The sequence below is a fragment of the Ciconia boyciana genome, chromosome 8 (genome assembly GCF_034638445.1).
Source record: "Ciconia boyciana chromosome 8, ASM3463844v1, whole genome shotgun sequence".
NCBI lineage: Eukaryota > Metazoa > Chordata > Aves > Ciconiiformes > Ciconiidae > Ciconia > Ciconia boyciana.
Genome location: NC_132941.1, coordinates 61,456,624 through 61,600,802, shown reverse-complemented (window position 1 = coordinate 61,600,802; position 144,179 = coordinate 61,456,624). Strand labels below are relative to the sequence as shown.

General features: G+C 42.9%; 1 protein-coding gene across 4 annotated transcripts; it reads left to right on the top strand.

Moving 5' to 3' along the window:
* Positions 1-38,009: 38,009 nt before the first annotated feature.
* FGFR2 (fibroblast growth factor receptor 2) lies at positions 38,010-126,526 on the top strand. Of its 4 annotated transcripts, none has more exons than XM_072870920.1 (18): positions 38,010-38,441; positions 42,847-43,103; positions 58,682-58,948; positions 59,619-59,693; positions 66,909-67,078; positions 74,202-74,325; positions 92,913-93,103; positions 95,743-95,887; positions 98,059-98,262; positions 107,657-107,807; positions 111,283-111,404; positions 112,039-112,149; positions 112,918-113,108; positions 116,611-116,733; positions 118,154-118,224; positions 120,066-120,203; positions 121,031-121,136; positions 124,830-126,526. In XM_072870920.1, exons 2-18 carry the CDS (start codon positions 42,929-42,931, stop codon positions 124,992-124,994), a joined length of 2,529 nt encoding a protein of 842 aa, XP_072727021.1. In that variant the 5' UTR covers positions 38,010-38,441; positions 42,847-42,928; the 3' UTR covers positions 124,995-126,526. The 4 variants fall into 4 exon arrangements, with proteins under 4 accessions (XP_072727021.1, XP_072727020.1, XP_072727023.1 ...); XM_072870919.1 differs by having other exon boundaries at positions 38,308-38,441; positions 98,059-98,255; positions 107,656-107,807; XM_072870922.1 differs by lacking the exons at positions 58,682-58,948; positions 59,619-59,693 and having other exon boundaries at positions 38,308-38,441; positions 98,059-98,255; positions 107,656-107,807.
* The last annotated feature ends 17,653 nt before the right edge of the window (positions 126,527-144,179 follow it).

The window sequence follows — 144,179 nt, the reverse complement described above, 5'->3', positions numbered from 1 at the left end:
GTGCGTGAGTCTGCTGTGATGTCCTCTGAAAATTAGTAGCTTCTTTGCAGAGTGCACACTGGATCAGTGTCTTGTTGGAAGAATACATGGCGAAACGGGTGAGTGCGAGTTGATTTGACACTTTTCAGCACATGGGCAATGACTGCAGGCACCTGGAGCCAAATGGATCTACCAAGTAAATCTCTTGACTTCTGGCAGTGGCTGCCAGGATGAATTTGGTCTGCAGGTCTTAAGCAATCCTTATTGCATGTCCTAAGCTCCCCGATGCTTTCAAGGCTCCTAAATACAGAAGCTTTGATCCAGTCTAACATTTGAAAGCAGTAAGAAGGTGCAAAATGAATGACTGGTAAAAGTACTTCTATTGCATAGTAGTTAACAAGTTGTTAGTATTTGGGATGGAAGAGCCTGATCCGTTTTCTTCTTGGGATGTCCCAGACAATCAGTGGCTAAAAAGGCCGAGGTACTTAGTTGTCCAGAGAAATTATAAAACAGAAATTAGAAAATTAAATTTTCATTTGCTAGGCATGTTATCCACAGGTGAATGAAATAGGTTGCAAGTTCTGTAAGAACTGCAAGAATACATTAAGGAAAAAAAAAACCCCAGACTGGCTGGCTATTCATTTATTATAGCTATGTTACAGTTTCAAGCTCCCTATCCCTATAGGCTCCTGTGTGCTGCCAGGCAATGTATCAAAGTGGAGGGGGAGCGGGGAAGAAGGGACCACAGATCACTGGCTGTAGCGTATGTATTTGTGTGAACACCCAACGCTGCTCACAAATGCAACTCTTGGAAGCAGATTTCCTGAGAAAATGTGAACGGATGCAAATCAGGAATTCACATTTTAAAATGCCCTCCAATATTTCCATGTAATTCTTTATTTTTATGAATTTTTCCATTAATAATCTCATTTCCCAGAATGTTTCCAGGAAACACAAACAGGAAATTCATGGTCATTTTAATATATATGTAAATAGGAAGACAGTGGTGTGATGCAGGGGTTATTAACATTTAGCAATACTCCTCCATTTACTATAGGTAAGCACCATTTCACACCCCTGTTGGAAGTTTAAAGTACCGGTCCCATGAGCTAACCCGTCTCCCTCTTTTATTAAATTCTTTGTCATAGGTTTGTCCTTTGCCAAACACATTACCTGCTATTTTAAAACTGAGAATCTCCAGATGTTAATTTTTTGCTAAGGCAGATTTAATGTTCCCCCTGAAAAATACCATGGCAAACAGAAGATGCATGCTGTTACAGAAATGACAGGTTTCTTTTTTTTGGCAGGTATTCAATAGGTTGGGAGTGCAGGGAGTGCCTGTTGAAGTTCATGATTCCCGAATTGCTAGAAATGTCTTTTTGTTCCACACTGCAGCGAATAGGGATGTGCAGATTTTGCTACTGTGCAGCATCCATGGTGCGGGCTTTACCCTGATGAGGGCAACAGGGGAGAAACTGTCCTACCTTCCCCTGCAAACAGCTCTAGAAAATATTTCATGAAATCTCCTCAAGTCTTAAGTTTATTTCAGCCTTCATTTGCTAAGAAAAACCACCTGTGAACATTGACTTGATGCGTCGTGCTGTGACGTCCAGCAGCAGCATAGCCCCAAACTGCAGAACTGGCGGGTCAGCTACAAGCCAGCGAGGAAAAATGCTGCAAAGCTTTAAGGGGCTTAAACTTCTAGTGATTGGACTTTGTACCTTAAAGCACTTCTCTGTAGTAATTGCTGTCCTCATTAATGCAGGATCTACCACTCGGTGATGTTCTTGCTGTTGCACCTCCCTCCATTTGGGAGGGAGAACCACACTGCTTCCATTTTACCGAGAAGACCCGAGAAGCAGAATTAAATGGCTTGTGCAATGTCTCAAAAGGGGCAGAGGTGAATTCTGAACTTTAGTCTCCCAAGACCCTCACCAGCATCATAATTAGAATTATGGGCTTATTCCATTTCCCTTGTTCCAAAGGTTTCTGCTAAATAAGCCTAAATGGACAAACGTCATCCTGGGGTGGTATGCAGCCACTTCTGCTTGGCCCAGAAAATGCTGCTGGCTGGGTGGGTGAGGTTTGCGAAGGTTTCCCAAATGATTGCTGTCCATGCAGTGCTGGGTAGGGATTTATGTTACATTTGAAGCACTTGTCAAATGCTCAACACAATAACTTGGGATGTGGAGATTGCAAAAAAATCATTGGGCTGGAAGGGAGTCCAAGGCATGCATGCTGCCAAGGTGAAGTGTGTGTAAAACATGTATTTAACAGAGGAGTACAACATTGATTTTCTATGAACTGGATGATTTCACAAATTATTTTGGCACTACATTTTGTTACCTAAGCTGTTTAAGGAGATACCGCATATCGATTAAAAAACCCTCGTAGCTCAGCCTTCCCTTGTCTTTCATTGCATAAGCATACCTGAGCTGTATCCATTTCCTCTCAAAAGCACCGTCCAATACTGCCCTTCCCTGTGTGTTAACCTGCTTCATTTCTTACTACACGAAACACTGATTTCTTCATTCAGTCTATTTCTTTTATCACCGGCATTTTCTTTGGTTCTGTTGATAACATAGTTAGAGCAAAACAGAAGATTTGGTAATATATTAATATATTGGTTTCTTCAACATTAAAGATTTCAACTTGCATTTTCTACAGACAAAGCGGGCTCTGATTCTGTCTGCAATGTAGGGCTTTAACTTTGGTGAAGCTTAGAGATGTACAATAACTGCACTCTTTGATCTTCCTCCTCTTCCTTCGTAAGTAACCTTCAGAGCAAGTCCACTGGCGGAGAAGCTCAGCTAGAGGACAGACATCTGGCTGCTTCATTTATGTGCAGAGACACTGGATCAACACCTGCAAGACACAGCTAGGAACGAAGACCACATATTGTAACATTCACTTCCCGGAGCTCCCCTGCCTACGTGGGGATGGAACAGACTGTCAGCTTCTGTTGCAGCCATCTAATAACCCACCATCTGTTTTTCATTTTTAATTTAGACACAAGCAATAGACCTGAATCGAAACTGTGGTTCCAAATCCCACGAGGGTTGCTAGAAATCCTTCTGAGTTTAATAATTAAATAAACAAAAATTATTTAATCTCTCAGCAGAAATCCACCGAGCTGTGCACGTGCCTGCCATGAGCAACTGCACGCTCATTACCTCATTCGTTCCAGCCCCCGCGCTGTTAGGACTTGTTCCTTGTCACATCTCAAGTCTGTACCATAATTTCTTCAGGGCAAGGACTGTGTATGTTTGCCTGGTAATGTATCTATGGGAATAACATAAAATACTAATGGTATTAACAGCAAGTGTGAAAGGTAATTTGGAAACTGGGATTAATTTTGAAGTTTGGCTCTTCAGTTCACCTCAAGTAATCAGGCAAAAAAACAGGGAGAAGAAAGAAACACCCTGCTCCAACGTACTTAAAATTAGGCTTTGAAATTAGAAATGTCACCAAAGCCATAATTGCTGTCAAGGAAATGGCCAGTGAAACCAGCAGCCATGCCTGCACTGCCCACGAGCCCAGCGCAACCCACCCCAACGTGGACACCAGGACACGTGCTTCCCTTTGGTGTCGCAGGGCCACCAGCAAGGGTGACGTGACCGGGTGGGAACGATGCAGACCCAACTAGGGATGTGGCAAACAGCTTGGGTACAAAAGGAGGAGAGGTTGTGCTGGACTGTGGCATTGTCTTTGGAGCCTGGTTTTGGGATAAATCAGTCCTGCCGGGTGGAAGCGATGACTCAGAGGGACCGCTCCTCCTCCCGATTCCTCTCCCGTCCAGACCTGGTTCTCTCCCTACAGCCTCTGTCATCGCCTTCTCCTCTCCAGCCCTGTTGCTGCATTCCCAGCCTGCCTGCTGGCAGCCTAGGATAGCTGTCTACCTGGAAAACTGAAGGAGCACTGGTATAAAAGAATAATATTTCCAAAATACAGGATTTGAGGGTGAGGCTTTCCAGGGATTGTCTCCAGCTACTGAGGACTGAAGGGTCATCAGGGTCAAGCTTTAGAAAGGAGCTAGTTCCTAAAAGGCCTTTTCTGTTGCATAAAGTGGTAATGCTAACAGGAGGAAGAGAAAAGGGAAAAATCTATGCTCCTGATGTGCATCACCTGGAGATAAAAAGAGTTGAATGAGCTCATGTTGTTCCATGGACTTTAATGGCATCATGCTGCTTTACGTAAGCTAAAAATGATCACCAGAGATACTGCTCTTGTGGTAAATGCTAGACTTTAGCTTCTGTATTGCTACCAGTGCCTCCACATTCGTATAAAGTGAAACCATTTCAGATTACAGACTTTGATTCTAGAATTAATTGTGTTAACTGGCACATAAACCTGGCAGATCTAAGGGCTGGGGCATCTTAGCTCAATTTCTGTGTTGCCAGAAGTCTGACGTTTCCAGCATCTCCTAGCTCTGTCAAAATGAATGAAGGAGTTAATCAGTGGTGTCAGAGGTTGAAAAGCATTTATGGGGTGAACAGGTGAATCTCTCCACAGGAAAGACAGTGAATGGTCCAGTCCTTTGCTCGCCAAGCATAATGCATATCTTGACTGTTGTAGGGCTACGGTACCCATTTTTTGTTGTTCTGTCTCCAGTTTGGGGAGCACTACCTTGGGATTCTCAGCAGCATCTCAGACAGCTGCCAGTCCTCAGTAAAGAAGTGGATGTCGTCAAATGAGGTGGACCTTCCAAAGGACAGAGTCCCTGACATGGCTGCCGGGATGTCTGCTGTGTGCTTCTAGGCTCCTTGGGGCAGTAAACTCCCATGGAGTGGAGCCCGGTGACAGGGATGAAGCAGAGCTGGATTTGCTGCAGTGCTGTGTCACAGCAGGGCCTTCAGCTGAAGACTGCCGGTGGGAGAAGTCAGCTGGAACTGCATGGCTGGATGTTGGCAGGGCAATGAGAGACGTCTCTCCTTTTGGCGTCATGAATAGGTTTATCTGTTTTGCTTCACCCCTGACATGCCAGCATGGTGAACAAGCTGACAGCGTGCGTCTAGCATGAGTGCCAGTAGAGGAGAAGGGGAGTGGAGCAGCAGAACTGCTGCGAGTCATGAGGAAATTATGTGGGGCTGGGACAGACTTCCCTCTGTGTCTTCCCTATGTTTTAAAACCTGGAATGTAGTCTCAGAGTTGATTAGAGAGAGCTTCTACCTTCCTCCAGCTCCAGCCCTACCCATGAGATGGTATCTGAGCTGCTGAGTTGGAGGGACTATCATCGTCCCAGTGCCTCTGCTATTATTCCCCCCCCTAGGAAAAGAAGCATGTGGCTCTGTGCATGGCGAGAGAGGATTTGAGTATTGCGTTCAGGCCTGGATCTCTGAATGGAAAGACTGAGCTCTGCACACCACTGAGCGAAGCTCCTTGCAGCTTTCTGCCCAGAAGCTGTGTCTCCTGTGCCAACTCTCAGCTGTGCCCAGCTTTCCCAGAACGTCGTGCAAAACCATCTTACTTTCTGCTCCTAATCGCAAGGAGCTCAAAATTAGGATTAGGATATGTGGGTATTGTCACGGTCCAGCTTTGGAAAAGCTAGTTGATAGAAGTACACCACTGAAAATATTCTCTATGGAGGTGATCCTGCAGAGGTCATCTAATGTGAAGGAAACGGCTTTTGTCTGCATCTGCCAGACAAGAAACAAAAAGAAATCTTTTTTTTTTCAGACGTTTCAGCTTCTGCCTGACTGTTGTAACCGTCCTATTATTTGCTGCATCATTCTTCATCCTTCAGCGGGAGGGACGTGGAAGGCAGCCCTGCTGTTTAATCACTTGCCTTTACTGCTCACTTGTGGCTAATACTTGCTCCTCAGCATTGCAAGTGGAATGCAGTAGCACTGCTTTGTGTTACCACCGTGTAGCTGAGAACCAGGCCAATATCATCAAAATTCAAGGCATTCCTTTCCCAAACACACTTTACATGGAAAAGTACCCTTAACTCTCTCTAGCCCTGAATACCAGGCTTGAGGGCTTCTTTACCTGCCAACGATGCTAGGCAAGCTTACAGCCCAGATAAATCACAGGCAGCTGGGGAACGGGCGGCGGCTCTTGTTTCACCACTTGAAAGGCAACTTTTAAAAACTGGTTGGAATTCAGCCTTTAATTTGCACCCACAGATTTGAACCCATAATCAGATGTGAGCTTGGATCTGCAGATCTCATCTGCTGCAGCACTAATGCTGTCACTATGCATATTGCCCGCCTAATCCAAAAGAACAGTTACATAATTAAATGTCTAAATGTCTTTAGCTTTTCCCACCGCTAGTTATGAACAGAGAATTAAAAGGCATTGGGTCCTCTGCAGACGCCCTGGGTAAGCAGATTCTTGTACCCCTGACCTCCTGGCCATCTATTCGGTATCTCTAAGTGCTCCCTGCAGCTTTCCCATTTATCCCAGGCTGCTTTCCCAAGAGGAGCCCTCTGATATGCTACTCCAAACAGAATTGTTTGTTTTACAATTAAAACCAACACCCCAAACCCACACACTTCCTAAAATGAGACTTAATTTTGAGGGGATTCTTTAAACCATAGTTCTTTTCCTTCCTTTTCCAAATCCAAACTTCAGGAAAGTTTAAAATGCAGCACAAGCAGCGTTCATGGCTCGGGGCTGTGCCTGTGGGCAGCCGGAGCCTCGGCATCGCTTCCAGGGGAACGCTGCTCCACACAGCCTGGCAGAAAATTGTCATTTTTACTGGCATTCCCGCCGCAGCAGAATTTGGAGGAGGGCACGGAGAGGCTTTATGGCACTGCCCTGTTGTTCTTGTTGCCACCGGTGCAAAAAAAGCAGTTAAATTAAAATACTGCAGCCTCTCTTCTCCACTAATGATGGGAAAATGGTCCTCTGGTCTGCTTCCTTACTTGAAATGTCACTCCACATTTGAAAGAAAATGTAATGGAAGTAAAACGAAAAGAAAGAAACATGTTTTTTCATTTCTTTCCTGAGTGTATGTAATAAGTATGAAAGGGGAAGGTATATTTTTTCTGGGACACTAATTGAAGTAATCACCGAAATTTGTGTTTACTGCTGGATGGCGTCATATTTAAACAACTTCATTCACAGAATGATGGACTTCACTCATAGAATGAAGTTGAGTGGAGCAAAATGACTGGACTTACCTTGAAGCAGGTGGTTCTCACAAGTACTGTAGTATTTTATTACGAAAAATTAAAGTCTCTGCACAGAAGCAACCGATGCTTCATCAGGCTTTGGATGTCCGCTCACTTCTCCTGTAGCAGTATGATCTCAGTGATCTGACTGATTTCCAGCTGGAAGTGCATCTCGTCTGGGTGTGATCCCAATGCCCAAACACACTAAATGGGGATGGTGGCTGGAGACTTCTCCGGAGAAGCCAGCCGGTGCCAGGAAGACATCACTTAGGGTGAAGTCATTGGATGGGAGTCGCATTTTGTTCTGAGGCTGTGGTCTCAGCCGCGTTTCTCAGTCTGGATCATGATTAATGCTGTGTCCAGGCTAAAAATTTAGGTTTTTTTATAACTGGGCATTGAATTTGCTTTTTCTGTTTCCTGACTCATTTAAACCTGTGTCAGGCAAAGCCTTTTTCCTTCCCTGGAAAAGCTCTGTAAATCTCTTATCATGCATCCTTTTTGGTAAGCTTCTGATTTTCCTCTCCATCTTGCCTTTCATTCTGGAACTTGCAGCACACGTTTATTTGTAATAAGCACATACTTCTTTCTATGTCTTGAGATTCATATTCTTCTTTCCATCCTTCAATTGCATTCATTAACTTGCTTTGTTGCAATGTAGACTGTAAAATCTAAGGGGTAGCAATTTTACTGGTGTGTGCAAAACACACCCAAACAAATAATGCAGAAGGCATATTGTGTATTTTTGTGGGCTACCAGTGTGTTTTCAGGAAAAGGTCTTTTCTGCAGATGGACAAACAGCATGGAACTCAAGAGGAATTTGTATCTTTGTAATAAGCTCCCAGAGATTAATAACTTTGTGCTCTTTGTCACGTTCAAACTATATGGAGCACCAAGATGATACTGGGTATCATGTAGGTAGTAGCTGGGTGGAAGATCAGGCACAAAACCTCCAGGATTTGGGCATTCATAATGTTAAATCTAATGTTCATCCATTTGCTAGGAGCCATGAAGTGCCGGAGGTACCCGTCCCCCTGAGGAGCTGTCGCAGCAGGACCCTGCTCGCCCGCAGCCCACTGATGTTTCCATAGAGGGATGCTCGCTCCAGCCTCTTGGCTCACTTCCCAGTAAGGATAATTGGATTTTTTTTTTCCCCCCCCTGCTACTTGCATTTCCACTGCTTGTTAAATGCCATACGGTATTTACTCCACATTTGCTGTCCTTAACTGTTGAGCGGTATTGCTGAATGCTGTTACCTGTCCCAGTGGTAGGAGTGGCGGGGGGTTTGTGAGGCTGTGCAGGCTCCTTCAAGATGAAAGACCCTGTCTTAGGAATATCGGGTTTTATTATTTATTTAAAGGATGTTTTCATGACACTGCAATTTCTAACCCAGCATGGTGAGGCCATAAAATAATAGTGGGTCTGTTTAGAAGAATGTGTTTTATTTGGCACATTTTGGGAATAGCGGTACAAAGGAAGAAAATAAAGTTGCAATGTTTATGGCAGCTGGGTTCTCTGTCCGTTGGTAACCACTTACCACAAATAACTGCTTGCTGGTGCCCACACATGATATTTTAAGATCCGAGCTCTTAAAAAGGAGCTCTTAAACATCAGCAATATTTAGTGCTGTACAGCCTTCTGGCCACCACATAATGACTGCAGTGTTTTTTATGAAAATGAAACTCATCACATTCTGGGCTTTGCTTTAAGACCTCACATCAATCACTCAACCCCAAGCCGTGCCTCACACCTTTTCTATTCCCACAGCCTTGTTCTTTCCGTTACGTTAGTCTTAATGTCTCTTTTCTGCCTTCTTCCTTGCTGCCTGCTCCTTGAGGAAATATCCTCTCTCCAAAGCTGTTTGCGGAACAATTCTCTTACTGATCTGGAGGACAGAGAGAAACCTGGTCAAGTCTAGAAGGCAGACACAACTAGAGCACAGTTATTGACTGTTTCTTACAATAAAAACTAACTGGGCATAGGTAGTGAAAAGATCGAGCAGCAGGTAAGACAAGTAAAGGAAAAATTATTTTCGTCCCATACAAAATTAACTGCGGGACTCATTGCCACAGGATATTGTGAAGAACAGAAATAGAAAGGATTTAAAAATGAAGTAAGTGAATGAATGAAGTCTGGATTCATCGCTCGTTATGAAACGCAATGACTCAGATGAAACAAGCTGCTGAGAAAGCCCCCAGAAAGCTGGTGGGAGCTGTGAGGACCAGGCATCTGCTGCTGGTCCTAGGGGAAGTGGGATGGATCTGACTCAGAGTCACTCTTATGTGCTTTTCAATCATGCCACCCATAAGGAGTAAAACAATTACAAACTGTTACTAACTATATAAATGCAGTTAATTTAAGGTAAATGTTTGCCTTACTGATGAAATGACCCAGTTCTTTAACTTTTTAATCCCTCAGTTTCCTCCTTTCTGCCTAATATTGTCTTTCTCCTACTCCGCCATGATGAGTTTTGCTTGCATGCTCCTCAGGGCTACGACTGTGTCTTTCTGTAAGGTTGTCTCATGCAACTAAAAAAAGTACAGTAGCTTTATTCATTCACTCTTACTTTCTTATGGAAGAAATGACATTCCTTGACAACCCCATAGACTAGGGCTCTCCCTTGCTCCTTACTCTCCTCTCCAACAGTGCACAATAAATGCTGCACAAAGTCTTTCTATCAAGCAGGCAAATCGCTTGGACCTTTCCAAAGTGCTTGGTCCTGGCTTAGTCCCTTGCCACAGACCCTCCTGGTGAAACCGGGGTTCAACAAGCAACGAGGCCAATGCTGAGTGTCCGAAAACTCTTCCCACCCATCTATTTTGCTTTGAAAACCTCCCACCCACTGGTTGTTTTGAATTACGGTTTTGGCCTTGGATCACTGAATTACACGACATGGCATGAGAATATATATTGCAAACAGAACACAAAGCTGCTCTGTAGCCATCAGTTGCCTATACGGTGCCTTAGCGTCACTATACATTGTGACTCGGATAGCGCAGGCTGCAGTCAGCTGAATTTCTTGCACTGAGACTGCGCTCTTTCCTATCTAGGATTACGATACCGCGAAGGAAACGAAAGGAAAGCTAAGCCACTGCTTCAGAAACCTCATTCATCTCGTCCCGTCTCATCTGAGATGGTGGTATACAAAGAGACACTGATGAGCTTTGTTTCAGTGGCTTGTTGAGGACGCCGGGCAGTTGAGCGATGCTTAGTGCTGCTAGTCACCAGATGTCCCGATGCTGCAGAGCGCGAATGCGCCCACAGTAAACAACCAGGGACAATGGGGACTCTAAGGAGGAGGAATGGGTTTGTACCAGGGCTAGTAACTGTACCTGAAATAACAAAGCGGCAATTCAGCTCGTTGGGACGGCATACTGCGGCACAGTGCAGAAAGAATGAATGAGGAAAGATTAGCAAGGCTTGGCTTGTGCAGGCTGGCACATGATAACATTATTGGTTCTGTCATTCGATGCTGGGTAAAGAATGAAGAAAGAAAGTGCTTTTAGTCAGCTAAGTTAGCATACGATGTTGGTAAGGTTATTTTCTGGTATTTTCTGCTGCATTCCCTTTTTCTGTCCCCCGAGTCACTCCTCTTCTCCTTTCATCTGGTGATATTCCCGGTTATCAGGCAGCAACACGACCGCGGGATTCCTCGCATAGCAGAGTCAGTGCTGACCCAGCGGGGACTGATACACTCACAAATTCCCGGGGTGGCTTACCAGCAGTTTGGGCAGACTTTGAACAGATCAAAAACTGGGTGTCTGGCCTGGGGCATCCGTAATGGAGGAAAGGTAACTGGAACATCTGAGAGAAAAAATGGTCTGATAAAGTTTTGTACTCTGAGAAATTGGATAGCTCTGTTGAGGAGGGTGAGTATATGCTGAGAAACCCAACATTGGACATCTGGGCTTGAAGACATTGGTTTGTACTCTCCGTGACATACTTTGTAAAACAGAAATCTTAATGTAAATAGTAGCAGATAAAGGATTTTTTAAATGGCTCATTGCCATGAAGAAAAGGAGTTGGGCAAGCAAACAAGCAAATGCAGCTGAGAGAATGAAGGTCCCATAACTCACGGTGCATTTGTTTACTTACTTTGGCATGAGATGCAGGTGTGAGTTCGTTCTTTGTTTCTTCCTGCAGGCTGGAAGAAAGCCTGCCTGCTCCTTGCCATGCAGGTAAAATAACTCAAGTACTGAAGAATATTCTTTAAAGCTGTGCTTTGCCACCTTTTTTTAATGAAAAGACACATGCCTTTTGGAAAAAGAAGTCCAAGGACCAGCTAAGTTAAATAAATAAAATCTGCAAACTGTTTCGTGCAAGGTTCTAACAATGGTTTTCATTTATTCTGCTCACCTCTCCCTGAAATAAGCTAAACTTTGAATGTTCATGGATTACTCACCCCAGTTTTGCTTCCTGGCATGGTTCTTTGCACATTTTCACCTCTTAGGTGTTGCAAATCCCCACGGCCCCCCTGACCAAAGCCTGCAGACTCTTTACACACTCTCTTCTTGGTTATATTAGTCTTTTGAATTTTAAACCTTTTAAGGATTTTTTTATAAATACTTTTTGATCTCAGCCAGCTTAGACCCTTACTGAGAGTTGAGCGGTATCTTCTCTGAGGGCACAGAGAGTTTGGGAGCGGGCAAAGCGTAAGAGCAGTACTGAGGATGGCTGAGCAGAGCCCAGGCAGGAGCTGCTGGCTGCAGAGGAACTGGTCTTGGGGAGGACTGGGCAGGTCCAGTCTCAGGAGAGGGAGTTTAGTTTTCAGAACTAAATCCAGCTGTGGGGAAGCCCCTCCTGGAGCTCCAGGTGGGAGGAGGTGTGCTTGCTGGGCCATGCTGGATCACAAGAAGACAGGCACTCAGGCCAGCTGTGCAACCTGAATACCTCTTCTGCGGGATGGATAAGGGGGATAAAGGGATAAAGGATTACTTGGAGATAGGAAGCTGGGTGGACTGGGAAGCAGTATCTGGTGTGTGGAGATGCAGAGGCGGGAGAGAGAGGAAGAGCAGGGAGAAAGAGGAAGAGCAGACAGCTGCTCTATTGATGGTCCGTGTATTTGGCTAATGATGGTAATAAAATAGGATTAGCTGCTAGCCCTGGATTGATGGCCATGGCAATTGCCAGACACTCTGCTTCCCTTGTGTGAGTAAACGATGGTGGTGGCACGTGGAAATTACTTTTTAAAGCTAATTAGCTGGGTGTTAAGTCTCATCAGACAGTTAACGTTTCAGGCAAGTACAACCTGGGTATAATTGCAGTCCCAGTAAATTTGTTTGCCCCATTAATACCTGTCACTATCAATTACTTAATTCCTCCTCAGCTGCTTGAATGCTTGTTTCAAACCGGGCTTTACATGGATTTATTAATTTGTTTCTGGTACTGCCAGAAGATATCAGGAGCTTTTCAAACCAGAAGGAGATGTGTTTCCTGCTCCATGAGCTCTGTAGTCTGGAGGTAAGAGATTAAGTGAGAAACTTGAGAAAGACAATGAGGACGGTGTGCTGATACATCTTTGGTTTGATGCTACAAAATCCGGGGGAGATTTCTAGTGGGAGGGCAGGTCCAGGTTTGGAAGGGTTGGTGTTTGGAGGACTTGGTTCAGGTCTCACCGATGTGACTAGGAGCTCCCACCGAAGCAAACGCAGCCCGAGTCATGCAGGAGACTTCTGCTCCTGTTTATACCAGCAACGGGAGAACCATAGCAGCAGCAAAACAAACTCCCGGAGAGAGGACGGATAAATGAGACAGCCCTGGGGAGCGCAGGAGTAGGAGCCGGACAGGGATGCCGGAGGGGAGAGAGGGTCGCCTGCCCTGGACCACGGGGGAAGTGCAAGAGGGGTGAATCGTCCCTGCCAGCCCGATAAGGAAAATAATAATCAGGAAAAGTCTTTATTAGAGCTGACTCAAACATTTTTGCCATATCTTAAATCAGAATGTTTGCTTTTACTGCTCTTGATTTTCTTTTTTTCTGGCTGCTGCGTCTCTGCTGAAATTTTTGTGGCACAGATGGCTCCCTGGTAATTTGTGTGTACGTCCTTTCAGGAATAATATGCTCCTCTAGGACAGCTTTTTAAAATTTTTTTCTAAGTGACACCTGTTTGATGTGAGTATTAATTGAAGAGAGCAATAAAGAAATGGTCTGACAGGTGAAAACCCTTCTCTTGATCTCCCTGTGCTTCTCTTTAATGCTTTTAAGCTCATAGTATCAAAATAATTAATTAAGGTGGCATTTCTGTGGTCAAATGGAGAGTGCTCATTTGGCTCGCTGCTCTCCGCAGCTGCTCGGCTGACATGTAAGCAAGCATTTCTGTGCAGTGCATATGTGGCACACTGCAGTCCTGGCGCCCAAGTATAGGAGTTTATTTTGGAAACTGCTAATGGCTTTGTTTGCACATTTATTCCCTTTGCTGAGAGAGGCTGCAAACTGTTACTGTGACCTTTTGTGTTACTATGATAAGAAGCTGTTTTGGAGGAAAGTAGGTCTGGTGCTTTGGACACCCAGGAGCCTTTGCAAAGGCCTTCAGCCCATCTGCACGGAGGGAGGCACGATGCTGTTTGCAGCTGGGATCCATAGGCTGGATAATATTCGCTAGGGTAGATGTTTAGAATTTAGGCGTAGGAATTTAGAAAGAAAAAGAGGCTAATGCACATACTTATTCAAGGAACTGGATTGCTTATTTTGAGGGTCCAGTTGTGGAGGCATCTCCAACCATGCGAGGACTGCTTCAAGTTGATTTCCAATAGAGCAGAGAGACGCATGCGGAGGGGAACGCGCCTTCCCCCGTCTTTGCTGTGGAACCCTGCAAAGCCGTCAGATGCCAATAGAAAAGGGGCTTTTTGGTGTCTAAATGGGGAAATAGCAAACCACCCTGAAGATGGAGCAGCAGCAGACCTCACAAAGTGTTATTCTGTCTTCAGACCATCTCTTAAACATAGTTGCAAAAAATTAAAGTTTAAATGTTAATTTTTATATAAGAAACAAACTATAAATTGTGCTTGTTCTTTATTTTCGCACTAGAGCGGCAAACAAGGCATGTCATATTGCCTTCATAAATTAACCCCAAACAATTAGCTCTAATTTACTTCCAAGTTTTGGTAACACTGGTTTCTATATACGTCCTCAGCTTCTACTAGTAAGAAAAGACTAGTTATATGAATCACAATTTATGACAGGGAAAACTGAATTATGAAGACATTCTTACTTAAAGTCCTATGTGGTTTTTGTTTTTTGTTTTTCTTGGTTAAATAAGTAGCTTGAAACTGGGCATTTCAAAAAGAAAGAATAGTGCTTGTTGCTTTTGCAGTGTCCTTTTCAGATTGTGCATATAATAATATATAAAACGAGGCATATTTCCCTAGCTGCCATTCTAGAGTGAACAAAGCTTGTTATTAGATGTCTAGCCTAGTTTGTTTGATTTGAACTGCAGTCAGAGGGATGAGTGCATGCTTGACATTTCTTCTGCAGTAAAATGTCTAAAGCAATGCCAGCCCGGGCTCCATTACGGGAAAGTAGCAAAATCCATTCAGTATGTTCATGAACAACAATTCTAACTTTTAATAAACTTACAAAGTATATAACCACTTTTGGCCACATATGCTCCATTTTTCTACCTTTTGATGTTTAAAAAAAATAGTGTAGGTTTTCTTAGATATGGAAAAAATACTAGCAAAATCCATATTTGTTTTATGCAGCTGAGCCTGTTTATATTGCCCATGCTAAGGATTACGTGCCCTCGAACAGGAGAGGAACCTTGTCTACAGCTGTTGTGGAGAGCCATTATTGTAAAAGATGTAAAAAGTGAAGAACTTTCTTAATGAATATGTAAGTAATGAGAACAGAAGAGAGATAGGAACAGTGACCTTAGCTCAGTTCCTTGAACCCTGGATGTACTTTAAGTACATCCCTGAGCTGATCCCTGTTGAACAAATAATGTGAGCATATCTTTAAGTTTTATTAGCTTCAGTGGGGCTTACACATGTGTTCAATAACAATGTATAATAAACGCTCTGCTAAATTGGGGCTCCAGGTTTGCTTTTTACATCATTGATAATGGTATTTGTCCAGCTTGTCCTGACAGTTACAGATAAAACCACTCCCTGTGTTCAAAGTAGTATTATCCATGCTTAAAAATGTTAAAGCAATAGACAAAGTGTATTCCTCCCTCTCGGATTCCCTGGAGACGCCTGTCTCATTTGACTGATGGTTTGCCATCCTTGCTCGTGCTTCTCCGTGCATCAGCTTGAAGTGTGGTGCTACTTAAAAGATCTCCGACTTGCCTTCTCTTTTACGCCCTAAGATTTTCACACCAAGGATGCTCTATTTCCAGCTCTCAGTCCAAGCTCCAGTAGGAAGTGGCATTTCACTGAAGTCACTGAGAAGCCACCAGTTGGCTAGTGGAGTCTACCTAAAATGTGGGCAGACTAATGTCACTTATCCTAGAAATATAAACTCGCTCTCTTGTTCATGTCCCAGGAAATCAATCCTACAGCTGGGAAAAACAGCAGATCCCAAAAACCAGGCCAGCTTTTTCAAGCTTCTTGATGCTACTGTAGCTCAGCGAGGAGGGCTTGGCACTGTTGGGGCAAAGGAACACAAGGAGCTCCCACCTGGGGCATTTGCACTGTAGGGATGCTTTTTGTTTCTTCATTCCCCACCCACCAAATGTAGAGCAGAGAAAAGAGGGATAAAGAGGGAGTAAGTCTAATAAATCCTCTGCTCGGTGATTAGCAGAACCTAAGCTCTCTGACAAGAACTTAATATGCCTTTTGAGTCGTGGCTAGTGACTCAAAGATGCTATGGATCGATATCATAATCAGATATTCATCACTTTAGGCATTGCTGTACAAGCTCCAGGCATTGCTCATGTATCTCTTTTAGTTAATGGAATTACTTATGTATCTTTAGGTATGCACAAACCTTTTTTTGCTACAGCAGTTAGTTAACCAGCCTAAAGGCTGATATAAATGGCAGATGACTAAGACCAGAACTTGGTGCGCAGAATTGGCTTGTACTGAAGTCTTTTACCGCTGGAGCCCTGTCACGGCTCCCTCGAACAAGCTGTGTTGGAAAGGCTGGAGGGATGCTCTAACTCACACCCAGCGGCTACGAGCTCAGCCAAGGCCGATGTTGCAGGAGGCATGCTGGCTCTGCCTCTTTCCAGCAGTGGCAGGAAGTGGTTTCAGAGTTCCTCCTTTGGGTTCATGCCACCCAAACATGGATATTTTTTTGGTAAACAAAGAATGCATGCAGCTTACTTTACCTTGGTAAATACAGCATGAGCGTATGTGTAAGCTTGACGCTAACGTGGAGTTCATGACTTTGAGAGGCTGGTCTGGCAGCCAGGGAGCTACCAGCAACCACAACCTGGTTTTAGGGTTTCAGCCTTTGCAAGCAAAGAAGGCAATATTAATGCCGTCAAGGCTGATGGAGCAGCACAACAACCATAGCAGATGTTAACGAGATCAGTGCAGAGAAGATAATAATGGACCAAAACCAAGAAGCCTTACATATATTTGAGATCCATTTCTAAATGAAGAAAAAAGAAATGGTTCCACGCCAACTGCAGTAGCACATGAGCAAGCCTGCCACAGCAGATACACGTCCTCCCAGTGTTCACCTTGGGAGAGCATCCCAGTTAGGGATCTGACTCTCCACAACAGGGTCTTACCTGCTTTGGCATTTTCTAATCTCTTCCCTCCTCTGATCTTAAGTTAACCATTTTGGCCTGGCTCTACACGGCAAATGTGTCAGCAAGAGCACTGGTGCCATGCAGGATCTTCCATGCACAGGCAGCCTCTTGGGAGGAGGCAGAGCCCTGCCAGGCTGCTGAAGGCTAAGTCCCGATATGCCAAATAATAAGGATAATCAATAAAAACTCCAGACGAGGAGGAGCATACTGGTGGCAAAATGGCACTGCTGGATGATGTAATTAATCTGTGGTACTGTAGAGTATGCACAATAACAACACATCCATACCTTTTCCCCAAATTATAGAAGAAGTTGGGTAGCTGGGAACATCTATGAAGTGACTTTTGCATTCAAGTCTGGGTTGTGAATACAAAATGTAACTGGGTTGGTTTCACTTAAAGAATGAGAACAAGATGTCACAGATCGGCGTAGCACATGCAGCAAACTGGGGCTCTTAGTCACTGTCAGTTGTTTTTCTGGTGGCTGGCAGCTATCGCTTGAATTTTCCTAGCTAACTAGACTGAGTCCCAAATATATGCCTCCTAATCAATTCGTTATGGAGAAGAGACTGAACTCTTCGTGCATAAAGATGGTTTTTTTAATCACTGTAAATTCATGTTTCCTTCATGAAATCCCCGCTTCGGGATGTCTGTGGTGTCTTTAAAGTGTCTGTCTCAAAGCGTTTATGTAAAGGTTCAAGGTTTGTACCTGCTAGTAGTAGTTTTCCTTAACACTTCACATCAGACAGTGCAACCAATGTTTTACTATTTATTGGTTTGCTGTCTGGGGGAAACTTTACTAATTTTTTTTTCTGAAGATTAATCAGGTCATCCAAAACAGACATTAATATGAGGATGAAGTCTTCTGTAAACAGAATTATGTTTAATGTTCCAAGTGGTTCTCAGCACTGTTGCATTTCTTAAATCCTCACTGTGGACTTCCTAATAGTTTATGATGGTGTGATGTTTTTAGTCTCTGTGCAAGAGCAGGGAGCTACTGCCCTGCCGCTTCTACTGTCAGCTGTTGGTCTGTGCTCACCACTCCTTGAGTGAAATGAATTTTTGCATAAGGCTTCTGTTTTTCTGAAGATAAACTAGTACAGTTTGCATGCATTTCCATTCCTTTTATGGATTTTTTTTTGCGCATTTTGATTAAGATAATCTGTCAAATAAGTGTGTGACTGGCAGTGACAAACTGACCCTTGTACCATTACTGGTTCTTGTTGGGACGTTTTCAGTAGTGGTCTGGTAGCATTCAAGACGGAGCCAAAGGAAGACAATATGGCCCCAATGAAGCTAATTGGAAAAACTCCCATAAACTTCAGCAGAATCAGGATTTAATCCCTGCTATTTTACAGTAAAGCAAAGCTACATGGGAGAGAAGCCTTTAAAAAAAAAAATATTATTAGAGAACAGTTGTGATCTTGCATGTCAAATGTATTTAATTATAAGGATTTTTCCAGTATCTCTAGAGAATTTAGGGACATTCAGTGGGACCTTCTTTTCTGTTTGGAAAATACTTTGCCCATTGTGGGCACTAGGAGAGGAAAAAATTGAAATAAGCTGTCTCCAATTGCAGTTGGAAATGTAATACAATGGGAGAGGGCTGAGACCCACAGGGAAGCCAGTGGCAGCACTCCCATTGACCTTAATGGGAGCTGGACCACGTCCCACACGGCCTCGGAGACATTTGTGGGAAAAAACGTCTACTGTAAAACTGAAATATGAGAATGAAGAAACGCATGAATTTCAAAACTTTGTGGCTCAAGTGGGGTCAGCGCCAAAACCTGCTGAAGCAAACACAAAGTCAACGGTCAGGCTGACTTTGTTTGACTCGGTTACGTCTGTCTCTTTGTTTTGTGGAAAATTTTGTCCGTTCATTAGCTACTACTCTTAGAAAATACCTGGTCATCACGCAGATAATATACGTTAGCAACGCTTCTCCTTTGTATAACTGATATACTGGATTTTATCCAAAATCATAGGAGAGAGGTTATTTGTGTGTTTGCAATCCTCACTAATGAAGTCCATCAGGAGCTTGTGAGCTCCGCTCTCCGGCAGTTCCCCACCTGGAGGTCCTCGGGGTTGTCTCCCATGGGATCAGCAAGCACGTGATGTGATGAGACCCGCGGGCAAGGGCTGGGTCACTGTGCAGCCTGGGTCACTGTGCAGCCTGGGGGGAGGCTGGCATAAAGGGGTCCTACAACGATGGGGTCTCTGCTACTGCAAGGTGAGGTAGACGATGGTAGTGTACAAATGCTGCCATCTCACTGGTTTTAATGACAGTAGCAAAAGGAGGAGGTATTTTCATTAGAGGTAAAATATTTTCTGGGTTTGAAATGCAGCTGAGGAAAAGCTTAATGCTGGAAAGGCTTTTGCTTCATGTAGAGGAAAAGGAATGCCTAAAGGACTGCAGAAAGGGGGTGAAAATGTCTTCTACATCAACAGTTCAGGACCAGCAAAGGCCAGAAAGCCCTCAAGCTGCTATTGTCTGCTTGCCATTTTGTGAAATTATGGGAAAAGATCTCCATCATGGTTCAGTTCCCGGCAATCAGGTGTCCAATGTACAAGTGTGGGCAGCAGAGAGCTAAAGACAGTATGAACACAGAGCCCCACCCTGGGTACCGGGACGAGCTTTGCTCCATGTCTCTCCAAGTGTGGCGATTCTCCAAACTACCTGAAGAAGTTTCCAGAACTTTCAACAAAGCAGGGCTCTCTAACACCAACTTTGGAGGAAATTTGGAGGGTCCTCACCCCCAAACAGCACTTGGATAGGCAAAGACCTATTAAGGCACGGCAACATGCAGAAAGAGCACAGCTCCCGAGAAAAGGGTTGCTTGCGCTTTCAGAAGAACTTGCTAGAAGCCACAATGCGTCTTGGAAGGAACGGGGATCATATTTCAGCCTTGGATTTTAGGCACACGTTGTGACAGCCCGTGGCAGACACGCCAGGAACTTCATTCCGTAAATCACATTTCTTGCAAAGGAGGCCTCTGTGCTCAGTAGTAGTAGCATTTGTTTCTTCTTTTTCTTGGCTGCTTTGCTTGGAAGTAGTGTAAAGACTTAACCCTGGTGAGAAGGACCTGCAGAGAAATAATGGAGTATGTGAGAGCTCCGGCTTTTGCCTTGTTAAATGAAACTCAGTCTATATAAACACCCTTGAAAAAACCCACTGGTAATGCTGCAAACACAGGATTCAGCAGCAGGCTGTTTTCATTTAGCTTTTTGGCTGCATTTTTAACAAGAATATGTTTTTTGTGACTTTCAAACCAGACACATCATCTTGGATGAACTATAATGGTAATAAAAGCATTGCAAATATCTCTATTTCGAACCCAGGTTTTGCTGGAAACATCTTACTACTTAGAGGAGAAATAGAGCCTTCGTGTACCAAGTGTAACAACTTGCTTAGAAGTGAGTGTGTACTAAAGCATATTCCTGTCTTTACTCGCACCTCAGCTTTACTCTTGGTGTTCCTCCTTTGGTTTGCTCAGTATCACATCATCTTGTTATGGTGGCTTTTACTTTCATCTCACCATACTGCAGAAACTTCAGAAGACCGTGACCTTACGTACCTTGCCGTTTCCCTCTGAAGTATGTGATGTGTTTAGTGTACTATAGTTTCATATACACAAAGGCTAGCATCGCCGCAAACGATTCATTTGTAGACAAAAGTATGTTCAGTCAGGTGGTGAGGGTGAGGAAGATCTCTGCTGTCAGGAAAGAAGATGCCGCAGTCTGCAGCAAGGTCCACTTCGAATACGTCTGCATAAATATTTTGCAAAGAAATATGTATATGGAGCTATGTTGCTCAACTTGACTATAGTGGTGACCCTAAGAAAATGGTAGTGGAGATAGTCATCATGAAAAGAGTTTAATTAGCAAAAGCACCCACTGATTTGCGGAACAGATGCGAGCAGCTGCAATTCAAAGGTCCTGCCTCTGCTGGAGATACTGAACCCCATCATCAGCTTTCACAGGCATCCACCTTGTGTAATCCCCTGCATATCTATCTAGATCCAGACTAAGGTTAGGTAGGAATTTGCCCTCATCTGGAAAGATACTTCAGCATGTCTCTCAATAGCTAGAAACTTGCTAGCTTCCAGCTAGCCTCCATGTCTTCTACGTTTTCTTGTCATTGCCAGCTGATAAGCTTGGCACAAATTGTCATTGTTAATCCTGAGCAGCACAACTCTATTCATCATGCTAATAAATTCAGTCTACTTTTTTATTCTGGTCTGTTCTGATCCCATTCTCCCAGAATGGATATTCCCATCTTCTTCTATTTGACAGTCCTTCCCAGTCTTATGCTATCAGCAAAATTCATCAACATGCTTTTATTTTATTTTCTGTGCCAAGAATGTTAATGAAAATATCTAATATATTCAGCCCCAAGACCAAGCTTCTGGGAGCTCTCTTCCTTGACTCCCTCCATGCTGATGGTCCCCCCCTTCAGCTTCAGATGATACCTCCAGCTCCCCAAGAATTTCCCTCTGCCTCTCTGGTGAAGGAGTTGCCAGAAGTGCTGGGCTGTACCCGTTCTTCTGCCCAGAAGCTGGGGAAAGCCCCCCACGACCTGGGATGAGACTGTCGGATGTTCACCGGGGCAAGAGAGGCTCCGGTCCTGCACGCTCCTCCATCCCCAGTGCCTCATGCCCTCGTACCCGGCTAGTTACTGAGCAGCTGCTGAAAGGCAGTAATGGTGGGTCACCAGACTTAAAATAGCCAAGGGTTTGATTTGTGTTTCAATTATTTTGCTATACAAAATACTGTAAGAATGTAAGGAAGCCCTAAAAAGTCATAATTTCCATAGTGAGTACTCTTTTAGTATAGAAATGAGAAAAATAACCAACTGTTGGCTTCAGAGGCTATGCCTAAAAAAATCCTGAAGGCAATCTGGAAACAGGTGAAGGAGGCAGTGAATGGGGAGATGACTTAAGTAAGCTAAGCTAAGCTCTGCAATGCTACTGCATTTTATAGTCTCCTGAGGTGGCTGAAATGTGCTGTAAGCCTCTTCCACCCTCTGACATGCAAGAAACAGTCTCATTCTGTAGTGCAAGGCCAAGAAGTACATATTTTTAAAATAAAGGTGATCAGAAAATGCAGAACTCTTGAAGCTGGAGCTGGCTCAGAGTCAAAACACATTTGTTTGTTATCAGCCTTAGTAATGAAGAGTTGAGTGTGAAAATAAATTGCCTCTTCCACAAAAATGTTGGTTTTATAAGAATCATAGGTAATGGAATATTTATCACTAAGATCTCTCCAGTAATCATTGCCTTGATTAAAACACAGGCTTGCTGACTATGAAGGTATAGAAGGAATTAGAGTCCAGTACTATTGCTGTGCTGGTCATCATTGTACCCCGCACAGTGTGTCATAAGGCATGCAGTGAGTTAACTTCGTGGTGTGCTATCGCTTGGAGTTACAAGTCAGCCTCTTTGCATGAATGCTGCCCACGCAACGGGGAGAACTGTCAAGCTGCAACACGCCAGAGACACCGCGACACACCTATTGGAAGGGTGCTTCGTCTCCCTCTTCGCCTTTCCTTGCTTTAGCCTTCAAATGTTGAGTGGAAAAATAACGATCAGGTACTGTATTGTTTATTTTCAAATTTTCTGTGCCAAACACAATAAACATTCACTGCACCGTGAAGCGTAGACAGTCACAGAAACAGCCTACTTGCAGCACGCTTTCCTGCTGATTTGTGACTATGCGCGGTTACGGCTTTTTGCACTTTGGGCTTGTGGTGACAACAGCAGCTCCAGCCTGTGTGTGCTGTGCTGAGGTGCTTCGGTTTTGTGTGAATATTGCATTTTAATGAAGTTTGATGCAGCATGGTCTATAGTAACATGGGAGATGGGATGGGGTGGCTCTCGGAGAGGTGCCCATGCCCTCCTGCATGAGCTGTGATGGTCTGAGCACATCACCGGGAAATGCTGAGACACAACTTCACCCCAAGAGGAGTTGCTGTTGGCACTACTTTGTGTCTGTTTCCATAACCCATTTGCTGCGAACCACCTCTCTCCTCTAGCCCGTTGGGGTATTTAATTGAAAAAGAAAACTGTTACAGTAGTGCTATAGGTGTGTAACCACAGGCTTTGCAGAGGGAAATGGACAGTATCACAGCGTATGAGGGTGACCTCTAAGAACAAGGACTGCACAAGGAGCACTTGGTGGTGGGACCAAGCTCCCCATGGGTGACCTCTAAGAACAAGGACTGCACAAGGAGCACTTGGTGATGGGACCAAGCTCCCCATGAGCACTGCCCTGTGTGGCACGTGTGCCTGGAGCCAGGGGGTGGCCGGGGCTGCGTCTGGCCCTGGGCTGGAATGTGGGGACCAGGGAGGGAAATGAGGGAGCAGGAGTGACGTGTGGCTCCGAGGGCTCTTTCCTGCCTGGAGCCACCAGCAATCCTGGGATGTGCTGTCCCTGCTGTCGGTCATACACCACAGCTGGTGCGTGCTGGAAGCATGCTCCCTCCACACTGACCATGCTTTATTTTCTTTTAAATGTTAAATTGGTCTAAATAAAGGATTGGATAACCAACCTTAATTTAGGTTACTCAGGAAATTCCTTTATAGTAAATTTACACTGAATTTACTGGCTATTCCGTGCGAACTCTCTCTGACAGTATGTGCATCAACCCACGCTGCTCTGTGTGGACAAACCACTAGTGCAAGGGGAAAGGGCTCTTTAATGAAGCAAAGTTATAATGAGGCTCTGCAGCTGAAAGCTGAAGCTGAAGAATTCAGACCAGTAATAAGGTGTGCATTCTTGGCCACTGGAGAATTTAATATCTGAAGCAATTTGCCTAGGGACATGATGAATTCTCTCTTTGAAAACTTAAATTAAGATGGGGTTAGTTTTTTCTAAACAATCTGGTTCAACCAGAAGTTATGGTCTTGATGCTGGAGGGACTGGGAGCAAGTATATGACCCAGGCAATGTAAGAGTTCAGACCAGACCCTGCAAGTCTCCACTTGGACAAAATATAATGTTTTGAATGGTATATTAAAGCATTGCTTACCCTCATGTTCTGAATCTTAACTCAACCTCCCCTGCGTGAAGAAATGGGGAAAAAGTGAGAACAAATAACATTTTCTGAATTGTTTCTTCTGTGATGTATTTTTACTTTTTTTGTCTATTCCTCCAATAATTTCTCACGGATACTAAATGTGCTTGACCTAAAAGGAATCAGATCACCTTTGTAGAGCTTCCTGACCTCTTTTCTTGTCCTGGGGAATGGGTTACTGCCTGCCTGGTAGAACACCAGCACTAAGGGATAATTCACCAGGAAATACCCCAGGCCAAGTAATGAGCTGCACAGTACAGCAGCCCTCTTTCTACCCATTTTCCTGCAAAAACAATCCATGTGCTTAAATATTCAAGGAATGCAAAATAAAGTGGCGGTAGTGACTTTGAGCTATTAAGTATATTTTTCTACTCTTCCCCTAGTATACTGGTGTGTAGAGGGCAGTTTTACAAAAGCCCCTATGTGTGGCAGGGCGCAGACCTCCCTGGCCAGAGCAGGACTGCTCCTTCTCCTCCTGGTCCCTTGTAGAGGAGCTGTAGCTGCAACACAGAGACACCCCAACCGCTGCTACCTGCCTGAATGGCCCCTGAATCCATGATGCCCTGCAGATGAGCTGGGAGGAGTAGGGCATGGAAATGTTTACTACACCACTGGAAATACTTTGGCTAGCAGGAGCTAACAAGGCTGTTACCACGGCTGTGCTGAACAGTTAGTAACAGGTTTTTGATGAAAAGGAAGACAAAGGCGAGTGAGAAGAGGATCTTTGATACACTCCCATAGAAGCGTCCCTCAATACCCAAGAGTACCCTACATACTCTTTCAGCATTGTATAGATCTTCTAGATTAATCTGGTAATGATGATCTAGGTGAATCCTTGTGCTTATTTCAGCTGCTTCTCTACAAGAGCCCTGAAGAAAAAGGAAAAGAAAGGCCTATATACGAGGTCTACTTGACTTTTCTCTGTCACTAATGATAGTGGTGAATGAGTGTATACAGGGAGTGCCAAACTTAATTGTGTTGTATGTGAATCATGAGTCTTCTCGTAATTCTCTGGAATTAGTAGGTAAACAAGAACGTGCTTTTTGGGGAAATCAATGTAGTGATTCCAGTATGTTCCATGATTTTACATTTAAATTTAGGGGGTCAGCTGGTTTGACTAGCCCTCAGACCTTGTCCCCACAGCTACATCAGTCAGGCTCCCTCTCTTGTGCTTCAGGAAATCCTTCCAATAAATGTTGCTAGTTATTTTAACTTGTTATTTTACTGTGAACAGAGCAGGGCTAGAGGAGAAGTGAATTACCAATTTACTTCATGTGAAGGTCTTGTGAAAAGCAGGTAATGCCCAAGGGATAAAATACTGGAAAATTATTATTTGATTTGTTATCATGCTAAAGCCAGGACCTATCATTTTGCCAATGCTAAATTATTCTTCATTGTGTATAATGCAGCTTCACAAATTTCTATTACTTTTTCAAGCTTATTGCCCAGTAGCTATTGAAAGTAACAGAAAAACTAATGCTTTCATTTCAAAAATGGCACACTTTGGGGAAAAAATATATTTACCGACAAGAATTTTCATTTTTAAAGGAAAAAGAACACCTTACTGAAGAGTGTCTTGGGGAAAACTGCATATGTTTATCTCCCTGTGTTTACAGAAAATAAACAGAGAGAAGAATTTTGCTTACAGAAGTTCCCTTTACTGGCAACGAGGCGCAGACCTGAGAAGCTCTGCTGGGTTGCGATCCCTGGTTGGCGCTCAGGGCTGGCAGCTGGGAAAGCTCTTCTGTTCCACTGCCTTCATGGCTTTCAGCAGCAGGGACGTGCAGGGTGGCATTTTAAGGTTGTAGCTCGCCAGGAGACCATGTACTAAGTTGGGAAGAATACCCTCTAGACAGGCAAGGCGGTGAGATTTACACGAGGAATTTCAAAGCATACAGTTGAGAACTACATGTAGGTAATTTTTGCTGGGCAGATGTTTCTTTATTGGCTTGAGACACACACTGTATTTTAAAATGCTTCGTGTTGTTTGGCCAGGAAATCATTTAATGGAACAAACAGTTAATCTTCAGTGTCCTAGCCTTGACTCTGGCTCTGCTCTTCAAGCTCGTACTTACTCTAGAGCAAATATTTCTGCTGACAAATTCACAGTGATTTTTCATGTTGTTGGCGTGGTCTGGCACATATCTTCAAGGAAATCAAATCTTGATATCAAAAGGGGAACATTCACCTAAGGAAAAACTGAATAAAGGCTGGCTATTTGGGTGTACCTTCCATCAGAAGAAGAAACTCATATTTAAATCTTGAAAGACTTTATTGACTTCAAACAGAAAAAACATATTGTTAACAAGAAAGAGAGCGTACCATAAGCTCCTGATGAATATGTAAAAGCCTGTATATTTGTACTCCTTCACAGAGCAGAGCTGGAACCAAACAATGAATGAAGACCATCAGTAAACTCCCAGTAGATGAGGCACACATGCAATGGCCAGAAACCCTCACCATGGACAAACTAGATGGTATTGCCAACTGGCTGCTTATACCTTTTTTTTTTTTTAATGTTACTGTAAGATGAAGAGGGCCTGGCATGCTGGATATATGCAAATGCTGTGTAAGAGACCGCTCCATCTCAAGTGAGTTCATAGTGTCCCCAGGACAGACAGCAACAGAGCTGGTGCTAGACCCCAAGTCATGTCCAGACATTTTTGTCTGGTTGTAGAAAGGATTCCAGATTGACTGAAGCTTTTTTTCTGTATGCATTAACATTAACTGAAAGTGTCATCAGCATGCAAATATTTCTTCCTTTTGCTGCTCTTCTAATGAAAGAACTTCCCATTTCAGCTTTTAGTCCAGCAGGTAGTAAAATATCCATGTTTTAACTAGCGAGGAGTGCTGACATGGGAAGGATGGTCATCTACTGGGTTACCAGGTGTGACCCTCTTGGGACGTGGGTTCCCCCGTGACTAAGAGCTCATCACACACAACCTGCCTGTGCATTGCTGCTGTCGCTGTTAACTGTGCTACTGTACGAGCAAAGGGAGTCACGGCCCTGAGGTGCTCCCTAGCACTGGGGTCCACTCAATAATAAACTGATAGGAGCAGACATAACCAAGTGTGTATAACTGAGCCTCCCCTCCAGCATGATGATATGCTGAATGGAAAACTGATCTCAGGGAGATTAGTTGTATGAAAGCGATACCCAGCCCTCACGCAGAAATAATTTCCATTGCTTATCTGCAAGCCCCTCCGCAGTGTGGGTGAATTGAAGTCAAATATTACACTTTAAAAGACAATTATGTGTCCTTCACTTCCTCAAGCCCCTCAAAAGCCAAATACTGCTATCTAATCTAAACCACTCCAGCTCTTCTCCATCCCCTCAGACACATGCTGTGCATTACATTTCTGAAGCAATTCACTGCAGTTTGGTTCAGCAATCCCTTTGAAGTCCTTGGGAGCTTATCTGTACTCCAGCAAGCAAGGGTGTGTCTCCTGGCCAGCTTGCAGGCGACCATAAAGCAGAAATTTATCCCAGAGGCCACAGGTGCCTCTCTGGGGATTTTTTTTCTGAGTGTCGAGAAATCTCCAAAATGCACCCCAGAACAAAGGCTGCATCCTGAGGCTGTCACTTGGCCTGAGGTGCTGCTGAGTGCGAGGGGGAATGCAGTGTGGGACACATCACAGGGTCTCGTGGGCATGGTCCACGAGAGCTTCAAAAAACCAAAAGCTTCAAGAAAGCACTGAAAATGGTCATAGCTGCCTTTTGGTACAGCCGAGCAGGTAGAAACAAAGGAGAGGTGGCAGGAGGCCTCTGGCTGGCTCCTCACCGAACTCCGGCAAATCCTGGCATTTCAGAGCACCGTGACCCCCCAGCTGCACCCACCAGCATCAACCCTTCCCTGCCCAGCTCCGCTCCTGCTCTCCAGTGGGTGTCCGGACCCCGCTCCCCCTGCCCTTACCCCCAGGGTCCCACATCCGTCACCGTTCTCACCCCCTTTCCTGGTAACCACAAATGCCTTAGCTAAAAACACTGGAAAATTGTTTTACTGCCACAGGACAGAAGAAAAAAAAGTCTGACATTAATCCTGAGATGAAAATGGCTGAGCAAGTATTTATGTTGATTTAAGGCTGTTCTTGTTACATTCTTGAAACTACTGAGGTTATCTTGTAATGCATCTGAATTGCAGCTTGAGGCATTTTGAGCTAATTTTCAATTGTGCTACATTTAACTATTCTTTACCTCCTTCTGCCTCCCAGTATATGTGGAAAAATGTACATGAGGTTTTGGAACCCCTAACCTATGGCCCCTGAGGTGTCTCTGCATCAGAAAATGGAGACCGAGCATTCCCCGAGAAGAGAAATTTTGGGGGCTGATGAGACTTTTGACTCTGCTGAAAGGTGACACTTTTACAGCGCTGGGTTTTGGCTAGAGGAGGGTTCTGTGGAGCAGCACTCTTTCTGTTTATTTTCTGAATGTTTTGAGTGAATGCACGTCTCTATAGATGTTTAGAGAGCGGCAGCGCTGGAGATGAGGTTTATTTATTCACAAGATATGTATCATGCAAACAGCTGCAAACTGCTTCTCCTCACTGCTCTGTGCATGCATTCAACTCCCGCCCCAGCAGACCACCCGATCTGGCAGGGAGAGGTCTGCATTGCCAGGAGGCTGCTGCCTCTTCTCCAGCAAGTATCATACTCTTGGGCTTACTCTTGGGCATACAGAGCTCCTGGGGCTGGAGCTCTGTGCAGCAGGCTGAAGAGCGGATGAAAAGCTGGACGTGAGCCGGCAATGTGCGCTCGCAGCCCAGAAGGCCAACCGAACCCTGGGCTGCATCAAAAGCAGCGTGGCCAGCAGGTCGAGGGAGGGGATTCTGCCCCTCTGCTCTGCTCTGGTGAGACCCCACCTGCAGCACTGCGTCCAGCTCTGGAGCCCTCAGCACAAGAAGGACATGGAGCTGTTGGAGCAGGTCCAGAGGAGGGCCACAGAAATGACCCGAGGGCTGGAGCACCTCTCCTATGAGGAGAGGCTGAGAGAGTTGGGGTTGTTCAGCCTGGAGAAGAGAAGGCTGCGGGGAGACCTTATAGCAGCCTTCCAGTACTTAAAGGGGGCCTATAGGAAAGACGGGGACAGACTCTTTAGCAAGGCCTGTTGTGACAGGACAAGGAGCAATGGTTTTAAACTAAGGGAGGGCAGATTTAGACTGGATTTAAGGAAGAAATTTTTTACAATGAGGGTGGTGAGGCACTGGCACAGGTTGCCCAGAGAGGTGGTAGATGCCCCATCCCTGGAAACATTCAAGGTGAAGTTGGACGGGGCTCTGAGCAACCTGATCTAGTTAAAGATGTCCCTGCTCTTGCAGGGGGGTTGGACTAGATGACCTTTAAATGTCCCTCCCAACCCAAACTATTCTATGATTCTAACATGGACACACGGATTTTGGAAGACTTTTTTTCCTCTGGTGAAGTTAATTTCCTTCTCCCACCATTCTCTCTATTAAGAGAAGAGCTCCAAATGGGTGACAGATTTGTCATATTTTTGGATGCAAGGCACAAGGAGGAATTTTCTCCTGGGCCCGTTTGGTGATCTTCTCGGCATTCAAAAAAAGGAAGCCTCAGTACTAAACCCTAGATGTAACATATCCAAGGACCAGACAGATTTTCCTGGAGGACAAAGCAACTGGATATCTCTAACCAGACGGAATCACAGCATGATTTTCCTCTGGGATCTTTTGCAAGTCATTTCCTGAGGAAGGTGGGGTTAACCCCATTATTTTTCACATCTCTTTGGAAAATGCTCCTGGTCTGCTCCTTGCACCCAAACCACCAGAAACCCGGGTATCTCAGGCAGGCCAGGGTATGTGCAGAGAAACCTTGTATTTCCACATCATGTCCTGGCTTCGTGACAGTTTTAGTGGGAGCACCATATGAGCACCTGCCTTCCCTCCTTCAGCTTCTTTTCCCTTTCGTCCCTTCTTCTGCCTCTCCCCAAACCAGGGGACCCGCTGACCTCCCAGGCCCCACTGCAGACCCATCGCTTGTAGTTACCGCTGCCTGTTTGTGGAGACAGGGTTAAACAGTGTGTTATTTCTTATCTGTAAATGTTTTTCCTGTTGAGCACAATTCCAAATGCAGCTCCTCTGCTTTTAGCTCAATTTTTCACCACTTGCTTTCCCCCCCACTCCCTCTTGGTTGTATGCTGGAGATCACAGTAGTTTCTGTTTAAAATGTTTCGGCTTCTCTGTCTTCCAGAATTTAATTGGGAGCCTGTTGCTACATGCTGAGCAGGGTGGGACTGCCGATTCCTTTTTTTTTTCCTCCTCTCAGAAAGTAAATTGCTGAATGTAAGGCTTCAGGGAATAAAATTTACAGGAGAGAAATTGCCTTGTATGTTTTTACCGTAGAGCTACCTCGCTGGCCAACACGGTATTTCACCCTTTGCATGCCGCAAAAAGCTCTTATTAGTGCTAATGCTTTCTGTAACCAAGGGTTCAACATTTCTCCAGTTCCTGACTCCTTTCTACACTTTTCTCATCCTCTGTGGTGAAAATGAAACTCATTGCTTTCAGATTCATTGCTGAATTGCTCTTATTTGCATGTAATGAGGCTGAATATGCCAGTAAAAATTAGAGCCTTGTTTAAAAAGCTTATTTTGGGAGATTTATCATCTGTCACTGATTATCATTATGGCCCTTTTCAAAGGACATGCAGTATTTTGGGACCCATCCAGCCCAGGGAGGTCGGGAGAGGAGATGGCTGGTAAGAGGCCATCTCCTGAGAGCCCCCTGTGGGGGATGCCCGTAGGACAGGGTCCTGCGGGTCCCCAGCCAGGAGCCAGGGCCGCCTGTCGTGCCCAGGGCGAGGAGGGCTGTGTGGGACAGGGGACAGCAGGGCAGGCCACCCCAGTCCTCCTGCACACGCCGCTTCCTCGCAGGAAGCACCGTGGGCGATCTGCTGGGATGTTTTGCTTTTTTTTGTTTTGCCTGTGTTTATGCTCTTAGGACCTGATCTTCCCAACCGGCCGAGGGCCGGGGCCAGGAAGCACTGCTTCTTCTTGTGCTCAGCCAGCTGGAAGGCAGCAAGGTCCCCGCGCGCTCGGTGCTCACTCAACACTTCACAGCTGAGGGGAAAGCGTGCGCTCCCAGGTGGGATAAGCAGCGTGCCGGCTTCACCGGCATCCGGTCAAATCGATGCTGGCCGGGATGTGTGACCTGGGATGCAGCCATCACCCTTCCACGGCAGGCCACGACTGAGAGCACCGTGCGGTTTCCTTGGTCTCCAAGCTTTTGTGCAGCTTGCTCTCAGTCTTCGCAGTCATGATTATTTCAGACTGAACGAGCAACAGCTCTAAGACTTTATACACCCCGTTTACAACATTCCTCTTGCCCCAAACGCTCATGTTACCTGCTCGTCAAATGCAAGGTGCTCAGATAATCAAGCCCTGTTGGCTCAACAAGGCTCTCCTTGGCAAATTAAAGAAGCACTACCTCTAGCTAACATTAACAACCAGCAAAAGTGTTTCTGCACATCCACACAGACCTGCTGTATTCCTCCCACTAGAGGACGGTAGCTGGTGTACGCAGCCATCAGTAGCATTTTACAACAGAAGCAAGAATAAAACAGCCCTACCCTTCCTGTAGAAACATGTTCCTTTCTAGTGGTTTTCACATAATGAATCCCAGTGAATATTTAACTAAGCCTCCCCTGTAATCAAGTTTCTGGCCTCCTTACTTGTATCCACAATGTAAAACATTTCCTGATCCATGGTGTTCAGCAGCCCTGGGAGTCTCCAGCAGTATCTGTTTCTCTGCTCAGTTGACATCAGTAGAGCTGCATGATTGTTATTGGGTTTTTCTCATCCAGCAATCACTGATACAACCTTTGCTATCCTTTAAGAGATGGAAAGGATTTTCAGGACCTCAACTTGGCCATCTAAATCAAAAGCAGCCCTGAAATGTTGCTGTATATACATATACATATATGAATATTCATTGCTATGTGTATGAATATTCAGTAATGCAAGTCTAGATTTCATGCAAACTGAGCTTCCTTGTAACCTTCCCTTTAAAACACAAAAGAATGAAAGAGAAAAGCGTGTTTCTGCATCTGTGTGAGCAGGGAAAGAGGATGGTTTCGGTCTGCGTGGTGACTTGGGGAACCTTTCTATGATAAAAACTAAGACTTACCAAGCATTGGAACAGGCTGCCCAGGGAAGTGGCTGAGCCCTCATCCCTGGAGGTATTTAAAAGACGTTTGGATGAGGTGCTTAGGGACATGGTGTAGGGGTGGACTTGGCAGTGTTAGGTTTACAGTTGGATTCGATGACAAGGTCTTTTCCAGCCTAAATGATTCTATGACTTTTGTTTAAGGAACTCCACATGCCTGTATCAAATAGCAAACCCCTATTTGTGTTTGGGATTTACCTGCCCGACCGTTACCTTTTTATCCCATTTTTGGACTGCAGCTTGTGAACGCGGTTACAGAGTTAACAAACAAGGGCTGCTAAACCTTGATGCACCTCTGTTTATGTGGAGGCTTTCTTGGGCAGGTCACTGGCTTCTCTCCAAGGCAATCCAGTTTCTCAAGTGAAATTGTGGGTACCTTAATCACCCGGCAAAGTGGAGGAGGAGGTCATCTTACAGTGGGGACTGGGGCTGATAAAAGACATGGCTTTCACTGAGAGAGAGACACAGGAAGAAGTAAATTCCTGTGAAAACTATCGTAGGAGATAGAGAAGTGAAATTATGTGCAAAGGATGGGGAGAGAAGAAAGATTATGAACTGCTTGGGGAATGCTGACTTAAAGATGTTTGAGGGATGAGAAGAATGAGGCAGGGAAACAGTCATAGGCATTTAGTGCTTCATTACCCAGGGTTGTGGAAAGTAAAGATGACGTTTATTTCATTTTTTTTGAACTGCTACAGGGTGACTGTGCCTGTTTGTGTCTGCAGCTGGGCCTCCAAAGAGTGAACTGGAAACGCGGAGCTTGGCACGGCAGCGAAGGATGTGGGAAGCAGAAAGGGTCTGCAGGGATTCGGTGGTGTGGGACGGCTGGGTCACAGGACCCTGCCCAGAAAGAACAGACTGCCTACACTGTGGATCCCTGCCATATAACTGTCTGCCCCTTCCAGGGTTTAAACTCTAACACGAACCCTGGTGTAAGCCTGACTTCACACCTTCTACTCTGAGGCTGTGCCTGAAAGTCAGAGCACGCTTGCTGAACCCTGTGGTGTCACCAGAGAAGAATCTGATCCGATGTAACGTTGCATGGGAAGCTGCCACAACCACCAGTTGGCCTAGTTAGACGACAGAGCTTCAGTAAAACAAACCAGCGTGTATTGATCAACTGGAAACAGAAATAAGAAGTGCATGGGCCAACAAGCCAAATATATCCAAGATCTGTAACAGGAAGACAAATTGTCTTTGTAGCCTTTGTCTTCTCATTTTCGTAAGTCTCACTCGGTCTTGCTGTGCCCTGCTTGGTGCTGAAAAGGGGTTTATTCACATGGTTTCTCTGAGGCCTGCTTTAGGGGAGCTCACTCTTAAAAGATATTTTCCAATGGATGCTGCTTTCCACTCTTTTGGAACAGATACTATTCCCCAGGAGCCAGAGGTGCTCTACCAGGACAGCGTGTGACAATTCTTTATGAGAGAATACATAATAAATTGAGGATTTTCTTTTATTTTGATTATTTAGTATTCAATATTTGCATTACGGAAGTGCCTGGAGGTTCCAGCTGAGATCAGTGTCCTATTGTTCTAAGCTATGCATAAAAACATGGTCAGAGATGAGGAGCTTACCATCTAAATAGATGAACTGGATAAAGGGTGGGAGACAGGAAGCATCTATTATTCTCATTTCATAGCTGGAGAGCTTGGACACAGACAAATTAAGTGCCTTTCCCAGGACTGTGTAGGAAAGCCGATGTAGCGGGGCAGAAAGCATCAAATGTCCAGTATCCGAGTGTAATACCCTGCTCATAACACACCACATTTCCTGCTTAAATATATCTTGCAACAGTGTAATAATAACAACAAATATTTTTTGAATCTATTCCTTAGGACATACAAAATGAGAGGAGAACCAGAAAGGTTACGTGGCTACAAGGCATGACAGTCTGGAGGGAGTGCTATGCTCAAAATGCCATTACAAGACATTGACACGATAGTAGTGAAAATAATCTCTTTTTTCCAACTGCTTGGCCTTACTGCCTGAAGAAGTATCTCTTAGAAGATTCTGCTGTGCATAATGCAGAGAGAGATCAAAAATTGATAGGCAAAAGTAATTAATTTGCCACATTCTGTAGCATAACCAAAATGAGGTTAAAATTATTGATAAACACCCAGTAAAACTATCCCTTTATGGGCTGGGAACTGCACCCCCCTTCCTCTATAAATTTTGCTGCAAAATAACTTGGTAGCCCATCTGCTTCACACTTTTATGGATAATTATTGGATCTACTGGCAATAAAATAAATAAATTCTTATCTCAATTTTTCAGTTTAGCAGCATCTTGAAGTAATACATGGTAAGGACTAGTGATGGAAGTCTCAGTAGCAGTTTTTATGTCAGAAAGGGTTCGCGTTTATATGAAACGACTTCCCCCTAAGACACTGACAAATACATAGAGCAACTTTGCCTATCTTTGCAAAGAAAAAGATTTTTCAGAAGTGGGTTCCTATGATTTGCTTCTTTGGCACCCTAAAAAAAAGTTCAAAGCTGCCAGGAAAGGGAGCCATAAATACTTTGGAAACCAGGTAAACATTTCAGCTGCCAGAGCTTGGGTTTAGGCACTTAGCTTTAGAAGAACTTTAAAAAAAAATAAATCTTGGACAAGTATTTAATCATATCCAGCATGGTCAAGCAAAAATTTTGGACGGGACAGCTTGAATAACAGGGAAGAAATGTGGCTTCCTGTTGTCTTCCATGGAGAAGCTAAACCCTCAGCGATGTGCGTGGCTGACTTAGGATCTAGAGGCTCTCTCCCCATAGTTCTCTCAAACTTTAATGTGTGGGTTTTCTTTTTATTTTTTTTAACTTATTTCATTTTCTGTATTATATTCCTATTTTCGTCAGATAGATAGATAGAAATGTGACACGTTAGCAGGTCCAGCACCTGGAGAATAGACCAGTACCGGAGAATTTGCTTCCCTCGGGTACCTGTGGCCTCCCTTGCCATCTTGTCTGCAACGCGGCAGGAGCTGGGGCTTGTCCCTCGCTGGGCTCCCACGGAGGAGCCGGTTTGCATGGAGCCCTGACTACACTAATATCTCCAGCACTTAAAAGAAATGTCAGAGACTCCGTAAGGATTAGAACTGAGGAGTGCTCAGAAGCCCTGTGCTATGTTTTTTTTCTAAGGTGACTTTTCCCACATTACTTGAAGGCATTGCTCGCCTACCTCACCTCATCTCTCCGTAGACACAAGCTCTTTGTCTTCTGCTTAACCTTCTACCTTCGTCCCTAAAAGCCCTTGAGTTGGGCTCTTGAGGATCCAGCCCAGGAGCAGCCTGAAGTCAGGCACATCGTCGCCTTACCCTGCCAGGTAAGAGAGATGCCAGGTGGATGTGAATTCATCTCCTCACCCCTGCCTGCTCCGCGGCGGAGGTTTGGCTGAGCCCAGCTGTGCCTTCCCTGCAGCTGGAGCCCCTCGTTTGTACCGTGCCCCTGTTGAACATTAACTGTACCCTGCCTGCGTGCGGAGGGGGGACCAGGGTCCAGCTGACAGCAGTGACAAAGAGCTGGCAGGGCTGAAAGATTCAATTTAACTTTCTTTCTCCTCCCCCGCTTCCATATGCGAGGGGGGACAGCGCTGTTCCTGCTTTTGAAACTTGCGGTGCAAAGGAGCATTGGTGTCCTCATTTTCCTTCCTCCCTATTGATGTATCATTGCCAGGATGAAAAAGGACGTCTCAAGAGCTTTTGAAAAAATGGGTGACTACTCAAGACATTTTATAAAGGAGGAAGAATGAGAAAGAAAATAGGACTCGGTAGGGGGTAGAAGGAGCCTGAATGTGTGCCTTGTCTGTCTATTCTTTCGCTTGAAACCTGGAGCTGTTGTTCCTATTTCAGTTCAAACTGTCACCTTTAGTTCATGATGGCTTTACTGCCCTTGCTCCTGAACCTCAACAGATTGGGGCTTATTTACCTATTCACACTCTGCTGTGGAACCTCATTAATAGGCTTATTAGCCACACCATTCACGTGCAGGAGGGCTCACAGAAAAGATCCCAGCCACTTTGAGAGGAGGAGGAAAAAACTGTAAAGAGATTATGCTCTCATTCAGCAGCCTAACTGCTATGAAAGGCTCCCTGGGCCCACTGAGATCTCTTGAAGCCTAAATATGATGACAGAATTGACCCCCCCCCCCCCCCCCCTTTTAATTCCAAACATGCTTCGGCTTTTCTCAGATTGAGGAGTTGGGCTGCTGTGGGCCACTTTAGGAGAATGTGGCTCATTTAAGAGAAAAGGCTGCTATTGATAGACTGCTATCTTTTCATCCCGAAAAAGAATAAATTCTGACAAGTGCTTCCAGACATTGGAAATAGGTGTTCTGATTTGTCATTTTTAGTGGAATGCTTCCTTTTCTTTCAGAGTATGCAAAGATATCGATGAATGGGGAAAGGTATTGCAGCTTCCTGTCTCGGACAATAATTTATGTGAGAATGCGTTAACAATGTTTTCAATGGGCGATGGACATGCCCGGAGCTGGGAAAATTGGATCTTGACTGTGACATCTCAGCTTCTCAATTAGAACATTCAGATGTCTGTGGGTTTAGGAACAAAAAAAAAAAAACAAACCTGTGTTTCTAATCAATTACAAATTTGCCTGCCGTCCCCTCATAAGGCCTGCATTACTGCTGGTGGTGGTGGGAAAGTACTTTCTGGGAGGTAAGTACGTATTCTACAGAAAACTTGTTTTCAAGTTTTTGGTGTCTGGAAGTATGTCAACAGAGAGTTACACGATGCTGTGTGGCCACAGTCCTTGAAAATCCCCTTGATCAATATTGCACACAACATATAAAATGTACAGTAGGGCTATGCTTAAATAAAGTAACATTAAATTGATCAACACTGATTTAATTTGAGGCAACCACCACTTATTGATTTTGTTGTCAAGCCGATTCTACAAAGCAAGCATTACATGGATTCTGTATTAGCAACCTTTTAGTTAATGGTTTCTAAAGCGAATGTTTTATTAAGCAAGTATCTGGTTAAGTTATACTGAATTTTGAATACCAGTATTATGCAGCTTAAAATCTGTGTGTCCAGGCAAACGACGTTTGCATAACTGTTTGACAACTTTCCCTGTTTGGGCACTGCACACACAACTATTAAAGGTGCACTGCCAGACAAATTCACAAGGCAGTTGAAACCAGGCTTTGCACTGAAAGGCTCCTAAAAGGAGAGTGATTTTTTGAGTGGGTGTTATCCAATCATCCTCTCTAGCTGGAACAGGCCACAGGCCAGCCATGGCTTCTGAGCCAAAAAAACTTCTGGAGAGGTTTTCGGGGAAACTTGTTGAGCTGGTACCATTTTTGTGTGAGGGTTTAGCTGCCGCCCTGCATCACCCCGCAGCGTGCAGGGACCCGCCCGGGCGCAGGCAGGCTGCAAGCCGGGCTGGCGGTGCCACAGGCCGGGCCCAAGCCGCACCGCCCTGGGGGGACACGCCGCGCTCCCCTCCGTTCCTTGCCAACGCCTCGGAAAACTTTCGGTGGAGCAACCCAGGCCGAGCTGTGCGGGATTCCTCCCCCGCCAGCCTCTGACCGCTGCGGGAAGCCCTGTCCTTGCCCCGCTGCCCTGGGGACGCAGCGGCGGGAGCCCGGGGACTCCCGCTCCCCTCTCGCCCCCTCTGTAACGCTGCTTCTCAGCGGCCACCTCCCCGCGTGGCTTCTGCTGAACCACGTCCCCGCCGGGGAAGCAGCCCCGACCCCCGGCTGGGGCGGCGGCTGAGCGCAGCCCTTCCGCGGGAGCGGGGCCGGGGGCTCCCCGCACCGCCCCGCACCGCGCCGGGCCGGGCCGGGCGGCGGGGGAAGGAGCTCCGCGCCGCGGCCGCCGCCATTGGCAGAGCCGCGCAGCGCCGTCCAGGAAACGGCTCGGGTTGCAGCGGGGGGAGTGACCAGGGGAGGGAGGAAGGGAGCCGGGGGAGCGCGCCGAGAGAGGGGGGGGGAGGAAAAAAAAAAAACCCCAACAAACCCACCCACCCACCCACCCGCGGGGGGCTGTCGGCTTGACAAAGCTGCGGCGGCTCGGGGAGGGCGGCTGGATGGAGCGGAGCGGGGCCCGCGGCGCTCTGCTCGGCGATGCCCGCGCGGGGGAGGAGGCTGCTGGCGCCGGGCACGGCGGGCTCGCCCCTCTGAGGCGGTAGCCGCTGCAGCCGAGCGAGGGGACGGGACGGGACGGGACGCCGGGCCGGCTCCTGCCTCGCCTCCCTCCTGCTTCCCCCAGCCGCGTCCCGCGGGGGATGCGCCCCGCTGCGCCGCTGCGGGCTTGCCAGCCGGCCCCGCCGGGGCTGCCCGCGGAGTGACCGCGGCCGCGGAGGAGTTTCTCCCCGTCCCGGGGAGCCGCTGCTCGGCACCGCGCCTCAGCCCGCCTGTTGCGGGGGAGCGGAGCCTTCCCGCGGAGCTTTCTCGCTGCAGGTAATGGCTCCGGGCTGGGCTGGCCGGGGGAGCGGGGCGGAGGGAAGGTGCAGCCCCTAAAAAGCGAGGCGGTTGCAAGGTGGCGGAGGGCCGGGAGTCCCGGCGCTTCCCCGGCGCCCGCCCGCTGCGGAGCTCCGGCTGCCGGCGCGGGGCCTCGCACCTGGCGCACGGCGGCGGCGGGGCGGGCTGCGCGGGTGCGGGGCTCGGGCAGCCCCCGGGGCGGGATGCAGCGGGGCGGCGCGGGGCTGCGCTGCTCGCCGGCGGGGCCGCGGGTCGGTCTTTCTGTCACTCGGTCGTCTCTGCGGTGCCGGAGGGGGGGAAGCCCGAGCAACGCCGCTGCCCGCTGGGTCCGTGCCGGTTCCCCCGCTCCCGGCCGCCGGGTGCACGGGATGTCTTTGGGGACGGCTTCCAGCGGTGACAGCAGGACGGGCAGCGGGGGATGAGGAGGGGAGGCTCGGCCTCGGGGGAGCAGCCCCCCGGTTCGGCGGCCGGCACCGCCTCGACGGGCCGCCCGGAGCCCGGCAGGCGAGAAGCGGGAGGTCCTCCCCCGCCGTGCCCGCCGCGGGGCTCGGGGAGCGGGGCCGGCCGTACGGAACTGCCCCCGCCTGAGATAAGGGGGAAAAGAAATCCGCGATGAAATATATATTTAAATGCAAAACGGCCCGTTCAAACAGGGACCCATTATGCGTTTGGTGTGAAACGCTATCAACATTTAAAACTTCATTGTCTCCTTTGTACCAAATCCCTGTAAATCTTCCACTAGCCTTTACTCATTTTCATCTGAAAAGCCTGTTTGGGCTGAATAGACAGCAATCAGCAGCCTCTGGACTTCTCTCTCTCTCTGGAATGTCAATTAAAATGCAGATTTCACACCGCCCCCCGCCCCCCCCCCCCCGCCCCGATCTCTTAGTGGCAAAAGACTTGAGAAAAACAGGATAGTCCTGGAAAGCAAATGAAAGAAGTTCAAACAATGAAAAAGTACTGAAGCTGCCAGCCGGTTCCCATTAGTCCTCCAGAATTAATGTTTAATAGCTGTGATGCTCAGATTTGCTTGGAGATTGAACTATGATGAAGAGTCTTGTTGGATATATGTGTGTGTGTATATATATTTACAGACGCATTTATATTTGTGTGTGTATATAAAGCTGCTCTAGCTTTAAAGCTTCATGTACCTGGATTTTTCTGATGAAGCTACTGGGTTTTTAGGGCGCTTGAGATTTCTTTGTGGGGGGAAGATCCATATTTCATTCAGATTTTGCTATTCCCTGCCTAAGAGAGAAAGATGCTGAAGAGTTATACAATGAGCAATGTATTGATTTGGTTAACATACTCTACAAATTGTACTCTCCCTGGGGAGCGATAAACATCTTATAAACAACAATGGAAGTAGATTAAAAAGAACACTGAGCATTGAATTTAATTAATGCCACTGCTGAACAAGTAGTACTTGTTTGTGTGTGTGAGTGTGCTTAAACTGAAGTACAGCTTGGAGGAATTTGGTTGGGCTCCCAAACCAGTCTGCTTTCCCATGCTTGTCAGTTTGGCAAAGAAATTTGGGCAGGTATGTGACGAGGTGAAAATTGACTTGATGAGCGAGTGGCAAGGAGAGCCATCAATCATTGGAGGCTGACAACTCCTCCCCGAAGTGTAGGCTGAGAAGAGAGACAGAGTTCCCTTTCAAGGGGAAAAATAAACACTACGTGTGGCTTTCACTGAGTCTGAGACTCCAGGAGGGATTATGGTATTGTAGTCAGGAAGCCAGAATTGTGGAGGCCAAAAAGCATGCTGGGGCTGTGTTCCAAACATTGAGATAGAGGTACATAATTATCCAGCACAGGAGGTCTTTCCAGCGACTCGTCCCCCAGCAACTGTGGCGATTAAACTATGAAAAGAATTTGGTTTCGTTTCATCTTCATTGGACTCCGCTTCTTTTGGGAAAGGGCAATCCTCGAACCCTGGTCGCTGTCGTGGTGGTAAAAAGTGGTTTGGCTCCATGGATGGGTCCAGAGCTCTGATTTTTGCTTTGCTACACCTTTGCAAGCCACCGTTTTGAGTTTTCTGCTGCCCTGTGGATGAAGAGTCCCTTCTTTCTGCTGGCAGATGCTCAGGTGCAGAAGCTGGCAGAAGTCTTCAGGTGAGAAGATGCGTGGTCAAGTAGCCTTGTGCTGCACTTCAGGACTTAGGATGAGGGTAGGAACCGCAAACGTGCTTTCAGTGGCATTTAATGTAGCCTAAAAATCTTAAACAGCTGAAACGTAAGTGGAATTAATGCTGTTAAAAAAGAGTCTGGAATATATGCTAGCATTCTGGTATGTTTTCTTTTGCAAAATTATGATTAAATTTTGCATTTATATGCATAGCCTTTATTCGGGCTTTACAGGATGATTTATGGAAATTAAATTAGCTTTACATCCAGTCTGTTAATTAGTGTTTCTAGCTGCTTTACAGCTGGATAAACTGAGCTAGAGAGCTGTGGCTGTCGGACAGCGAGTCGGGCGGTTGACCTGGGTGGTGGAGTCCAGGGGGGCTTGCTCCAGTCCTTCACCAAATGCAAACCCGTCCCGGAGACAGAGCTCTCTTCAGTTCTACACCTGCTCTGCGCTTATTTAGAGAAGCGCTCAGCAAGCTCTTTGCAAATGTTTTTGCAGTGGTCTGGTGGTGTTTTCACTGGGGATTTAATAGTGGTTGCTAGCTTGTGGTCTGGGATGCTCATGCTATGCTTAAATCTCTAAAGGAGGGGCAGAGCTTTGAGCTGATAGCAGCTGAGGTGAAAAAAGCTTGCCCTGAAGTATCAGGGATTCACCTGAAATACCATATATTAATTATTTTCCCCAAGTGCCTTCTTTATGTAATCTAAAATCTGTTTCTACTGACTCCAGAAGTATTGTATATAGTACCCAAGATAAAAGATGCCTCAACAGCATTTCTGTCCTTAGCACTGTGAACTTGGTTTGTACATGCAGGTAGCAAAAGGCTAGTAAGATCTGAGTAAACTTTTTAATGGTTGGCTTTATAAAAGGAGAATATTTGTCTGTGTTTCGGTGTACTCTATGCACTCCATGCTGAGGTACCACATCCAAATGACAGGGAGTTTTGAGAAGTTTGTCTTTATGGCTACATTTTCCTCTTTTTTTGGGTTTTTGTTTGCTTGTTTTTCAAGGGTGAAGGCAGGAGGGAAAACTCTTTTTCTCTAAATAAAACTCTATGTTATTTTTTTCCCTTCAAGACAAGTGCTCTCTAAGCTTCAGTTGGGTTTCATCACATCTAAGATGAATCATTGGCCAGATTAGAACAATTGCTGCAGTTACTTGTTTTATCCATTTACTGAGGTTTACCATCTTTTATTTTTGAAGCGGAAAATTGGGTCTAATTTTCTGGTTGAGCTGTTAAATCAGCCTGTGAGGATGCTCTTCTGACCCTCACCTGGCATCTTAGTGTGGTGGCAACAGGGTCCTCTGAAGGGAGTGCCAGTTACTTGGGTACCTTGGGTACTCTCTTCTCTCTTCCATCAGCCCGTGCCTGGATTACCAGTTAACTCCATCAATTTAAATTAGTTTTACTGTGAATAAAATAGACATTTTTTTTCCCCCATCTGAAAAATATATATATCAATAAGCATTGTTGAGAGAGAGAGAAATGTGTGTGCACGCAGTTTAGCGTATATGAATGGAAAATGATGCTGGGGAGGTCTCCTGTGAAACTGCAGTCTGTACCACGCTTTATACAGATTTTAATTGCCTGTAATGCAATGTAGCTAACCAGTGTCCCTGCAAAGACTGGAGCCTTTCACCTGTACAGGACTCTCCGGCTTTAAAAGGACACTGAACTGAGTCAGAAGAAGGTATATCCATAGGGGAGCTGGAAGTCCTGAGGTGAAATAAAGTTTTACTACAGATTATCCAAGTCTAAAGAGTATTTTTTCAACTGTTTTTCTTGTGGAAAATTACTGAACTCTTGCAAATTCAGCTGACCGCAGAACTGCCTAGGTGAAGGAATGAAAAACAAGGCAAACTTACATAAACCTTCAAACAATAACAAGAATATAATTTGTGTAATTGTGGTAATTTTGTAGCATTACAGGTTATGTGCCTGCACATGTGTGTGCCTCTCGTTTTTTAAAAACTGTATATTTTTCTGTCAGTAAAATAGCCCTCTAAATATGTGCTGAGAAGTGATTTTGTGAAAACAAGGAGGACTTGGTTACGCCTCAGGTGATGATGGAAACTGCTAACAGAAAATGAAAAGTCACTCACTTTTCACATGTTCTTGAAGCTGGAAAACTATTTTTCCCATCCTCCTCCTCCCCTCCCTCTCACCTCAGCTCTGTTCGGGGCTTTCTGAAGTTTTTTGGTTTGTGTTTTAAGATGTTTTCCCTGACAGTGTTAAATCTCTCTCCTCCCCACAGCAGCAGCCGTTGTTCCAAGGGAGGAGGTGCTACCCTGGCCGAAGGCACTGCTTTCTCTCCATGCTTCTCTAGAGGTGTTCAGATGGGATTAAAGTCCACATGGAGATATGGAAATGGACCAGGAATTTACTCTAAAAAGATGGTCAGCTGGGATTTGGGTTGCCTTATCTGCCTGGTGGTGGTCACCATGGCTGGACTTTCCCTGGCTCGACCTTCGTTTAATTTAGTTGTTGAAGACACCACGCTGGAACCTGAAGGTAAATCACTCTACAATCCCTAATTCTGCAAAATAAGTAATTTTGAATGCCTGAACGCCTGAACTAGAAGTCAACATCTTTATATGCTTTGGTAAATCTAAGGCAAGTAACAGATTAGCCCTCAAGAGTTATGTTTTTTGACTTTTCCTGCTCACACACGGGCTGTGTTCATGCAAGCATGCGTTTATGTAATCTTAGGCAAGCAAGTGGTGTCAGTGATTTCACTTGGGACTGTCATCACGTTGCATAATCAAAGTGTACGGCTGAAAGTTTTCAGGAATGGGTCTTTAAGGACCAGTCTGTTGCACTACATACGTGTTACATGTTGCCATCTCAAGGAACGAAATGGGTGTATAGCTGCATATCTTTGTGATTGTCTGAGAAGTTCAGAGAAAAAGAAATCCCAATAGTTTTCAGTCACGTGGTCTGAATGTTTAATTTTGCCAGGCACTCTGCAAAAATGGTGTTGCAGCTTTATTGGTGTTTGTACTTTGAATAAATTTCCCTATTGCTGTTAATATCCAAGAAAATCGGTACGGTGTCTGGATTGCAAGTTCTGGAAGTGTACATGTTGCGATCCGAATAGCAAGGACTGCGGTTTATTACTGTGAAAGCAAAGGTTAATTGAGACCTTTACATTGGAAGAAGTGTTTTGATAAAATCTCCTATTTTGAGCCTGCACCTGTTGGTATGTTCTTTTAGGTATATCCGTTCCTCAAGCTTTGCAAAGTGGTTTTCTTCTCTAAAGAGCTAAGGAAGGACTGCTTTTTTTATTGTTGGGAGCTGATTGTATTTAAGAATGATTTTACTGTATTGTGTAGGATCTCTCCTGCTCTCTGAGCACCTTAGCGGGAAAGCAAGGCTTCCTTCATAAGGTTTTATCTGCCCTTTGGAGGAGTGATTACGTTTCTAATAACTCAACTGTCAAACCAATGTAATAGTCCATAGAGCATTTTTGATCTGGCAAGCTTGCTGGAGAGAATTTGGCCTTTACACATTCTACTACTCATGTCCACGGATACAGCTTTGTTTTTATTTAATACATTTTCATGCAAAACTTATTTGTTTCTATCTACTGCCTCTAAAAATAGACGTCACCAGCTAACACAATTTTAGAATGTGTTCCAAGTACATTTTTATTGATGGCAGGGGATGAACTATTTAGAGACGATGAGCCCTCCTCCCTAGCAAGCATTCCTGAAAAAAATTAACAAAGTGTAGCAATATCGTCATCTGTCAGCCATAGAGATTGTTGATAGCAAAGATTTCTGTTTTTTTTTTTTTTTTTTTTCTTTTGAAGGTAGCTCAAGAATTAAAAGAAAGCCCAACTCTCATCACCACTTACTGTATGATTTGTTAGTTGCACATCTGGTGCCTTTTTGGCTTTCCAGAGGAATGACAAAATAATGAATAATTCTGGTTTCAGATTAGCTGTTTGTAGTGAGGTCCCCTAGTTTTAAGGTTAAATCAGAAAGAGTGTGATTGCGTGATTGGGGGAGTATTTTACAGGGAGAAGAGTAATATTTTTTTGAATGATGCCTGATAATTTTTCAGCTTTTCAAGGAAAGAATAGCTTTTATTATTTAAAAAAGCACAGTTTAAAAATGTTTCTTCCACAGTGAATATCCAGGGGGTGGAATCTGGGTTTTATCAAAGAGTAAATTGTTAAAAAGGATTTAAAACTTCTTCCCTGGGCGGGAATGTTACTGACATGAAACGATTTTAGACGTGAGAACCCGAATCATTACCAGAAACAAGGAAAAAAAAAAAACCCGCTTCTAAGTTAATTGTATAATAAGAGCTTTTATGCTGCAGAATACGGGGAATTGTGTGGGATTTATATCTGAGATTTGGGAAATAAAACCTCCTTTATGTACTTTGTTAAACCCCTTTAAAAAAAAATACCAAGTTTTTACACATTCACCTTCTCTGGGTTCCATCACTGCCACCCACAAGCTCTCCAAGCCCAAAACAAAACAGAAAACCCTTCAAAAAAATCTCTTCAAAGACAAAGCGGACTTCTTTATTAATTTAGTAAATGCCAAACGTTTTGGCCACAGCTAATTCGGGGGGTCAGGTGCTCTAATAATGTAAATTTTCGGTAGGGCTGCTGACTGTGCAGTCATTAGAGCGATGACATTTCATACCAGCTGAGAAGGTCGACAGGGCCATGACCTTTGGTGACTTGTGTTGGTCTGTTCCTTAGGCTTCCTTCATGGACGTGCCCTAAATTTTGTCTTTTTTTGAAGTTAGGTGCTTGTATTGTTACTATTTATTGTCTTAGTGACTCAGAATATTCAAAAAGCTGTATGCAACATTAACAGGAATTGAGATTGTGGCTTTTCGTTCCTTTGATTGTAATAGAGAATGTGCTCTTGTCTCTTAGCTAAACATCACTTTAGGGATGTTTGCAACCATTTTCTGCAGAGTATCTGGTTAAGGATGTACTTTAGTACAAGCACTATTTGTCTAGTAGGGTAATCAGCTGCATGGATGCGTGCAGGGTACGCGCAAGACGTTGCGATGCATCAGGGTACTTTACTCTTGGTTATCCGTGGTTCTGATCTCTTTGGTAGCACGCTTCTCTTGGGTGCTTTTATAAAACGCTGGGCTCGTTGAGCTCTGAATGTCATCTGTGACCATTGGATATTACTCTGGTACGTATGAAAGTATTTGCACTGAAGATGGTGTCTTGAGCCATTGTAAATTCTGATGTCAATACTGATATCGTGGGATCCTGAGTATGGTTGTTATTGGTTGTGGTGCTTTCTTAAGCAGTGAAGGTAAAATCTGAGGCTGTTAAGCAGTGTGAGCAGAAACAGGACCCGTAGGAGTTGGTTTGGGGACTGTCAACTATCAAATTATATTTTGCATCAAGTGTTTACATATATGTTTTTTTTTTTATCCTAGGGAGTATAAAGACTTTCTGCTTGTAAATATTTAGAAATAAGTCTACCCCAATATGTACAAAGGAGCCATTCTCTTTCTGTGTACCCAGGCTATGAAGGTCTTTGATGATAGCCAACATTTCAAAAGGGCTCTGACCGCACACGTAGGTTGAAGGGTTACTTTGTGAACTGAATAATTAGTTTAGACATATATTTGATAAATAGCAAGCTCTCCCTTGACCTTCCCTTGCCCAAGCTGTGTGTTATCGTTCTGCTGGGTAGCTAATTTAGTCTCTTCCCCACGTGCAATGCCTTGACGCTGTCCTTGGAGCACCCACTCAGAGCCCTTGCCTGGTGCAGTAACAACGCGTTTCGGTTCTTTTAATTTAGGTCAAATTTCAAAGGACTAATTTAAGCTTTCCACAAGGGACAGCCTAATTCTGTGTCCTGTGAAAAACGCAGTCGTTCAAAATGGCCTTAAATGTGCATTTGGGAGGTTCCTAGGAGCAGCAGTGAAGGAGAGAGACCTTCTTTAATGGGTGATGTGTGCTTATGGCAGCTCTGAAGTGAATAACGAGTGGTCATTTGGGTTTTAACTCAGTCACAGCTGTTTGCCGGCACTAAACAACATACAAATACAAACACATTCAGCGCAGTACCCAGAGTAACCCCAAGTACCCGGAGTACCCAAAGTACCTTCCTTTTTATAAAGATGTTACATAATATGAGCAATATACCTTCCTTTTTGTAAAAATGTTGGCAGTGCTTAAAGGTTAATGTCACCTGTGGTCAGAAGGTTAACGTCACCTGTGGTCACAGTGGTTAGCACAGTCCATTTGGAGATCCTTCGGTAGCCGCCGTGACCTGCCTTGATCAGGACGTGGGGTCTTGTGGGGTGCTTCTCAGGCTCCGGGGCTGCAGCACGTGGAGGAGGGATGCTGCGGTGGTGGGGTGTCCCCTGCCCCATGTGCTCCCCGTCCTGGGGTGCTCCCGTGGGTCCTCTCCATGCTGGTGCCACCTTGCTGCGAGGTTGCAGGGCTGGTGGGACCCCACACAGTGGTCATCTTCTCAGGACAGAGGTGGTGGAGAAGCACCAGGGTGCTGCTTCCAATTTGGTAGGAAAAATAAAGCAAAAAGTTCACCCAGGGTTCCCTTGTTACCTTTTTTTCTTTTTACAAGAGCAGTGGCTCTGATATCTGCAAGTTACGATTAACAATTCAAACTGATTAGTTAAATCGGAGAGTTGGTTTGTTTATTTTTTTTTTAAGGAAGGCAATTATCAGAGCCCATTATGGAGGAATGTGACATCCCCACAGCTTTGGGTGAGGGCTGGATGCCCTTTCAGAGATCCGGTTCAGTAAGTTATTTGGCCCAGTACAGGAATTGCTAGCTGAGATTCTGGGGAATTGTACAACAGCCAGATTAAATCAGTCTTAATGTGTCCATTCTGCGTTTAAAATCTGCAGTCCTTTAGCAGAGGCATGCTCTGGAGCTGCAGACTAATTGGGCATGGGTAGGGTTGTTATTTACAGTCGGTGTTGGTGAGACACTGGGAGTTGGTAATGTGTCAGCGGGGCAACTATTTTGCAAAGTACCACAAATAATTGCACATTCCAGGCTTATCTGCCATATTTTACAATTGCAGCTTTTTGAAGGAAAAAAAAAACAACCCCAAGTTGTTAACTTTTAGGAATTTGATTCCTTTAGTGATTTTTATTTTTGGAGCCAGAAGATTTTCAAAGATGCCGAGTTGTGGGAGTTTTTTATTTTTTGAAAACCGCTTGTATAGATAAAACCCCAAACCAGGCACCAACTCCGATGGATGCATAGTTTTCTAATCTTAAAATAGTTCTTCCTTGGCAGAGAACTTGCAACAAATTTCAGGCTATAGTAACTTGTTTTACAGGCAAGCTACGAACCTTTGAAAGCAGAATTTACAATGAAAATGCTGACAACTCCAGTTATGCAACGTTGTGTATGCATGAGACGATGGACTATTGTGGTGTTTTAATAATAACCATAGCATAGCTCTTAATGAGCATATTTCAATATCCAGCTTCAGTGGAAATGATCACTTGCCTTTATACAAATACATTCAAAGATTTTTCTTAGAATGAATATTTAGTTTAGGAACAGATGGGAGTGCGAGAAAAATACTCAACTGTCCCTTTTTCTCTCATTAATAGAGAAAAATGCCTTACTACAAGGGTCAGATTTTTAAGTGTTAAACATTTGTGACTCCTCAAGGTTGAAGCTTTAGAGTGAAAGCGGAGACTTTCTTCGAAGCACCACTCCTTAGCAATATAAATCCGTGTTTTTAATAGAACCATCACCCACTTAGGCAAGTTACATCTTGTCTATTTGTAATAGTGCACCTGGTTTGACTAGAAGAGAAAATTTATTTCAGTGTAGTTAAACAAGTGCAAAATTCATGCTGAAAAGACATCAAGGAACCCAAAACGTGTCTGAAATGATGAAGAGTCTGGAGTTTTGCCCCAGTGTGACTGAGGGTTTGGTCCCCTGGTCGCAGGCTGGACGCGCCACGCTCCTCCATCGCAGCTCGGCAGGTGGGAGCATCTTCTGCAGCGTCGGTCCGGACGCACCGATTTGTGTTTGTGGCGGCTGTGGGAAACCGGACAATACATGATTTGGCAGGAGCCTGCCAGGGTAAAATTATCCTTACAGCAATTTGTGAACCGACTTGAAATTCAGACCTTTGAATTTAGGTTCAGCACATCGTGCTGTATGTCTGTGGCATTGTTTTTTGGGGGATTTGGCACGGCGTGCCCCCAAAATCAGAGATGCCGGCTTGTAGTACCAGGGACTAAACTGGCTTTTAAACTGATTGAAAGAGAAGTTGAAGCAACTTTGAATACAGGCAAATCTTAAATAAAGACCAGATTTGCGGGAGTGCAGCAGCCAACAGCTCCTGTTATAATTACGAAATGTGCGCTGGGAGCACCGAGCTGTTCTGGAAGTTTGGCCCTTTGGGTTTCAGTTGGAGTCGAGAACGTCAGCGAAACTGCATCGGCATTTACTGCTTGGGGACTGCGCCTCTCAGCGAGGACAGCTGCAAAATGAGATATTCTGTAACGGGTAAATATTTATGTGGATTTTTTTTAAACTTTTAAAACCAGCTTATAATTCGTACACCAATTATGTGTGCCTCCAGGTTATCCTTTCCCATCTCTTAATTATCACTGCTGGGGTTTTTTTGTGGTTGTGGAGTTTTTTTGGTGGGTTTTTTTTTGTTTTGTTTTTTTCGAAAGAACCCCTTTTTTTAGGGGTTTGGTTTTTCTGGACCTACTTCTGAGTGTTGGAGTAGTCAGGACCTACTTATGAGTATCGGAGTAGTCAGCACCTGGTATAGAGATGTGTCTCATGGGCTTCACTTTCTGCTGGTTCAGGTCCTTTTGCTGCTTGTCACCACACAAATGACGTTATCCGTATCGAAGACAGGGACAGAAAGGCAAACTAAGTGCTAGCTGAATTCTACCGTGCTGCTTCCTTCACTTGCCATTCCTATTATTATTTTAATTTTATTTTTAAAATGACTCTGAGTGAAAGTATTTGGTGAACCTCAGCAAAGCTGAGGAGTTGTGAGATCTGACCTACTTTCGTTCCCCTCCTCACATGCCGTTGCACGTTGTGTGTAATTATTGCTTTTCCTTCCCCGCAAAAGAACTGGCTCATCAGTTCGGGACATTAACCGATGTCGAGCGGCCTCGCAAAGCGCCTTACGGTAGCAAAGCCTCAAGAACTGAGAGGAGGGGGAAATTCCTTTGTACCAAGGAAACGGCTTGCATTTGTGAGGGTTTACTGGGAAGGGCGGTGTGCAGGGGGACTGGAGGGGAGAAAAAGGAGGATGAGAAGCTGGTTGGGGAGGAGAAAATCCTATTTTGGCAGTATTTTATTTTTATTTTCTCCTAGCTTTTCATGAGTTTCTATTTTGACAGGAGTTTTGTGACATGGTAGTTATCACCTCAGGCTTTCTCCCAGGGGGCTTGTGGCTGTTTCTGAGTGGGGTTTGGGGGTGGGTGCTGTGGCTGGCCGTGCCTTGGGTGCTGTGGCTGGCCGTGCCTTAGCAGTCTGCGCTGGCCAGCACAAGTCTGTAGGAGGTTAAATTGTGGCTGGATGGGACAGAACTTGATCAGAGCACCGTGCTGCAACTTAGTTTTTAAACGTAATAAAAAGTTGTGGTGGGGAACAACTACATCAGGTTCACGATACTCTTTCTTTAGGATGGTCTATGTGGGTGTGCAGGGGTACAGGTGAGCTGCTGGCAGGACCGGCTGCTGGGCAGCAAGGGAGAGCGTGCTGTCGTGAGACTTGCTTTGCAAGTTTGTACAGTGCCCTGCTCAGCGTCTCCGTGTTGCAATGTTTAATTTGTTTCAAGGAAAGTATTAACGATTTACAATTCTGAATGCCACCCAACAGTTCTTAAAAATCATTTCAAAACCCCAGTTTAAATTTTGAGCAGTTCTTGAGCTTGGGTCTATTAAGCATAGTTTAATTGTGAAAACCAATCCTGTTTAGATATTAGTGTTGAAGTACCCAGATTTATCTGATATTGTTTACTTACCAGAGTAGCGCAGGTATTTCAGACGTGCAGGATTAACACGGAGGCTCTGTAATAAATCTGCAGCGCACCAGTACGCAGTAATAGCCCTTCTCCTAACAATTCAGAAGCATTTGAACCATCTTCCATTAGTATGGCAAAGTGCCCAGGAGCCGCTGCTACAGCAAGGAGTGACGGAGGTGTCTGCAAGTTAAAAATAACCCTTGTCATGTAAATGGTTGTGGGCCACCTGGAAGTGCAGATAGCCAGCCTAGCTTTTAACTTCAGAGCTTGTTCTGCTGCTCCTTCCTTGTCCCCGGGTACCACTGGTGACTGTTCTCCGTGTGGAGCTGGAATTAAATTAGCTCTGATGTCTTTTGACTAAATGTTGGTCTCGGTTAAAAGGGAGACTGGTATGCCTTGAAGCTTTGAAGTATTTGGAGAATATCCTATGGTTTATACACATTGTGGGTAGGACTTTCAAAAGTGCTGAGGGGATGTTTTGGGGATATTGTTTCCAGTGACTTTTTTCAAATCCCACTTTAGGAAGTGGGGGAAGATGAATTTCAGGGGAACGGGCAAGATGAGACTTCCAGACGAGCTGCTAAAATTAAGAGGATTTGTATAGTCAAGTAGAAATGGGACTGTGTACAAAAGAAACAACTGCTGACTTGCTTATAGGGAATCTGAATGCATCCAGAACTAACACTCGAACATGAAATTGTGCAATTTTTAACCTCACAGTTGTAACTTATTTCTTTTGCATGTTGAGTAGTAATAGTCCCGAGCATGGCCTTCAGCAAACCTGGAAGAAAAAGGTTGTGTTTTTATGTTTGGATTTATGCTATGTTCTGTTATGTTTTTATGTTGCTCTTGAAATGCAAATAAAGAACCTGAAAAAAGTTCCTACAGATTGGAATAGATGGGAGAAAATATTAAAACCAAGAAAAACCCTTGGTGACTAAATATACGTGCCGATACCTTTTCCCAAGGCTGTGTATCTTTTATGGAGCCCTTCCCAAGCGACTTTAATGCTAAGTTGGACGATGGTAGTTGGTTAAATTGCTCTGCCACTTGGTTATGTGCAGAATACAGTCAGGAAGATTTGATGTTCTGCTGTTGCTGAAAGTAGAAACAATGAGAAAATGATCCTAGTCTTGGATTCTGCTTTTTAGAGAGAGAAGGTTAATTTTTTTTTTCAGCTTTTCATTTGAGGTTCTGGCAAGAGGTGATACATTTCCCCTTTGTATTGTATAATAGCTTACATGAGAAGACCCTTCTGTAATGAGTTAGAAGAGTAGTTAATTATTTTTGAGATTGCGTTACATATGTGCTAGGTTTATATTGTACTCCCCAGTACACTTAGCACAGAGACTATCACTCTTAATACTTCAGGCAGCTGATGGAGCTTATGGCTTGAACAGAAATGGTCAAGATTTGGTGCCTGGAACCAAAGATTCAAATCCTGAAGATGGCCTGTAGTTTCTCATCATTCTGATGAAATTATAAAAGGCAGCACAATAATTTTAGGGGTTTTGGTGTGGCTGCTAAGGTTGGGGGTGTGTTCTCCCTCTGTGGTTACCAAGCTTTTGTGCAGAAGACATACTGATGCTTTGCTGTTGCTTGCTCTGTCCCATATCTGGAGATAAATCCTACGGTGACTGTTGTATGAAGAAGTCTTCATCCTGTAAGGAGCAGACTGTGAAGAATGGGGACAAACAGGAAGAAATCGCAGGGCAGTTCCCAGCAGCAGGAGGTGGCCTTACTGGTCTCTCTGGTGTTTACTTTGAACTTGGCATGCTCAGTCTTCCCTGGCTTGGCTTCCAAAAGCATAAAGCACACAGCCAAGCCCATGAGCATGTGATACTTGGCATTTTTGATGCACGTTGCGTGGTTATGCAGCCATAACTCAATTATCACAACTATAAAGACAGGTAGGAGCAAGCAGGCTACAAGTTGTAGGAATTTTTAATCTCTTCATGAAGCCTAGACAAGTACAATTTTTTTTCCTTTTGAGAAGGAGTCATCTTCCTTTAACCACAGGGTGAGACACATCAACCCAACTGCTTTGCAGCCGTCAAAACCGTGCTGAAACAGTTCATGCACCTCGCCCTGTGTCCGCCAACATAGCAGGAGACCTCATGAGGTTTGCCCCCACTGCTCTGTTCTGCTGGGTGTGATGGGGCCCTTGTGTCTGTAGCCAGGGCTAGATGCTGCTTGGGGGTAGCTACCTCGAGGAGCTGCAGTTCCATCATTGCTCATCTGCCAAAGAGCATTACACAAGGCAGATGGAATCGTGTGGGGACAACTTTTAGGTGCACAGGCAGAACTTTTCTCTTGGCCAGGGGGTCCTGCAAGTGGTGAAACTCTTTGCTGTTCACCAGATTTATTTATTTTTCTAAGTCTTCAAAGCTTAGGAAAACAAGTTAGTGCAGCGTAATATTTTCCCTTACCCGTGATGACATTGGCAAGTATTTCTGTTGGAGGAGATTCACTTTTTTTTATGATCTTAGTATATGTAACACTCAGTAGGAGTTGACATGATGCTGGAGGTCCACGCGCTAGCAGGTCAGTGTGGCTGGAAGCTCTACGCTTGCTAGAGTACCAGGCGTGTGTTATGTGGCAACGCTTACTTTGTTTTGCAAATGTTCACTTCCAGGGCAAAAGGATTCCTCCTGTTCCTCAGACGCTTTTTTTGTTCTGGTTTCATCTCTTGTACCCATCAGGTGACTAGGTCCTTATAGGATAAGGATAATAGGGTTAAAGAAGATGCCAGGAAAAAATATCTCAGTTTATTTTGGAGAGTCTGGCGCTTAACATTTTGTGGAAGTCGCTGTGCTTTCAAATAGAGCAGCCCTGGGAGCTTGTTCTAAAGGAACAAGTGAAGACTTAGAATCTGCCACATTTTTTGTGTTTATAACTATCACATATATCTCCTGCTCTTTGGTGCTGTTTGATGAAGTTTTTCTACAAGACCTAGATCTTTTTAATCGGATTTGAACAATTAATGTTTTTATACATTGGCGGGGGAGGGGGGGAATGATTCCTCCTCTTCGGAGTCTTGTTCACAGTGACAAAGGAATTTTTTAAATTTTTTTTGTGTTTTAAAATTATGGAAGGAACTTTAGTAACTTGGAAAGGAAAGTATTTTATCAGAACAGAGACTTCCTGATTATGCCTGGCGGAGGCAGAGCTGGGCATAGCTGGCAGCTAGCTGACGGAAACGCAGTACAAATAAGACAGCAGGAATCCAGTGACTTTGGAGAAGCAGATGGATGAATTGCAAACACTATTTTGTCCCCCTTTGTATAAGGAGACATGCTCAGCCTTTGTGGCTTTGGTTTGCTGTTAGCTGACAGGAGATAGTCACCATGGCCAGGAATGGCTCTTTGCATTTTTAAACCGGTGGCCGTTTCTTTTGTAGGCTGAGGTTATCATACGTCATCAGAAGAGGACATGGAGCTACTCTTAATATTAGCCTGCCAACTTAAATTGAGGGAGAAGCCCATCAGCTGGTACCTGGGAGGAGGGAGGGAAGGTTGCAGACCTGACTGATGGTACCTGGGCTTCCTGATCCTGCAGCGGCTGCCTCCCGGAGAGAGCGTGAAGGCTTGGGTTTGACTCTCAAAGTCACGGGGCCCATGGCTGTTCTGCTTCAGGCATAGCTCGACATCCCCATTCCATGTCGCTCATCCAGCGTGGTCTTGCTGGATCTTCCCCAATGACAGGAAGAACAGGAGAAGGGGCAGGAGAAGCAGGAGCAGTGGCAGTGGTTGGCAGCCTGGCGTTCCCTGTGGGGACATTCAGTTTTGCAATGAACCTCTTGGATTCTTGACAGGTCAGGTCCGTTGACCCTTCTGGGCACACTATGGTGAGTGTTTAGTTATTTACTAAAGCCTTTTGAAGGGAAAGTGGCTTGATGGGGTCTGAGGCTTTTGTGTTACAGAGAGTTGTGTGAGAATCTTTGCTGGGGTTAGCTATTAGCTGATTGTTTAATTATTTGGCTCTGTAACTAAGTAACTAAGTGCCTTGAGCCTTAAGATAAGCAGCTCTTTGTTAACATTTTAATAAATGGAGGCAAATAATAATAATTTAAAACCTAAGGAAGTCTAAATCTCTCATTTCAGTGACCAAATCTTGAACAGAAGCATGATTTGGAATACAACTGTGTATCTCATAATAATCTGAAATAGCACATTCAGAATGTTCCCAGTCCTCTATTGTGGTCATGGTTTTTATACAAACATTATTTACTCCATTTGATGGCTGGATGGCATAAACCATGCTGCGAGACTGTATGAGCAGGCAAAGAAAAAGTTCACGTCTGTTTATTTAACAGCAGCTTGGTTTTCCATGGCAGTATTGTTCAATAGCTCCACCTATAATGTTAAAATACATTGTGTGCACCACTATTGCAAATAAGGATGTAGCTGAGAGCAGACAATAGCAGAAGCAACGTTCCTTCCCTTGTCCCCCAGTATTTAAGCACGTCACCAGAAATTTTACACATGCCTTTGCTGCTTGTTTGTTATTTAAGGGGTGATAGACAGGTGTTATTCACATCAGTTAATGCACCTTTGCAGTAGGAGCTAATGCCACAATTATACGATTTGCAGGAGAACTGGCTTGGGAAGGCATCCCATGCTGCCTTCCCTCGGCCGTGCAGAGCTCGCCCAGCAAAGGTCTGATCTACAGGCTTATGGTGGTGGCTGGAGGATACAGTTTCAAGGCAGAGCTTCAGAGAGGGCTGGAGGAGCATGAAGGTGATACCAGATCATCAAGCCTTGCTTGCTGGTGCAGGCTCTGCAGGGCTGTCTCCTCCTTCTCCCATCTAGCTATTTTCACTAAGGGAAAATTCAGGAGGATGCTGCTGAAAACACTGGAGGATGGGTACAAGTGAGGGCTGAGCAAACTTGCAGCCTTATTTCTCTGGTACGCTCAAAAGACTTGGAAGCGGGGAAATAATCCTGATGTCAGCCTCAGGGGAAGCATTGATTTGATGGTGCAGCATGCACAGGAGTTCAAAATTTGTCCCTAAATTTCAAAGCGGTATAAAAATCCTTGTGCGGTGTCCTGGAGAGAGAGTTAACTTTGCAGCATAGGTTGTTTATGTGCTGCCGGGAATTTTTTAACAGTTTAAACTGGTTGATTTTTGCAGTGAAGCTGTTGGGCGGACTCATGCCTCCGAATCCCACCTGTTCTCTGTTTGCTTTTGGGCACCATTTCAAACCCACACTGGAAAAAGTTTATAGGCAAACATTATAAAAAGTGACAGTCTTAAGTGCTGCTACATTCTAGTTTGGCAACACAAAGGCTTACCTGAAATAACTCACTATTTCCAAACATGACTTCATTATTTCATGACAACACTTTGTGCTGTATCTTCCCTGATACTCTAGAGAGAAAGAAATGGAGGAGCATAATATTTACCAAATGCTAATACCTATTTGAAACTTGTTTTTCTTTAGTATGCTAGTCATTTTCCTTGTAAAAGGAATTTTTTTTGTAATTTTGAAATGAATTACTGTTCCTGAGTTTGGATTTGGATTTGTATTGAAAGGCTCAGTGTAAATTTGGGGATAATAGTTTAAAAAGAGATGAAATCAAGGATGGGAGGTAGAAAATTCTTTTCCTTGTAATTGTATGCGAACAACGGATCTGCTCAGGAGGACACCGCAGCCTGTGTGACCATCCTGCGAGTTTCCTGCAGCTGTTCAGTGAAAGCCGCTAACGCACTTAAAGGAGGGTTGAGTTATCTTCACCCATGGTGGCTTTTACAAAGTTTAAACAAAGACATTTTTAAAGATTCCTGTACATTGTTGGCACAGTGTAAACTCTGTAAAAGAAGTTTTCTTTGCAGGTAGAGCATTACGAAGAAGTCTTAAAAACTTCAAAGTGAATTAGCTAGCTGGCTTCAGCTATTTGTTTTTAATTTGACAGTGGAATCTGGACTTTAAAAAAAAATATCTCAAGCATACTCAAAAATACTCATTACTGATATGAAATATATGTAGAAAGGAGCCCGTGCTCCTTCTGGAAATGAGATTTCTAACAGTATAGTGTGGTGCTCGGTGAAACACTTGCATTGCAGATCTGTGGATTCTTGACTGTATCGCAAGACTGAATTAGTTTATAAGGAGTATAAAGCTGTATTGTAGCTTGTCCTAGACTTTGAGATGGAACTTTGCATACTAGAAAGTTTAGAGGCCTTGTTATAAAATCTAAATCCAGGAATCTTTACAGTCTCCGTAATTGGTCTTGTTTAGATGGTTTTATGTACTTCTCCTGGCCACCATCTTGGTGTGACGCATGTGTCAAATCTGTTGTTTGAAAAAACCATGTTTGCCCTAGGGAAAAAGCCAGGAGAAGCTTTGCTTGCTTTGCAGGGGCACATCCCTGGATCTGGTCTCCCTTTGCTTCAGGCAAACTCACACTGAACTCCCTGAAATTACACGATTCCAGGATGAGTCGGAGGAGAAATTGGGCACACTATTTTCAAGTGCGTCAGTATAACCCAATATTTATATGCATGAGTGTCCCACTGTGGTGGCCCACTTCTGGTACTCATAGAATCATAGAATATCTCGAGTTGGAAGGGACTCATAAGGATCATCGAGTCCAGCTCCCTGCTCCTCGCAGGACTACCCAAAACTAAACTGCTGACAGGGCTTCAACACTTCCAAACTCCCATCCACGGGCTAGCTCAGATGTGACGCTTGCTTAGACTCCTCTGTTGAAGGTGTGGTACACGAAATGACAACGCCAAGGATGAGGAATACAGGTTTCAGGGTTTCGGTATTCTTAGAAGCAAGGGTGGACACCGAGGAGTCGCGTATTTTAATATTCCCTCCGACTCCCAAACAAACAGAGGTGTGTGTTTTATTTACACACGCACACAGTGGTGCACAGTTGGTGCGTGCGTGGGGAAGGATGAGTGCCGGGGAGCAGCTGTCCCTGCGATGGGACCCTCCTCGGGAGCAAACAGAAGATGCCTTCATGCTGCTTTGCCTTATTTACTTTTCATGCCGGCCTTGGCGAGGCCGGGAGGCTCGCGGGAGAGGGATACTGTGGTTGTAGGGAGAAAGCGGTTACAAAAGCAGCCCGTATACTGGGCACAGCCCGAGTGTGTGGGTCCCTCCGCCCTGTGCCCAGCCATCCCACTGCCCCTGTGGGGACGGTCCCGGGTGCCCGGGGCTGCGGTTCCCTTCCCCCTGCTGAGAGCCAGCCTTGGAAGTGGGTGATGAAGCTCTAGTAACTATAGGCAGATGTAGTTTTCTAAGGATGTTTTTTTGGAAAAAGACTGTGGTTTGACGTTCTTCTCGTTACTTGGTTATGAAAGGGAACTGATGGATGAGCCATTTTGTTTTGAACTTCTGTGTACGCTGTGACTTTGAAAGCTTCGCTTGTGTTCCCAGGTTTCTGCTGTATTCTGCTCGGAGGAGGCTGTGAAATAAGAAATGAAGCAAAAAAATTGAAGGAAAAAGTTACTGTCACTGGGAGCGGAGTTGGCAGCGTAGAAGGCAAACGTGGAGACTTTGGGAAGGGTGCAGGAAGAAAAATAAAGGACATATATGCTGTGTATAGGAACTCATGTTTATTAGCTTGCTTAGTGAGGGTTTTTTTTGGCCATCCTTTTCTTCCAACACAGCTCTTTTCAGTTTAAAAAAAAAAAAAAAAGGCAACTTACAAAATCAGATGGGGAAAGATAAATATTCGTTTGAATCATAGACCCAAATGCAAGATATAAAACTGAATTTGCTTTTTGAAGTCCTCCTGCCTCCTCCAAGTTCTGCGAAGCCCCCAGGTTCAGCAGCACTCATCTCCCCAGGGTCGGCTCGCTGTGACCAGCGGGAAGGGTCGTGCCTTTGCGTGGCACTCGGGACAAGGCACACGCCGAGACACCGATCAAAAGGGAACGAGCTTTGTGGTTAACTGCTTGAAAATAAAGCCTATCCCATACGTGCATGTGGTTCAGTTTTACAAGACAGATTGCTGGGCTGATCTGGATGAAACTTTTTTGTTTAACATAACTTGATTTCTGTGGATGAAAAGGGCCTTCACTGACTTGTGTTGGAAATTCTCTCCTTTCCCTTCTCTCTCTTCTTTTTCCTCCTTTCCTTCCACCTTCGCAGAGCCGCCAACCAAATACCAAATCTCTCAGCCAGATGTATATTCAGCACTTCCAGGAGAACCGCTTGAGTTGCGCTGTCAATTGAAAGACGCCGTCATGATCAGTTGGACTAAGGATGGGGTCCCTTTGGGGCCCGACAATAGGACAGTGATTATTGGGGAGTACTTGCAAATTAAGGATGCTACACCCAGAGATTCGGGCCTCTATGCTTGCAGTGCTGTTAGGACCCTAGACAGTGATACTCTGTACTTCATTGTAAATGTTACAGGTGAGTGAGTTCAACGTAGGTTTTTGCATGTAAAATGTGATATAAAGACACATTATGATATAATGTGAAACAGTCCACTCGGGCACAGCGAGTTGAGCTGAGTTCTGTAGTTATTTCGGGTATTTTCCTCCTTGTCCTGACCCTGAAATAGACTCAGTTTGTATATACTCCTTTTACTTCACGGGTCCTATAGTGATTCACAGCCGCTGAATAGCTTTCTGGTTTATGCCACCGTGACAGGATTGAATTATACAGAGTCACTGTGGTGGTGATAAAGCCAGTAGAATGGATACAAGTTTTTTTTTCCCCCCTGCATCAGAAGAGGAAAAGGGGTGTCCTACATCCTTTAGTTAAGAGATAAATTGTTCTGGAGACACTCAGTTCTGTTCAACTGAATGAATGTCTTTAAGAAAAATAAAAATTGTAAGTGGAAAGAGATTTTTGGAGTTAGCAAGCTCCCTTTGGAAACTTTGTAGCACTTCAGGATTATTAGCTAGTTTTGTTAGAATTTTATAAGAATAACACACGTTTTGTGTCTGGATTTTCTTTTTCTATAGCTGCTGCACAACTCATAACATCTGTTCTCCTTTATAATCTAAGATGTAGCATATTGGTTTGTTTGTCTGTAAAAATAGGCTGGTTTAAAGACTTGATTATTTTTAATGTGCAGATGCTCTTTCCTCTGGGGATGATGAAGACGACAATGATGGGTCCGAGGACTTTGCGAATGACAGCAACCAGATGAGTAAGTAGCAGCGAAGTGCCAGAAGTCACTAGCAAGATCCACGTGGAAAATAATGTCCCGTCTTTTGCACTCCTGCCTTCAGAGCTTCTTGATTGTTAACTGCATGGGCTGTCAAATAGTGATATCTTTGTCCTTCTCCATTTTCTGTTTCACATAGTTCATAACTTGGAAAAGAAAAAGAAAAATAAACTAATATTCTTCTAAACACGCTTTACTGGTCTGTACTTTCTTTCTCCCTTCTTGCTAGCTTTTCTGCAGTTTCCTTTCTTCCTGAATTGGAGTTCAGTCTTTGTCTGGTTTAGACTCTCACAGATGAACTAACTTTCCCTGAACCTGAGCTGAAATTTAACAGAAAAAACAAAGATCCAGCTCACTTTGTTGAAAGGTGGTATGGAAACTTTAAAAATAAAATTAAGTTGTAATGAGGCAAATCCTTCAATCCTTAATCTTGGCAGAAATCTCCCCGGGGAGAATGAATTTGGAGACAATGAGGTTCTTTTGTCTGCAGAGGACCTCAAGGTTTGTTGCAAAGAAAGCAGTCCAGCACTAAAACTACATTTCATGTTACTTATGCATAATGAAAATGGGCTAAGAGAGTCTTAAACCTATCTGAATGTTAAACTTCAGTCCCTTCAGAGAATTTGGAAAGCTATTAATAGGCTCTAAATAGAGCAGTCGCTAAGAAAAAAAATACGTAAAATTCATATTGGTTCCTTATGCCCCTATGCGCTGTTGCAAAATCCCCGTGGTGACTGGTAGTTTGCTATCGCTTGTGCTTGGTAAAGTCAATAACACAGAGAACACAGAAATCCTTCACAGGAGATGTCAGCTAGTTACCGAACGCAGTAGCCAGGTAGTATATTTGCTCCTCAGCCTGATTAGTAATTGGCAGCTATATGTATGCTTGAAACACTTGTTCAGATGATAAAGTATGAGCCTGATTTCAGCTCCCCTAGTTAGTTACTGTTGTATACGACTGCCCGTGGTCTGAAGCTGTGAAACATTAGATGCTATTTAAAATGATATAAGTTCTTAGCTGCCTGTTTGGCCCCTGCCATCTGTTAGTGTGATTAACCCGGTCTGATTCACAGGTGCAGCTTGAAGTGGCTGAGATTAAGCAGCTGGAGGCTGCTCTGACAAAGGAATGTGGTGGCAAAGATAATTGGCGAGTTTGGAAGAGGGACACTGCTTTTAAAAGAAGTTGTCTCGGCAAAACCCACAAACCCAGGCAACGGTAGCGTTCCCCTGAAAAGGACTTGTGGGTAGAAATTCCTTTTGGGAAACATCCCTATGTCGGTTATCACTTCAGAGCTTTATTGGTGTTGGTCAGAAAAGGGCTTGCAATATTTTCAGTGTGTTAGCAAAGACGGTTGTGCTTCTGATCCGTGCTGATGGCTTTGGAGATTCACCGTGAGCATAAATGGATTTTGGAAGTGCGTATAATGAGAAAAAAGAAAAGGACCTGATCTGAAGGCAACTGTGCTCTGTAACATCGTGGTAACGATTCCTGCCCTTCCACACAACAGGGAGAACTACCCACTGGTGTCTTCTGTAACACTAGTGATGTTCTTGCAATGTGAGCTATCATTTTAAGCTACTGTTAATCAATCTTGGTTCAGGAGCTGGTGAAAGGCCATTGACAATTTCCGTCTGCCAGGAACGGGGTGTGTATTTTACCAGGGGTCAGTCACACTTTCCCTGCTCAAAATGAAAGATGCCTCTAGAGAGTGAAGGTTTAAACATCTCAGATGGCGGGGAGAGCACAAACTCTTGCGGTGTAGAAGGGAGGAAACTGCAAGAAGACAGCTTGCTCCTGAGCAGAGCATTGCACAAACAAATCCTCATGAGATTGCTGTTTACGAGGTGCCCACAAACTGCTGGGGCTTCTTGCAAGCTGCAGACGGGCACAGGGAGCAGCACAGCCTTCCTCCCGATGTCTGAGCGCTCGACGGGAAGAGCTGGAACCGGAAGAATGATCGTGGCACCACGTCCCTGCAAGCAGTCTGTTTTCAATGAAAAGTTGCATCATAGTAACTCAGTTGGTTTCATACAACGCTGCTGAAAGAGGGTTGTGATTTGGCAAGATCAGAGCTGTACAAAAGTTAGGGGTGGGACTTGGTGTGGTGCTTTTGCAAACCACTGAAGCTTGCGTATCCAGTGTCCTCTAAGCCTTCCCATCAGTGTCACTTGCCGTTCCCCTTCTAGGCTTTTATATCATGTCCAAAGGGCCGCGTCTAATTTAAGAAACTGTTGCAAGACAGACTGAAAAGTGAACGAGGAGTTGAGTAGTCTAAGTCCTCCCTGAGCATGCCGTGCGGGAGGCAGTGGCGTGTAATGGTCCAATGCCCTTCACCACCTTCTCCTGCCTACCTTAGGCAGAGCCTAGGGAAGTCCAGGACCTCACAAGAGTCCCTGGTTGCTGCTCTTTAAGAGAAAGAAGTCTTTAAGTGTTTCCCGAATCATGGTTTGAGCTTTGCAGATCTAAAACAATTTACCTGATAATTTACATACAAATTACAGCTGTGATCATTAAGGATAAGCAATGGAAATTGGCCTGGTTATGCCTTTACTGATGGAAACAAAAGGCCATAGTCTTCAAAGGTTGTTGCTTTTTTGATGAAACAATTCTGATAAAGTCCAGCTGTCCTGGCATGTTAATTATGATGTGATGAGGCAGGAAATGGCTGTAGTGCCTTCAACAGGAAACTGAACCTTGGCATTCTCATTCCTGCATATTTAGAAGTAAAGCAAACCTTTTAGAGCTGTTTTATTTACGATGGTAAGTATTCTTTTAAGCTTTTTTATTTTCTTTGCCTCTGTTACAAATATAGTTTCAGAGGCCAAGGTTTTCCAACGCAGGCAGAGAGAGGCTGTTGAGGAAATCTAGCCTAGTTGTCCAGGCTGCCCAGAAAATACAACTGCTCTTGAAGTCAACTGAGGCTTTACGTGGCTTGGTGGCTGTGAGGAGAAACTCTCTCTTGGGAGAGGAGGGCACTCGTGTGTACACATGTGCATTTGACCATTTGCCCTGTGTGTATTTTTAAGTAAAAGGCATGCATAGCAGATTTCACTCTGCGTTTGGTGTCCTTCTAGCTTGACAGATATTTTAACTGTCTGAAAAAACACTGTGGTAGATTTGTTCCAGACTGCATCCTGAATAGCTTTTTATTACTTCCAGGTTTTGTTGAAGGGATTAGTGCTCGTGGAAGGTGCAGGATTGGTTCCACTGCAAAATAGTTCTTTTCCTCCATAAAATGGCTTTGCTGGCAACTCAGTTTTCCCCTTTGTTGCCCTAAAGAGGTGCCTCAGCTTGGTTCTGGAGGGCCACCTCCAAGGCTTTTTCTCCAGGACCTTGACCTGGGACTCTCTTTTACGAAGCTAAGGGCTGATCATCATCAGTTCCTACTGGCAGCAGTGGAATATACATTGTTGGTACTTGTTGCCTCGTCCTCATCATGATTTTGAGAGGTAGCTCTAACTTAAGGGATTTCTATAATCCTGGCTTGGTGCTGGCAAGGCAGCAGCTGTTGTGATGGTTGCACTGAGGTCCACCAACAGTAATTTATTCTGGAGACTCCTGGGTAGCTCTGAAGATGCTGCTATTCCTCCTTGAATTCTAGTCAGGCGACTGGAAGCTTTGTGGCTTTTTTCCTTATCACCCTTTAAACAATTTCTTCTGGGCCAAGCAATGGTAAATTGGCACCAAGAACAAAAAGTATCTAAATGTAATCCACATGCTGTTCTTTTCATGCCTTGAAGAATTTCAGAAAGGATGAAACAAGGTTCAAATTCATCAAATCCTGTAGAGTGGAAACCCACTCAAAGGAGCTGCAAAAATTGGATGTTGCCTAGAAGTGTTTTTTAATTAAAGGTCAAATACAATAGTGCTGAAAACCTTGGGGGGGGGGGGGGTGATGTGGTCATTTCAGGCGCACTATTGCCTGCTCGAGGTGCTTGTCAGGCAGACTTGGAGTTGCCTACTTTTGTATTTCTTTGTATTAGAGAAGTCCAAATAAAAATCGAGGAGTCCTGAAGTGAAGTGGTCCCCTGGGCTGCCTAATTTCAATTTCAGATGCAGGAGATTTGCCTGATTAGATGTAATGTATTTGCAGTGGAGTGCAGCGTGGGTCAGCAGGATATTTTCTTCACTAATGAGAGCTCTAAAAGCAATCAGGAATTCCCACCCGTTCCCCTGCTGCTTGTTACCACTATGTGCCGGGGTTTGCCCTGTTGTTCCTGTGAACTTTTCACAGCGATGCTACCTACTTCCACCTGTCCTCTTAGCAAAGATGGGATGCGATGGACACGGTCTGTGGGAGGACTCGGCACTTGATGGTATATAACTCGTTAACTACGTTCATTATTGGTTTTAGTGAATCTGGATGTTTTTCCTCTCAAGACAAATAGAAGCGGTAAAAGGTGCTTTTAGATTATGATAATTTGACCTATAAAGAGAAATGCTGTGTGTTAATCGTATCAGTCACTGTATGAAAGCACAAAATGAGGGCGAGTGTTACTGTTTGTGGATGTTGATGCCTTTTTCTCTTTTCGCTTGAACATACTGAGGAGCTGCCAACATACGTTGCTCCTACCTAGTGAAAAATGGTAGGATGTCTTGAAGCGTTTTCAGACGGCGCTTTCGACATGTGATGTCCGCATGTTTTTCTCCAAGCTCCCCTGTAATTCAGGAGCGTTGCAGGTTATGCTGATGTGAGGGTGGTGTGAGGGGAAGCTTTCCAAGCAGAGTCCTTTCTCCCAGCCCAGAGAGTTTCCTTTTCCCCTTTCTCCATGGCACAGAACTGAGCCACTTCTCTTCGTTCTTGCCTGCATCCTCCCAGCCTCTTCTCTGCGCCCACCGCTTCCATAGAGCAAAGTTTTTCCTGCCTGTGCATTTGTTGTATACGAGTCTTATTGGAGCACTTCTCTTCTGGGGCAGAGGTTTTTAAAGGATGAAGGTTGATGGAAAGGAGCATTGTACAAGAAAACCAGAAGCTGAGCTGCCCTGTAATGCAGTACAGGCTGGTAGCTGAGTAGAAACTTGGCTGCACAAAGCAGCCTTGTTTGGGGAGCTGTTGGTGGACGGATCCTGACCAAGTCAGATGCGCTGGTCCCGGGCTGCACCCTGATGGGAGCTTCTCCGGAGCTTGGTCCATCCAGCCTGTGCTCGCCGGGGTGAGCTGTGGAGCCTGTGGTTCGGAGGCTGTGCTTGCCAGTGGATGCTTCCAAGCTTTTTATGCTCTGTAGGTGTGAGAAGGTGCGTGTGATGGACGTGACGAGAAGTGACCGTGCTGGCTGCAAAGTTGCTGGCGCGGTGTTGCCAGTCTGGGGTCAAATCTAGGCACTCTGCTCTGTCTGGGATGCCAATATAACTGGTTCGGGTGGTTGATTGGCTTTGACCTGCCGCAGTTTACTTTGACTTTGGTGGGAATTGTGGGTAGGGCCTGATATTGGTCACCTCACATTGCCTTGTGGAAGACGTTTAGCGATCCAGAGAAAATATCCTTTTAATATGTCAGTGCCAACATGTAATTCTGCCTTTGCCTGGTATACTTGTAATGTAATTTGGTCTTTGCGTGTAGTAGTTAATTCCTTTGGTTGGCTTTGTTTAAAGTCTTCTGTTATTTTAATGTGATCCTGGCTTTAGCAAATAACATTAACAGTGATTTTCCTTGCATCCCTAATTCACTTTAGCCCGTGTAACAATTTCTTAGTGTTGCAGTTAAATTTTCAATAGCTACCTGATTTTCTATTTTGATTACATGCACAAATTTGCTTTGCTTTTCTACTTCATTAATTTTAACACTAATTGCCACTTCAGGCAAAAAAACCCAATCGCTTATCGTTCTTAGCATCATTATAAGACTTGCTTTGGAATGTTTTCTTTATACTGAGAGAGACGTTGTTAAAGGATTTATTCCTGTATTTTCTATCCAGCTGTATTTTTATTTAGAGAGGGGGGCGGCAGGATTTCTGAGTTTGCACTGATTGTAAGAACTGCTATAAATATTTGAGGAACGGAAGAGTTTATTTATAGTGGAGTGTTAGGCTGCTAATGAAGGAAATGAAACAGGGCTGAGAGAAATAGGGTTATTTTTCTGGACCCCTCTAGTCCTAAAAATTCCACACTAATCTGATTTGCTTCAGGAAAACTCCATTGTAAGAATTAATGTTTCCTACTATTAAACAGATCTTGAATCTTTAACTTTTTAAAAACTGTTATGGTGAGACAACTGAAGCGATGCCATGAAGACGCTGTGCAATGTAGCCAAATGGTGCATGGATCCAGAGCATGGGATAACCTTGTATATGGGTTAACCCATATAACCTTGTATTTGTCTATCCAAATTTACTACTTGGAGGGTAAAAACAGATGGGTAGTTGTATGTTTTGGTCTGCTGTGTTTGATGTACTGGTACGTGACAAATGATTGAGAACCTGGGCAAGAGAGGGGTTTTCCATGTGCTCCTCATGCTCCTCCATGTGAGAGCCAGGAGAGCCTTGCCAGGAGCTGGTAAAAGCGATCACTCCAGTAAATACGGGCTCAAGAGACACTCTTGTGTTGTGCTGCGGTTAGATAGCAGTGAACATTTGGGCTTCGACAAGCTCAAGAGAGTGGGAAATCCCTGCAAAATGATCAACGCTATTGCTGAGTTTTGCGGGTCCTCCATTTGTAAATAGCTTTTAGTGGTTTCTGTGGTGATAACAGCACAGCTCACATTGCCATGGTACGCTGTACGTTTTAGCACGCTGCCAGGCAGGTAGGTATGTTTATCCCCCTTCTAACAGATGGGGAGATGTTAAGGCTGAGGCTTCCAACGAGTCTTCTGACTTGGTCTGTCTGGCTTCAGAGCTGGGGTCTGAGAATTCAAAGTTTTTTGAGCGCTCCCAGTAACTCAACTTGAGGTCAAAAGCATCTGATCATTTGAGTCTGCTGAAAACTCAGTCCCTCTGCCTTACTTGACACACACAAAACAAAGGATATCTGTGGTTAATTATTGGAATTTTGTCATAAATTATATACTCGAGGCTGCAGACTGAGCCGTTTGCAAAACTCTGGTCAACACTTGTGGCATATGATTTCCAGTCGCGTACTCTTTCTAAACCACACTGTCTCTGCTAAAACAATACGTGCCGCACTTTTTGTCTGTGGAAGAGGCTGGAAAGGGAGCTCGGTTTCCGAGTACTGATATTTCTGGATGTCTCTCTTGGAAACAGGGGCACCCTATTGGACACATACGGACAAAATGGAGAAAAGGCTACATGCGGTGCCAGCAGCAAACACCGTCAAGTTTCGTTGTCCGGCGATGGGAAACCCAACACCAACCATGCGATGGCTGAAAAATGGGAAAGAGTTCAAACAAGAGCATCGTATTGGCGGATATAAGGTACATTCTCATGATGTGATTTTGCAATTTCTGTTCTGGACCAAGGCTCTAAAAAAAAAACCAAAACAAACCTCGCTGAAGTCAACAGAAAATCTTTTAATGGCCTTGGATCAAATGTAGAAGCAAAAAAAAAAAAGTAATTTTTTTCTTCTGGGGAAGGGTGGGTGGTTTCTTTAGCAGTTACTGAGCACTAATTCTGTTTTTTTTTTTTTTTCTCAAATTCAAGCTTGTAGCATTAGCAGTGCAGCTAAGGTTTATTTATAGACTTACTTGGAAAACTAAACACTGACTTTGCAAAGCAGACTAAGACTATTTTGCTCTATTCCTTTTCATCTGCATTGTTAAAAACGTGACCACTCTGGTGATTGTAGGCAGTTTAATAAAGGAAGGGCTGGAAGTCAAAAGTTGTTATTTTCTATAGAGTTTATGGTCTGTGAAACTGAAATGGGAAGCAGAATTTGAGGGAAAGTAACAGCAGTTACTTACAAGGGTTTGTTTGAATTTTAAACAGCTTCAGATTAGATGTTTCATTCTAAATTGGTGGTTACTGATTAAGGGAGAGTTTTAGGGAGGCCAGCTAGCTCTGTGGGTTAGTGCACGGACCTTTAACCTCCCGCTATCTGCCTAGGTCAGGTCAGAAGTCAGGATTCGGTCATCTTATCCTGCTCCTTCCAGGGGATGGGAGCGTGTGACGTTGACAGCAAATTGCTGTTCAAGCAGTACCCTTGCCATCCTGCCCCGCGTTTCTGAGTTACCGTAACCTCTTCCGCAGACTACCGGTGGCTTCCTCACCTACCCGACGCCTCAGCAACTTCTCTCCAAAGATGAGACGTTTCCAAGTTAGTTGCCTTGTGTCATGGTTGTGAGCCCCAGCCTAGAGCTTCTGCTGAGGAGCTCAGAGCAATTTGTTAATGGTAATTAAGACAGAAGTTAACTGACTTTTCCAGACGGTGCAGTAAGCTCAAGCCCGGGTCCCTGGGGGCTGCCTCCCCCGGTTCCATGCCGCTGCCTTACCCCAGCGATTGCAGAATTTTTGGGGTGCTGTGTTTTGCGATGCCCTGATGGAGCTGGGGTGTATATTGCTTCGCAAGCTGTTGACTCAGATCCTGCTTGGTACAAAAAAATGTGTTTTCCAGTGCAGAGGAGGACAAGCCATAGTCTCCTTTCCTCTCTAGCTAGATTTACTGTAGAACGTGTCAATTTTTCCAACATTTGTGTTAACAGAGAGCGAAGCCCAGAAGTCTCCCTGCATGAACACTAATTATCTAAGTAGACTTTTCCATCTATGTTTGCTTACACCATAAATTACTGTTGCTTATGAGTGTACACCTGGCAACACCTTCTGCCTTTCATAAGGCTATGGAGTGTTAATGAATTGGCTACAATTCAGTGATTTTCACCTTTCTCAGTGCTTATTTAAAAACAAAAAAAAGCGAATTAAAAAAAAAAAAAAGCCAACAAACTAATCCTGCCTTGGAAAATAATAGTAACTGTTTCAGTACTAACTGAGACATTATTTGAACACTTTGCATCTCACGAAGGGGAAATGCAGATATCACTCTTGAAAACCGTGAAGGAAAATGTGTGTCTTGCAAGGCAGGATGGAGATAACCTGATCTCTGGTTTGGGAGGGTGATCGTTGGCAGGGTGAATCAGCCCATGTGGGGCTCCGTGCTGCCACTGCTAGCCTGTGTTAGGGATCTGGGTGAGCTCATTTAGACTCGTGCCCATTAAATGGCACAAATTACATTTTTGCTCATGTGTATTAAACATATACAATTTCCTAGGTATGTGTGTACTCTGTGAAGAAACCACAGATGCCTGTTTCTAAAGCCAGCTGAATAAGTGACGTACATACCTATAATTCTAAATCATAACTTCTTACATCTCTTTAGTCTGAAGGAAAAAAAGAGGGGACACAACTGTGGATTTTAGACTTTCTTGTTGCCCAGACTTCAAATTTTAAATGATCTGGTAGCATTTACTTATGATTGTTATTCTGCTTACCAAATCTATGTGTATTCCAGATTCTGTTGGTGTTTTGGATAACCATCTTTTTAAGATGGAAGCTTGTTTTCTGTGAACGGATGTTAAAGAACGAGGCCTCCAGAGCTTCTGGAGGCTCTGCCCTCCCCTTTTAGAGGGGCAGGGTGAGGTCACTGCAGGCTTTGTTCAAAATTATTCTGAAATAAAGGGAGAATTTTATTTTCTTGACACCTTTATACCAACAAATTTGTAATGAAGGAATCCTTGAAAAGGACTGAGTCTTTCCATGTTGGTCTGTGTTCAGCCAGGTATCACAGCAACTCATGGTAATTCTTGTGTTCTAGTTTGTCTTGAATCTGGGCGTTGCTATATGTCAAGCATTTTTGCTGGAGATCTTCGTATTCATAATACTTTGAGCAACTAGAATAGCTGGAACCAAACTTGGCCGTATCTGCCATCACCAGTTGATGTTACACCATCCATCCCTTTCGGAAGAGGCAATCATCCCTTGAAGACTTTAAGAACAAAGTTAAGAGCAGGAAAATGTGAAGCTTTCCAGTAATCCTCCAGCCACCTCTCTCCTGCTGACTTCAGCTAAGAAATCTCTTCTTTTTATCGCAATCAGATAGCGGCCTGTAGCACTTTGTCCCGCTGACTGGGGAATGTCTTGAGTCAATTTGCACTCAGGCAGGCTAGCAGAAGGGTGTATGTGCTGGCCAAGATAGCTTCCAGAGTGAAATTCCTCCACTGTGACTAATTCTGGGTGGTGAATTTCAAAATCGAACCTTTTATGATTTTTCAAGGTATACCCAATGTTCCTACAGCAAGGAGAAAGGGATCAGTTATTGAATGTCTAAACCCTTTATAGTCTTTTTTAATCTGTCTTTAAAGTGATGGTAGCTCTTGCTTGTGCATTAAAGGCATTTCATAATGCTTTGACTGGATAATATAAATCCTCTGTGAGAGACCACGGGAGCCTTTACTTTTCTGTACACCACCCGGAAAGCAAATGTACTTCTATCAGTTGTTACTGTTTAAGTATTAACAGGTGTGTGTTTTCACATGCATTTTGATAAGCTTCATCCCTACGGTCATCTTATACACATTTAAATTCAGCCAGGTAAATAGAGTAAAGAAAGAGTTCAGACTCTATAGGAACTGGAAGAGCCTATGGCTTTTGTATGGATGTTCTGCACTTGTTCTCTCTGCCTGAGCAGTACCAGTATACGTCTGAACTGTGCTGATTTTGTGGGGAATCATATTTTGGTTTCTAATCCTTCTTTCTTTTGAAATTCATTTAAAAATTGACCCCTTTGAACCGTTTTTTGCTAAGTGACAACTTTTCATGATGTATCGGTTCACTGAAGACACATATCTTAAAATTAAACAAAACTGTCCACAATTTTTTATATGATACTCTAAAAGGAAAATGTTTCTGTGAAACACTACTTGCCCTTTTCTAGATTTCTGACCAATATTTCTTGGCATTTTGGCTCCAGTTTAGGTTTCCCACCTCCAAGCTATATTTTAAGGGTACAGTTGTATGCATTTGATATTGATTATTTAGTTTAAAAATTGAATTATTTGGAGACACTATTTGGAAGAATTGGTTAAAAATTTGATGGAGAAGATGGCCAAAAAAAGCACCTCAGTAGTTTGCTGGAAGTGTCCATAACTAGTCAGGAAAAAAACATGTTGAGATTATATTTATTTTCTCAATCCTTTTGCAAATAAAGTACCATTTTTGGGTTTGAAGCACAGTATGAAAAGTACCATATTTTGGGTATGAAAATAGGTATTGCAAAGCAATAAAAAAAAAGATGGCAAAAGCAGTTATTAAACTGTGGTGACAAAGTATCTGAAGGGTCAAGCTGTGATTTGGGATGCTTGGAGTGCAGTTGTTCCCTGAATTTCCCTATATCAAGAAAAGGCAATGACAAATTGGAAGGGATACCCTGAAGACCAGGTCATGGAGTGGGTGGAACTGTGTGGGTATTCTCCAGGATTTTGAAAGAACTCAATATGAGTTCAGGGTTAGGGTTAGGGGACAAAATAGTATAAATTTTCAGGGAACAAAATAGTAGAAATAACAGGATGATAGCTGGCAAGGAGCTAGTCAGGTTGGAGAGCTGTAAGGGTTTCCTACAACTGATAGATCTCTGGCCGTGGACACTTGTCCTTTGCTGGACCCTATATGCCTGGTGAGGGTGCTCTCACTTTCAGCGGCTTGTTGCTGCCCTCATGTTTTTTCCTAGTGGATTAGTTCATATGAGCTCCCCAATATGTTCTGTCTGCCAGACGAGCTCAAGTCATCTATTGAAACAGCTTAAATGGACCCAGTTGGTATTACCTAGGGAAACTTATTAAGGAATATTTGGAGAGCTGTAGCACTGGTGTCTTCAGTTAGAAGGGCCCTAGTGAGCAACCAGGAGGGAGCTTATGCAGGCTTTAACCTGCATTACCAAAGAGGCCATCTATTTACAACTTCAGTCACAAGGGTGGGTATTTTTTTGGTTTGGTTTGGGTTCCTCCCCCGCGCCCCCCCCGCAATGAATATCACTGCTGTAGTTCATCCATACCCAGAAGGCTGGTGTAAGACCGGTGTACTGTGGAAGCACTGCTTTGAACCTCTTTTGAAACTAGCTTTTACGTAAACTGGTGTGATTTTGGTGCTGGTTGTCAGTAATGGCACCAGCTTTGCTGCCCAAATACAGACTTTGTTGGGACTAGGGAGTGACGGCACGTTGCTTAAAAAGGCCACGTTAACAAAGCCTGTACGATCAGGGTGTTGCAGGGATGTGGCAGGACCGTCGCGTGTCTGAGAATGAAAGGTTCAATGTGGGAGCCTTCAGCAGGAGAAGATGCCGTCATCTCCAGCAAAGGGGAGTTTTTCTGGGCTTTGCAATGCTGCACTTGTGACCAGAAAGCAGTAAGCCAACAAGCTGAATCTAGTTGAATCCAGATTCATGACATAAATCCAGTTGTGTGACGATGTGTCATAAATGCTTTGAGCCTCTACAGCAGTTGTTTAGCTTAAACTGAAGAGACTTAAGCCGTTGTTTTATTATTAAGATATTATCTCTTCTCATTGGAGTTAGAAGAAGGGAAATTGCACGAATACTTTTTAATATTGCTGTCCCGTATATCCATTTGTGGCTGTAAGTTAATGTTTTCTTATTGAATGCTAAACAATATCTTGTGTTTTCCTATCAAATTAATTACTTACAGCTTGTTACCAATTTTTATTTTGTTTTAACTTCCGCAAAGCCATGATCTGTTCTTCCTGTTTTGCAGTCAAATAGGTTAAAAACACTTGCTCTGATTCTGAGAAGTGTAGTGTAACTTGTAATGGCAAAAAGTTCAGGTCACTTTGACCAAGTATCCCCCAAAATAGCTCATAAAGAAGTAAAATATTCAAAATATGTTGCTGTTGTATTCGTTATTTACCAGTGTTTTATGACAGTAATACTTCCTGACCCAAACTTTGACTTTCAAAGTTGCTTAGCAGAGTAACAAGACAATAAAATAACCCTGATAAGCTCTTTCTAGCTTTATAAACTTATTTCTTAGCTCTTCATAGAAGAAAAAATCCATATATGGTTTTGATGTACACCACCAACATGGGGGGCTCGGGAGAGGAGCTGTAGGTTTGGGCTGGACATTTTGGGGTGATGTTGTCACACATTTCTGTGACATTTGGTTAGCATCCATGCCCTTCACCTGCTGCTGGAGTCTGGTCTACATTTTCTTAGTTTTTCAAAGCTCACACGGCCAGTTGTTAGCTAATATTATTAGCCCGTAACTAGACAGTAATAGTAATAACTAGCTAATGAGTTAATTACTAGCCCGGGGGACTAGGAAAGGCAGGAGGCCCGTACAGAGAGGACTCTCTTCTTCCAAGCTTTGAACTGAAGGCATTTTTACCTCCAGCAAGTGTGAGAGCTAAGCTCTTGGGACTGGGGACGCAGCCCTGCGTAGCCTTTTCCTGCTGGATAGGGACCTACACAATAGCCAGGCATGAAGCAGGATTTCAGACCTACAGCTGTAATGATCTTTTAAGAATGTGTAGTTTACTGGAAGTGTCACTGAATGGTCCATAAATTTTTCTAGTGTACTGCACTGAATTACTGCTTTCCATTTGGCTGATTAAAATGACTGTACCAGATTGTATTTTTATTCCATTTGCTAAAATACATCCTTTGCAGTTTCAAAGTTGTATATTACAGCTACATAATGTTAAGATCTTTGAGCGCTTTGTCAAAAATGTAATGTTAAAACAAGGGATTAGTGGATAGCCAGCAAAAGGTCATTTTGGGAGCCAACTTCTGATGCAGGAAATATATATGTGTACCGGATGACTCTATATCCTTCCAGTATTGGGCTGGATCCTATTTTCTGCAAGACCAATGCCAACGCTCCTTTTGAGTTCAAGTGGGAACAGAATCAGCACCTTTAATACATTCTGTCCAAGAAGGATTGTATGAAATAAATGTATATCCTTATGCTCTGGTTCCATGAGGATTTTCTTCAGATATTTTTCATGATGCAGCATCTTCATTTCTTTCTTGTGGTACCCCAGAGCAGCAAGAGATGTGCCCACTCTGTCTGTGGGAGGGTTCCCAAGCGTTGCCCTTCCGTACTTTGTTTCTCCAAATTGCGGGCTGTGTAATTGAGCTATTAGAGAAGGATGGAGACCTAGATGTTAGGAGATCATATCCATCCCATATTGCTGGTGGGTAGTTATTAGTATCAGATGATTGTTTGGAGACAGATGGGAAATACCCTGAGGGTGTGAATTTGCTTTAGAGTGGATTGAGAGGTAAAGCCTGCTGCTGCTAATTGGTGCCATCCTCGTAAGCCTGGTAGGACTGAGTGTGCACCGATGTCTGCGGTGCTCAGGTCAGGGACGAGGTGAATTTGTAGGGGAATGCGTGAAAGCTTTCACTGCTGCAGCCGTGCTGTACCTGATCAGGAATAAATAAAGTATTTCAGTGTCCAGAACTGTCAAACGAACACAGAAGAGGTTTTTAAACATGGATTATGAAAGGTTAGCTATTCAGAAAACAGTTCTTTTGGAGGGGGAGAGGGTGAAACTATGCTAGTGAACTTCCTAACCTCTCTGGTTACAACCTGCCAGGTCCGCAACCAGCACTGGAGTCTCATCATGGAGAGCGTGGTCCCGTCTGACAAAGGAAATTATACGTGCATAGTGGAAAACCAGTACGGATCCATCAATCACACGTACCATCTCGACGTTGTTGGTAAGTAAAACTCTGTCACGTGTAAGATGATGTTTTTAATTAATGAGTTTCTCTGTTAAAACATTTAGAACTAAGCTGATACATTTTACATTAATTTTGAAGATGATTTCACAGTACTCATAAGATTTCACTACATAACCAATTGCTACATAACTTTATCTATTCATCTGTCTCACTCGCATCTGTAGGACTAATCTACCCATGCTTTGGCGGAGGTGTAATATCCATGTATGCAAGTGATTTCTTGTTGCTGTGATACACCTACAAGCTTACTGTGACAAACAAATAATAAATACTGATGCAATTTTAATAATTAATATTAAAATTTAATTATTACTTGTACAATTGTACCAACACAAATTTTAATAGCTGCAGTTATGAAAACTGCCAAGTGATCCTTTAGATTGCTGTTGTTATAGCTGAAACAATTATTATTATTATTTTTTTTTTTAATGAAAAGCTAGATATTGACTTCAAAGCTAGCGCAAATCTGGAGCTTCAGGAAAGGTACTTTGCATTCACAGCAGTATAACAGAGATCCGACCGTAGCCCGTTGCATGGGCTAGGAGGAGTCCCTGAAATATAGGTGACAAAAATTGTGAAGAAATGGTTTTACTTGAGGACAAATTCTAAAAAGCTGTCTGAATTCTTAGTAGTAGCAAAGCTGTGATTCAGCAGGACTATTAAGCACCTGCTTAGTACTATTAACTTAATACCAAAATCCTGTTGACTTTAATAAGGCTTACACATATTTATTTAAGTGCTTAGCTAAATTAGGGCTTGAAATCTCAGGAACCAATTCCATTCACCCCTACTCTTGCTGATTAGCCTGGATGTGTGTGAGCAGTTTTACTGACTCTGAAGGCATTGCTTTCCAAAAGTAATCAGTTTGGCTGTTACAATAGGACCTGCTGGTAGTACCTTTGGGGATCTGAGCTGCAGTTTCTGAAGTATGTCTTGAATGGGCTTTGCTCTCTCCAGGCTCATGGGATGATCTGAGCATCACAAGCTCTGTGAATAAAACTTTTGATCAATCAGTATTGAAAGCAAAAGTTAATTTGATTATTGCAAGGTATTTTTGGCTGGTGACTCACAGCCCAACTTATCTTCTATGGAGAATCTTACTGTGAGTTTGGGTTTATATGACCAAAACAGTGACAAAATTTTCATTTCCCTATTTCTTGATTGGTTTTTACATGAATAAAAATGCATCTCTTGCATTGTTTTGGATGCTCATTAACAGTAGTGTCTTATTTTGTCTGGGACCACTTAAACCTGCGGAAACCCCCAAATCCAAAAGAAAACCAGTGCCAGGTTCTCAGGGAGCAAAAAGTGAAAACATTCCCCATGAAAATACCAGTGAGAGCTAGCCGTCGTGGAGCAGAGGAAGAAAAAGATAATTTTGTGATGGGGACGCCATCAGACTGAAGCCCTACCGCCAGCCCCAATACGTATAAGTCTTCAAAACCTGTCTGTGAACCACCCAACTCACCTGTACTTGGTTTTAGGTAGTCAACACTGAAAGCAGTGAGGATTTTTATAGCCTTGGCAATATTTTGTCATCCTCGGTAGAGTGAGCTATGGGTATTCCCCCTGTAAAGGATACCCTGTAAAGGTACTCCCCCTGTACTCGGCACTGGTGAGGCCGCACCTTGAATGCTGTGTTCAGTGTTGGGCCCCCCACTACAAGAGAGACATTGAGGGGCTGGAGCGTGTCCAGAGAAGGGCAACGGAGCTGGGGAAGGGTCTGGAGCACAAGGCTGATGGGGAGCGGCTGAGGGACCTGGGGTTGTTCAGCCTGGAGAAAAGGAGGCTGAGGGGAGACCTCATCGCTCTCTACAACTGCCTGAAGGGAGGTTGTAGAGAGGTGGGGGTCGGTCTCTTCTCCCAGGTAACAAGTGATAGGACAAGAGGAAATGGCCTCAAGTTGCGCCAGGGGAGGTTTAGATTGGGTATTAGGAAAAAAGTCTTCACTGAAAGGGTTGTCAAGCGTTGGAACAGGCTGCCCAGGGAAGTGGTGGAGTCCCCATCCCTGGAGGTATTTAAAAGACGTTTGGATGAGGTGCTTAGGGACATGGTGTAGTGGTGGACTCAGTAGTGTTAGGTTTACGGTTGGACTTGATGATCTTAAAGGTCTTTTCCAACCGATACAATTCTGTGATTCTGTATTGTTGAGGTGAACCGAGCGACTGGCAAAGCCATTTTTGTTTGAATGCTTGTTTAAACAAAGTTTATGGAGGGTGCAGCAGCAACAGCTGCCAGAGATGGTAAATTGTGTTCTGCATGCCTCTGACCTCTGCTGACCACCTTGCTGGAGGGCGCGGGCTGCTCGCATGGGCTCGCCAGGGATGAGACACGATTTACAGAGCCTGGCCCAGGAAGAGTGTAAGGAGATGATGAGTTGTGGAATTTTTGGAGGTGTTTTGGGTTTTTTTTCTTCATCGTTTAGGGAGCCTAGGTTAACTCAACTTTGGTTTTGCTTAAAACTTTTTTAGTAGGCTAGATGGGAGGAAAAAGTCAGTTTTGCAATATTGGGAGTTTTACTTGCTGAAACAAAACTGGTTAAAAATTGCCCTTCCCTTCTCTGTCCCCTGCTCCTTTTCCTCGTTACCACCCAGTCCCAATCTGGCATGTTTCACGTTAACCGTAAATTTCTTCACCCATTTTTTCTAGCAAATGTGTTCATGGATGATGCGGTCACTTGAGCAAATATTTGTCAGAAGCTCTCTTACCTCCTCTCCCCCTTTAAGCCTTTTCTTACATTGAGGAATATTATGCAGAAGCTTATTTTTCCTGGCAGTAAATTATAGTGACCTGCACGAATGAATGGAATGGTAATCAGGATTATGTCATTTATTTAAATGTCTGTTCCTTTCTATAGAGAGGCAGAAAAGTAAATAATGAGGTTTTTCAGAAGTGGCTAGTGATTTGGGGTGCTCGGTACCCAGCTGATGGCACCCAAAGGTGCCCTGATTTTCCCTGGGCAAATATTCAGCATTTTCTGATGCCCAGGCCCTGTGAGGTAGGAAACCAGAAGTCCAAAAGTGACTTTTGCAAGTCACGACCTGCATTGTGGAGTGCTGTGTACTTAAGCATTTTACTTCTGTTTTGCATGGAATTTGATGAGTTAAAGGCTGTAACTGTTCATTTACTTTGAAAACATATGTATGGGAATGTGTACCCTAAGATACCTGTGTTGAATTTACTGTGAGTCTTTCAAGAGATACTGCATTGGGACTTCAGCCTGAAAGGGGGATTGATGTTAGAGAGCTCAGCCATTTCTGTGTTGCCGAAAGCTTGTAATAATCGTGGAGGTTGGGCATAAAATTGCTGAAGCAGTAAATTAAGACTGGCCAGAAGGGGAAACTCTGACAGCTTTTCTAGTTAAGAGAGTTCTACAGAAGTTAATTTTGTGCCTTTTTTTTTTTTTTCTGTTTTCATATGAATTTTCAGTTCCCACAGGGTTGTGGAGAGTTATGGATGTTTGTTTAGAGGCAATTGCATATGTAGACCGCATCTTACAAACTTCAGGTCGTAATTTTAGGTCAAGTTGTGTGTGGAAAACTGTCAGTTGAAAGCCTCTGAAATTGCTTTTCCTCTATGGTTTAACTGGTTCCAGAGTTGATTAAGTGTAAGTAATAGCAAATGGTATTAAATGTGGTAACATATTACACTAACATGAGCATCTGACTATATGGTGTAATGTAGAGAACCCTCTGATTATGTCACAGATTTGGGAGGTATCCCAGCAAAAATCGTGCCAAATAATGACACAATGCTAGTTAGGAATATCCAGTATTACTTGATGCCAATAACTTTCCAAACCTTGAACTCTTTTGACAATTAAAAGCCTGGAGCCAGCAGGGCTTGAGTAGTTTTCAGTCAGAATGTAGGTGTGAAGTATTCTCGTTTTTACCTTGTAATTACTTGCAAGAACCCTCTTAAAATAGTCAACTCGGCTCAGATGGTCTCATTCAAATTTACAAACCTGGCAAAACCGTCGCACTGAATTTTTTACAATGGGAGTAGAAAATACTGAAGAAAAAAGGAGCAAGTCATTGGCAGCCTCGCTGTATTGCACAGGATACTTGTGCACGTTGACAGCGTTAGTGGGGAATTGTCCATTCAAGTTGGCCAGGATATTCTGTGTTGGACAAAGTTGTTCTTTAGATGTTTGGGATACCCCAATTGACTGCCTTTTCCTCTCTCCTCCTCCTCCATTTCAAAACAGGGGCTTAAGTAGGCTGTATGCAGCAGGGCTTTGCGCAGGGATACAAATGTGTTGGATTGCAGTAGCGGCAAATGGTGGCAATGCAAAACTCTGACAGGATCCTGTGAAAGGGAGACCAGTCGATTTTAGCTTTTTATTGGAGTACTACCCAGAGGCTTCAATTAATATCGGATACTTATTGTCCAAGGCAATGTGCCGGCGCACAGTAATTGCTTACAACCAAAATGCAGAGAGGCCAGGAGAAGGAAATGTCACTGTCCATTTTATAGATGAAAAACTGAGCTGTGGAGCGATGAAGTTTCTTGCCCTGGGTCACACAGGAAGCTGGTGGCAGAGCCAAAAAGTAAAGCTGGTACTTGAATCCTAATCCAGTACCTTAATTAAAAGAATGTTCTTTCTCTTGTACAGTTTAGCCCATCAACTGGTTTTTTAACATGCAGCCGAAGTGCCTTTCTATTCTTTTGTATTTAACGGTAGGTAGAAACTCACATTTTTATAGTAAGCTTACTAATAGACTGACTCCGTTCTCATTAAACATATATAAAGCCATGCAGTCTTAAGGGAGGACGATTGCAAACGGTGTGGTTTTCACTTACAAGTTGTATTGTAGTGAATCCGGGTTGTAGGAAGCAACGTGGGAATGCAGCCACTGAGACTTGTATATAATTAGATCACTCTTGGATTGCAATTATCGCTGGAGTACAATTTCAGCAGCGACAGTTCCGTTTAAGCATGAAAGTAACTAATTGAATTTATATTTTAATGGCAAAAAAAAAAAAGGTTAGTCTTTGAACACTCCTAGTGCAGGTAGCCATTTCTGTCCTATTTAATGTCATCATCCAGGGAAACAAAAGATGGTTTGGTTTCAGATGAAGTTTGGCACGTTACCTCATTTACTGGGTTTTATAAGCAGCTGCCGTAGCACGACACATCTTCCAAGAACGTGTAAGAAGACCCTGCTGTTTACTATAAAAATGAACATAACTTGTCACAATTTTTTTTTTTTTAAAAGTCCTTTTGCAGCCAGTTTAGCTGTACTTTGACCAGTTTCTAATTTACCGAATAGCCATGCCTTTGGTTCTTGTTACTGAGGAATGAACTCCAGAGGTGGCAGAGTACCACGCGGTTGTCCCTTAACAGTAATATGTATTTTCATAGGAAAACAGTGTGAGAATAACTTCTCATCCGGGAAGCATTTTAAATGACTCTCAGCTTAAAGCTTGTGCCCCAGAAATCTCATGCATGAGTGGTTTTACTGATGGGTGTGCAAAACCCCACTTTTATTCTGAACTCTTGGAGGTTTAGGGGGCTTTAGGGTGAATTTTATTCTTGCTTTTTACAGCACGTTATTTAAAAAAAAATAAAAATCTACTTTTTGCTATTGATACTTCACTGTTTATATTTCCCTTGGTTAAGGCAGAAGAAAAAACTTCGCTTTTGTTTCTACTCAGTTTTATTTTTGGATTTTCATGTGCTCTCAGAGCCTCTAGCTGCAAACATGGCACGGACACATGTATTTTTTTTTTAAAGACGTGTTTCCATTTTGTCATTCCTGAATTCATAAAAACATATGCATGTGCTTCTTGCAGAGGCTTGTTTTGTCAAAATAAAGTTCAGAATTAGTTTGACTTAACTATAGTATGTTCCTTAATTTCCAAAGAATTATTTTTAGGATTCATGTTACATACAAAAAAGGAACTGACACCAACTAAATACGTGCCTTGGATGTTGTATCACTAATCTCTGGCAGGAGTTAAATGTAGGTATTACAACCAAGCCTAAACTTGCATTGCTGGCAGATGTGCTTGTAGTTGTTGACTGGCTCTTTGCATGGACAAGCTTTGGCTTGACGTCTTCACCCAAGTGCTTGCGGCATGGGACATGATGAGACAGGGGCTGGAAGCATGAAAGAATCCACGCTGATGCTTGCCCTCAGGTATTTGGTTAGGCTGAGAGAGAAGACGATTTTATTTAATGTACTGATAAGCCCGAGTGTGGACTTTACACCTGGCACTAGGCTTTTGGCAAGGTGTGTGCTTCTGAGAAGAAATTACGCAAATTGTTTAGTGCTGGAGGCTGTGCAGTTCACTCCTGAAAACAAAGACCACAGTGTGATGGTTCAGCTAAGGGAAAATGAAAGCTTATGTTTCTTTTTTTTTTTTCTCCCCCTTCCTTAATAAGGTAAAAATATTCCAACTCCCTAGTTTTATAGTGTTAAAGCTTCTGATTTCATTGGAGTAGTCTGGCTAAATTACATTTTATGGACAAATACTAGTGTCATTACTTCATCTGCTGGGTGAACAGTGAATTTGTCATGTTTGGAATGCTTCCTGCAGAGTCTGCTGGGGGAGGACTGGTCTCCCTGTCCCACTTTCTGTCTTATTACAGCCCCAAGGCAGGTATTTCTCTTTCTTTTGATGAATGATGAACAGGATATTGTTTCAGCTCTGTTATTATCATTTTTAATCATGCCTTCTAATTCATGCAGTATCCTACTCGTGGAAATGCAAGTAGGAATTTGCAGGAGTTGTCTGAAGATGCTAACAAGGTTGTTGTCTTGTTAAACGTACAATTGGCATGTGTCGAAAGCCACGTCTGCCTAATCAGAGGGCTTTTTGACCTGGTCCAGTCTTTTCTCAACAATTTTGTTACTGAAAAAATTGGCAGTGTATTTGGCAGTAAATTGGTAAAGTTACATCCTCTTAAAAAAAAAAAAAATGGGGTGGGGGGAAAAGCTTGAATTATCACAAATATGGAAATATCGTAAATGAACTGTGATACAGACTGGATGAACGGACCATATTAAAGGCAAACACAAGGTTATTAATCATGACTGCCTTATTAATGAGGAGTTTGCACCTGCATTTCTCCATGTTGTCCCCAAGCACGGGAGGAAACATAGAGGTGGAACAACCCTGTGGCTGCAATGGGATTGCTGCCTGTGGCGGGTGAGATGAATCCTAACTGAGACCACCACATTGGTGGTTTAGGGGTTAAACTAGGATTAAGAGAGATGTAGCAGAGGTGGAAGTGGATGGAGATGGCACTCAGTGGTAGGCTGGAGCGGTAGGGATTGGGGGTTGTGCACGATTGTGTTTAGCTGAGGCTGGGGTTGATGGCACTGGGAAGATACAAGAGTGAAAGGGTGTGTGGGGGGTCTTCCCAGAGGTTTATAATGCAGGGGAGAAAAAACCTTGAGCGATGGGTACTGGGGTGACATAGGTAAGAGGGTGAGAGATATGGCAGTACCAAAGTGTGGACAAATCAGTAAAATGTGAAATTCTGTGGCTATTAGAGAAAAGGTTGAACTTACTACCCTCATGTTGGTGTCCTCTCCTCTCATTGCTCTGCAAACCACTGTGTGACTTGAAATCCAGAGGTGGCTGTGTTTTACAGATTTTCAGGATTTTAAGTCATTAGGTCATTTTTGGATTACTACTGTTCCCATGGTGCAGCTTCAACAGCAGTTGTTCCATTTAAACATAAAAATAAAGTGAAATCTAATTTAATTATAATTTAAAAGCCACATTAAAAGTCATAGTTTGTTAAGCACTTTTGAATATTGAACTGTTCTGTAAATATAAAATATTAAGATTATTTTTTCAGGTTGCTCTTTGAAAGGTTGCATGAATACGTTGAAATTTTTGACTGTTCATGAAAGAAAAACACTGATACTGTCAGAACTTGAGCTGAGTGAAGAACTCAACGTGACAGTGTATTAGTTGGAATAAAGTTAGTCTTTACCATTTTTACTTGTAAAAGTCTAAAATTATGTATACTTTTAGGGATTTTTAATCACTGTCACAATTAAGTGATCAAAATAGTTGCTTTTAAGTTGTATTCTGCCTTTACATGTGACTATGCATGCGTTGGTTAGTGTTTATATCTGCGGCATCATTTCTGCTATTAGATTGGATTACATACATTACTGAGCAACATAATTTCATTTCAACAGTTCGTTTTAAATGTACGTTTCCTTTGATACCCGTGCTAATGCACTGTCTAGAGTGTTGGTGAAAACTTCTTATGTCTACATTTGAATGAATATTCCAACAAATGACTTTTTCCCCTCCACTCTTCAGTGAAATTTTCTCGGAAGGCAATTCTGTCACCTGCTGCTCAGCCAGAGGCTGGTGATGGTGCTCCCTGGGCTCGGGGACAGCGTGCACATCTGCCGATGAATAGGCGCGGTGAGGAGTGGGGTACAGAGGGGTTTGTAAGGGCATCTCTCTCGTTCACTATAAACAACTGAGAAATGTTCAGATGCGAGGAAATAGCTGTACTGATTTTGCATGCGTCGTAGGAAGCTGGCCGTTCGGAGTGTGTGCTGAAAGGCAGGAGAACGTGGATGGAGGAGAGAGGTCAAGAACTGTAGAAAATAACAAAGAAAAACCTTCTTGTTTTGGAGAACAGAGTTTGCATCCAAGCATGGCCAGCCTAAGTGCTTGCTATGAAAGCTCTTGCATCTTCTGCCTTGGAAACTTTATCTGGATTTACCTGAATTACTTGAACGTGTATAATTGGGGTCTTCCTAAGAGCAGTCGTCTTCAGCATCTGGTCCAACGTTTAGAACAGGTCATGGATTCTGTGTTGCAGAAATGAGTGTGATCCTGATGGAGGGACATCTCCCCTCCTGACATGGGACCACATGATGGCAAACTTCATCACCAGGGGAGGCAAGCCCGAAGGCTGAGTGTGGTCCAACACAGACATGTCTTGAGGCTGAGGCAGGATGGTCTAGCACAGAGCATTGAAACTCTGGGAGCTGGAGCTTCTCTCCTGCCCTGAGAGCCTGTGCACAGGTGTGGTCGGTCAGCCATGTCTAGCAGGGGAGGCAAGAATACCACGGTCCTTCCCATAATTTCACACCTGCATTCCTTAGTAGAGCAAGTGTGTTGTGTAAGAAAAGGAGGAGAAGTGTAGAAATATGAGAGGGCTTTCAAAGGTTTACATAATCTTTTTCCATTTTACTTTAAAAGCAGAGCTGTTTTCAGGAAAGGAAATTTGGAGGATGAAAAATATGCAGTCAGGTCACAATAACAACAGCAATAATAAGTCCCACTGGGTGCTTTATGGCATCGCTGGTTGCACTGGTGAGTTAAACTCGCTGCAGCTGGGAGAGGACATCATCCCCGTGGGAGAGATGCTTTTTGCCAGGCATACGGTAAACCTTTGGCAGAGCCTACGGGAGAACGCAGTCCAACGATGCTGGACCCCAGCATCGTCTCTGGTGATTATAAAGCAGCTGAGTGCTGGGAGCTGTGCACAGTACAAAGGATGATATCTCTGTGCGTAAAAATTAATGCAGTCTCTGGAAACGGCCAGAACAATAAAAATTTACCACTTGTCTGTGAGAAGTCACAAGTTGTTTTTCATATACTCTTGTAGCCTTTTTCTTTTAGGGCACACTGAAAAGAATTTCAATGAAAATTTCAGCTCCTCATTGTTATGTTTTTTTCAAACCAAAATAAGGCTTCTCCCCTCTTTGTTCAGACATGTATGAAGCTTTTGCTTATGCGTGCACTGTGTGAGGAATACTGCAAGTGAGCTCCAAGATTAGTGTTGTACAACTCTTGCTGCTATGACTTTTTCTGCTCCACAGGGCTGATGAAACCCACGCTATGTCAGCCTGACAGCAGGGCTTTGCTTTAAAGACAAACTAGTCTTAAAACCCTGTTGATAATTTCACATTTTAAAACAAGAGCATTCACGTTGCCTGCTTTAGCCCTGGGCTTGCTGGATGTTCCCGTCTCTCTTAGCCCTCTGATGTACATGTGATTTGAAAGGATAGCATTTAACTAGTTCTGATTGTGATCCCTCCCCCCCCCCCCACTGTTTTCACTGACATCAACGGGCTTTGTATCAAGCCAAATAAGTCAGTCTTGCTTGCTTTCTTTTTCCCGGCTTGCTGCCATATGAGAAAGGGGTGTGCAGATGAACTTATGCCGTAAAGGTGTTGCGTGATGATGAATTTTAGCTAAAATGCACATAGGACAGCAAGCTGAAGCTATGCTGTAGAGCTATCCAAAGAGACAGATGGGATAACATCAGTGGGAGCTTTGCCTGCTGGAGAAACTGTGCCATTACTTCAAATCAGAGGTGAAGGTGGTGAAGCCAAGGACAAAGAGTTTGAATACACCTGATTAGTTTCTGTAGAGATTTAAAAAAGGTACTGCCTGTTACTTGACTGACCTTGGTAAGTAGGGGGGCTTAGGTAGCACAAGGAAGTTGGATGGGGTGGCAAAGGCTTTGCTATGGGTAGGAGGCTGTCTGCTTCTGCTATCTGTGACAAAATGTTAATCTTTAGAACTAAAATTCTTTAATAGTCGGTGTTAAAATGTTTAGTTTTATGAGAAATTATTCAGTGACAGCAGGGAATATATGCAGTCTGGTTCCCTGCTGTCTCACTTCATGCTGATTGCTGATACTGGTCCACAAACCAGAGTAGAGATGGACGTTTGGGCCTCGTAGTTAGCAATGATGAAGTGTGTGACACACCAGCAGAAGGAAATGCCTCAAGTTTATATAAAAGGCTTCTAAATTTGAGGGCAGAGGGAGTTTAGAAAGTGGTTAGGGAGGTTAGCCGCTCACTCCCATCTGCACGAGCAGATCCCTGCACTGCCTCAGGCCTCGCTGGGTTCACTTGTGAGGGCCAGGAGCTCCAACTGCAGCGATTCCCCTTTGAGCTCTTGGCCACCGAGATGACCTCTGCAAGTTGTGTTGGGCCAATAGGAAATGCTATACATGGAGACTCCTGCTGTACAGGAATGTTGAATAGTATGAGCATTTGTTGGCTAACAACTACTGATAAAAGATGCCAAAATTTGTAAGGCATGATTTCATCAGCGCTGGTAATGCTGGTCTGATCCATAAGCTATTCTGCTAGTCTGCCTGAAAGGCTCCCGTTCTTTATCAAGCATTCTTGCCAGGGGTGGTCTTTATCTCTTAATGTTTAATGACAGTGATCTGTTATTCCTTGTAGCCTTAAAACATCTTCTGATTTTGCCAAGTTTGGGAAGAGAGCATTGTCCCTAACTTGCAATGAATGCTACCTTGGTGTGTACAAATTACCTAGGAAGCGATGATTTGAGGGGTGTGTATGTATGTACGTATAAATGGAACATGACAGTTCAGCAGCAATTCTGAATTGGCTGTAAACAACATGCAGTGCTTCATATTATGCAGAAGGGAAACCAAACTGACGTGCAGCTGGTAGAAGCTGCTCAGCTCCTGGCTCACATATATATAGTGTATGACATTAATTAGTAGAGGCGTTTTGCCTACACCTGCTCAGTTGTTTCTGATCTTTTGAAAGAGCCGCCAGCGCTCAACCTTACTCCTCCACACCATGGAGCAAATAGCGGAGTTAACAATGTTTTCCTTCCAGCATTTCATAGAGCATAGGCCCCCATAAGCAATTGCTTATTGCTGGAGAAAGGAAGCAAAGGTTTGACTTGGCCTGTGCGTAGAAAGCTACCTTGAAGGAGGAAATTCCTGTGGGGACTCTGACATCTGTTTGGTTAGATCCCTCCTACACCACTCCACCTAGGGGTATGGAGAGCAAGGGTAGTTTCAAACCGGGTCCTTTGTATGAACTTGGATAATGCTGGATTTATGGAGAAATCCGAGTTGCAGTTCCTCATGCCTTGGCTGCTCCTGGAACTCCCTTCAAAAGAGCTCTCTAATTCAGAGAGCGATAATTAATCCAGCCTCTGAGTGCTTGTGAACCGAGGCCAGATGTGCAGCTCGTGTAGGTGGCATCTTTCATTAAGGACAGTAATCCTTGTGTCTCTCCTTCCAAGCTGCTTCCTTTGCTGTCAGCTGGAGCAGGATAGAAATCTGAAAGGCCTTCACTCACTGAGTGGTGAGGGATTGATAAACATTTAATCTTTCTTTTAATGGTTGATATTTAGCTCAAATAGCTAGTGATCAGAGACTGATATCCTGTGGTTGGCCCAGTGGCTTTAGTAAATACCTACCACCAGGGAAGGCATCCACACCACCAAAAAACATCATCAGAGCCAGCAATAATAGTATGCATGCGTACAGTCTCAACAGGGATGCCAAAAATTGAGTGTAGAGAGAGTGGCTTGCACAGGTAGAGAGAGTTGTTCCCTCAGACTGTGGCTGAAATGGTTGTTAGTGCCACTTCTGAGAAGAAACGGTTATTTCAGCTTTGAGGTGGCAGGGGGTGCACTGTGGGAGGCTGGAGCTATACCTGAGAGGTTTCACCTTCCTGTCAACTCCAGGCAGCACCTGAGTTGCACCTAACTCACCTGAGAAGTCAGCATATAACTGCATTTTCTGTTGGAGCCGTTTTGGTAATCCTGTGGGTACCTTTGGTAGAGGCCATGAGGAGGGGGCTCTGGGTGTCCCACATATGGGTGATGCCACTGGCTTCCCAATCCATGAGGCTTGACCATGGTTCAGTTGGTGGCGTGAGGGATGTGTTGGGCAGATGTGCATCTGTCTGTAAAGTACCTGCCGAGGAAATCTCCAGACATGACACTTAATTGGATAGGAGAAGACACACGCAGTTAATTCGGGGACAGAGCTGTGTAGCAACACATTCCTCTCTCAGCAGTGCTGCTCCCTGAGCTCGGTGGCCTTCAGGGACCTCCTGTGTTAGGTACGCAGTGCAAATGGTGGGAGAGTGCTGCGTACCGGGTGAAGACAAAACACGGGAGAAATATTTCAGTCCAAGTGTATAATGAAAAAGCTGTGATTGAGATATAGATATATATATAGATAGATATATATATATATATTAAGGCTGAAGAGTCAATCTTGCAAGTTTGGGATGCTAAGCCAAAGCCAAGGCAAGAGGCTGTGATTACAGTCTGGCCTAAAATGCTGTAGGATGCTTTTGAGACCCATAATTTACAGGATAATTAGCATTTTCCAAAGCAACAGATGTTGCATGATCGGAAGGAAGGTGGTTGGGAATGGGCAGTTTTCACCGAACAGCGTCCAGACTGCTGCTGAAGACTTCCTGAGCTCGAAGTCGGGCAAAATAAACAACTAGAGCTGAACGTGCTGTGCTGAGCAGGGCAAGTGAAGAGGGCATCGCAGGTCTGTGTTTTCAGTTAAGCAGACACACAGCTGGAACAGCTTCATTTTTTATTCAGTGATGACTGAATACGCAGAACCTCTACCAGGGGCTATCGATCCAGAACGGTTACTGGTGCACTGAGAGGCGTCATTTGAGGGAGTCCTCTGTAGCTTGACAGTGGCAGCCGTCAAGACAACTCCTTAGGAGTCAGTAACATTTCAAAACTGGTATTAAAGACTCTGAGAAATGTGTCTTGTCCAATTAAAAATTGTGGAAAAGAATTAGATAACTTTTTTCCTCCCCGCCCCGCCTCAATCGAGGATCTCTCCATTGTCCCCAGAACTCATGTTTGGCCTTGCATTTGCTATTCAGCTTTTATTTTCGTAGGCTGCACTCGAATCACACATTTGCAAGGAGAGGAAACAAGCACATTCAAAAGGAGAAAATAAGAGTAGTTTTCATTTTTTTTTTTTTTTGAAAATGAATCAAATGCCTTATCCAAAGCCCATTGAATTCCATGTGAGTTTTTCCCCTGACTTCAATGGGCTTTGGTTCTGGCTTTTAGCTCCCATGAAGGGTCCTGAACTGTCTGTGCTAGGGTGACAAGGAGGCTTGGATAGACAATTACCAGAGCTCTTCTCAGCCCCTGGCACAGCCAGGTTGCTAAGGAGACTTGGCCTCGGGATGGGCCCCAGCGCTCAGCCCTTCCGGGTTATTGTCTCCTCTCCCTGCCAAGGCACTCCAGTCGCGGCAGAGCCCCTCTTTCAGTCACAATACGCTCTACTTCGGCCTCTGGCAACAGCAAATCCTGCCCTACATCTTCCCTCCGCCGGCGTGCTCGGCGAGCAGCCTCTCTTCCCGCAATGTTTCCATCCCTGCACCCCCTGCATTAGGACCGGAGTGGTGGGATCGCGTCTTCTGGGCTCTGTTGGCTGTGAAACTTGGTTTTTGGCCCTTGTTATCCACCTCTATACCCCAGCATCTTCACCTGATGCATTTGCTTCATGATTTTCCTGTCTCTCTCCTCTCTGATTTTCCTCTGTGTTGGCTGCAGCTGGCCACCAAAAAAAATTGGAGAAGATAAAGCCAAGGCTGGGAGAGAGATGAGGCCCTCTTGTAGGAACCACCTGTCCAGGGACTTAAAACGTCTTAAAGAGCCAATTCTCAGGTCTCCTTGTGAAGTGTGCAGGCTCCAGTAGCCATTTCCAGGATGGTTCTTCCAGTCACTTCTCCCTCCGTCATCTGTGGCAGGATGGGCTCCCACCCATCTCCAGGTGTCCTGCAAGGCTGGGAGCTTCCTGGGCACCTCCTTCCATTGTGCCAGTTTTTCAGAAACTTGGAATTTTCCAGCTTTCCTGGATTCTTTGCAGTTTTCTCTCTTGGAGGAAGATATTCTGAAGTTTTAACATTAACAGGCTAAACGACAGTTTCTTCTAAGCCATTGGGCAGGTCTCTTCGTCAATCGTCTTTTCAGATAGCGAGTCTGTTTGTCTATAGATAAGCAAGCAGAATTGCTCAAGCAATTCTGAACAGCAATGCTCAAGCCCTGGGCACCTGTGTGGTGGTGTAAAATTTAGATGCTTGTAGCCTTGAATATGATATTCCTCACGTGAGCAGTCATTTTCGCTCTGCCTTTTGTTAGATAATTGACTCCTCAAATGGGGATGATGTTGGGTTTGTATCTGAACTGCATGTTGGAGAAAGCAAGCTGGTGTCTGTCTCTTAAGGTGGGATCCAGCATTAAGCATGCTGTCTCTTTATAATAAAGTTAGACTTTGGGAAGAACTAGAATAAAAATGAAACGTAACATACGGAGACTTATACGTAATTATCAGTTTGGCTCAATTATTTTCAGATCAATATACAGAAAATATTTTTAAATTTTAAAAATTTTTAAACATCCATTACATTTGCTTTTAAACATCTATTACATTTCAGTTGAACCAGGAAGGTCTGTTTAAGAAAGCAGGGCATATCTATGAAAAACCTGGTAGATCTGTATGTAGTTCACTAAGTAACTAATATTTATGGTAATAAAATTAGTATCTGCTACTTTTTAAGGTCCTTATGATGTAGTGTTTAGTATGCTTGAAGGCAGCTAATCTATGGGGTGATTTTCTGTATTATAGCGTATGCTATTGACTTGTTTTTGAAACATGTTGTGTTAGCAGTGAGAGTGAACCTCTAAAATTTCAGTGGTCAAATAGTAAAGATTTATTTCTTGAGGTTCTGGTTCAATATTAATGAGCAAGGGGAGTATTGAAATCAGTAGGGCTGCAGAGCTATGAGATTGGTCACCAACTTGTTTTGTATGGAAATACTGTTTGTCCGAGTTAAATAACTAGAGATGTATATGTTCATTATAGTTTAGTGATGATCCTGATTATGGTTATGGAAGGGTAATGATAAAAATAGTTTCACCAGCCTTTAAGATTTTTTTTTTAAAAGCAACTTTGACTCTTTTGCTAGCCTTCAGTGAAAAAGAACACACCGTTTCCATCTAATATTAGTGTAGCCAGTTCTCTGAGTGATGATAATCTGCTTACACAGGTAAGGCTTGTATTTTAAATGCGAAATAGCGATGTGAGATTTATGAATATGGTTTTAACAGTGCCTACACTTAAGCAGAATTCTTAGGTGTGCGTGGTTTGCAGAGAAATAGGAAAGACAGGATAGCATCCTGAAATGACTATTTCCAAGAAAAGATACTGTACAGAATGATACTTGGTCATTTGTAATTAGTGGAAGTTTCTCCATATTTAGTTGTTTTCCCCAATACTGAGTGTATTTCTTGTGGTCCTTGGACTCCAGGATTGTCATGAAACCCTGCTGAGTTTGCGTGGTGATGGTTATGTTCTTCTGTGCTGTTTGCCTGGGTGGGCATGGGGATGCTCCCTTCTGCTGAAGTGGGGGAGTCGACAAACACTAATCATTGCTCCGTATGTTGGAGAGCAACTAAAGTTTGTTTTTAACGCATTTACCCTTAGAGAAGAAATTTCACAAATGACTTACCTATACATATGCACGTACTTTATTTACATTTTTTTTAACGGAATTTGGGACCAAGAATGTAAGAACTTTGCCTTTGCTTTGCCTCCTCTTTTTTTGGTAGAGGAAACGTTTGACAGTCATCAATAAAAGATTAAATCATTGATGGCTATCGGGATAAACTAAACACATTTCATGTGTTGATGCTGGCGTAGTAGGAACTTTTCCAAGATGTTTCAGGCCTCGTTCTCTGGTTTGTTTAAGGGCAGAGAATAAGGTCACAAAGGAAATCAAACCCTGATGTGGAGAAATGAAACGTGAGGCCTACTGACTTCTAAAAAACATTTTAAATAACATTCTCTAAGGTTTCATTTTATACTGAAGGCAGCTGTAATAAGTTTTGGAAGATGGTGTAAGGTTTCTATTAAAGAGAGATTTTTGCTTGCTGTTTTTGTACCCAAATGAAGGGGCGAGGGAGGTGGAATTAGAGCTTATTTAGTATAAGGTGAAAAACTAAAAGTTCTCTCCAGAACTGTAAAATAGTAATTCATATGTTCTACTGTAAGTTACAAATTAAAAAATATTAAACTGTTCCTAGAGCTTTGAAAATGACACACATAGCCACGGAATAATTTAATAACTGCAACACAAATGCACTTTTGCCACAAGTAAAATAAGACTGCTGCTTTGTACTATTGCTGCCAGCGTAGCCTCAGTGAATAAATTCCCAGTAGATGGTTGCCGCATGCCAAATATATTGGACTGTATAAAAGATCCCATTGTTCCATGGGCATCATTATTTGCTATTACACTCACAATGTTTGCTTGTGAAACAGTTTATTGGAAACTAGTATGTTTAAGAAGGAACGCTTGATTTGAAATTCAGTTGATTTGGCTTGTAACGTCAAAGCTTTTACAGCGTACAGCCTCTAAAAATAAATATTTAGGTCTGCTGTTTTTTACTTATCTTCGAAAGAATTCCTGGAGCAGGGGAGAATGGGCAGCTCAGGTTGGGGATGGGCAATGGGCTTTTCACTTTCAATTCATATGTTGAAAGTATATATAGGTCAGTATTAACTTTACATTCTTATAAAAAGAAACGGACAGAGTTAGTTTGCATGAAGAAGGCGCTGAGTTCCCAGCTAGGCTGATGAAACTGCAGCTCTCTGAAGGTTTTCTGGGGAGGCTGGTATTGTCCATCACCCCTACTGGATAATAGAGAAATTTGGTAACCAGGGTTGTCATTTTGAGGACTTTCTCTTATGCGATGTTGGACTTAAAATTTTTTACACTTTGCCCACTTGCCTTTTCCAGGAAAAAAAGGCTGTTGGTGACCCTGGAGGCTGGGGAGCTGGGCTCCTGCCCTGCCCACCACCCAGAAGGTTTTAGCAGCTTTTAGATCAGGCTTAGTGAGGGTAGTGGAAAGCTGCCTCGCTGTCATAGCTGAGGATGAAGCTTCCATCGATGCTTTGCCCAAAGGCTATATGTATCGCATCCACAAAATTGGGCTGGGAACGCTGACTGTAGTGGCTCTCCCGATACCCAGACGATACAGGGTGTGCTCGGTATATTCAGTGACGTAAGCTTGACCAAGAACATTTGATAAATGCTTAAGCAAGTCCATCGATCAAAAGCTCTATTGGCTCACGTTAAATACACCCCAGTTTTCCAGAGAACTCTCTATTTCCCTGTGCCCTGCTCAGAATAAGACAGAACTGGTATTTCTGCTGCTGTGTCTGGGTAAAGTAGGGAGCAGCTATCGTGGTGGGACTGGTCAGAGTGTATTGAAAAGTCGAGCTGTCTGGTGTGTGCGTCCTGCACGAGGATTTTCAGTGCTGAGGCTTCTGCTGCTAGTTTTGGGAAATTCCCTTTAGTTTATTTTAATACATTAATCAGTTTTTTAAATTAGTCAATAATCTTTCTTCCTAATTAGTGGAGGTTTGGTCCAATTAGAATGTTTCAAAACTCAGAGGTACTTATTACAATAGCTCAAAAAGAAAAAAAAGGTATTTTACTTAATTCTTGCTGAGTTGAACTATGAAAAATGCTTAAAGTTTTTAAGCAAGGTTTCTCCCCTCCCCCCAAATAGCTATTCTTTATATTACAAGTGTAGTGCTCAAGTCATCTCCTTTGAACTGTAGTTTTTGTTATACGTTTTGGCTGCAGCGTTATTTCGGAGGAGTCAGCCAACAGGCTTACAGGGCTTTTTGGCTCGAGTTCACTTAGAGTTTTCTTGGCAGCTCTGCTTATTTATGCATCTTTATTTCTCTCTTTCTCTCTCTTGCTCCTTCTCGCTCCCCCTCACCACCCGACCAGAGCGGTCACCGCACAGGCCCATCCTCCAAGCTGGCCTTCCAGCAAATGCCTCTGCAGTCGTCGGAGGTGACGTCGAGTTTGTCTGCAAAGTCTACAGTGATGCTCAACCTCATATTCAGTGGATAAAACATGTAGAGAAGAATGGCAGTAAATACGGACCAGATGGACTGCCATATCTTCAGGTTTTAAAGGTGAGGCTTTACAGATGCTGACGATGGTGATGACTTCTTTAAAGCATTGAATTTATTTGATGTAAATCCAAGAATTTTGAGATCTGAACTTCTTTTGAAAATGGAAGTGTTTATGATACAAATGAAATAATGAGTTAGATAAACATTTGATTGTCTAAATGCTAATTGTGCAGCTTATAGACCCTGTTTTGCTCTTTTTTACTTCCGTGAAGTCCTTTATCTCTGAATGTTTCAGGCATGACTTACTCGGAAAAAAATGAAAACCCTCTTAAAGAACATCATTGACATTTATGTATGGGTAGAACGCATCCAAAACATACCTGGGACAGTCTACTCCATTCCTTTCATGTTTCTTCAGCCTCTTTATTTCAAAGTAACGTGACACCTGCTGCCAAAAGCTTGTTGGCAGGATTGGGTTTTCTGGATGCTGAGCCTGCAGAGATGTCCATTTTTCACTGGCCTATCGGTGGTGTCATTCCTGCTGGCAGGCGTTTTGAGCAAGCCTGACCAAGGAAACTCCAAAGTTTTCTGAGCTGGGTGGCATTGCCAAAACTCAGTGCGTTGGCAGGCAGGACAGCCAGCTCTAAACCATCTTGTTCCGCACCGCCGGTGTGCCAGCCCAGGTGCTTTTTACCCCCACGCCGCTGTTTTCTAACTCCTCGTGTGATGCTTTGGATTTAAAAAAAACCAACCAAGCAACAACAAAAAACGCAAACAAACCCCAAACCCTGAATGTTTTGACGCTGATACCTGTATGAAGTGGAAGGCATATTCTTATGACGTGTTGGTGGTGGGACCATAGACAGATTGGTGTCCGTTTTGGGCAGCAGTGACATTGTTCTCCTGTGTTATTGGTCTATTCTAGCATTCGGGGATAAATAGTTCCAATGCTGAAGTGCTGACACTGTACAATGTGACAGAGGCGGACGCTGGAGAATATATTTGTAAGGTCTCCAATTATATAGGGGAGGCCAACCAGTCTGCCTGGCTCTCTGTTCTGCCAAGTATACAAGGTAACAATGTTTTTTAAAGCAAGCTGGATGTAGAAGCTGGAAAAAATGGTGCTTTGGGAGACTGCAGGCAGCTTGTAGGATAACTCTTTGGCCTTGTGGTGTATGTGTAATCCTCCTTTGGTGATGCAACTGGTATTACACCAGCAGCCATGGAAAAATTCCCACAATAATTCTGTGTGTACCATAAGCACTGGTTTCTGATGCTGATCTTCATTCTCTCTTGTGTTTGGTGTCTTTGTGTCTGTGTGTTTACGTCCAGTTTTGTTGTTAATTCTGCATACTTTGCAGTTCACATATAGGGTACTTGTTGAATAATGTAATTACCACCTAATTAGTGTATATTTATATATATACATGTGTGCATATATATATATGAAATGTTCACATAAGTACCCACTGAAGCATAAGTCACTAAACTGACCTGACTTATAACTTCCCACGTCACCTGCGACTGTGCAGGGTGGGAGGGTTTTCCAGTTGTTATTTACCTGTTATTAACTGGGTAAAGTTAACCTGTTATTAATTGTTAATAACAATAAAGACTGGCAACAATGTGACTACAACTCACATCTAAATTTACTTTAAAATGGTTTGGTAAAAATGTGTTTATTCCCTCATCATGTATTTCAAAGTAACATTTTTGAATGGAAGAGAGACAAAAAGCAGCAAACAATAATTTCTCTAAGTCTCCATCACAGAGACCTTGATGCTGATGCCCTGCTGCACCCATCTTGGGACAGCTGGAAAGTTCCAGGTCTAAGATTTACTCTATTTGTATGCGTTTGGATAATCACTGATATACTGATTGGTTTGGTGCATAATGACTTGTCAAGCCAGAGATTTAGCAAGTCTGGAAGGAGACCAGAAAAAAAAAGCCTTCCAGAATTTTTTTTTTCAGTTTCTAAGATTTAGAAAAATGTATTTTATTTCCATCTTCTCGTTCTTGAACTTTTGGGGTCCAGTTTTTCTCCACTTCTCTGAGAGCCACAACTGATCTTTTTCAAACAAGAGCTGAGATACCTTCTGCTGTGCTTCTAAGCAAACCACCAAATTTTACCAGACTTCAGATTTAAAACAAGATTTGGCAACACTGCACAATGTACAATATTTAAGTGTAGCGCAGTGGATGATGCAAGGACCATATGCTGCTTAAGACAGCTACTAAGTTGTGGCTTTTGGAGCAGAATTTTTTCCTTTTTTTTTTTAATCCTTTCAGAGTATAGTTTTATAGTAAATTCTTTCTTCTGAAACAGGTGACCACATGTGAAGGAGCCCGCATTCTGTCCTACTTTTCCTCCTTGTTTTTCTTTCAACTTTCTTTTATTAAAAAAGAAGAGGGGAAAAAAAAAAAAGCTTTGTGGGTTAATTTTTCCATGTCATTTGATTGCATGCATGTTTAGGTGGTGAGTTTAGGTCTGGTGAAGGGTGTTGATTACTTTCTGAGGTGAGCTGGGACCTGTTGGTAAACGCCTTTTGGATGAGGGATTGTGGATGGGGAAGGAGCTTTGCATCTCTACACCTCTGCCTTTACAAAGTGCAAAGCCCTGTGGCTCCATCTCCCTATCCACAAGAATTCTCTCAATGTCTAGCTTTTTCTCTTGCTTCCCTCTTTTGTTTTTTTTTTAGGCTGCCGGTGTTAACACCACGGACAAAGAAATTGAGGTTCTCTATATACGGAATGTAACTTTTGAGGATGCTGGGGAGTATACATGCTTGGCGGGTAATTCTATTGGGATATCCTTTCACACTGCATGGTTGACAGTTCTGCCAGGTATACACTGCTCTCTTTCTGTGGTTTTTCCTCTTTTTTTTTTCCCCTTGTTGATTGCTGCAGAATTAGCACGGCTTCTGTCTCAGAAAAGGACTTTTACAATGATTTTTTTTTTAAAACACAGTTGTCTCAAGCCAGTGAATTGTTTCGTCACATATTTGCGACTCCAAAAACCTAAATACAAAAAAAAAAAAAAGGGGGGGGGGGGAATGGCTATTGCACTTAACTGAAATATTTTTACATTGGTTAAATGTTCATCAGAAATGCTAAGGAACTGCATTTCCTTAGCACTTCAGTGAGATAACTGAAAATCAGCACATTAATCATTGTAAACTTTTTCAAGAGGAGGAAATTCAAAGTTTCTTATGAAGCTTTGGGACTAATTTGGCCACAGTCATGTACTGGTTCATTAAATACCTGAGCTGTTCAGTGTGCTTAAATTCACTTTTACCTATCATCCAAATCTCTTATGGAAATTCTAATTTTAATGCCAATGGATCGTGTACAGAAGCAGTGCCTTCCATATCTTGGGAATCGGCTCCCTGCATCTTTAAACATTGCATGCTCTAAGAAAACAAGTAGTCATTTGCTTTTACTGCAAAGCATGTCTTGCTGTTCTGGGGTTGATGATGTTTCTGTCCTCAAAAGAAACAAACATCAATGTGCTTTATTGCCTGAAAATTGTTATCAGCTGTTAGAAGATGTAACTGTAGTTGGTTTTGACACTAGTCAAATTTTCTCATTTATAACTGTTGGCAGCTGCCTTAGGAGTTCCTTTGAAAAAACATGAACCACCTGAGGTTTGCTGGGTCATCTTGAGCTTACCATTTATTAATTGTTAATCCTAAGTAAAAGGTACAAAACCTGCATGTGCATATTGCTGAAGTTCATATTATGGGAGTGAAATGTTCCTACCTTCTGCAGATAATTTCTTACCCTTTATTAAAATATATTGAACAAGGCAACATTATTACATCTCACTCTTATGTGAACACCGACCTTGTGTGGTCTGTCACCAAGCAGGCAAAGCAGTACTTGTGTAGAGCTTGCTTCTGCTAGCAGTGTTTACATTTTGCAAGTGCTTGAACAGCATTTTTTTTAACCGATTTTCTTGAATGAAATATTTTTATAAGCCTAGAATGAGGCACAAGAAAATTTCAGCTTGAACGTGCATTGCTTGCGGAGTGACCACTGATTGCTGTGGAATGCTGTTTATCTGGGGGATGAATCCCAGATAAAGGATTAGGGACAGTGTTTGCACATATAACTGTCTTGAAGATAATTTCAAAATGGTTTCAATCAGAGTAACAGCTATGTAGAACCACTCCCACTAAAATCTAATCTCATAGACTGGTAACCACTGATGAGGTTACTTGAAATATGCAGTCCTCACAAAAGAGGACTCATTAATTAACATATTGCTAGCAATTCAGCTTTTGCTTGTGTTATGCTTTTTAATCTGACACTGGGCTCTTCAAAGGACCTCCGGGGAGTTAGGCACCCAGCATGAACGGCAGCGAGTTAAGCAGCTGGGCAGCCGGGTCCTCAAAACACTCTTGAAATCCCTAATCTGAGTTTAGAAACATGATGAAGGACTGATTCATCCTGCATTCCCTCTTTATTTTGAGATCGCAGTGAAAATTTTGGATAAACAGGCAATGCAGACTCAAGCCCAAATGTCTATTTGCGAATTTAGACACCTTTCTTTTAGGCTAGCTAATTCAGTATTTTATCTTTAGATGTGTCTTTATGTAGTTAAAAAGAATTACAGGGCTTTTGAAGTTTGACTTGAGCAACATAATGAACCTGAGCCTAGTTTGAACACTTTGTTTTTTTCTTTTGCCCTGAGATGATACTTGATTATCCAATATTTCAATGTATATGTATCTACCTATCTAGGCAGACACGTGTATGTCTATATATGTATGCATACATGCACAAGCTCAGGCTCAGTGCAAACTGAGAAGTCAAAGCAGTGATCTAGAAAGAGGAATTCATCTCAGATTGCAAGATGGCCTAATTATTCACAGTATTCCGTATGTCACACAGTCACTGTGAGAATTGCTGATATTTTGCCATTTCATGTTGTTCCAAGCGCTGTACTGAACTATGCTTGTACCACGTGCTAACTCTGTGGCATGATTGTTCCCTCCCCAAAACTTCCAATCCAGCTCCTGAAAAAGAAAAAGACTATCCGACATCTCCAGACTACCTGGAAATAGCAATTTACTGCATAGGGGTCTTCTTAATTGCCTGCATGGTGCTGACAGTCATCCTGTGTCGCATGAAGAACACCACCAAGAAGCCCGATTTCAGCAGCCAGCCCGCTGTCCATAAGCTGACAAAGCGAATCCCTCTGCGCAGACAGGTAACAGAAAGTAGATAAAGAGTTTAAAAAACTTTTACCAAACAACTAAGCCAGCACATCCTTCCTTAAAAGCTTTGGAAAGGGGAATAAATAAGCTTTATACGAAATTGCAGTAGGGGTGGGATTTAATCTGGCACCCAGGAGACTGGCATGGGAAGAAAGTACATCTTAACACGGCAATGTGTGTCTCAAGGCACGGAAATCAGGGCAGGGATGTTAGAGGAGAAATGTAAAAAATTGAATATGTTCTGTATTAGTGGTCTATAGATGGAAAAAATGTATTTAAGGTATTTTGGGGCCTGATCCCACAGCTCATTGAAGTCAATGGAAAAATTTTTACTGACTTAATGGACTTTGGAACAGAATCCTATTTAATTGTGTATTTATAATGTTTCTAAGGTGACTATTATTGTAGTAACTAGGTACCAGATACAGAGAGGTGTTTTTCAGGAAGAATTTTGAAGACTGAGGGGAGGGAATTTCATAACCAAGCATCCAGAAACCACCCAAAAATAGAAAAAGACTGTAATAAAGTAAAAATAGGGGAGATGCTATATCAGATCTCGGACAGTTTGATTAAGATGCTGATGCTTTTGAGTGAGGAACAAAAGCAAATGTTAGATTTAAAATGCACACAACAGCATCGCATGAAATATATTTTACAGTTGCTTGTGGCTGGCAAGGAGCGTTTTTGGAGAGGGCAATAGCACAAGCAACAAACCAGTTGAACGCGTAACAGGACTTTGGCTTTGTCATGGGCCATCACTTGCCAAAACAGCCTCCATTCCCACATACTATCCTCTCCTGAAAGACTTGTTTCTTTTGAAGCTGGAGTTTAATATGTTTTGATTTTCTTGCAGTAGGTCTTCAGGATAGACCTCTGAACCCACCAATTCCACCCCCAGGTTTCAGCCCTGAGAGAGTGGAGGGGTGTTGGCATGTGAGGCTGTGGTTCACTTCATTATTCAACATAGGGACCATCTTTGGGGGTTGGATCCAGGCTCTGGTCAGGGGGTTTGGATCTGAGGGTTTAGTTCGGGTCCATCTGCACCATGAATAGGTTGTGCAGAATTTCTGCAGGTTGGTTTTACAGCCTGTCCAGAATATTACCACTGTCAGAGTAATACATGCACCTTAAAAATAGTTCTTCAAAAATAGTGTGGGTAAGTGTTTGAAATTTAGATGCATGATCACGCAGAGTTAGGGTGGAGCTTGGTCTTGGGATTTTGAACGGTATTACTTTTTTCTGAACCCTTGTTTCATGGTTTCTGACTCTCCTTGATTAAAAATACTACAGAGTAGTAACGGTTTAGTCATCTTCCTCTAAAGTGCAGTATTTTATAAGATCTTGAGGTGGGGGACATGAACTTTGTCCAGTGTGAAAAATATTTGGTTTGTTTTATGAGCAAAAATGTTAATTCTTGTTTTTTCCGACTTTCTTTGCCACTTTTGGGGGTTTTGTTGTAATTTTATGATTTTACTCATTTGCTTGGAAGTCACTGGGGAGAAGAGTCTTTTGACTCTGAGTGTATCAAAAAGAGTGATGAAAAGCCCTCAGCTCAATTCACACATCTCTGTGGCTAAAAATCTGTGTAGCTTTCTGGACAAAGAAGACTTTTCAAATGTTGTATACTTAACCAGAGATTGATACATATCAGCTGCTTAGATAAAAGACATTTATTAGATTTCTGCCTGAATACAGAAGCATCATAATGACTCAGAGATAAGTTGACGGCATAAAAAATACCTAGGGTTTGGTGTGAGCTCAGTTGTGTCAGTTGGAAATGGTTCCTCGGGGGGAGAGTGTTATTTCATTGTGTGTGACAACAGTACCAACCACTGCCCTCAGTTGAGTTATTTATCACTAAATGATGCAATATGGACCTTCTCCAAAGCTATTGTTTCCACAGAGGAAAAAAATCTCTGTCTTACAACATGCTTGTCAGATAGAGTTTTATTGGTTTATTTTGGTTTTCTGTATTTTCTTAGCAAAATCAGCATTGTGCTTTTAAAAGTGGGAATAATTTTTTGGAAAACGGTATATGTTTGAAAGTGCGAATCCTATTGCAACCCCTAAGCAAAAATTCCACTCCTCTCAATTCTCCTGAGTACTTTTTTATTAACAGGAGTTTCTCATTGAAGGGTGCTCTGCTTTCGTATCTTCATAGAGGAAAATATAACTACCAGAAGCGTTAAAAGAAATCTGTATTTCTGTTTTGATGATTTCACTGGTCATTTCACTAATTGTTTGTATTAGCTTGCAGGGGCAGGATGAGAGGAGCAGTCCCTGAAGACTTGCTTATTAACAGTGAAGATTCCTTAATTTTTCAGTTAGCATCTCCTTGGTCTGCAAGGGTTGCAGCAGTTTAGTTTCTGCATCTTTTAAAGCTGGTTTTGGGTTTCAGAATTGTTGTCACAAATCAAGAATTAAAAAGTAATCCAGGAGGTGTTTTATTTAATGGGTATGTGTTTCTGGATTATTCAACTCTCTCTGTTTTGTTGTACCTCCAGGCTTACTTTTTTATTTCAGTTTATTTGTATATCAGAGTATTGTATTTAAAGCCTGGTGGGGTTTTGTCACTAAACCTTTATTTATCTATTGATCCCAGAAGGTCCTCCCTTGCCTTTGTGCTGTGCTGTGTGGGGGAGGAACAGAGAAAGTGGCCAAGCTGTTGAGAGGATGGGTGAGAGCGAGCAGGGGAGGTGCTCGTGGCAGGTAGACTGTGTGAGCTGGGCAGAGATCTTGGGCTGGGTGATGGGATTTGTTGGAATTCCAGAGAAATGAGGCCATAGATTGGGGAATTCTTGATATTGTTTTCAAAGCTCTCTGCTGCTGGGTCAAGCTCCCTACGGATCTGGATATGAAAATAATCCTGGTTCACAAAGAGGCATTTGCATGACTGTGATGCCATCTTGTCTAAGTGGGATAAGAGTCTTGCTGAGTAACATATGGTTTGGTTTGCAGGCCTGGATTCTCGTACACTATTTAGTCTAAGCTACTACAGGATTCTATCATTCCCCACATGCAGGCGTTTTTCTCCTGCCAAAATGCAGTTCTTTTCACATTCATAGGAAGGGTCATGATGAAGTCAGGGATTATCAGTTCCCTCCCCCTACAATCCTCAGCCTCACTAGGATCTGGTACTTGGTTTTCGAAATAGAAACTGCTTGCAGGGAAATCAGCAAGCAGTTCCTCATCTTTATATAAAAGCAGAGAGCTGTGGTGCTTCTGTTGGGATTAGCCATGTTCTGCATAGAAGTACCAGCTTGTGAGGGAGTGGGAAGAAGAGTTTGCAGGATTGAACATCACAAGCCAGTTTGGAATATAAGCTTTAGGTGACAGGTTCACTGAACAAAAGGTAAAGAGTAGCCTTCAATAGGATATACATCTATTTTGTAGAACTTTTTTTTCCTTCTTTTTGTTTAACAAATAAATTATAATTAAAACAGACAAAAAGACAGTGCTGCTCTAGTGGTTATAGAAGGTCCCGTCTCTTGACTTGCCCAGTCAAAGTCAAGTACAAGTGTGTGTGATCACTAGAGCATTTCGTTAGTGCTATCACAGTTAATCTGTCAAATTTGGACCCCCTCAACTTGGGTGTATATATATGTCTTAAATAGGGAGAAATGATTTCTTATGCTTAGTATTTTAAATGCATTCCCATTAATTTATATCTAGTGTGGTTGCTGATTCTAATTCTTCATAAAAATATAGTGAGCACATTTGTGATGAGCAAAGACTGATGGGTTTAAAGTAAGACTTAAGCTCACCAAGCAAAATAGGTAATTAAAAATTATGATGGCAGCTGGAACCTGAAAAAATAAAAGTAATCTGGAACAAGTAAAGTAACACAGTATTTCACATAGTATTGAGCTGTCAAAATATCATTCATTTTAAGGAATAGACCCTGAAATACAAAGATTAATACACAACTGTCAGTACGATATCTTGCAAGGAATTTACCTTAATACTTATTTTAGTTTCCTGCTTTATCCTTGGATTCTCTATATGAAAACCATTGCCTTGCCTAGTAGTACTCATCTGTTATTTTGTAGTTGTGTAAGTGTTTCAAAAGGAGTGCTTTCAATGAAGGGGTGGCGCGTGTGTTTTAAATGTCAGTGCTTAACATGAGGAATCCTCAATTCCATGTAGTGTATTTAGCCTTATATTTTCCTAGATCCAGTCACTTGGACCATTTCTATCTACAGCTAATAGCATTACTTACTAATTATATTTATATACATATATGCATATGACTTCAAATTAGCTTTATAGCAGAGCCTTCAAAAAGACTGACAATTGTAGGAAATCACTGCATGGCTGCTAAAATCTCACAGCATGAGTGCCAGAACTGACAGATCTAGGCTTCGGGATATGGTATAAATCATCAGTGGAGGAAAACACCCTTCATAATCAATTACAGACAATTACACACTGCTCCGCAGCTGATTTTGCCACATGGCATTAAAAGATTCCGGCAAAGATTCGTTTGTTTTAAATGCTCCACTGCTTGGAAATGCTTGTAAAGCATTATCTCAGAGCTGATTAAATACAGTGTGTTGGCCAAAGGACAAATATGTTGTTAAAATGGGGATATAATAATGCACTGGTGTGTGAGGTTTGGACACAGTGGGCTTTTCTCCTTCTCAAGTGCAGATATGGAGCTAAAGGTCTGTCTGAGGCTGATACTTTTCTTGGTTCTGGCCTCCTAAAAGCAGAAAAGAAGCACACAAAGAATATTTTATGGTGGAGGTCTACCTTTTTGTTGAGGATAATGAATACCACAATAGTCCTTTCAGTGTTCTGCTCAGGTCAAGCTGACTTCTGCCTTCCTTGCTTCAATTAAGCACTCAAAATACCTCCTTAGTGTAGTGTCATCACTGAAAATGGGCGTCACCAACACAGTGAGCAGACCTTGAAGATGAGTAATTCACCTGCATATCAGGTGCCCTTCCTTGCTTCTCTGCCCTGGCTCTGCTTTGTTCCTTTATCTCCAAGAAGCCCATGTTGGTGAGCTGGGTGATTGCCCAAGAAGTTCATACATTTTGACTAGATGTCCAGCTGCTGCTGCTTGGCACCTGGTAGACCCAAAGTGGCCCTGGAGTCTGTATATTGGCCAGGTACAATTACAAGTTTGCTGCAAAACCTCAGTATGTCCTGTGTCCCATGTACCTTGAATCTTTGTATAACTGAAAGCAAAAAGAGCATCCACATACTTGAAAGCAACTCCACACGCTGAAATGTGGGGTCCATGGCAGGAGTGTCACTGGTTCTGGAACCTGCATGGTAAGGGGTTGGAGAGCAGTGCTGCAGGTGAAAAGGGGAAAGCAGCAAGCTGGAAAAAGGCTTTCTATATACATGTAGATTAAAGCTGTCCATGTCTACAGACGTTGGAGTAGGTAGGGTTTTCTGCATTGTTTTATAGTGCACTCTAAGGCAATGAAAAGAGATGCTTAAGGGATGATTTCAAAGGTTAATTCTTTACTATTGCAGAAAAGGTGAAAGGCCATTTTGAAACAGAAAATCTCCTCCAACCACAGGCCAGCCTGGGTTGGCTTCGTCTTTTCTGGAGCAGATTTTTATAGCCCTTGAGCTCCTGTAACTGTACTGCTCCAGTTAATCAATCGGAAGAATATTCCCTGGGAGTGCAGTCCATTTTTCTTCTCCCAGGCACTGAGTAGTTCCTCTGGATTTCTCATCATTCCTATCCACGTTAATGCACTTGGGTTACCTACAGCGTCTCAGGCCAATCATCCAGTTACTGTGTGAACTAAACATGCAGCTGTGTTAAAAGGGAAATTGACAGTCTTTCATCTGTTTTTTCTATACATTATTACTATTTAACTTCTGTGTTTGAAATGCACCACCAGAGTATTTCAGTTTATTGCGAGTTTACATTTATAGGTTTTAACCATGCTAAGACTGCTGAATTGTGAGTGTAAGAGCTAGTGAAAAGATGAAACTCTGGCAGAGACCTGAACAGTGTCTAATACAAATAATGTATTCATGAAAAAAAAGACCTCAGAACATTTTGGGCCATTCCTGATACATAAGGGATATCATCTAAGTTTTGCAGCTTCACTTCCATGCCTTCCCGATGTCCCATGAAAACAAGGGCTATAATGACAAAGAAAGGCAAGAAAGTAAAGGCAATGTTAATAAATAAATAAATAAGACTCAAGACTTGAATAAAGATTTTGGCAGAATGGCTGGAGAATAGTGGGTGGATTTTGGAAATATGGAAGAATTGGTCATAGAGTATTAGTAGGTTTGTGGTGAGAGATGAAAAAACGGAAACCAGAAATAACAAAAATGAAATTCAGGGGAAGTTGTGGGGGACAGAGGAGTTGCCACATTGTTTGGGGGAGATTTGCACATTTCTTAGTGCTGAGCTGGTTCATTTCATGAAGCATCATTTTTAAACCATAATGAATGAGCAAAAAATAAGCAAAAGTCTAATTCCAGCCCTGGTTCTCATGCTGGCTTGCCATGCAGCTCCAGCAGGTGTGTTCCCCTCTGCAGACTGGGCACGGCAGCATCTCTCTCTCAGGACTCTGTTCAGTATTCACTTACTGATGTATTTAGAGCTACATAGTCTGCCTTAATAGTCGTTTTCTGTTTGTATCCCAAGTGGTCACCATATTTATTATCCTAGAGGAATATGTCAGGGGCTTATATTTGCTGAAAGTAAATATTAACATTAATGTTGGTGGGATGAATGAGTGGAAAGCAGTGCACCTTTCTTTTTTGAATGGTAGCCTTATTTGTGCAGTTATACTCTCTTGTTCTATAGACACCACATCTAGCACGCAGAAGCTGGAGCTTCTGATATCAAGAAAGGTCTGTCAGCTGCACTGGTTACCAAGGTTAATTTTTTGATAGCAATCCTTAACACTTTCTTCCTTATGAAACCTCTTTCCCATTTTAATCTCTAGTCTTAGAAAAACGTGTCAAGAAACCAAACCCATTTGATGAGATGGGTTTGAGGATGTCTACTTGCAAAAAGACCTCTCAAACAAAACAGGTGGTCAGAGTTGTGATGGGAGACTTAGCCTTGTCTTGTCAAAATACATTGTGTAAGAGCATGACTTGCAAAAGCCTTTCAGCCCCATTCTGAGGAGCTCGAGTAATTCTGTGGGCTGAGGCACTGTAATTGTTAATTGGACTTAATATAAGGGGAGCACTAAGTTGGAGTTATTGGGTGTCATAGAGACGAGAAGATTTTGCGTTCATATCACTGTGTGTCACTGATTTGCACTTTAATGCTAGTAGGATTTGTTTGTTTATAATTGCTTTTTTTATCTAGTTATAAGACCTGTGGAACAAAATTGTAGCCTGGTGACATTTTACATAAGCGAACCTGGTGTCAAACTTGACTCCAGGTGATGAGGATGAAGGTCGAGAGTGGTAGTTATTCCGATGCTCTAGGCTTCCAGCTTGGGCAGGGTCCCAACAACACTGGCTGAAAAGCACCTCCTGCCGCCTGATGTGAGGACGGGTACCAGCGATGGCATTGTGAAACAACCTTCATCCCACGTTGGCCACCAGATTTGGGCTTGGCCAAGACTGTCATGGCGTGAAGAGCGAAGGAGGATTCACACTTAAAGGAGGGGAAGACTGGCAATACAAGCATTTTTGTTTTGTGTTCGTATTCACTTGAAACTCTGAGGTCAGCAGACAGCAGGCTGCTGCTTGCAGGTTTGAGGAAAGAGCCTTATAGAAGATACATCATTCACACCAAAACAAGTTTTGTTACATGGATGGAGTAGCTGCCTCCTTTTTCAAAGCAGTTATCATTAAGTACCTTTGATGCTCATTTGATGAAAATGTTGTTGAGGCAGATGAGAAATCATACTCCAAAGTGAATTACATTTCAAAGCATTGGACATTAAATTATTTTTAGGAGCTCTTCTCCACATTGCCTGCAGAATCTTTAATTAAGAATGTAATTAACTGAAAACTTAAGTATCCCCCAATCATTGTGATAACTTTTTGATGCTTTCAATATTGAATGCTTAGAAAATACAGAATCATAGAATCATTTAGGTTGGAAAAGACATTTAAGATCGAGTCCAAATGTAAGCCTAATACTGCCAAATCCACCACTAAACCATGTCCCTAAGCACCACATCTACACGTCTTTTAAATACCTCCAGTGATGGAGTCTCAACCACTTCCCTGGGCAGCCTGTTCCAATGCTTGATTAACCCTTTTGGTGAAGAAATTTTTCCTAATATCCAATCTAAACCTCCTCTGGCACAACTTGAGGCTGTTTCCTCTCATCCTATCACTTGCTACTTGGGAAAAGTACAACCCCCACCTCCCTACAGCCTCCTTTCAGGGAGTTGTAGAGAGCGATGATGTCTCCCCTCAGCCTCCTTTTCTCCAGGCTGAACAACCCCAGGTCCCTCAGCCGCTCCCCATCAGCCTTGTGCTCCAGACCCTTCACTGCTTCGTTGCCCTTCTCTGGACACGCTCCAGCCCCTCAATGTCTCTCCTGGAGTGAGGGGCCCAACACTGAACACAGCATTCGAGGTGCAGCCTCACCAGTGCCGAGGACAGGGGCACGATCACTGCCCTAGTCCTGCTGACCAAACTATTTCTGATACACGCCAGGATGCCATCGGCCTTCTCAGCCACCTGGGCACACTACCAACTAGTATTCAGCCGGCTGTCGACCAACACCCCCAGGTCCTTCTCTGCCTGGCAGCTTTCCAGCCACTCTTCCCAAAGCCTGTAGCGTTGCATGGGGTTGTTGTGACCCAAGTGCAGGACCCAGTGTGAAAGAATCCAACATTTCCTACGCAGTAACATGCACATAACCTTGGTCACTGGCACTGATAGAAAATATGGGAGCCTTTGCAAAAATACCATTTTTCAATTAAAAATTCAAAATTTCAATTTAATAGTAACACCAAAAAATAGTAAATTGTATGCTGATTTGGGAAAAGAAATGGTGACACGGACAACTAGAAGTGAGTGGAAGAAGAGAGCTTATTGGTAACCTCTGCTCACCGTATAAGCTGCCCACTTAGGTACCTGAGGGTGGTATGTAAATACTCTCAGTTGATTAAAAAAATATTAATTTGATAAACAAAAAGAGAGAAAAGTGTATTTAATTTTATCTTCTGAGTGAATGTATTTAAAACTTACAGGGTTTTCAACCTATGGGACAGACTTACAGCCTTGGCAGCAATTAGTCAGTGTTGTGCTTACAAGGGAGGGTAAATGCGTGAGAATAGTGCACGAGAAACAAGACTGTAGGTTCAGCCACGTTTTCCTGATACCACTGTTCTGAGCTGGCTTGGTTATCAGGTACTGCTGTTTTTTAGATACTGGGTTGAGATTACATCTCCGCCTTTTTTGTTTTTCTTTTTGCATCTTGTATTGCAACAACAGGTGTCGGCCGACTCGAGCTCCTCCATGAATTCCAACACACCTCTGGTGAGGATAACTACTCGCCTCTCCTCTACTGCCGATGCCCCCATGCTGGCAGGAGTCTCGGAATATGAATTGCCAGAAGATCCAAAATGGGAGTTTCCAAGAGATAAGTATGTAGCCTGTTTCTCTTAACACTACCTACACGTCTGAAAAACATGACACAGTATGAAAGGAAACATCTTTCCCAATGTCTCCCAGGGTTTCTTTAGTTAAAAGAAAATCTCAATTACCTGAACCTCCTCTGAAGATCAAGATCCAATTCCATTATCTGAAATCAGTCTTTTTTTAAATAGAAGCTGAATTTTCTCTGCCTGTCGTTCTGATTTTATTTTCAGATTTCTGGTCGGTTTTCAGATACCCTGCTGAAATGTAACTCCTCTGTTACGAAAGGAGTGAATCTGAAATGTTGAATCTGAGTGAATGTGAATCTGAGATGTCCGCATACAAGCATTGTTGAAGGGCAGTTGAGATTTCCCCAAGCAATACCTCTATTCATTAAACCATGTTTCTTAGTTGAAATATTAAACTTAATTGTTTAATATTTATAAAATAGGTAATAAAATACCATATAGGAGATGGAGAAAGTCTAGAATATGGTATTAGACAATCTTTTCTTTCTGTCAGGACCTTCTGGGTAGGATTTTGTGTTGATTTTGTAGTCGCCTGTATTAATGGAGATGATGGGTTTTGATTTAGTGGGACATTTTGCATATTCTGTACATATTTGTACGACTTCTGTGGCTTAAGTATTAGGTTTCAAGCAGAGCATACTGAATCTTGATATATGCAAATTCATATATTCATATGGCTACATAATATTTTCTTCAAAGTCTGTTGAGTAACATGCAAAATGAGCTGCTGAATAATCTAATTAAAGCGGTAACCATATTTCTTAATATAAAAAAGACATGTAAAAGAGAGATAATATTAACACAGGTAGAACCGTGATTATATATTAAAGTTGGTACTAACTTTAAGAGTCTTTAGGTGGCTTTGAGAAAATAACACCTTTTATTATGAACAGTTCCTTTTCAAAGTTCAGCGTTGTAACTTTTGGATAGAAGAGCTGTAATTTTGAACCTTCTGACAACTGTTCTGGAAATTATTTTAATGATGTAGCTGAAAACTAGTGCAAAATGCTGTAATTGCCACCTGCAGTATTCTAGTCAACAGTGGGGGCCTGTATATGTACTTCTGTCAGCCCATACCCTGGGGGGATACACTAAATGCGGAAAATTTTAGAGTGCTAAACATTTAAAACCAGCATTCAGCACAAATGTAGGTGGAGCAGATTTGCAATGAAAGGAGGCTATTTAGAGGCAGTTTATTAGGTTGGGGGGCAGGAGGCACACAATGAGGGGTTTGTTACTTTAGTCCTAGCAGGGCAATAGCACATAAATTAACCAGTTTCCAATGCAAATGTTTGTTCTCTGCCAAGATCCTAAATTCAATTTTAGTTCTCGAGAAAATGCAGGATGACCTCAGCATAGCATATGCTGCCCTTCAGTCTTTGCACCTTTTTAAACTCGCGTTTGCTTTAGAAACCAATCCAAAACAGCTTGAGGAATTCTCACCGAGGCAAAGACCGCATTTGACAAGGAGTCTGCAGGCTGCCCTCGGGAGGAACCACCTCTCACTTCTGTCTTGTGCCTGAGCAGATAAGCGGGGTTTTCAAACCATTTAGCCCTGGTCTAACACTCTTCTGTTGATGGTATGACAACCTCGCCCTATATTTCACGGGGAAGACAGAAGTAGTCCATGCTTTTAAGAACAAGTCCCTACATAACATCGTATCTGTGAATCCTGCTTTTGACCATGGAAAGCCAAGACCTTAAGAACTTGGTTATGAAAATGCTTATCCGAATCTGGCCCCTACAGTGGATAACATTGGCAGCATCAAACCTGCCGAGCACCCTCCCTGTTTTCTGCTGTGGCACTGCTTCTGGAGTTAGATGATAATTTCTGCGAGTTATGGAGCCTGAATGTGGCCCTTAAGTACTTACACTGGAACTGAAAAGATTTTGCCCAGAGTCTTTGAAGTTTCTTTTTTATTTTATCTCTTTATCCTCCTAAAGTTGAGACCAACGTCTCTGTGTCCGTATGTTACAGCTGAGCAGGTTTTGCAACCAGGTATATACTCCACAAAATGCATTTTGTATAGCCCAGTTAATGACTGCTCTTTTTAAAAGGTTTCTTACGTTGATACTGTCGCTATAATTTGAGTTTCAGTTTCCCCCCAGTCTCTGCTTCCCGCTCTCTGAGCAGAGCCCGGGTGCTGCAGACAGGAGGCATCTCCTGTTACCCTCATACATGGCATTTGTGGCAGCAAAGAGCCCGCAGCCAAGAAACAGCCTCTCTGCTAGACCCAGCTGTGGGTAAATAAAGCGTCCCGTCTCGCCCCTTAAAGGATCAAAGCGCTGGAGGAACGCGCGAGGATGTCGGAAGAGCGATCTTGCTGTGGGTGGGGAGGCTGTGGAGAAGACGGCTTGTAGGGGATGCTCAGATCTGCCAAGTGCTTTGTCCCGCGGAGGTGCTGCCTTTGTGCCGCCGCTCGTGCGGCCAGGCGGGGAGAGCGTCCCCTCTGCGTGAGCTGCACCGGGACTTGCAGCAGAAGAGCAGAGCCGGAGGCGGCAGCGGCCGAGGCAGCTCCTGGCAGCCGTTCAAGGCTCGTGAGCATCGCGGGCGCCTTACCCGGGCTCTCGCAGCACTAAGCCCTCCTGAGCCTTCGCCGCGCGCTTGTCACCGGTCTCTTTTCCCTTCCCTTCTCCCACTTTCACCCTCCCTCCTCTCTCCCACGAGAAGGCGGCTGTCTGGCCACCTCATCAGCCACAAGAAAAAGAAATGGGTGTGATAATTACCCGCAGCTGCACCCAAACATGGTGTCTACTGACTTGCAGTCTCTGTCCTTCGGCGCAAGAGATCACTAGGCAAATGTTCATGGCCTGCATTCCCAAACAGAAAGCAAGAATATGAATTTTGAGCTAAAATTAAGCTGCCTGAGGGCAAGTTGGATTTTCCTTTCTGTTTGCACTGTGCCGTTATATCGCAAGAGTTAATAATATTTAAAACATCCCCCTGTTCTTAATACCACCCTTTACCACACAAATCATAAGCTGCCTGAAAGCAACCACATGGCAACACACACAAAGAAACTTTTCTTTCATCTCCTTGCAGTCAACGTGAAAAAGAAGACAACCGGCTGTGTTACAATGACAGGAAAAGCTTGCGTGTTGCTGGCTGCTCCTGAATTTCAGCCGTGGTTGGATGCTTTTTGAAAGCCCTGCCCCTCCACGCTAGCTTGCTGCTAGCCATCAAATACAGCTTCTTATTACAAGGAGAGGGAGAGCTTAAAAGCTGGGTTTAGCAACTGGTCTGCCCGTATGAGATGCTGGCTATATCATCCCTGAGAAAACATACTGCAGCGTGCATGAAAACCGATGCGCACCCAGAGTCTCATTTGTTCTATGTGATAAATGCTTCATGCTACAGCAAGTTGTTGAAAGCTTTTTATATTTAGCCCTGGAGTTTCACTGGCTGCATCCCTTCACCAGATGCTGTGTGTTAATCTCCTGTTTACACCTCTAGGCTGACGCTGGGTAAACCCCTGGGAGAAGGTTGCTTTGGGCAAGTTGTCATGGCCGAAGCGGTGGGGATTGACAAAGACAGGCCAAAGGAAGCAGTGACTGTGGCAGTGAAGATGTTGAAAGGTAAGAAAATTGGGTGATTAGGGATCAGAAAAGGTGATATGGCAGTTCTCATCCACAAAAAGTTTCTTTTGTGGCATCTGAACTCTGTCATTGTGGGGGGGGTCAAAGAGCACATAGCTGACCTCAGCCTTCAGCAGTTTGGGGTGTAAATCTGTGCCCTTGACAGCCTGTTTAATCTTGAGCAGTGAGTATTTAGGAGCCAGGAGACGTATTAGCATCATGTGGGTGTCTCTGCTTTTAGTTTAGTTCATGTCAGAGGCTGTCCATGTGTAGATCCTAGCCCATTCAGTCCAGGTGGTCGGTGCCTATTTATTTTGAATTTAATTGTAAGGTTAGTTTGCAGGAAAGGCATAGTTATTGGAGATTTGATAGCTAAGGACAGCATTTTTATGTCTGATATTACTGTGTTGCCTCTTAAAATATAACACTGAAGAGATGGTCAGTCCATCAAAGAGGTTGAGACTATTTTTTGTTAGGACATAACATATGACTTTGTATAACGTAGAGTGTATACTGGAAAACAAATCCCGTATTCTGCATTTTGAAGCACACTTATTTTACACCAGTTGGTGAGCCTTAGTGAAGTTCATGCTGGCATGCTAGAAAATATGAACTGAACCTGTGTCTTGTACAGATGATGCTACAGAAAAAGATCTGTCTGACCTGGTGTCAGAGATGGAGATGATGAAGATGATTGGGAAGCATAAAAATATCATCAATCTCCTTGGAGCCTGTACCCAGGATGGTGAGTAGAGAAAAGAAAGTAAACCAGGACTTTCCAACAGGTCTGCGAAAGTCTCATTAATCATAATTTTTCAAGAGTTTTTAAGGAAGCAGTCATGCCGTGATGGGATTTTTAGATATTTCCCTAGCTTAGCAGCAATAGTTTAACTTCTGTCTCTCATTAGACTTGCAGCTTTAATATGAGAAAGGGTACTATATCATATGAAAACTCTCTAATCCCTTGCGGTAGGGAAAAAAATGACATTTTACAGGGGCTTTACCCATGCCTGTTGTTCTGAATTGTCAGTCCTGCTTTAGTGGAACTTGTATCCCATGAATCTGAAACGAGCACTTTTACTCTCTAAAGACCACAGTGTTTTTATTAAAAGCTAATTATGTCATGTAAAGTGATGCAGAATGCCATAAAACTCTGGAAATTAAAAAAAATCTTAAGGAGCACCTTCCCCTTGTTTGAGATCTCACGGCATTTTCTGATTGAAAATGCTTGCTTTTCAGTATATGGCATGGTCTGGAAGGAATAGGCACTGGGTCAGGGTTTAGGTACTTTCAGCCACTAATTGTAACTCTGCCACTATCCTGCTATGGAGCTTTGGGCCAGTGACTTCGCCAAGTCCGGACCTCCTTTTCTTTCAAGTTGTGCTTACTGATTTCACAGTTAAACATTTATTAATTTCGTTCATTTATTATAGAACGCTAAAAGCTTCTTTACATAAAAACATTTTACCCTTCAACCTTACTCCAGTTTTCACACAGTTCTGTTTATCCAAAGGTCCATTGTACGTGATAGTAGAATATGCTTCCAAAGGAAACCTGCGTGAGTACCTGCGAGCACGCCGCCCCCCGGGGATGGAGTATTCATTTGATATTAACAGGGTACCAGAAGAGCAGATGACGTTCAAGGACTTAGTGTCATGCACATACCAGTTGGCAAGAGGCATGGAGTACCTGGCTTCACAAAAAGTAGGTAGAACTCGGCAAATACTGCACAAAGCGCATGGTGCGTATTTGGTGCTTTAGTTTAGTTTTGTTCTCATCTTGTTTGCGTTCAAGAATTTGATGGGAGAAGGACCCTTCTCAAACGAGTTGTATAATCCACACTTTTGAAAATCAGTGGGAAAATTCATACGCTTGAAGTTTTTAATCTCTGTTTAATGACATTGCTAAAATGAGGACCGGAATGGATCGTTTAAAGTAAATATTGCATACATATCTGCACTTTGAATTCATAAGCACAAGCGGTCACTTGATTACACAAGTCACATTACTCCACCCATGAGACAGCAGGCACCGTTTGCCTTCTGTTTCCAGTCAAATGGACCAAATCAGCTCACGTGGTGATGTAAAATAAATTAATTCAATTAGTGAAAGGATTTACAGAATGATAACAGGCAGAATTGAGAAAACCACAAGATGCCAGGGCAAAAATTGTGAACAGAAGAGGCAAAAATAAAGAGAGTGAATTAGTCACTTAAATTAGATGCTTTACTTAAAACTGGTGTTTGTTAGGAGAGCAAGCTTGTTGAAAGAATTTATTTATCCCGTCATGTCCCTAGACACTTACTTCTTCAACTTTTCTTCAAACTCTTTTATAGCCAGTAATTTGGTTAAATTATAGTTGTGAAACCTTAAATAGCCCTGTGTAACTAACTCTGTAAACATATTGTGGCTTGGTGGACAAGCAATCATGAATACCCTGGGTGGTGTTTGGACCCAACAGCTAAACCATATCACCAGATATTGATGATAAGCACTTCCTGCAAGGTGTGGAGTGGTTAGTGCGACTTGTACCGATTTCCAGTTGTGTCCACTCCCAAGTATGAAGCTGTTTTTAACCAAAGACCAGAGCTGAGTGTAAACCTCCGTTCCTGTTATGTACAGTCATGATTTTTTTTATTGCTTTTCTGCGCTTGTAGAGGTTAGGAAGAGGGGGAATTGAGGTTTAATTTTGCTTTTATCATTTTGTTTTGAAATAGTAATTCTCAGCGCAGTAGCGTAGACAGGGAGACATACATGACACCAAGACAAAATCTTCTAATGAAGTAAGCATGAGTATTGTATTAACTAAAGCAGCTTAGGATATCTCTTTCTAAGATTAATGAAACATTTGCCTGGCAATGAGCCATGTCCTAAGAAAATAGAACTGTTGTGAAAGGAAAAAATAAATCTTTTGATTGGTAAGTCTTGAGAACAAGCATCCACCTGAGAAGCTCTGAAGTGCTGTTGTAGGACACTGCCAAGAAGGTGTGCGCTGACAGAGATGCACACGGCAGAACCATTTCATCCTTGATCCAGTTCCTTTGCAAAAACACTTGATCAGCGCTGCGATGAACTTGACAGAATGTGAGGCATTGCACACGGCAGAGGGCAGAGGGAAAACAAAAGCAGCACATAGCAAAACTGCGCATTCCAGTTCTTCAGATATCCCGCCATTTCTGTTTGTATTTCACTAGTTCTTTTCCCCTTAGGGATCCATTTACTGAGCTGGAATAATAAGAGAGCTGGTCTTCTCATGGTATTTCCATCATGCAGGAACTGTGAGAGGCTAGTGTTCTTGTTATTTCAATCCAATAAATGGCTCACTGAGACCAAAAAAAGAAAAAAAAAAAAGTAAAGAAGATTTTTGGGCGCCTACTTTTTGCCTTACAAAAAGTTTTTTGCCTTACAAGCAATTGTACATTGGAAATGGGATGTTGTTCCTAAGTTGGATGGACGCTTTTTAAAATTCTGTTGATGTGTCCTCTCCATCGTTCCCATACTGCGCAAGAACAACAGGGGAGCTCCAGATACAGGGACTGGCCCCAAGTCATTGCAAAGAGACAGCAAATCATTAGGGTCATGAAACCTATCTGTTGGCTATGAAACCTATCTGATACGGAAATCAATACTGGCACCATTTTGAAGATAGGAAGAGTGTCAGCTGTACAACTGTAGGGTATGAGAAAGCAGAAATATACTGACAGAAGACAACAGGGTTGGAATCATTTGGTGTATTCACTCAGAGGTGTTACGTGCCATTGGAGATGCTCTATGGTACCCCCAGCCTGCCGCTCTGGAAAGGCACGGGTCTGCTGTAGATCCTATGTCATCCCTGGTAGTCTCATCAAGATACCTTGGATATCACAGGCCATCTCAGATGACAATATGTACTTCTATTTGGGCAACTGAATTGAGTTCCTAGTGTCTCAGAGGATGTTCTTGTAGGGTTTGAGAACAAGGACAAGGAGGTAGGAAGGCTGGCCTATGTTGTTTCTGCTACTGTAGCATTGCTGATGCTGAATTAGAAGACTGATTTGATGCTGAAAGCATGTACTGTTGTCTGGTCCTGTGCACATTGCTGGAGCAGGTTTTTCCTGGCAGTTCCCCATGACTAACCCAGTGAGGAGCAGAAGCTTTGTAGGCTCATTTTACCCATGCAGGATAAGAGATCTCAGAAAATTGCTGGGGCAAGTTATAATGCAAGAAAGAAATTGGCTGTTGTACAGTTTTTTATAGTGGTTCAGTCCAGCATGTCTATGCACATGCCGAAATAAAGAGGACAACATAAAGAGTAATCCAAAATCGAGGAGGGAAAAAAAAAAGGATATTTAACTTGAAAAGAAGTAGAATATCCTGGGGGGGGGTTCCAAATGCGATGTTTCGTACCTTGCCCCTGCTGCCGTCAATTCTAATAAGGCTGCTTAAACACAGGAATAATATCCAGAGCGGTCACAACATCCTTTCAGTGTCAAGAATCAGTTGCAAGTTTTCAGGATAATGCTGACATGAAGGAAAAATCTCTGCGGAGATAACATTTTTCGTTTCAGTATCAAAGCTGTTTAAAAAGCAAACAGCCCAGCCCAGATTGTGTTGTTTTGGTTTGGGTTTTATTGTTTTTTGTTTGTTTGTTTTTTTAATTAAATTGTTATAGTCTCATGGTTGAAGTAAATACACACACCCTAGACATCTAGTTTAAAATTATATGCTGTGGATATATCTCATATTAAGATCTTTTATATTAAAATGGTTGCACTGATCCAGACTGTCGGGTTTTAGCTCTGGTGAGATGATATAATTTAAGAGAAGCAACTTAATAAAATGCTCATTAACAGTATTTGTAATGAAACTGCTGCAATACCTGTACTTGGGCAGGTGTAACAGAGTGAATCGCAAACAGCGTCGCACAGTTTGGGTCACCACCCAAGCTTTCAGCCTTAGCAAAATATAAGTCTTAAATAAACCAGGCTTTTCTAAGAGGCTTCTTAGGGCCATTGTTCAACTTGGAAACATCAGCTGAGGGGATGGATTGCAGTAATTAAGACAATCATATTTCACAGGCTTGTAGTAAATGTGTGGCTTTCCCATCTTGTGATTTAGGTTAAAATCTGTAAAGGAGACTTAGTTATGGTGTAGAAGTAATTTCACTTTTACAGCAGTTTATTTCAGTGGGCCTTTTTTTTTTTTTCTTCTTTTCTTTTCGTTCCAGTGTATCCATCGAGACTTGGCTGCAAGAAATGTTTTGGTAACTGAAAATAATGTCATGAAAATAGCAGACTTTGGTTTAGCCAGAGACATCAACAATATAGATTATTATAAAAAGACTACTAATGTAAGTGGATGGTTTTCTTATCTCTGGAAACAAGTGTTTCTTTCAATGATTCACTTCAAAACTATGGTTATAAACTTAATGGGCTTCTTGTACAGCAGCCTCACTTTTCATCACAGACAGAAAACAGGGTTCAAGGACCTAAGCATTTCTGTCCCCTTTTATAGTGACAGTTAGTTGAAAAGATAACCAAAGAGGCTGTATATTGTATGATTTGTTAGAAATGCTAAAATAGAAGAATTGGTTTTTGTGTGTCCCTGACTCCAATCATTTGAAATAAGTGGAAGTATTCCTGGTGCTTCCAGCTCATTTTGTACCAAGCCTAGGATCTTGTACCTAGCCTAGTACCAAGTACTAGCCTCGGTACCAAGCCTAGTACCAAGCCTCAGAAAAACACTGTATAAACAGTGCTAGCAACAACCATAATAAAAATCCTGTTTCTGTATGGTAATGCCACATCCAGCTTTATTGCCTTTTGCCTGTACTTAGCTTGTTACGTACAAGTTATGGCGGTAGTATCAAAGTGGGGCTGGAGGTTGAGAAAATTTATTTTTACTCCCTGCTCTGTCACCATTTTGCTGTACCAAATCCAGAAGGTAAAACATTTCAGATGTAGTTATTGATGCCTAGTTTGAACAGCTTACCCCTCCTTCTCAGGGGATCTCTTAAGATTCTGACAAACTACGCTTGGGTTTTGATGGGAACTTTGCAGAACTGATGCAGTTCTACAGACTTTAATATTTTGTATAAATATTAATTATTATTAACAGTTCATGTTAAGTGGCTTATCTATGAAAGCAAAGCACTAAGTGATTAATGGCATTTTAATGGTAATATCTGCTTAATTCCAAAAGACAGAGCATCCAGGTATGGGTACATCGGTACTGGAGGGACTTGAACCTTCTTCATATCAAATTTAGTGCGATTCCTGGGCTCTGAGCAGGGCAGACTTTGTGTGCAAAGCAACAGGCAGTTGTGACTGTGAGCTTTGGGTCACTGCAAAAGGTGGAACAGGAAAACAAAATTCTTGGGTTTAGTGATCAATTTATTTTTGCAGGCAGGCCTATTTTTCAGAGGATTATTGGTTGGGGTTTTTTGTCTTTGAAGAGCCATAATGGAATTATGTTTTTAATTTTGGTCTGCTTATCCTATCGTTCTAGCAAGCAGTCTGAGAGCTTTTTGGGAGCCCTCAATGCTTTTAATTTTATCTTCAATATTTATATCCATTTTTCTTAATGGTCTCCCTACTTTAGCCCATTTTACTATTTTTTTCCCTGAAAATTGTAAAGGCAAATTATGTGCTGGTTTGCATTAACAGACTGTTCTCTGATAATTGATGAATCTTTTAAAAAAATTAGTGTTAAAATCATCCCGTAAATTGCTACCATGTTAATTTTTCTTCCCTTCCCCTCTGAACTTACAGGGACGGCTTCCAGTAAAGTGGATGGCTCCAGAAGCTCTGTTTGACAGAGTTTACACGCATCAAAGTGATGTGTAAGTGGCCTTATTTGAACGGGGCTTTGGGGGTGGGAAGGAGGGTTGTTTTGGTTTCTATATGTTAAAGTTTGAGATATTTTAAATGTATTTTCCTGTTGTCCTTTACCTTTAAGCGTTTTCATTCTGTTTCACATATTAATAGATGGAACAGGACTTGCCTTTAGAAAGTGAGGATTTTATGGTAGACTGCTAACCAGTGCTCTGTTACTAATCTGCCCAGCTTCAAAGCACATGAAAGGTGGAAAATGCTAACCTCCTTCTGTCAGTGCGGAAGTTTCCCCCCTTGAACTTATTTACGGATGTGCAGCTACAAAGAGTCTATCTAATTTGCTTGGCTTTTGACATACTCTGGACTTCCTTCAGGTTTAAAAAAAAAAAAAAAAAAAAAAAGAAAGAAAAAAGATAGAGAGGAAAGAAAGAAAGAAAAGTAAGTTCCTGAAAATTTCTTATAAAAATTTGTGCTAGGATTAGGTATAATAAAACATAGGCTGGATATATCAGAAAAGCATTCTCTGATATTTAGAAGTGTTGTTGCTTCCCAGAAGTACTTCACATGTAATAGGAAATCATTGGACTCTGACACTTCAAAATCTTTTAATGTGTGCACAGATTTGCTGGCTGATGCAACCGCTCAGGATTTATTCTGCTTCCTATTACAGTTTCCTAGGCCCATCTACAGTACTCGTGTGCATTGCGCTTGAAGCAGACATGCATTTTTTATGCAATGCAGATGAAGATCTTACGGTTTTTATTTCTCCAAGAGAAGCTGTTAACTGTAAAGGGCTGGATGCTTCCCAGCACAGGTGAAAGGTTATGCATGTTAGTGCAGGGTTAAAAAGAAAAAGGGCAGGGTGGAGAAAATATGAGGTATCTCCTCTTTTCTTTAACCTGGGTGCACTTCCCGAGCTGCTCTCTCCTTAAGAAAAGCATTTACAGAGGCTTCTCCTGCAATCTTTACATTATTTACAAAGGAAAATATATACACAGGTTAAGGGTGGATCAAACTTTTGTTTTAAAATAGCATCTTGGCAAAATGTTTACGTGAATGTGAAGTAAACTACTTCACCGGTTCAGGACTGAAAGTCAGCCTGAGCTTCTCAGCAGCCAGGGAGCACGAGGATTTCAGTGCTGGAACTTGGAGGCTCTTGGCCCCATGGTGGCTTTGAAGACGGCTAAAGATAATATTATTGTAAGTTTGTGCAAACAGTTTACTAAAATACACTGCTGCAAAGCTAGGAGAGCTGCAGAGAAGCGCGGGAGCCAGTGCAAGCTGCGTGCTGTTGCTCACCTGGCAAAGCCGCCTGCCAAAGAGCCCTAGGTTGCCAGCAAGGCGTGATGAGGCAGGCTCTGGAGGAGGTGGCAAGCAGGCAGGAAAACTGGCTTGAAATGATCCTATTTCATTTCCTAACAAAAATTAATTAAAAAAAAAAAAAGAGCAGAATGATCCAAAATATTTTTGTTTTGAACAGCCTGCTTTTTCCACAATATTCCGCCACATAATTGCAAACCAGCTCAGCTGTGAGTGTTCTGTAAATAATTAAGCCGTGAAGACGCATTTCTTTGCAGTAGCCTTGGAAACTTGGGTGCACACCTTTGTCTGAGCACACCAGACAAAGGCGAAGAGTGTGTTTGAGAACATGGCAGGTCAGTCCCTATTGCTGCCCATGCACCTGATGCACTTCGCAGATTGATGTCCCACTCAGGGCGCTCAGAGTTGGGCAGATGCTGATTCAAGCATCTCCTGAAAGGCATTGGCAGTCATTGCATCTGCCGCAGACACATCTCTGTTTTCAGCAGTAAGGCAAATCTTCTAATGCAGTTTTCTCTTTGATTTGTAGTTGGTCATTTGGTGTGTTAATGTGGGAGATCTTCACCTTAGGAGGATCACCCTACCCAGGAATCCCAGTGGAGGAACTTTTTAAGCTGCTTAAAGAAGGGCACCGAATGGATAAACCTGCCAACTGCACCAATGAACTGTAAGGCCCCTTATTTGCTGTACAAGGATGGAAAGGCACAAATTGTACTGATTTCACGTGGTTAATGCTACCCCTGGCAGAATCAAGCCTTTTCAGAATTGCTCGACTCTTAAAATTGTGGATATATGTGTGTGTATAGATATGTAAAGAAAAGGTATGAAAAGGTCTTCAGGAAACGTTTGACAGAGGATACTTCTTTACACACCCTACTGTGATCCCATTGAAAAAAGAAGAGATCATCAACACACCACTCTTTGTCAGTGTTTTTACACCCATATTTGTTTTATTTTAATGTAATTAACATGAAAATTCCTAAATGGCACACATACCACTAATCATATGTAAGATATGTCAGGCTGGTTTTGTAAGTAACAAAATACATCTGGGAACTTCTGTGTTAACACAGCATTATCTCCTGGTGATGTGGGGAGAGTGTTTTCCCTTTCTGATATTTCAGTGTAGCCCTTAACTATTTTTAATTTTTTTTCCCATTTTAATTTCTTCACTTCACAAAGACTGCAATCCCTAACATGCAAAAATATTTAAGCATGTGTAATTGAATACCATTGAAATTCCTGGGACAGAAGGCTACAGAATCAGGTCCACAAAAAGGTAATTTAGACACTGGGCAAGAGAGATACAGGAGTAGAAATGCACCTTTGAGGGAAGCGAGAGTATTGTGCAATTTTGGGAAAGTCTAGGTCCATGTGTAGGGCTGTGGGTGCTCGCTGCTTTACTTGTGTTGAAGAACATTGACCGTGTCTGAAAAGGTTTATGAGAAGGACGCGTGATTTTAATTAAGCCAAGAAAATGTGTATTTCTTACAGCTATATGATGATGAGAGATTGCTGGCATGCTGTGCCTTCACAGAGACCGACTTTTAAACAGTTGGTAGAAGACTTGGATCGGATTCTCACTCTCACAACTAATGAGGTAGGTAAATTGTTTCCCTCCATAAGCTGCTGATCAGGACAAATGGTTCAGGAGACAGATGGAATTTATTCAGTTATGAAATCCCGCGCAAGTTCTCTTCTTGTTCTGTTTGTCATTGTCCTCTGAGGTTACATGCAGCTAAATGATGTATCTTATGAAATCCTCGATTTCTTGCCATTATGCCTTGATTTATGTAACTAAACAGAAACACATCTTTAAAGTGATTTTGTTTATTTCTCACTGCATCTTTTGATGATTTTATCATAGCAGTATCGAGGGACTACATGTGGTAGGCTGAGAGGCAATGTTTATGTTTCAACATGAGTTTCATGTGAAGGAGAGATGTAGAGTTCATGGTGTTTTTCATTTATCGACTCAGTTTGATTCCCAGGCATGATATCTAGGTCAGAAGAGGAGAAATCGTCAATGGTAAATTTCAGATTGTGTGTCTGAGAGTGAATTAGGTTCACTGAAGTAGCTCTCTGTGGAGGGAATGAGGACCCACGGGGAACGTGCGAACAGCCATCCAATTATCCAAAGGTCCTGCCTAACACTGCTTCAGGTTGGGATATATGAATGCAAAAAGGTTTTATCTGAAGAGCATTCTTTCAGAGGTCTGAGATATTATTAGTTTTAGCAAGGAACACGCTGATTAGGCTATTCACACAGGAGTCGGTTCTCTTATCGCTAAATCGCATGCACCTTTGAGGGAGATCACAAGTGATGGAAATGTTCATTCTTTTGGTGGAAACTTCTTTTGAGGGAAAATGCTTGATGTCCCAGAAATATTTTACAAATTCCTATAATTTCTGAGAAACGATATGTATAAAGGGAGGAAAAGAAAAAAGAACAAAACCCTTACAGAGGAAAGTTGCAACAACTTGTTTTGACCATTTCAAAATAATTTTTTCAGATTTTCCATGATTATAGCACTTCTTTATTGGGAGAGGATGGAAAAAAAAGATTTGTATTGCTTTATATTGGTCTTCAACATTACTTTCTAATTTTTCAGAATTGTCAGAGAAATAAAAAACGGATTATTAAGCAGCATTAGGAAAGGCTGTATGCAATAGAGATGACAGGAGAACCTGAGTAGAGAGATGCCATTTTTTGTGATCATCATTTGCCCAGTAGATCCGGTTGAAAAAGATTTTTGCTTCAGTAGCAGCTATAAATTTGTATTATAGCTAGGAGTCGGGAGCACAGCTCTGTGTACCGTTACCATTTTCGCCTCGTCCAGTACTGACTGCATCTTTTCCTGCCTAATTTATATATGATTTCACAAGACCGGTTGAAGGTGGGCTGGCTGCCACTGCGGAGCGCTGGGTGGCTTGGACTGGATATGCATTTGCAAATTCAAGAGGGAGGTTCTGGGCTGCAATTCTGAGCCTGGGAAAGGATATTGCTTTCTTTTTTGTGTGTGTTTAACCATCTTGCCTTCCCAATTCTGTACTGCTCATGGACCTGGAATGATCTCAAAGGTAACCTGAAAAGGCCTTTAGGGTTATGTAAATTACTTTAGACTAGAATCATAGGAAAAATGTCTGGAAAAAGCTCAGGAACACATCCAGTCCATCTGATCGGCCTCTATACGTTTGTCATTCCTGACAGATGTTTATGTAACTTGTCCTTAAAGATCTCCACTGCTGTATTTCCGCATCACCCCTTGACAGTCTATTGCTTTGTTTCATTAGCCTTATTTTTTGAAAGTTTTTCCTAATCTGTAATCTTTCAACATAAGATACTGCTTTTGTCCTATTTACCCTGGACAAAGCAAGCAAATTATTTCACTTGTCTTCGCAGCACATTTTATGCTCCTGAAAACTCATCGTGTTCTCACTCCGTGTCTCCTGAGAACTCCAGTGTGTCCCATTTTCCTCCATAGCTCGTGCTTTTGAAACCTCTGATTTTGTGTAATCGGCACAGTTTTCCTGAAGTGCAGGTCCTTCAGGCATGAGTCTGACAATACCTCTGCTTATCCACTCCACGGTGGCACTTTCCCTTTCCCCTCGAAATGACACTGTTGATACAGGGTCAGCCTGGTTTGCCCAACAACTCAAAAAATTGCTAGGGCAAACAATAGTACCTTCTTCTGCATTTGTGCAGGTAATTATTTCTGCTTAAATGGTAATGTTTTGCTCCTCTCCACGCTGAATCATCACCTGTTGGGTTTTTTTGTTGGTCTTTTGTTTTGGGGGGGTGGGGGAGGTTGTTGGGGTGTTTTTGTTGTTTGTTTGGGGTTTTTTTTTCCCCAAAAGGCCCTGTTCCCCATGTTTCCCAGAGTAGCGTGCAATGTTTCCCCAATCCGCATGAGCAGAAGTCGCCAAGAGTCAGCCTCCTGGCTGTGTCGTCATATCAACACCAGGAACCATCCTGATACTGGAAACTTCTTATGCCCCTTTATGTGACTCTGGCCCTTGACATTGGATAAGGAGGCTGGAGAGGGCGTAAGGATCCCATCTTCAATACTGAATTCATAACTGAATTGTATCAAGCCTTTTGATATGACGAGCTGTGCCTGGTATCTCATGAGAGAGCCCTGTTTCTTCAAATACTACAATACTTTCTTCTTCTATCTGTCTAGAAAGTGGTTGGTTATTTCTGGTCACATAGGACTGGTTTGCTAATATATAAATAAGGGTCAAGATTGTCCTCATGGATCTTTTGAAGCCTAGACAGTGAGATAGGCAGTAATCATAGATCCAAACTGCCTTCTCTTGCTGCCTACTGTATTTGTTGGCATTTTAAAACTTACATTCCCCCCTTCTTTTAAAATTTAACCATTTTTTAACTATAATATGGTAATGATTGAATTTCTGACTTAAAAAAAAATATGTTAACCAAAGAACTAAATTACCCCAAACCTAAGCACAGCAGCATAAAATACAGACTGAGGTGGAAGACTTGTCTCGTCAGTACGATCATAACTTGTGGTTTAGCAAATGAAGAGATTGCATTTAAATGAATGCAGCTGCCTTTAGAAGTTGAAAGAGAAGGAACATTTCAAGGGGAAAAATAACTTTATTCTCCTGCCAAAACTGTTGTTTCTAGCAAAAGAGCCTTAACCCAAAACTTGGATTCAGCAGATATTATTTCCTTTTTTAATGACTGCTTTGGTCATGGCTACTCTGGGACACACATACACACACACACACGAATAAGTAGTGTAAAAAACCCAAATCTAGTGAATTTAATTTTGTTTTCCTTTCAGTTCTTTTTTGCATGTATGCCACTGCTTGTTTAAACACAAATTTAATATCACAGAATATAAAACAGATATTCAAACTGACCAAAGGAATATAAAGTTGGAAGTATCTTTCCCTCTCCAAATCATTACCATGTGCTAAAGAAAAATGGTTCTATTTAGGATGAAATTTCATTTTTATCATTGCGAGTGAAAAGCCCTCTTTTGATGTGGTTGGCATGTTTATTTCCACTTACGCGGCTAATGCTGGTGATGTTGGACTTCAGAAAAGTAGCATGTTATTGGTTTGGTTTTTCTTTCTCTATTCAAGCTCCTTGTTTTATGAGGTATTTAAGCAGCAGGCAGTTTTGAATGCAATTTCGTTACAGAAATGAGTGTAATTTTTAAACTGTTCTTTTACCCCCTATATAATCGAGCCAAATCAGAGCAGTGGTAACATGTTCTTGTCAGTCACTGTCTAAAAATGCAATTTATTTATTTTGTCATAGGAGTATCTGGACCTCAGCGGACCTCTGGAACAGTATTCACCCAGTTACCCTGACACGAGGAGTTCGTGTTCTTCAGGTGATGACTCTGTTTTTTCTCCCGATCCAATGCCTTATGAACCTTGTCTTCCCAAGTACCAACACATGAATGGAAGTGTTAAAACATGAAAAGAAATCATACAGAGGAAGAAAGAAACAAGAACATCAAGCTACCTACCATATACAAAACAAAATCTTTTCTCCAGGACCTTAATGTTTCTGCTTGTACATATGAAATACGGAAGAAAAAAAAAAAGGGAAAAAAAAATCAACTTGGAGGAAAGCAGTGAGAACCTACATAAAGAATCTCATAATTTGCAACTTTTAAATTTTCCCAACAACGAAGAATGTTTATGAGTTGTGTCTAGATACCCATCACTATCAATTTTCTGGCTTCCTGTAAGCTGCAACAGACTTTGTTTGTACAATGGACCAGTTGGACTTGAGGCAAACTGTGGGTCTGCCTTTCTTGTTTATTTTGTAATATTTGGAGAAAATATATGTTGGCACACACTTACAGAGCACAAATGCAGTATATAGGTGCTGGATGTATGTAAATATATTCAAAATATGTATAAATATATATTATATATATTTACAATGGATTATTTTTTGTATTGATTTAAAAATGGATGTCCCAATCCACCTAGCAAATTAGTCTCTTTTTTAACAGCTATTTGCTAAATGCTGTTCTTACACAGAATTTCTTAATTTTCACCATCCAGAGGTGGAAAATACTTTGCTTTCAGGGAAAATGGTATATCATTAATTTATTAACTAATTGGTAATGTACAAAACAGTTAATCGTTTATAGGATTGTTGTGTTTTTGTAATTTAAATGGCATTTCTATGCAGGCAGCACAGAGAACTAGTAGATATATTGCTCAGACTTTACTAGTTTTCAGATCTTTAAGAAAAAGAAATATTTACAGTATATAACTAATTTTGGGGAATTAAACTTTTGATTTATTTGTGTTTAAAAACTGCAGTGTCAGATGATTATTCTTATCAAAACCAAATCTTTTAACAAGAAAGTCTTTTATTCTCAATACCTGTCACTTTAACAATGTAACTCTTTAGCAATGTTTCCCATGGCCAAAAAGCAGAATCATTCCACACACACACAAAAAAAGAAGACAATATTAAAGAGGGTTCCTACAGTAAGGAAAGACATGAATTTGTCTATAACCATAGCAGAACATACTGCTCTAAAAGAAGCTGAGCTTCTACCCTGAGTTGCACATGCGTCAAATTAACTACAATTCTCTTCCCTGAGTTGGATAATAGGTTCCAGATCCCCTGGCCTGGATCTTTTGCCTTTTAGACTATCCCTCTATTGTAACTTAAGTTAAAAGAGAGAAGTTGTTTATAATGACAATTTGCCATAGGAATATCAGCATCTTTTTAAGGGATTAATTCATGCTGACTCCAGTATTTCCTTCTGATCCATTCCATAACAGTAGGTATAGCACTGGCCTCTGCTAAAATATCACTGTTGTTTGTATCTTTTTACAGAAGTCTTGTGTTTTTACTTTCAGAACACTTACACTGATATGGCCATGCAATATGAATGCAAATTACACTGTTTTATGTGGTGGTGTTTTGTTTTGGGTGTTTTTGTTTTGTTTCGTTTTTTGGGGGGTTTTTTTTGTTTTTTTTTGTTTTTTTTTTTTTAATTGGGTAAAAGAAGTATTAAAATCTGTTAACTTTTGTACTGACAATAAAATGTTTCTACAGATATTAATGTTCAAATTGCAAAATAAATGTCATGCAGCTTATTTTTCCTAATCCTTTGTGTCATACAAAATGGTTTCCTGAACATCAAGTGATGGAACACGTCCAGAAATGCTTCCTTTTGACCTTATCGTAGATCCTATATTACAAAGCAATTCTTTCAGGAATAATACTTTTGCCTCTGTCTTATAAAATGTCTGCTCATGAATAACATGGGTTACTTGAGTAAACATAGATACAATCTTTGGTGTTTGTACTATTTGCTGGAAAATGGTTTGAAGTGTTCATAGTGTAGACATAAAATATTTTCTCTTTTTATTTAGTCAGGCTGTATCCTTTAATTAGTGAGGCTTCTCATTCATATTAGAGAGGTTGGAGGACCATTTTTGTAGAAGATTAAAAAAAAACGTAACAGATGGAAAGACACAGTCATCATGGAAACAGTATAAAAGGGGTTTTTTGTCGGTGGGTTGTTTTTTTTTTTCCCCACTTGAAAACAGAAGGAAGATACACCAAAATAGCTAGTGCTTGAGACAGAAGTGGGACCTTTATGGTCACATTACTGTTGCAGGTTAGCCAGAAAAGGGTTATTGAACCTGGTCTTCACCACATGCTGTAAAAGTGTTCCAGACACCAAACTATTCTTTGGTTTCTTTTCAACTGTTTCTACTTTGACCAGAATCCCGTACCGGTCCCAAGAAACTTTCTAAAAAAGTGCCTGTTAAAAGCTGGTGTTTTCCAACTAAGAATTATGTCATTGAAAAAATTCCCACTGGCTTTACTAAAAAATAACAATTCCCTTTCCCCATGACATCCATTACTATTAGCAGCAATGGTAGCTACTGTCTGACAGAAACCACGATGTTCTTAATGACGCACGTCTGGTTTTAAGATTCTCTTAAAGGGTGTTGGAAGATCTTGAATCTTGCTCTGCTCATATTGAAATTAATTTAAAAGCATCTTTACAACTTTATCTTTTTGAAATAAAAGTATGTAAACACTCAGAAGCATGATGGAAAGGAGCTATTAAATAATGTAAACTTACTTGGTTACCCTGATTTTGTTCGAAATAGTTTGTTTGCTTTTCCTTTGTTCGTTTTTGGTTTAGCTCTCAAAGATTTAGATTTGCACCTGGGAGCTAGACCACAATTTCACAAACGTTGGCTGAAGTATGTTCTGCCATTTTCCTAATTTTCTAGTGTAATCCCTGGAGTAAGCTTTTGTTCTTTCCTGCTATCTGAAGACTTTCTTCTCCATTGCCTGCTGACTAATCTCCTTCTATGAAAACACTGGCTCTAGAGCAGGGCACGGAAGCACTCCGTTTCTGGGGGAGAAGCAGAACATCTACTGTGTGTGGAGTTGCAAGAGGAAATTAGGCACCAGAAAATAAAACCCAGCACTGAAATTTGTCTGAAGGGGACATATTCTTTATTGCCCTGCCTACCTTCGGCTCTTTCATGAGAAGAAGGGGTTAGGAATTTGGATTGATAGCTCATCTAAAAATAAAGTTGCCGTTAATAACAGGAGCAATAATGAAGAGTAGCATTATGTCAGGAAATGAATTTATATTGATGTGGATAATGAGGATTAAGTTCTGTGTATAATCAGTTTCCTGCAGCATCTAATTGTTTCTTGTCTCTTGGTTAAGTATTGATTCAATCAACTCTGTGTAATGTATGAGAAAATAGGTATCTAGAAACCAAGTCCATAAAGAAGTTCATGTTGCCTGTTTTGGTTTTGTTTCACTTTTTTACTGTAATATAACAAGTAGCATGGGCTATATACATCAGATAAGAAGATAGGTTCTATTCTGTCACTTTTTCTGTTGGTTTGATATCATTCAGTATCTGTTTTGTTATGCTTTTACAAAAGCAAGAGTTGAACTGTGTTCTGAGTTTCAAATTTGTTGAAAGATAAGGAAGTTTATGGTTTGATTTCTGGAATTAGCATGAGCAGACCTGTGTAGAAAATCTAGTAATTTTCACGTCTGTCCGTTGAAAGGATATTGAGAAAAGCACTACAAAAACCTGAGGTCTGGAGATGATCTTTTTAGTGAAAGACCCAGTGATTTCAATGTAATTAATTAATCCAAGAGAAGGTTAAGAGTTGTCTTGCTCAGGGTGTATAAAGTGCTGTTAGAGTAAAATACTTTTTAATAATAAAGGTCTCTTCCATAAAAGCTCCAGATCAGTGCCTGAAAGGTGGAGCAAGACCCATCCAGGCTGGGTGGAAAGGCACGCCTTTTGGATGGCAGAAGGAATCGGTGGTAGGAGCAGCGGGTACCGATGGGTGCCGTTGACCTTCCCCCAGCTGGAGGAGCAAACATGATCTCCTGTGGCTCAACAGCGAGCAAAATCCAGACGTCAAGTGAGCTGGTGGTAATGTTTCCTCCTGTCCTCCAAGTCTGTGATGGAAAAGCTCATGGCACGCAGATACTGAACGGCAAGTTCTGGAGACTTCTCGTAGTCCAGGGAATTTCAAGTATGTGCAGAGAGTGGCTGCTCGAATCAGTATGTGATTGTTATTGTTAAGGAAAGGTAAAGAACTGTTAGAAGACAAGTCCTTTAGCAAACTTTCCAGAAACCTTCATATGCTTTAGTTTCATTTGGATGTTTTTAAATAGCTTAGCATACTCGAGGGAAAAACTGAGGCAAAAAAGTTGCTATTCAGAGAAGGAAAAAAAAAGCCGTAGAAGGAGGAAAAAAAGCCAACCAACACCTGTTTTTTGAAAGGTCATCTGTCCATTCTGTAATCAGGAAGTTCTGTATCTGCATAATTTGATCTAATTATTACAAAAATATTTCATTGATTTTTCCACAGTAAATGTAATAAATTTGTTGTGAGGAAGCATAAGTTACTTCCAACAATTTGTGCTTGGAAAGACCATCAATCCTTCCGTGCCTCTAAATATGTCTGTGTACTTCAGAGCTTTCATCGCCGTGAGTCCTGAATGTAACAAACAGCTTAAATGCAATAGACTTTGTGAAACAAGTCGTCTTTTTTATCCCCTTTACCTATGCAAAACTCCTGTTAACCAGATTTCCCGTAAAACTCCTAAAGGAGAGAGAAGATGGAGGCAGTCATTCTCTTCACAAGGATCCATGGAGACAGAGCAAGGGGCAAGAGGCACCAGTTGCTTCAGGGTATTTCTGTCTGGATTTTAGAGACAATTTCTTCACTGTGAGACCACTTAAGCACTGGGGTAAGCTGCCCGGAGAAGCAGTGGAATCTGCCTGGCTGTAGATATTCAAGACTTGGGTTGACAGGGCTGTGGATGACTTAATCTAAGGCCATGCTTTCAACACAAGGTTGGCCAAGATGATCTCTGGGGTCCCTTCCAGCTGAGACTTTTCTGTGATTTTGCAAATCGGCATTATTGGCCAAAGGTAACCCAGGCCTGCAGAGGAGTTCTGGAAAGCTGCACTGGCTCATGTTGAGGTTGTCAGTGGGATGTATTGTTCAGTAAATTCAATTTAGTGATGCATTTAACAAGAGAGCGATCCCGCTCTAAATTTGGATTTTAAAAGTCGGGTCCTGGCTTGCTTTTGATTATCACAGCTGGCCAAAAATTTTCTGATTGAATTCCTATGCAGTGGAAAACACTGTTTGGTCAAAAGCTTTCTAAAGCGTGAGTGTCTTGCAGAAGATAAAGTATTTTGACCTTATCAGAATGACAAGACCTATCAGAGTCATCTTGTCAGAAGGAAATGAAGTCATTTTATGTTGCAATTATTTAATAGTAGGCAATAATATATAAAGGCAAAGTAAGAATGGAGTTTTTTGATTTTATCAAAACAGAATGGTTAGACTAACTTAAAGTGACACCTGAGTACTGCAAATAATTGCGCTTTTAAAATGTTTTGTTTCCAGTTCAGGCTGATGAACAGTTTTTTTCCAAGTACTAGAATTTCTTGAGGAATACACTTCTAAGTATCAGTGATGTTTATATTGCTCAGAGCTCCTATCAATATTTTGACAGGCTTTTTCCTGATGCACCAGCTATTGTCCCCTACAACCAGACCGCTGTGAGTGCCACCAGGAGCCGGCATCTCTCAGGAGGGTTTGAGAGGAGCCTGGTACCGTTTCCACCGACCAGCACTGTGCGCTGGGGTCAGGCTGCCTCCCCTGAAATAGTGAATTACTGGGCAAGCTTTTCCAAAGCCTCAAAGGACTTCCAGGGAGGACTAATATTTCCTTGTGGCAGAGGAGCAACTCATCTCTTCTGCTATGGCATCGTGCCTTTGAATTGTCTGAGGCAACAAGGAGAGAGTGGAGAAACAGGACAGCAAACGAGAGCCCTGGTGTCACTGCTGTCTGGAGAAATCTATGGCCCATTGTACTGGTACCAAAGTGAATTACAAGTTACGGAAAAAAAATCAATACTGCCAAGGACTGTTTTAAAGACATCTCGGAGAAGGTGGCCAAGGTGCAATATTTTGTCTAGGCATGTTTCCCTGGCACAACTATAATCTTTTTTAGGGCTATTCAGCAGCATACAGTACTTTCTTTTCCAAAAGTTTGTTGCCACAGAGATGCACAAACTGAAAGCGGAATACTGCTGTATTGCTAAATTCAGTAAGTAAGGGATCTGCCGTGGGAATGATGGTTTGGGTATTCAGAAGAGCAGGCTACATCCAGGTCTGGAAAGAGCGGGTGTGACACCACTGGAGAAAATGGAGTTGCATCTTCTTACCTCATGCCTGAATTTCAAGCGTTATGTGTTAAGTCCTAAGTGCCAAGAGCACTTGAGAACAGTTTGCCGCCACGAAAGGTTAGTGCCAGTGCTCCTGAGGAAACTCTGACCACGCAGACCTGCAGCTGGCCTGCCACGAGGTTTCCTGAGGAGAGCAATTAAGCGCCATGGCAGAAGGATGCCTTTGTTCTTTGCTCAACCAGCTGGTTTTGGAGAGGATAGGACAGAGCCCACAGTGTGCAGTTTCTGCTGGAGCAAAATTAGTTCGGCGATGAGGGACCTTTTCGGTGCAGCCTTTGTACTGGTGGTGCAGAAGATGCGTGCAGAGGTCTTCAGCTGAAGGGAGAGCGATGGTCTGCCACAAGCGAGAAATACGCTGTGAGAAAAGAGGCGAGAGCAGAAACGTTGCGCAGTTGGCACTGGCTCTTAATTCAAAGCGTTTCCTTATGAAACTGTTCATTTTCTCCTCATCAGCTCCTGGAAGCCGCCAACCCGAATGCCTGCGTGCTCATCTCCTGTGGAGCTGCCAATGGGTTTGAAACGAAAGTGCCAGCATGCAACTTGCCTGGCGCGTCCAACTTTTCCGAAACATTTTGTTTTGTGAATACTCCCTCTTCTTACCAGTTTTCTTGGCTGTATTTCATTTACTTTTACATAAGATTTTTTTAAAAAAGTATCTGCATTTTTCAGGTCACAGATTCGGGAAAAAAACCCCCAAGGGTTTCTGCTAGGTAATTGTAAGTAATAAAAATTTGCATATATATTTTTCCAAATTCATATTTTCTCTCTCATTTAAAATTTCCAAGACTTGTTCCCTGACAGCTGTTATAACAAATGGTGGACTTCTTCAGCTGATGTAATCCAAGGCTTCATTCATGTCAGAGGAGATGCAATATTTATTTATCAGCTGGTCAATGAAGTATTATCCATTGGTTTGTTTTTTAATGTTCAGTAGCCCTTTTTTGGTATTTTTCCGTAAAAATAGAATATTTATCTCTAATTATCTATATAGACTGAATCTGTACAAGAATTCTTGTAGGTCCAGCCCTACAAGATGTTAAATCATGAGGCTAATGCCATTTAAATGTTCAGTAGTCACATAATAGGTGTAATCATGACAGGGTTCTGGAAGATTCAATAAAAATGTTACTAACCAGAAAAAATTCTAAAGGAGAGATGTTTTTATTGTGTGTTAAAAGTGCTTGCCTTTTATTTTTTCCCCTTAGTATTTGGCAGTGCTTTGCTTGCTCCTCATTTGACTTTTTGCTTCATTGTTCACAAATACTCTGTGGATCCTCATCTGGCTTAATAATTGGGAAAAAACAGTTACATTCAGGGTGGTTCCAGGAAGCCTTAAAATCACCCCAGAATTTCATGCCTGGTGTCTCTTTCAATACCGACTGCCCTAAATATGAAGGATGTCACTTGGATCCAGACTTGGACCTTGTTATCTCTATTTTTCCACGTATGTAAGTTGGCTTCACAGTTACGTAGTATGTGCGCTGAGCTCCCTTTATTCTTGGTGTTGCAATAAACAAGGAGGAAAAATCTGCTGTGGTTTTCTGTATGCTTTGTTTCATTCGCTGCAGACAGATGAGAAGGGAAGAGGCAGCAACCCCTCGCTTTTCGTAGTCCCGCGTTCGCTGTCTCTTGCTGGAGCTTCCTCCACCGCCTGCCCTCGCACCCGCAGCCCAGAGCACACGCCACATCAGTAGTTAAACAACATACATCCTCAAAGACTTTCATATTTTGTTGAGATTTCTTTGTAACTCGACTACAGACGGACGTTGCTCCATTAATCAGCTCCCTCTGTTTGACAAGCGGTAGATTTATGCTACTGCGTTGGTGAAACCAAAATGCAATTAAACACAATCAATCAGTTCAGCCGAAGTTTCCAGATATTGCTCGCGAAATCCTTTTCAAACGTCATTAGAGTTGGGGCTTCGAGAAGCGTGGAGTGAAAACAAAGAAAAGATGGTAGGTTTTCCAGGTTATTTTCAGTCTCTCAAAATACACCTCCAAAGTTCTAAATGTATTTTTTAAGAAATAAAGAGCCAAGGGGAAGACAAGAATCTAGGGGTTAGCTTTCAGTCCTGGGGCAGGAGTGGGGGGTAAAAGGCACATCAGATGACGAAGTGGTAAGTCACTAAATCTGTATGGTTTCTGCAGGCGCAATGTCTGCTTTCACTCTCAGTGGCACAGCAGTCGTGAGCGGTATGTTTCTTTGTGGGGGTAACGTTCCTACTTCATTAATTAATAGCAAAGATACGATACAAACATGACGAAGCTGCATGCTGAATTTGTAAACACTTTCTTAAATAGCTTTGGAGTTCTTGATTTCTATGTACACCCGTGTTTCTATGTACACCCGTACCCCAGCAACTGACTTCCAGAAAACTACCATCAAGCAGAAGTAGCTTAATTTTATTTATTTATGTATTTGCTATTGAATGCAATTCTTTTTCCTCAAAGCAACTGCGGTATTCATGTAGCGAGTCCAAAACATTTTGAGGTTTTATTCTTCCATCCATTGTATATCCTCCGAGTAGCAATGCTTAGTATTCCTTGAGGTTACACACATTAATGAATGCAGTGTCAATATTGTCGTTGTATCTGTTGCAACTAGAAGCATGTGTAAATTAGCATGTGCTCCTCATATAGTATGAAAAGGGAAAGATACTCAGATATTAGTGCCTGTGCTCCTTATGCAGTCCATATATTGAGTTGATTCTTCTATAGGAGATCAAGAATATATTCCTATACACACTGGGGGAGAGATGTCCCAAAAGCTTTTTAACCCAATGGAAAAAAATCTGACAGTTTTCTGACACTGAAAGAAAATGGGACTCAACTTTTGCAGCAATAAACAAAGTTAAAAAAAAAAAAAGCCTTTGTCTTTTTGCTTGATCTATGTGTTAGGTCACTTAATAAATCTTCTGGTGTTTCTGGCACCTGATTCTGTGTTTGATAGTCAAGAAAGGCCAGTAGTTATTCTTGTATATTTATTTTCCATTACCGTCCCATCTTTATCTGAACAACTTCTGTTTTGAATCTGCTATGGAGCCAGTACCCAAGACTCACCATATAAAAGTAACAAGGATCTCTCTCAGCAAAACCTATGTACATTTGATGCCATTAAAACTAGGCCTTTTGCCGGTAGCCATGTGATTAAGCTTCTTATGGTGCCAGAGTAACGCGGTGAGGAAGTTGTCTCCATCTCTAAATCCACCCTTTATGCCATTCTTCAAAAGACAAAGAATATTTGAAGGGTGCGATGCTTGGCTTTTAGCACACCGTTTTGAAAAAGGTGCGTCACACACCAGTAGCCTTCTTCTGATGATGGAATGGCCATGGATGTCTAGATAGCTGTGAGCGTTTCAATGCTGGGACCGTGAGCCTGTAGGAAATTGTCACCGTGTATTTATCCCCATGTACCTGGCTATTTCATGATAATAATTAGTTACAGAGAAGCTCCACGTGAAAGGAACGTGTTGACCACTTTTAAACGTGCGGCAACCCCACAGAAACACGATGCCCCAGCTGTGCAGGAGATGGCTCCAGAGCTGGCAGGCGTGCTGTGTCCTAGCTCGTATGGCAGGAGTTACAGACAGGAGCCACCTCGCTGCAGAGATATTTGTTTCCCCTAATTAACAGAAAAATGTTGGATTCTCTGGAATCTTGTGGTAACTGGTGTGCTATGGTAAGCATTCACATATGATGTATCCTAAGCTTCGTGTGATAGGAGGTTTACTGGTTGCAATTCCGGATCAGATTCTTGGATCACCGAGTCCGACAGCTTGCTGCTACCGGTGCTCAGTTCCCGGAGCAGTTTGCTGCTGTTTGCTGTCCCCAGAAGGGCTGCTGGGAGGCTTTGGAGAAAGGCATTAGAACTCCAAAACCAAGTCCTTGAGGGGAACGTTGCTCGTAAGGTTCATCTTCTCTCTGTGAACACCTTCTGTGCTCCCTGTTGCAGTCCCAACCACCCACAGCTTCTCTGCCTACAGCAGCACTTTCAGGGGAAGAAGCAGCTGATGGGGGGAAAAGCGTGTTCTCCCACGTTTGCTTTTTCCCCCAAAGGGACCCCCATCCAAGTCACGTGTGCCTGACCCACATCTACACTGCTGGAGCAAGCAGCTTTCATCCTGGCCTGACTGGCTGCCACTTTACCTCCTAAAATATGAATCTCAATTTTATTTTAGAACAAAAAACCTGCTTCTAGTGCCTCTGCAGTATGATCTTCTAAAGACAGCTACTGCATTGACCATATAGCCTGGACACTGCATGCACTCTGCTGGATTTTGGATTTGGTTTAAATTTTCCAATTGTTAATTTTATAATGCGTCCCTCAGGTCCCTTATTAATGGACAGCTTACAGGGGAGGTCTGGGTTACTGTTTACCACAGCCCTCAATACTTTGGCATCCCTCGAGTCAAACTGAGCTCTCAGGCTTCTGCTTGCCAAGTTAAATCCTTTTAGCATTTTTATAATCTCCAAACACACGTTTCTTCATCTCTCGGACTCGGTCTCTGCAATTCAGTAAGCATTTGTTGTTTGAAATCAGATCACGATGAAATCTCTTAATAGTTACTCTATGAAAATATTTTGTTTAAAAAAACACTCAAAACTTAATTGGAATGAAAATACCAGCAGCTGGATTGTAGTTTGAAGTCAGAAGTCTGAGAAGCAGCTGGAACAGCGGGATTCAGAGAGACACTTCTAAATCTTCCTTGTCCTACAGGAACGTTTCAAGGCTGCTCTATTTTGGCAGGCAATGAAAAGGACCCACTTGAGTTTAGCCTTCTCTGACCAATATCGTATGCTGCTGTTACATCTGTCACTTAGCTTTGCAGATAGCCAGAGAGCACAAAAACTGCTCTGTCTTTTTCTAAGTTTTATTAAGGGTTCTGATGAGCTCGATGCATTGCCAAAACATCATTGCCATTACTGCTATATCTGAATAATGACTTGCTCTAGTAGAGAAATTAACTTCTCAGCTCCTCTAATGAGACTTACTGAAAAATATGCTGTAAAGAAAGATTTTGGATGACTTGTTCATTGGATGGGGGCTTACTCCTTCATCTGTACTGAGTCTGGCTCTTAACTTGTCCTAAACCAGAGAGCTAAGTAAACTAATACAAGCATTCATGAATTTGCTAGAAAATTTTTGTTGTGTTTTATTTTTACTTGGTCAAAGAAGTTGTTAAGATTCAAATAGTTTGAGACCTTGGATATGCACAGTGGTATCCCTACTATGAGTTCAGTTGGCAAAATGTTGTAAGTTTTCAGACCAGTTCTCTGTCCAGTCGCTACTAGATAAAATTCCTTCCATCACAAGAGCTAATTGATAAGGGTGGAATTAATTGCTTGAAGAAATTGCCTTCGCATGGTAGAGGTAATCTTCACACACAGCATATCAGCTTCTTGTTTGTATCTGAAAGGATTGGCTCTTCAGTTTGATCAGTGTAGAACATCTTGTTTTAGATAAAGAGGAAAATGAATTTATAAAAACATGTAATTTTGACATTGGGGCTGTAAGACATACGTGCAAAAAGCCCCTAAATTAATGCAAACTTATTAGAGCAGCCTTTAGATAATTTTTTCTCATTGCATGTTTACTTTCAAATTACACTTATGACCAGCAGGATATCTGGATGTTTAAAACATTTTTTAGAATTACAGATATAATAATGCAAATTTGGCACGCAATGCAACAGGAATGTCAGCAACCTCAGAAGTCTAAAAGGAGCCAGGGCACTCGCCTGGACGAGGCATCCCGCTCTCTGTCAGCAGCAATACAGTAACTCGGGTGAGGACTTCTGGAAGTTTAAAAAGGCATCCAAAGTGATTTAGCCATGACTGCAATCTTAACAATACTGACAAGCTTTTTGTTTTGTTTTCTTTTTTTTGATAACCTGGCATGCAAACTGAGATCAGGAGGCATTAACAGCTGAATGTAGTTGCAAAGCTAAATGGTTAAGGATTTAAACCAGACTTCCAGCTTGAAGAAGTTGTCCTTGTTTTAACTCCTGCTGAACAATCGAGTTATCCTAAGGTAAGCACAACTATGAGAATGAGGAGAGAGGGAGCAAGCATGTTTTAATGCAGAAGGGGAACGGTTATCTCCTGTTACTCTGACACTCCACCCTGACCATACTGTAACACATTTATTAAAGGATAACGTATGCTCCATATACATATTTTTGCTTATTCTTTCTCAGCAGTACTATTTCAGTGGCTATAAGCAACTTGTTTTGTGCTTCAGGTATTTAAGACAAAACTAATTTTTGCTGGCTTTTCAATGTCTCCTTCAAGTGTTTGATTAAGTGCATGGACACTGTATGCCTGCAGATAAAGCTGAAACTCATTAGTGCAGTCAGAACTGCAATCTTCACTTTTTCCTAATAGATTTTGTGGGAATAAAACTTGGGAGATGTGACTGGAGAGGTCTCTGCCTTGTTCTTTTTAACAGGCTTTTCCTGAAACTCCTACATGGAAAGGTTCCCTCTCCCTTACAGCACTGCTGTAAAACCCTGGCATTAGCTCAACAAACTGCTTGAACACTTGCTTCGTGCACATCCTTTATTACCACTGTGTCGTGGTTTAGCCCCAGCCGGGAACTAAGCACCGCGCAGCCGCTCGCTCACTCCCCCCCGGTGGGGTGGGGGAGAGAATCAGAAGAGCAAAAAGAAAACTCGAGGGTTGAGATAAAGACAGTTTAATACAGAAAGCAAAAGCCGCGCATGCAAGCAAAGCAAAGCAAGGAATTCCTTCCCTCCTTCCCATGGGCAGGCAGGTGTTCAGCCATCTCCAGGAAAGCAGGGCTCCATCACGCATAACGGTGACTTGGGCAGACAAACACCATCACTCTGAACGTCCCCCCCTTCCTTCTCCTTCCCCAGCTTTATATGCTGAGCATGACGCCGTATGGTGTGGAATAGCCCTTTGGGCAGTTGGGGTCAGCTGTCCCAGCCGTGTCCTCTCCCAGCTTCTTGTGCACCTGGCAGAGCATGGGAAGCTGAAAAGTCCTTGATTTAGTATAAGCACTACTTAGCAACAACTAAAACATGTCTGTATTATCAACACTGCCTTCAGCACAAATCCAAAACATAGCCCCATACCAGCCACTACAAAGAAAATTAACTCTATCTCAGCTGAAACCAGGACACACTGAAATCAAGCTGAGCGTAAATCATGTGCTAATACACATGTGCTAATACAGCCCCCCCAGAATCAGGGCTTCTGCATAGATGAGGTGGAGGTGGCCTGTGGGAAAGGGTTTTTAGGCGCCTTGACTGCCCCATGTCGAGCAAGACCCAGGTACAGGGCCACGGAGCAGGTGCCTCCTGGGGTAGAGGAGCACGTTCAGCATAGCGGGACGTACCGCAGTTCTGGATTGCCTTTCTGGGCCCACCTCCACGTTGATGCAAACAGTGCTCAAGTCAAAGTTGTCCTGAGGAGGAGAAGGTCCGTAACAAATAAAAACAAATCACTTCTGGCAGCTGACAACTAATTCTGGAGGGGTTTTTTTGTTTGTTTAATCACCTTCCAAATTCTGTATTATGAAGATGCCTTTCTGGACAACGCTGTAGACAGCAGGAGTGTCTCATCAGTTTGGCAATGTGAAATGGACACAGATTACAAATGTGATGCAGACTAGACCTGGTGAATATTTGCCAAAATATTCTGTGAATATTTATTTGGATTTTGAACTGAATTCACTTTGGCCTTGTTCCCCATTCTTTGGACCTCATACACTAAGAGCACTGCAGCCTTACCATCCCTGACCGTGGATAAAAACAACCTTTAAAATCATTCGCTTCAGCAGAAGTTAAGTTTTGTATTATTTGCCACGTTTGCATCACAGATACTTGCCCCACTTTCGAAAAAGAAGGGAGAAAAAAGTAAGTGCAGCACTTCTGGCTGATTGCAACAGCTGCTGAAGTGATAACGAGGAAGGGATTCATGTTGATAATTTTGCCTTGTAAGCATAGCAGAAGATTAGTTTTGTGGGGAAAAAGAAGTATAGGAAAATATTTTTGTTCCTGCCCTTTGCTGAAGGTTACATCTCACCCAGCGGGCAGTCACATCGATTCTTTAATCAGTAGGTGGTACCAAAGGAGAGGGAGGTCTCAGGTGAAGGCATGCGAGTGGAAAAGGGGACCTGGGACTCTACAGCAGTTTTGCTGCCACTGAAGAAAGTTTCTGTTCCTGCAGGTGACCTTTGTGTGCCTGTGTTCAAGCTGTGTTGAGGGTTTGTCCCCCAGGCTGTCTTACATGCGGGCGTAAATGTAGGTATGGGTCTAACGGAGCGGGGCAGAACGAAGTGGTAGCAGTGGCTGGAAAATACAGTGGGGAGGCGGGGGTGGATCAGTATCAGATCAAATGGCTTTGGCACAGAGCGTTTAGCAGCTCTGTGGACAATCGATGAAAGAAGGGAAATAAAGAAATATAGGAAAAGAAATCGTGGTGCAATTTTAATAATGAGAACATTGAAACGGGTTGAATCTGTTCATGAAGTCTCTGCATTCAGGGACATTAAATCTGTCAAATACTTTATTGCCTTGAACATTCATTTGAGCAATCAAGGAGTTCATTCGACCCCTAAATAAGCATATGAACCAACAGATAAACATGAATTTCAAGAATAGCCAACTGTCATAGAGGACGAAAGCTGAGATTCCCAGTTGCGGTCTGGTAAATCTGTTTTCCTTTATCCTTCTGGAGTAGCCAGAATCCCGAATTGCTAGATTAGGTTTACCTTTCAGAAGAGAGTGATTTTAAAAAAAAAAAAAATTATCACACATATCCCAGAGCTAAGCACAAGCCCTCAGTTGTACTCTGCTGAAATTCATGTGAATGCCATAATTGTATTGATCAGTTGACTATCACTGCAGATGTTTGAGGGTTATGGATTCTTTCCTGAGATCATATTAAATCTTAAATTAAGTTTCTGAATTACCAAAGTAAATGAGAGCATCAGCAAGTATAAATGAATAAAAGAATATAAATTAATAACCAAGGAAGTTGCATCAATTTATGCAGCCTGAGTTTGTGAGCTGTACTTTGTTTTGTGCCAACTGCATGCTCCTGTGTCATTAAGTTATTGTCATGGTATCTGGTTGTGGCCATTTGATTACAAAATAATTTTGTCATAAAAAAAAAAAGCTGTCTTCTAATACAAATTATATATTTAGTGTTCAGGATTTTCATGTGCTGTGAAGATATCAAGTAATAAGCAAACCTTTTCTTCACGATTTTGAACACACCCTTGAGCATAATGGATTTAAAAATCCGCTCTAACTTTTTGCTATTGGAACACAGCCTAGCAGGAGGCTGTACATTGTGCAATAGTTCAGAGGAGGTGAGATTATTGTTTTTAGAGTCATTTTTAAGCTAGCTTTTAAAAGTACAGGGCTCAAGGAACAGTCCAACACCTACTGATGTTGGACTATGTGTAAAGTCTTTTTTGCATCCATGATCCGGTGAGCAAAATTATGTTGATGCCCTTCTTGGAACTGGCTAAACAGGGAAAAAAAAAGAAGAAAAAAAGAACCCCACAACTGCCAATCTAGTGATGTCTTCCAGGTGGTGTCATCAGGCCCCAGCGCCAGCCTGAGCCAGTGCTCTCAGAAGCTCTCTCTGTATTGAGGGATCGTGGTTGCCATGTTGTAGTGTATGATAATATTCCCCATATGAGCTTTAAACCACTGTTACAAGCAATTTTGTGAACTCCTTGCCACACCTCTTTATTTCACCTCGTTATTAGATTTTCCTCCCATTTGCGCATGTCTTTCCCATGCTAAAGCCGTTGTTACCTTAATTACTAGTAGTCAAATGAGAAACACCTGCCCAGCATGCTGCTCCAAAGCAACCTGAATACCAACAATATTTGCTGAAAGCCAAACGATGTGCCTTTGAGAATGAATGGTTGTTAACAGTATCTTTAGTATTGTCTATTGTGAAATCAGGAATATTTAGGTGTTGGGGAGTCTTTCATTTTTCTGCGTTGCTTTGCTGATACTTTACTATTGTCCTGAAAGACAAATTTGAAATGACAGAAAGCAGCAGAGAAATTTACTATTTTACTTCATTTATTATTCAGAAGCAGCACTGTGCTGCTTTCTTATAAATTATAAAATAAAGAACAAATAAAATCTATTTTAAATTTTTGTTGCAATGTATTATTATAACTGTCACAGTAACTACTGTAATTCGAGGATAACTAACAGTCAGTAGATCTCACACTCCATCTAACATTATGGTAACCCCAATTATTTGTTATTTCACTCCCCAAAGCTGTCTGTGCGATGCCCAAAGCAGGACGTTGAGGCTGAGGTGCTCCAGCAGAATTGCGGTTGTGTGATTGTGTGCACCTTCCCGGGGGGTTTGGCTGTGTCCCTGAGCAGAGGGATGGAGTTGCGTGACCTGAGCAGGTGGATGGAGTTGAGCTGTGTGCGGAGGTCCTGGCACACGTGCTGCAGCTGGTGCCTCCGTGCTCAGGAGTGCCCCTCTGGGGGGACTCTCTTGGAGGGGGCTGGGGCACCCAGGGGAGCTGGGCTGATCTGTCTGTGGGTTGGGGTGGGTGCATGCCTGCGTCCCCCACCCTGAGGAGGACATGGCAGTGTGTGCGGGGAGTCTCTCCACCCGCCTGATGAAGCTACGTTGCTGTGGGGAAGATGAAGTAAAGGCCAACTGAGCAAGAGGTATGACCTGCCGTGGCCCGTGGCCGTTGGTCCTCCGCTAGCAGCAAGGACCTCCATTTCCTGTGGGTCACTCCAACCTCTGTGCCGTGATCCCTGTGCTCGCTCCTCCAGCCGATCAGTCTTGTTTGTTTGTTTTCTTCCCCTTGGCAGTGCCGGACTGTGAGCTGGAAGAGCAGGGCAGCTATTGCCCTTTTCTGGCACGTGATGGCTGCCGGGCGGCTGGGGCACAACCGGAGACCCAGGCTGGAAGGGTTACCTGGAGGAGAGACCTGTGGGGCTGTGGACCCCTCTTCCTGGCTCACGTCTGCCCTGGGAAGGGCTCTGCCCCACACCATGGCCATGTCCAACCTTCTCCCAAGGTGAGTGCACCCGCCGGTCCCCAGACCCTTGCGTGAGCATGCTGCGTGTCTCTGCGTCCTTGGAAAGGTTGTCTTGGCTCTCCAGATCTCGGCTCTGTTTGCGCTGGGTGCCCTTTCCACCGGGCTGCTGGCCCAGTGCCATGACACCTCCATCCCACTCGCTTTGTCGGTACTAAGTAGGTGCTTGGCCGAGGGTTTGTCCTGGGTACCAAGTAGCTGGGCACCATGGTGCCTTTTTGGAAAGGACCCTTGAAGCGCTGCAGGAAAGTATCTACTTCTGTGAAGTGTGAGATGTTACTGAGGTCCAAGATTGGAAAATATGTACTCTGGGATATGAATGGTAAAAATCGTAATGTCTGATAACTTTATGTATTTGTGTTGGTGAAGTGACAAAACCCTCTCCTCCGAAGTCTTTCTCTTTAACGAAAGCTTAAGCAAGCTATGTAAATATGTGTTTTCTAAGAAAGCTGTGTAAATGTAGGTGTTCTTTTCTTCTTATGTAGCAATATTATTATGTTTCTAAGCTTCTATCAGTTTATTCCTTTAACATCGGCTGAAGAAAAATTTAATATTAAATTGTGATAGTCACTGATGGCTGGCCACTGTGGCTTCTGTGGCAGTTAGCATACATCTGCAATAGCTATAGTTTAGTCACATAGCTGTTCTGTGAAACCATGATGCACAGGCAGCAATTTATCTTAGAGAACAGTTCATCTCATCTGTTTCTAAGGGATAAGTTTGTAAATGTTGGTGTCACCAGACATGCATCATTCAAGCTATTCAGAATTTACTGCTAATTAGGCCTTGTTTGGACCTGTTTCTTTGCTAAGTCAGATTTTATCACTCTTTCTTTAATTTATGGCTGCATTTTGTTACAAGCTTACACCTAATGCTGTGACCTGCTTTCTAGGAATACATACAAATATTTGTTTTCACAGGTTAGGGTGCCTAGAGCTCAACAAGCTGTCCAAAGATGAGCTGTCATGCAATTATAAATGGTAGCCAATATTTAATTTCAAGAGTTGTGTTATGTTTTATTTCTGTTGCATATATCCTGCCAGCCTGATCCTGACTTTAATGCCTCATTATATTCCAACGAAATTACTATTGATTTACACTGGGAAGAGTGAGAGCAGAGTCAAACCTTTTGTATTGAATATTCCCATTTACACAGCATCTGGGGGGAGAATTCAGTGTTCACTGTGCCAGCGTGATGAACTGACCCTGCTGCTGCATTGCCCTGGCTTTCTGCAGGCTGGCTCAAGGCTAGCCCAGCTGGGACAGAGCGCAAAGGCTGAGCTCAGCTTTTTACAGCCACGGTCACGCAGCATTGTGTGTGAACAGAGCGCTTTATACTGGGCCTGAAAGTAGCTGAATTTCTCTCTAATTATGTTCTTTTGGGTGATCGTTACAGCTCCTATGCTGTGCCGTGCTGGCTAGGGAGGAGGCACGGGGATAGGAAGGGTTGGGGACGTGCTGGCATAGCAGGTATCTGCAAACAGCTTCTCCAAAGCGCCTAAGGAGCCTGCCCCCATGCCAGGGCCGGTGGCTGCCGGAGGGCTGGCCGAGCTGGAGCGGGAGCCAGCCCTTCCTTGGCAGCCATCTCCCGCTGCCTCCCGAGCACGGCTGCTTACTCATTGCAAAGAAAACTTGTCCAAGCCAGAGCGGAGCCTCCACCGCTGGGAACAGCCAGCCACGGCACGCGGCCCGTGATAGAAACGCTCCGCTGCTTCGCAGGTCCCCCTCCATCGGTGACGAGGGAAGAAAAGTTGTTTTCGGATCCGTTACCTTGTGAGGAGCTCACAGGAGGTCAAAACAGCATTCA

Bases quoted from the DNA above. Each gene is read 5' to 3' on its own strand.
- FGFR2 (XM_072870920.1), top strand. From the start codon at position 42,929: ATGGGATTAAAGTCCACATGGAGATATGGAAATGGACCAGGAATTTAC. The intron at 43,104-58,681 runs GTAAATCACTCT...CCACCTTCGCAG, and splicing joins CACCACGCTGGAACCTGAAG to AGCCGCCAACCAAATACCAA. The intron at 112,150-112,917 runs GTGAGTAGAGAA...GTTTATCCAAAG, and splicing joins TGGAGCCTGTACCCAGGATG to GTCCATTGTACGTGATAGTA.